The following is a 110,649-nucleotide window of genomic DNA, read 5'->3' as shown; positions in this document are numbered from 1 at the left end:
TCCAGGTCACTGACGCCGATGCTACAATGCCCGCCGATTGAGAAGCCCTGCTGCGACCTTCCTGGAAGAATTGAGTGTACATCGGCCATTTTAAATGATTAAAATAAAAAAAATGTATATTATTTTAATATATAAATAAACTGTATCCCAATTTTGAAAAAAAATATATTGACTTCTCCATTTTAAATAATTTTAATGAAAATCAGGGAAAATATGGCCGTTTACAGGTATCTGTCCCCTTAAGAGACACCTAAATGCCTTAAAAACCTTCTCCACTCAAATATTAAAGTGGGAAGAACATTTACTGGGTTAGGGAATAAGTTCATAGCGCTTTTATATTTTCTTTTATTTTACGCTGATTTGTCTGCTGTTTCGCAAAGGGCAAATATTCTTTCGATACAGCTCTTTCTGCTCTACAAAATTATGTTAAATGTATTTTTGAGTTACTTAATTTTTATTAGTTTTGAGGCTAGGAAATGGAATACCCAGGAGGCATAAATCAACATTTTCGACACCTGCTCTTCTCTTTGCTTTTCATCGAGGTCAAAAAGCTGCCGAAGCAGACCGGGACATTTGCGACGTGAATGGAAAAGGCCTCATAGGCAAGGAAATGGTTTCGAATGTTCCAAAGTGGTGACTTTGATGTCGATGGCACGTACCCCAGCGTAAGGCCTTCTGAAGAAGAAGAACATCTCAAATCACTTTTGAATGCGAACGGTCGGCAAACCAGTCGTGAATTGGCGAAAAAAAAGAACTGTGATCATAAAACGATTCTCAACCACCTTCATTCAATGGGATGTACCGAAAAATTGAGAACCTGACGGCCTGGGTGCCTCACGAGCTCAACGAAAAACACAAAGAAAGTCGTTTTCAAACTGCTTTTCGCAAATAGTTTCAGAGAAGGTTTTAAAATTCGTGGAATAGAAAGGTTGTAAAGATGAGAGGAATTAATTACGTAGCTCTCTTAGTTTCAATCAAATCATCTCATTGAGCTCTGAGACCGTAGCAGATAAATAAGCCAATCGGAAGAAAATGTCAACGCTGAAAAAATTTTAGTATCGTGCCACCCTCACTCAGCAAAGAAAAACAACCCATTTATTAGTAAAGTTAAGGGGACGGTCTGAGACATTGTTGGATTGCACTTCTTTTGGAAGCAACGGAGAACGTGAAAAGGCACGCCAGAATTATCCTGATGTGACTAAAATATTAAAAAAACTGCAAAAGACGTGAAACATAAGGAAATCGAAGCGCGTTTTAAGTTTTAAAATATATCTGAGAATAGTCGTAAATCTCCCGGAAAAATGCATTGCGATTTTGTAGCGAAATAAAAGTACGAGGGTTGCCTTTTATATTGTGCGCCCAATGAAGAAAGGACAGTAATTAAAATTCATTTTCGTGCTTCTGTTTTCTACTATTTTGTTTTTTTTTTTAAGTCGGTTGAATTGGAAAAAAACTAAGAAGAAGTAGAAGCATGTTTTTTTTTCATTTTAATGAAAATGAGTTTCATGTTTTTCAAAATATTCTCCTTGAAAGTCAGTACACTTCTGCATTCGATTGAACCAATTTTCAAAACACATTCGCCACTCAGAAATGGATGCCTCCAAAATAAGCACTTTTAGGCTTTAACAGTTCCTCCAGGCGTTGAAAAACGTTGACCTCGCATTTTATTTTTTATGTTCGGGAACAAACAGAAATCATGCCAAGTCAGGGCTTAAGGTAGATAGCCCACTAATTCGATATTTTGTGTACTCAAAAACTCTCCTGTGTGAGCCGATAAGTGAGTGCGCGCATTGTATTGGTGGAGTATGATTCGTCCTCTCCAAAAATTTCTGACAAGCAAAATTTTTTAATTTAATTTTACTTAAATCACTAGCTTTATTCTTGTTTTTTTTTTAATTCAGTTCAACTTAATTAATTATTTCATTTTCTTTTTTATTTCAATTTATAACTTTGTGGTATTTGCCTGGACACTCCCCTTTATTTGAAAGTGGAATGTCTTTATCTGTGGTGTCTTTATTTTAACAAAAATTGATACGGAAAAAAAATAAATTCCGAACGAAATTTTTCGTAATGCGCCGCTAGTAATGTTCCCGAGCGTAAATACACATACACACCACAAATATACAAGTACACGCTTATGTGTTGCACTAAATATAAAAACATCGTCTTCCGCAACAACTTTTTAAAATTTTGTTTTGTTTTTTCCTTTCCTCCCTTTTTTATGCAATGCAATTTCCCAATCCACCATCAACGCTTTTCCATTCTTGAAAAATTACCATTCTCTCACCTCTCTCCTCAAACTCAATTTCTCTGCTCCATTATTGCGCTAGCTACGAGTTATTCTTGTTCTTCCTCGTAGCCAATTCCGCCAAACACAACACGCAAGGGCCAATGGTTTGACTTTTGGGATAGGTTCATGCTTTGTTTACTTGCGAATGCCGTCCGTTAAAATTGCTGCTTCTGGCACTTTGAAATAGCATGGCATGAATATGTGCATATGTATGTATGCATGTATGCGTGCATGTATGTATGTATGCGTGCTTGTTGGCGCATATTTCCCACGTAGTTGCTTATTTTTGTTAGATTCCAAGCACATTGCTGCGTAGATTTTTATACAGCCTGCGGTGAATGAACGCGGCCATTTATTTTATTTTTATTTTAGTACACTGCATAGCATAATTTTTCGTACAGATAGTAAAATAAACTGTTTTACACCGATGTTATCGGCATTAATTACGCATATACTTTTTTTTGTTTTTGCTTCTGTGAAATAAAGATTTATTCATTTTTCTGCACGCGTCTCAATTACGTGTTAAAATTGATAAGTTCAAATTGTAACCCAAACAAATCTTTATCTCTTCACAAGTTCACGCATGCAAATATCAGTGCGCTTTCGAACTTCAAAGAAATAAAATAAGCTGTGCTGGAGGAAATTCAAACTTTACAAAAATAAAAAATTACGAAAGTCTTGCAAAGATGCAAGTAACCGGTCTTATTTAAATTACTTATAAGCCGATAGCCCCAGGTTTTAGTTGCCTTACGACTGTAATGGAATTATTTATAATTTTATTTCATACAAATAAATAAATTACTGGTACATATTTTTTAAATCAAAAATGTTCATGCAATAATATGCTCAACTACATTTATATTACTAAATAAGCTATACAAATTATACCAAACAGAGCAGCTACTTCCTATATCTTCAGAGTCATGTCGCTTCGCTTAAGCCAATAGCATAACTATATATTGGGTTGGGGAATCAGTTCATAGCGCTTTTATATTTAAAACGATTTGTTTGCTGCTTGGCAAAGGGTAAGTCATTCGATAGAACTCTTTCTGCTCTACAAAACTATGTTAATTCTATGTTTGAGTTATTTAATTTTTTATTAGCTTTGAGGGAATACCCAAAGAGCAAAAATTAACATTTTCGACACCTGCTCTTCTTTTTGCTTTTCATCGAGGTCAAAACGCTGGCGAAACAACCCGGGACATTTGCGACCGGTATGGAGAAGCTTTCAGAGGCAAGTCTACAACACGGAAATGGTTAGCAAAGTTCAAAAATGGCGAATGGCGACTTCGACGTCGATGGCACGCCTCGCAGCGGAAGACGCGGAAGGCCTTCTCAACTCGATGAAGAACGTCTCAAATCACTTTTGAAGGCGAACGGTCGCGAAACCAGTCGTCAATTGGCGGAAAAAATGAACTGCGATCATAAGACGATTCTTAGTCATCTGCATTCAATGGCATTTACCAAAAAATTGTGTGCCTGAGTGCCTCACGAGCTCAACAAAAAAAAACAAAGAAAGTCGCCTTCAAATTGCTTCGCAGCATCTCAAGCAACAGGCGACCATAAACCGCGCTTTTTGTACCGCATCGTCACGGGAGATGAGAAATGGCGCCTGTACATCAATATGAAGCAAAGAAAGGAGTGGGTGGTTCCAGGAGATATGCCAAAGGCGAGATTCAACCCGTATCTTCATCCAAAGAAGATCATGATATGTGTTTGGTGGGACTGGGAGGTCATGGAGCACTAGGAAATGCTCGAAAAGATTGCCATGGTCAACAAAGAGCCCTACATTACCCAGCTACACCGCATGAAGGAGACCATTCGACAGAAAAACTTGTTCGACATGGTCAAACCATACTCCTTCACGACAACGCCAAGCACCAGGCCCCATGTAAAAAACGATATCATATGTGCATTCTAAAATAAATTACTTATTACCTTAAACAATGGTGCATTTTATGAATAGTTAAACAAAAAGCTTCACGCCACCTAAAACCTTAGTTGCAATTGTATTTTTCCATTCAACATTCCTTTTTACTATTTGCTTATTTGTTGTTACTATAACTGTTTAATTTAGGTTCCCCAACATTGTTTTTCCATTAACAGTTCTTAACATTTAACTTCTTAACATTTAACATCGCTTATATTGTTGAACGTTTGTTTAACATCACTATTGTGTTATTGTTATGTTAATAACATTTGCTCTGTTATTAACAGAGGCTTTTACATAACTCGCGCGGACCGCTCTCTACCTAGTTAATGGGCTGTAGAAGCTATAATACTGGGAACTTACGCTTAAAAATTCCACAGTATATTCTTAAGAGACGATACTTTCAAAATATCGAAAAAACAATCGAATTTCTGAACTTTCTAGACCACCGGGTCCCCTTAAGTCACATTGTTGCTCATGAAGAAACTCTCGATGAGTCACTGCGAAATATAGACCGGAAAAATGCAGTATGCTTTTTAGCTACTGTAACTTCAATTCAGTCATGATTTCAAAAACTGTTTAAAAAAGCATCAGACTTTGTTTGTGACGATATTAGTCCCTTTTCGGAGTTACGATTACAGGTAGCTGATGATGCATCCAATATTCAATTCATTGCAACTTTGCTGCGAGAAGTAGAACCATTGCAGCAAGTCTCCAATTCTGAAATCGTGCAATGGATTGTTGAGCCTCTTTCGCAACCCACAGCTTTAAATGAGGAATACTGTAAAGAAAACGACGAAACAGCCGGTGAAGGAACTAACGACGAGATGCTGAATGCGAATAAAATTACATCGAAGCAGGCAATTTCGGCATTCCACATATGCTTGGATTATGCAGAGCAAAACAAGGCTTGCTTAACTTCTTCAGGGACATCGGCACATATGTGTACGTTTAGGTTTTTTGAAATCTTTCCATTCATAGATGAACTCTGCGCTAAATGGACACATATGGGGACATTATTTTTTTTTTTTTGTAAAAATTACTATTTTCTATTTTTTTCTTATCTTACTGAATTGTTATAAATATAAGCAGAATAACTCGTAATAAAATGAAAAATAAAATTAACGTTTTTTTACTTAAAAAAATTCGTCCCTGAAGAGGTTAAACGATGTTATGACGCTGCAGAGGCGCAGAAACAAGCGAGTGCTTACAAAACAAAGCAAAAACGAAAATGTCTTTAATTTATCGCTTTAAAATATATTTAATTAATATAAAAATAACAAATGAATTTGGATTGCTGTCAGTACAAAAAATATTTTAATTTGTATGAAAAAAATCTCAGTACTTGTGACAACCTCGAAACTTGCACCGACCACGGTTTACATTATATGCAAGAATCGAGTTTCTACTGCATTACAAAAAACCTGATTTCGAGTGCGATTTGTATAAATTTTATTATTGTATACCCCTTAACATTTACCTAGTAGAAAGCGGAAAACTCTAGTAAAACTTATTAATATTCGTCGCATTTACTGATGTAACGTTTTCAGTCCCATGTTTTTTAATAAATTTCAAATTATTAACCTCAAAATCTAATACATTTTCCCGCGAAATTCTTCCGAAATGTTGATGCCATTACAGTCTGAAACGCCACAAATCAATTATTTGCACCAGGCACCCGCTTGCTACTTGCCATTCTTCATATATCAGCCATTCTTCACAATCTCAATATCGCAAAACGACTCAAATCAACTAAGGCAAATGCCGGAGATGCTCCATGCTGAGTCACAAGACATTCAAGCGTTTGGCACCTACTAATGAGCGCTGAGAAAGCCTGTCGCACATGTGCCACCAAGTAATTAGTTACTTTGTTTATGACTATTTATTTATTGGCCAAAAGCCGTGCTCTTCAAATACACAACACGCTGGCACTTGGGTTAAATGTTCAGCGCTTATCAGCTGACGTGACAAGCGGGCTTGCGCCAGAGCGCTGGAAATATCAGCGACAGCAGAAACTTTGGTTTTGCTAAAATCCAATAAGAAAAGGAACAGCCAGCACAAGCCAGCAAAGATAACCCTACGGTGTAAATATGTACACGTATGTATGTATGTATGAATATTTGTAACTAGGCGAACCCCAGAATGATTACTGAGGCGCGTAGAGTAATGTCGACGAACGCAGGCAACGCTGATAAGAAGTCTTGACGCGCATCGAAATAATTTTTGCCAACACAAGGCAGGGGTTAATATAAACAAAATGCGTCTTATCTGTGTTGTTATTTTTAATTTTTATATTTTGTTTAATTTTTTTTTTTTTTTGTTTTTTTTTTTCTTTTATACAACAAATTAGTTGAGACATATAATTTATTATTTTACAAAAAACTATAAAGAATTTAAGACATACAGAATCAACTGAATTTAAAACGCAGCTAATCGTTCAGGCCCAAAATGGTGGCCTGCTCATAGTTTCTTTCGTTTTTCACACATTTTGTCGGGCCTTAACGTCTCGCTTATAGTTTCTGCCTTATGCTTGTTCAGAGTTTTTAGGTTTTGCACTGCAACCACAGCCGGCTGACTTTTTTTCACTTTGCTTGCTGTCTTCGTTACTTTTCGACTCGTTTGTGTTTTCGATGGCACGTTTGGATTTGCCGCAGCCACAGCTTTTGGACTTTTCAGCATCTTTCTCGCCTTTTTTAGCGCTTACTTTAACAGCCTCTTCACTAGATATAACCGCACGTCGTCGTCTTTCTAGAATTAGAGCATTTATATCTGATACTTCAGAGGACTCGCTTCCGTCTTCCTGTTTCTCATCGCTTGCTTCGCTTGCGTCATCTTTATTACTTTGTTCAGAATCAACTGCAGCGCTTTTAACTAATTCGGCACTTTCTTTGCTCTCCACTGAACGTTTTCGTCTATCTTCGAAGTAGGTCGTCTCGTTAGCTTCATCGGAGTCCACGTCCATCACCTCACAACCCTGTACGTAATCCTCTAAAGATGAATCCTTTTTTAATTCACTCACTTCATTGTACTCCCTGTTTTCCTCAGAGTCTAAACCATAGACGACACTATCTGTTTCTACTGAAACTGTACTTTTGTCGACTTTGCGTTTTCTACGCGCTCCATCTGCTCCTTTTGCACCTTCCCCCTCGCTCGCTCCAGCTGCGCCTGGCTTGCCTTTCTCTTCTGAGGAATTCTCCTCTGAGGAACTGTCGTCGACTTTTCGTTTCCTACGCGCTCCGTCGGCTCCTTTTGCACCTTCCCCCTCACTCGCCCCTGCTGTGACTGGCTTGCCTTTCTCTTCTGAGGAATTCTCCTCTGAGGAGCTGTCGTCGGCTTTTCGTTTCCTACGCGCTCCGTCAGCTCCTTTTGCACCTTCTCCCTCGCTCGCTCCAGCTGCACCTGGCTTGCCTTTCTCTTCTGAGGAATTCTCCTCTGAGGAGCTGTCGTCGGCTTTTCGTTTCCTACGCGCTCCGTCAGCTCCTTTTGCACCTTCTCCCTCGCTCGCTCCAGCTGCGCCTGGCTTGCCTTTCTCTTCTGAGGAATTCTCCTCTGAGGAGCTGTCGTCGGCTTTTCGTTTCCTACGCGCTCCATCTGCTCCTTTTGCACCTTCCCCCTCGCTCGCTCCAGCTGCGCCTGGCTTGCCTTTCTCTTCTGAGGAATTCTCCTCTGAGGAGCTGTCGTCGGCTTTTCGTTTTCTACGCGCTCCATCTGCTCCTTTTGCACCTTCCCCCTCGCTCGCTCCAGCTGCGCCTGGCTTGCCTTTCTCTTCTGAGGAATTCTCCTCTGAGGAGCTGTCGTCGGCTTTTCGTTTTCTACGCGCTCCGTCGGCTCCCTTAGCACCTTCCCCCTCGCTCGCTCCTGCTGCGGCTAGTTTGCTTTTCTCTTCCGAGGAATTCTCCTCTGAGGAGCTGTCGTCGGCTTTTCGTTTCCTACGCGCTCCGTCGGCTCCCTTAGCTCCTTCTCCCTCGCTCGCTCCTGCTGCGGCTAGTTTGCTTTTCTCTTCCGAGGAATTCTCCTCTGAGGAGCTGTCGTCGGCTTTTCGTTTCCTACGCGCTCCGTCGGCTCCCTTAGCTCCTTCTCCCTCGCTCGCTCCAGCAGCGCCTGATTTACCTTTTTCCTCTGAAGAATCTTCCTCTGATGAACTGTCGTCGGCTTTACGTTTTCTACGCTCTGCGTCAGCTCCTTTAGCACCTTCTCCTTCGCTCGCTCCTGCAGCGCCTAGTTTGCCTTTTTCTTCTGAAGAATTTTCCTGTGACGAACTGTTGTCATCAACAGGCTGCCGCTTTCTACGAACTTCACTGTTTAGTGGCTTCTCGATGTGGTAATAGCGTTCATATGCATCTTCACTTTTAACTTCGTAACTATCTTTGGCATGTTGGTAGTGGTTACACAGGTCTACATCAGGAATTGCATCTGGTGACCGTTTTTTTAATAGTTTATCACCAAATTGACTTTCGTCTGACTCTCTGTCAACAGCGCCTATTTCTTCAACTGAATCAACGTTAGACTCCAAGTTGAAATGCTTCTGCTCCGCACTCTCCTCGCTTGCCCACGATGAGGACTCATCCTGCGCAGGCAGTGGCACTGCATAAGTTAGCGTGAAACACAATAACAGCAGCGCTGCCAACGGAAGCAACCGCATCTCGGCAATTAGCGTCAGTCTACGTCGATAAGTAATTTTATTGAAGACTCAAACTTTAGAGAATAATTGAATTGCTTTCGTATATCGACCAGCGTTTAGTTTTCGTATTCCTGCTTGGCTTTAGTCCGACCGTTTCGTTGCAAGCGCGGTTTCACACTGAATGCACAATTCACATGTCGGTCTCATTAAGGCTACTCACTCAGTTGTCAGATAGTGCAGCAATCAGTACTGGTGACTTAATCAGTGGTTGTGCTTTAATTTTGCAGTCTCGCCAATAAAAAGCTTTCTACTCGTACACAGTTCTTGCTACTACGTCAAGCTTGTCATCCTCATGACAGCGTTTAGTAGCTTTTTGATGATTTAATTCTCACATTGGGCGTAGCGATAAGAGCCTTCTTTTATTTTGCCTTTGCGTTGTGGGTGAAATGAAGATAAACTGTTTAACGGACGATACATTTTACTCGCTGTCAGTGTAAGGCAATAAGTCTATGTATGTGCGTGACCCTATGCACGCACACACACATGCATACACATTTTAAAGAGGAACTCGATGATGGGCTGCTCATAACAATTACATATTTAAGTCATTTGAAAAGGTCAAAAATAAGGTCAAAATTGAATACCATAAATTGGTTAGTCCACATTCGATTAGTTTCATTAAACTTTTCGCCTCATACAAACATATTTAAGCAGTTTTGTTTAACTAAAACGAAATTTATTTTTATTTAACTTTTATTTGGTCGATGCTACGGCCAACGATATAAAAGGAAAGCTACCTTCCGCAAGTGATTGCCTGTAACTTAGATTAGATTAGATTCTTTATGAGATTTGCGCTTCGACCTCATGATCTTTTTTTGCCCCCTCCTCATCCCAGTACCTCCTCCATACCCAGTTCCCTTATTGAACTCAGGATGGAGCTGGGTTGGATTGAACGTTTGAGTTTTTCTCCTTGCTGCAGTTGACACAGACGTCTCAACCTTCTCCGCACTATAGCGCTGCATTCCAGCAGAAGTCGCATTGGAGTCTACTGAGATGGGTCGCAGAAACGACAAGAGTCCGTAGACCAAATCTCGATCATATGCAGATGACTTCGCAGTCTGCAGTGGCATGAGAGAATGCCCGTTGGCATTCTCAGTTTATCCTTGGGGAAGGTTATGCGATTTTTAAATCTCTTTTGGTTGTATCCTCCCAGTAGGGATTTCGCCTGGCATAGCCCCATCGTTTGGTACCAACAAACGGCTACTCTTCACTCCTAAGCTTCTCCTTGATGGTGTGTTAGCTCACAGCAAGAAGGGGCTCGGGCCCTATTTAAGGCGAGGCCGCGGCCTCTCTCGCCAATGTGTCCGCTATTTCATACCCAGTTATACCTCTGTGTCTAAAATAACCGCATGCGGTTGTACGTTCTTAGTAGATTAAGTTTATGGGTACACTCAAAGATCAGTGAGGGTTTGTGTTCACAGCACGATAGGCCTTGAGCGCCACCTGGCTGTCACTCAAAATGATAACTCCCTCATTGTGGAAACTTCTTCCTAGTTTATCTCTGCGCATAGACAGATGGCATACACCTCCGCTTGGAAGATGCTTGGAAAACTACCCATCGGCACAGAGCGCTAGGTTTTGGCTTCTGGGGTCTTCGAGACATCTGTGCGCCACTGCAGGGTACACTCCTGGAGTTTCTTTTCAAGTGCAAGTCTATTCCAGTTTAACTTATTGTTCAGTTCCATTCTGAACTTCTTTTCGAATTTGATTACTTTAGTGATATCATCTCTGGGTAGCTAGGTAAATGGGAGCTGCAGCCTCAGCACTTCCATGTCTTTAGATTACATCTCTTTTCTTCTCTTGAAGCATTCCCTGGTAATATTCAACAGAGTACGCTTGGCTGGTTGCTGAATAACTATATGAAGCGGTGTCAGCTCAAGCATCACTTCCATCGCAGCTGTAGGGCAGGTCCGCATTGCCCCCATGATACACACGCAATGCTAAGTGCTGAAACTTAGTTAGTGCTGCCCGTACCGTCGAGAAAGTGTCTCTCGATGCCCAAGTGACCGCTCCATATGTCAGCCTTGGTCTTATTATCATAATGTTCATTCGTCTTTGGATTCTCGGGCTACAGCTCCAGGATGTTCCTGCTAGAGGCTTACAAATCATGAGAATCTTTGTTGTTTTGGACAAGGTTGCCTCTTCCAACTAAACTTGGCATCCAGGACAAGGCCAAGATACTTGACTTCGCTGACCAAACTAATAGCAACTTCATCTATGCTGATCTCTTTCATTCCTGGTAAAACTCTTTTCCTGGTCAAAGGAATTATGGCTGTTTTGGACGAGTTTATATCCTATCACACCATCTCTTTGTCAGGTTTAAAGCTCTTTGCAGTATATCGCAAAGAGTTTGCCTGTGACGTACTTATATGTCAACGACCGTGAACGCCTTGGCAGTTGTGTTACGGTGCCCTGGTCACTATGAAAAAAAGAGCTAAGCTATTCTGCTTGTATATGGTCGGCGGTTTTTACACATTTTTAGACATTTTTTCTTCAGCAGCTTAATAGTACCTAAACTTTCTACAACGAAATTTCCGTTAATGGATTTATGCTGCTGGAATTTTTCGGCACTAGATATAAGTATGCAAATACGGATATGCGAATACGCCCAACAAGCGTTCTTCGTAAAGAATAAAGAAGTGTCGCAAGTTATTGTGGTTGCCTTTTTAACAGCTTATCAGGTCGTCGACTTTAATCTTATCTAACGGTAGGCCCAAGAAATATGCTGCTTCGGCGGAGTGGATCCATAGTAAGAGGGGTGTTATATGAGTCGGCTTAAGCAGGTAATTCGAGAAGTTTAACCTATTCGAATACCCCGAACGTAGTGGTGCCAATATAACGCGGGTCTCACGAGGCAGCTTTGTCTACGATATGTAGTGATTGAGCTCCAATTACGATCTTTGGAGGGTGCGAGTTTTGCAAGGGGCTCAGAGTCTCCCGATTAATGCTTGATTCTGCTTGTAACCGGCCTGTAAAATGATGGGTCAAAGGGGTATTTTGAATGTGACACTCACTACAATATCGCACAGAAAACAGACGACAGAAGAAATGCGACTTTTCCGATGTCTCCTTTACTTTAGAATCACCAATGAGAACAGTGGGAGTAAACAGGACTATCGGTGGCTTATATCCTTCATATGCCTGCAGAAGACATAGAATTTAGCCGAATTTGCTATAGTATTAGTGAGAGCGTGCCTCACATGCCATTAGTGTGACAGCACTTTTGAGATATTTGTGACATTCCGATTTGAACCATCTTCAAAATACAAGGAACCAAAGAATGGATGCTTTGTTCAACCCTGTATCTCGTCAGTTAAGTCGAAGGAATGTCTGCTGCCGTGCCTGGGAGGTGGATCAGCCTCCAGCAAGTGCCTGCAAAGGTGTTTCCGGCGGTAGCATCCCTGCAGGAATGGCTAGCTGAGCATTCTACTACGCTCCTTATCTAAGATATGTCAATCATCTTCTTCCATGAAAGGTATATGATCGATTTTTTTATAGGGAAGAATAAGCACCGTCAACAAGAAATTAAGGTAATTCACTAGTCATTTGAAACTTCCACTTTTACTAAAATTACTTGGAATATAAAACTGCATAGCCAGAACAATTCTAAAATTTCTGATGAAAAAGTTGAAAGTTTTTATAAAATTTTGAAAAGTATGTTCAACATTTGCAACTTGGCGTTAGGTATATGGTTTTTGTTGTAGTATGAATTATATTTTTATAAAAAAAAGAGTGGAATATTTATAATTTTGCAACGGGGTGTAAGTGAGAAGAATTAATAACGGTTATGTCAATGTTATAATATGAAGGCATATCTCCATTTTTTATAAATATATTTTTATATCTTTACTAAAAAAATCAGGCATGCCTTTCTGCGGCTTAATAAATTTTGGGGAAAAATATTTCTCCTCGCGTGTTTTGAATTTGAGCTAAATCGGACGGCGGAATAGTATTTTAAAGACATCTCTACTACAGAGACACCCAGCGACACCTACCGGAAAATCCTGCAACTTTCCTCTAATTCGCTAGCTTGAAGGCTAACGTGTAAAGGAGTTTCCAATAAGAGGTGTTATTCCCGTAAAAGATCAATGGTGTCACGTAGCGTCATCTTGTTGAAAATAAACGGTGTCCAGATCAATACCGTTCAATTCCGACCATAAAAAATCGTGAACCATCTCTTGATTGCGCAACCTATTCACCGTAACTGTTGCTTCAGCTTCATTTTCGAAAAAGTAAGGTCTAATGACTCCACAGGACCATAAACCGCACCAAACAGTCACACGTTGAAGATGAAGAGGCTTATAATAATAACTCTTGGATTTTCTGAGCCCCAGATCCGACAATTTTGCTTATTGACGAGGCCACCGAGGTGGAAATGGGCCTCATCACTCAAGATGATTTTTCGATGGAATTCCAATTCCGGATCATTTGCATGCATTTCAACGACCCAATCAGCAAAGACACGACGTTTTTGATGATCGGCCGGTTTGAGTACTTGTGTTAACTGGACTTTATAAACCTTAAGACCCAAATCTTTAAGCAAAATACCGGGTAATGATGTTTGTGAAATGCCTAATTCCAAAAAACGACTAGGAATGGACAAACCTGGGTTTTCTTCAACACTTTCGGCTACAACAGCAATATTTTCGGTTGTTCTTGAGCGACATGCACGGGTTTTATTCTTCACATCACTAACTTGTCCCGAAAGCTCGAATTTTTTCACCAATTTCTGTATTGCGGTCCGATAAGGTGCTTCACGATGACCCAAAAATGTTCGAGTTTTACGAACAGTCTCTGCCAAATGTTCACCATTTTTATAGTGAATTTTAATGCTTAGATTTTTTTAATTCATAACGAAAATAATATAAGCAGCCATCGTATTCTAAAAAGCTGATGTCAATATTTATTTACAGCGATTACCGAAGTTATAAAACTGGGTGAAGAGATCAATAGATTGACGAATAACTGTATGAAATAACTGAATACAACAACAAAAAAGCAAATAAAAAACTAAACGAACTGATTGCAAATTTTTGCAGATAAGAAAATTTAAAAGCTGTAAAATAGTAAAACGCAATTAAATGATTTATGACACAGCGCATACATTCCTCTATTGTGCAGCCATTTAAAAATAGGAAATTTATGTAATGATTTTTAAAAAGCATAACTGATTTGCACACACTTACATATGTGGGTAATATTTTGCAGAAAATCCACACTTTGGGGAATATGTTCGGAAGAAAAGATCAAAATATGACACAATAAAACGTAAAAACAAATATTTAAAAAAATTCAAAGAAAAAAAAATCATTGTACGTTGCATATTTATATATATCAGTTCAAGCTACACCCATGCATTTATTCGTAGATACGCACATACATACATATATATAGTATATACATATTGACGAAGCCATTCACATTGTCATGCAATGCTGCTGCAGTTACAGTTACTCGTGTATTGGCAACTGGAGTAGCGGTAAGCATAAGCGCTGGTATGCCAGCTGCTGAATTCGATTAAAAAACCAATCTGCCAACAAAGCGTCTAACATTGTCCATACATATATTCAGCAACTTCTCTCAAATTGCATTTTAAACCACCTGAGTGTGCAAAAGTTTAAAAAGCATGATTTGCTTATGGCAGCCAAGCCATAGCATCGACATTTCAATGCGCATTTTTCGTTCCAATCGGAGGCCATTTGCGAATCTAAACCTTCATTCATTGTCATTCACAGTTTTGTTGAAAGTTTTCGTACACTGTTTTCGTTTATAAAAAACGAAAAAAAAGTTGACAGTAGACAGTGAATTGCACCTTTCCTTTGGTATTGTGATTTTTCTATTGCCAGTTGTCAGAAACTGAATTGGTCTTAACAGTAGCTTTCGCATACTCATACATCCCAGCGAGCACTTGGAAGGTTGCTTGGTAATTGAAGACCCGCTCAGCAAAGTTGAGCCTGAATGCAGAAGGTTGCGCATATCGCAGTGCCGGCGGCGTGGCTCTCAGTAAATGAGGTGTTGTAAAGTTTTACAAAAAACTTTTTTCTTAACTTCTGTCTTCTATTGATTCTCTTCTATACATTAAACTAACCCAGCTTTTATATTTTGCTTACAAATCTTCGATTTTTCGGCACTTTCCTCTTGGTTCTCTCACGCAGCTATTGCAATTTCGTTATGATTTTCTTCCAAAACAATCTACGCAATGTGGCAAGCGATTTCCGAAAATTTAGTAAGCATCAAATCATTTTTCGTTGACGTGTTAATGGGTGTTAGCTTTAAAATACCGAAAAGTACGTAAATATTAAGTTGACGAGTTTTGAATTTTTTTGTTTTTTTATTTAGTGGTTCAAAATGCCTTCGCACTTTCAGCGACCCTCGTCTACTATGTCGTGTGGTGTTGCCACCAAAACAATCCCTCCTCCCCTTTGGGAAAGACTCCCTTCCCGGAACTACTTGCTGCATTACTTCGGGAGGACCTAGAGCGACGACCATAAAATGGGTCAATTCTATTCACCACGTCTGGGTCCGCCACGCTTTTAGCCAACTTCATGCCACAGGCTCGTCTTCTTATGTCTCTATCTGCGAGGCTATGCTTTGTTGTACTGCGTCGAGGACTATCTTATACGGCGTCAATGTATCCAGTTATCTTCACGCTCAAGTATCTTGCCGATCACATTGGTCGGCGTTATGTCGCCAATCTGCTCCCTCAGGGCATTTCTTTTCACGAGCCATCTGCCGCAATTAAAGAACGTGTGTTCGCCATCATCGCTCGGTGCTTCGCAGTATATGCACCTGGGCTTATTTACCTTACTCATGCAGTATGGGTATTTTCGGAAGTGTTCGTGGCCCGAGAGGAACTGAGTCATGAAATAACCCACTTCCCCAAAGTTTCTTTGAACCCATTTATCTATTGTAGGAATGCGCCTTGTCGTCCATTTGCCACTCGATTCAGTGTCTCATCTGCTTTGGCACCTATGCATGGTTTGGCATCTCGGTTTGGCGGCATTCATCGTGGCATGTTTTTTATTAGAATCCCACGCATCCACTCGTTCTCTAGCCAGGAAGTCGATAGGTACCTCCCCGCTGATCACAAAAACTGCTGCGCCTGAGACAGTGCGGTAGGCTGAAGCAACTCTGAGCGCCGCTGTTCGTTGTACAGCCTCCAGTGCTTTGCGCTTGGCTTTACAGTTTAGCGCATCTCCCCATATTTTGCTGCCTTACAAAATTATTGCATTTGTGGTGGCTATCATCAACCTTCTTTTTCTCTCTGTTGATCCACCGAAGTTCACCATTAGTTTGCTCAGTATTCCCGTGATCATCGCTGCTTTAGTAGCCGCGTGCCTTATCTGGGTCCAGATCGTAAACCTGCAATCTAGTTGAAAGACTAGGTATTTCAACGCTTTTTGAGTCACTAGGGATGTGTCGCCTAGTTGCCTGCTGACCCCGACTGACATATGAGCTCGTCTCATCAGGATGACTTCGGTCTTACTTTTGACGAGTTCCGGGCCATATTCCTCAAGCCAAAATTGGATCCTTAACATGACTGGTTCAGCTTCCTCCTAGCACAATCGGTATCTCGCGCTGATATCATCGCCTTTATATCGTTCCCATATCCAACGAGGTATGTATCTTCTGGCATTTCTATACGCATTCTGCATCCGGCGTAGCTCAGGTTCCAAAGATCGCGACCGAGAATAGATCCTTGAGCTGCACAAGACGTTATCGCTTTAGTTTTCTGACCATCTGGTGTGTCGTACAGAAGTTCGCGCTCGCACAGGTAACTCTGGAAGATCCTTAGCAGGTATGCAAATATAGACTAGTTTGAATGGGGTGAATACAGTTTTTCCTATCACTTAGCGAAACGCAAACTTTGCACTGTCGCTTTATTCGAGTGGCAGTATTGTGTTACTTATTGTTTCTTGTGATTTTGCATTTATCATTTGAACTATCGATTTCATATCAGATTATCTTCGTCATATAAACGCGTCGCTTTATACCGTACTAATATCTTAAACATTACTTGTCAAGTGAGTCCCGTTCTGCTGATCTTCCACTTACAAGACGATTCGTGTTACATATTCGAAAACATTCGTTTCACAATCACTGGTGCCAGGGATGGTAGATTACAGGGTTTGGCCATTCGAAGCAAACTTGTGGGAGTAACTTTGGCTGTTACGTTACAGGGGTTTTGTAAGCAAAATAAAGCCAACTCATTTCACACGTTTTCTTACACTCCTCCAATCAGACGTTACTCAGCTGACAACGAAGTAATAAAAGCAATTTGTTTCTCACTACCACAATCACAGTTTTTGCTGATCGCTGTCATTACCACTGTTACCTCAACAAATCAGCTGATTCGTTCAAATTCGATGAGAGCCGATTAATGGTCTGATGTTGGCCACGTCTTCTGTATTCTCTTCAACGTGACTGGTGTGACATTTCCTTTTTAATTAATTTAAAGCTCAGACGTCAGGTCTCTCTCTTCTGCTACACGCCAAGGCACAGAAGGTCACAAAAAAAAAAATTACTACGAAATATTACCACACAAAACTATAGATGCGCAACTAAGTTCCCGCTGCTTCGACACATTAGTGATTTTGTTTTGGTATCGTATACTTTGGTTACGTGAAAATGTCTGATTTTGTGCCGAATAATCGTCATATGCGGGAAGTGTTGATGTTCCTCTTTCATTCGAAAAAAACGGCGGCTGAAGCACATCGAGAACTATAAAAAATTTATGGAGATGCTGCTTTAAATGAAACAATGAACGGTGATTTTAATCCGTCGCTTCAAAGACGGTGATTTTAATGTTGACGACCGTCCGCGTGAAGGAAGGCCAAAAACCTTCAAAAACGCTGAATTGGAGGCATTGCTCAATGAGGATCCGTGTCAAACGCAAGAAGAGCTTGCTTCAGTATTAGGAGTTATCCGTAAATCCATTTCCAAGCGATTGCATGCTTTGGGAATCATTCAGAAACAGGGGACTTGGGTTCCTTATGATCTAAAACCAAGTCATGTTGAACGTCGTTTTTTCGACGTTTCGCCTGTGAACAACTGCTCCAGCGGCAAAAAAGGAAAGGTTTTCTTCATCGCATCATTACGGGTGATGAAAAATGAATTCCTTACAGCAATCCAAAGAAAAGAAAGTCATAGAGTCACAAGACAGGTAATGCTTCTACGTCGTCGCCTCGGCCGAATATTCACGCTGCGAAGGTTATGGTAAGAATTTGGTGGGACCAAGTTGGTGTTATTTATTATGAACTGTTAAAACCAAGCGAAACCATCACTGGGGATCGGTATCGACTTCAATTGCTGCGATTGAGCCGAGCACTGCGCGAGAAGCGGTCGCAATATGCGGAGAGGCATGAAAAAGTGATTCTACAGTATGACAACCATCCTGGAAACACTGAAATGTGAAATCCCACTCCACCCGCCATATTCTCCAGATGTTGCGCCGTCCGATAATCAGCTGTTCCGATCGATGGCACGTGGTCTAGCTGTCCAGAAGTTCCATTCATACGAAGACATAAAAAAATGGCTTGATCCGTGGATAGCCTCAAAAGATAAACAGTTTTACCACGACGGTATATGAGATCTGCCAGAAAGATGGGAAAAAGTAGTAGCCAGCGATGGGCAATACTTTCAATGATTCACTTGTAACCATTTTTTCAGAATAAAGTTGTATTTTCATCAAAAAAACAGCGAGGACTTAGTTGTCTTTTTATGTTAAGAAATTTTCAAGAAATGCAGTAATTGCCATATATTTCTCTTCAACAATGAAAAGGGATTCGAATTGACAGCATTTCCCACTCTTCGACTTTTATATTTAACTGACGAAACTAATAAGCCTTCAGTAATTTTAAAAGCAATTTGGTATCAATGTTATTAAAGTTATGAACATTCAGATTTTATAAATGTTGCATTTGATTCAGAGATAACCTGAACAAATGCATTAAGAACAGATATACTCCAATTATTAGGCAATCGTATTCCTTTACCAATAAATTCACAAATTCGAATTTTAGTAACAGCTGCTGATGTATTTAATTCATTAATTAAAAGTGCACACTCTTGGAATAAAGAAATATTCCGTTTTTCGAAAACCAACCCACATTTTTACTCATATTTCCACATTCACTACCGAGAGTGAGACTTAAAAATGAGATTAGTTTTCCAATTATTTGCCCAATGTTTACTGGGTAGGTTGGCGATATACTCGTATGTATATAAGTACCCATCAAGTATGCAGGCAAGTTTTAGATATACCAGAGGCATGTGAAAATACTGCGACAGCCTAAATATAGACTGCATAGGAAGCAATAAAATGAAAACTTATTCGAATAGCTCATCATTGCAGAACCACGGCGCCTACTTTTAGGATAAAATAGTTTTTTAATTGTACTAGAGCTTTAATGTTCTTTTGTACATACAATACATATAAACATATACATATATCTATGTGTTTATTTTGGCGTCGAAATAAAGCTATAAAACGTTCAAAACTTTTTATTGGGTATGGGAATAAGTTTTCGCCCTCGTAAAAGATGTGTCGCTGCTGATACTCTTTTTGTGTTCGCTCTAGTAATGTGCTGGTGATTTGAAGGTGTACAAGTGAGGTCTCTATCGCAGTAGTTGACATTCGTTTAAAGCGTAAAGATCCTTTTTTATCTGACGTCCGAACTGTCTACGCTCGTCCCGAAAAACAGAAGAAAGAACGACAAGTGCAGCTGAGACGTGTCGTATATTGATCAATAATTACTGTAATCAGGCTCCATCAAATACAACTTGTGAAAAGTGGTTTCAACGCTTCAAAAGTGGCAAATTCGACGTGAGTGATAAAGATCGTGAAGAGGCACCGAAAAAATTCGAAGATACTCAGCTACAACAATTATTGGAGGAAGACGTATGCCGAACCTTTGATGATATTTTTGTCTAAAGAGTTGGATGTTGACAGATCAACCGTCGGTAAACGTTTGCGCGAGATGAGAATGGTTCAGAAAGCAGGTAACTGAACGCCACATCAATTGAAAGAGAGGGATATTGAGAAACGTGTGAGATGCTTCTTGAACGGCAGTAAAGAAAACGTTTTCTGCATCGCATCGTCACTGGCGATGAAAAATGGATCTATTATGGTAGCCCTAAGCGTCGAAAATGTTGGAGAATTCCAGGTGAACCAGGTACCCACACACAGCGAAAAACCCGTTTCCACGACAGTCGGTTCTACGTTACCGAAACGACCCGGATTTATATCCGGCCAAGGACTGTCACTCCAGCAGCATTCCCCGTACATAAATATGAAGAATGTTTATGTTGCTACAACAACAACAGCGAAAAAAAAATATGAATGTTAAATATTGTTGTGCATCTTGTGGGATTAGAAGGGTGTCATCTATTATGAACTCCTTAAACCATCTGAAACCATCACTGTCGATCGTTACCGACTACAGCTGATGCGTTTGAATCGAGTTCTCAAAGAAAACCGGACGGTAGTAATGACAAACCGATTTCACTGCATGGCAACGTCAGGCTACACGTTGCTAAATCAGTCCAGAAATATTTAGAGGGACTAAATTGGAAAATCTTGCCCTACCCGCCGTATTCCCCAGACATTGCACCTTCCAATTAACATCAGTTCCGATCGACGTAGTCAGCCCTTATGGGAGAGCGGTTCACTTCTTACGAGAGCATCGCAAACTTGCTCAGTGAATGGATCAAATCAAAAGAACTCGAATTTTTCGTCAGAGGAATGCGTATGCTGCCTGAAAGCTGGAGTAAAGTGGTAGCTTCCATTGGCACACTGTTGACGTATTTTCATGTATTATTTAATTGTTTAAATAATTCTTAACTTTGGCTAAGAAAGGATGGAAACTTATTCCCATACACAATAAAATAAATAAAAAATAAAAAGAGAAAAAACGAGCTGCTCTTTTTTTTTCCTCCTACATGCGCAATATGGTTCGTCATTTTCGAATAGTCAATATGTGTATTAGACCGTACATAGAAAATGGCGCCATATACTCCAAAGTCTAATGTATTTGTGCAATGTAATTTCGGTGACGATTTATTGGCATCAAGAACTGAAATCTGCCGTTTAAGTATTAAAACGAGGCACTAGACGTCTATGCCCTTTAGAAGACACAAAAATTGTCTTCTCGAGACAAAAACATCTATATATCAGACTATAAGATCCCACCGTAAACTTCAAGGATATGACGAAAACTGTAAACGGGCGACCCCTTAGTACGGGCAAAAAAGTCCGAAATTACCTTGCAAAGATATTTTAGACTCAGGGGTGTATGACGAACTTTTTTTTCTTGTAAGGTGGTACGGTACTTTATGAAAATAACCAAATCTATTAACCTCAATAAAACGGGTATTTTAAAGTCACAACGAAGCAGTGTTGCCATTTGTAAAAAAATCGAAATTTCAATGATAGCTTTAAATTTGTCCGAGCAGTACAAGCAAATAGATAGATAAAGGGAGCGTACCTATTTTAATGACCATATCCAAACGAAAGTTAGAAGAAATAAATCTGCATAAAAGTGCCCAATGAGATTAAAACAATAAATAAATAAATAAAAATAAAACACTCAACTGTGCACGCTGCTCCAAGTGCATACTATTATTACCATTGGTGGCAACCATCTAACTTAACCCATCCTGACCTAACCATACAATACAGCCGCAAAAGCTCAAACACTTAACCTCTGGCCATCTGGAATCTAGTTGAGCTACATACATATTTTTCGCTGCATTTGTTCATTTAAAAATGTTCATACATACATACATATGTAGGTGTATAACGAAAAAGTAAAACTCATCTCAACAGGCAAACAAGAAAATGAAATCTGTTCCGTTTCTTCGCACACAATCATCCAGTCAGGCAAACATATTGCGAGAAACACAACAGCTCACTTGGTGCGAGTAAAACAGCCTAAGGGGAAATTTCACTGATTGTCAAGGTGTACAGCGCTCAGAGTCGAGAGAGCCATATAGATGTAAATATATACAATATGCAGTAGAGTTGACCTAAGAACGTGAATACTATGCACAGAGTTGGGCATTGCTTTGCCTCCGAATGCGAATACCCGTTAAGAAAAAGGTTTCAAACTGTTCTATTCTATCTATGTTTATACATACATATATTTATTGGATACGAGTGGGTAAACAAAATTTAATATTGCTTTTTGGCTTCTACTTTCCACTGCCAAAGAAAATGAAGGCGTAACTTAAAAATTACATAGATTTACAATAAATATTGTTATTTTTCTCATTTTTGTGTTGATTTCTGTTTTGTTCGAAATATTATTTCTAGAAAGTACGCAAAAAGAATCTGAAAAATGAAAAATTATGAAAATTTAAATATGCAATCAATCTTTGAAGGGGTAATAGGTATACAGTTAGAATTAAAAAAAAATGGTTTTTTTAATTTTATTTTCTTTATGTACATTTATTTACGAATACACGCAGAAAAATGGTGTTTTCAAAGTCGGTGGCCAATTCTAAAAAACGGCTAAACCGATTAGTTTTTGAGAAACCGCCATTATGACAAAACAATTTATTTTGCTTATTCCTTCGATTAATTACTAGATTTAACATTACTTTAACGAAATCTGTTTGGCTTTTTAATTTCAGAAGATCCAGTTCAGAGATATATTGGTCACCGCAAAACGTCTGTTTTGAGACGAGCTCCCGGAGATCAGCTGTATTTTTATTTTTACTAATACTAAGTCTTAAAATACAGTTAAAAGGTAACATAATATGTGAACAAATTTTTAGATAAATAAATAAATAAATTTAAAAGTTTGCTCAGAAAAAAGTGTGGAAAATTCGCTTTTTTCGGCCTTTTAACTGTATATAACCCCTTAAAACATCGTTCCTAGCAGATTCAGATTCTACATATATATATATATCTATACTAATATTATAAAGAGGAAAACTTTGTTTGTTTGTTTGGTTGTAATGAATAGGCTCAAAAACTACTGGACCGATTTTAAAAATTCTTTCACCATTCGAAAGCTACATCATCCACGAATAACATGGATTATATTTTATTTTGGAAATAGGGCTCGAGATATAGGTCAAAACGTGGACCCGGGTAACCTTCGGATGTGTATGTACAATATGGGTATCAAATGGAAGCTGTTGGTGAATGCTTTAGTTCAGAGTATTTCCATCTGCTCCGTGACTAGGGTCTCGAGATAGAGACCAAAACGTGGGCCCTAGAATGTGTTTGTACAATATGGATATCAAATGAAAGCTGTTGATAAGTGCTTTAATACGGGGTAATTTTCATACCTATTGATGACTAGGGCCTCGAAATATATGCCAAAACGTGGACCCGCCGTGTCTTTGCACCGAATTAAACCAAATTTACGCACATTGTTAAGTAAGTATTGAAAATGGGTTTCGTAAAGTTTGGTTGTAATTCGGAGCACTGGCAACGGGTACAGTGTTCTTTTGCACCAGCCATAATGTCGCTTACTTTTTTAACGCTTGGGGCGGAACTGAACTGTCAAATTGACAGTGTGAGTTACAATGTGTCAATATTTCTTTCTGATTTGGATGCCATAAGGAAAAAACGTAAGTGCAACATGTAAAAATTGTTTGTGAATCTTTTTGGAGTGGATTTTGGAACAGTGAATAATTTCTTACGAAATTTGAGAATTTAATGTGAAATCCGAATGAAATTATGTGTTCGTGGAAAAAACAATTTTTTTCGTTTTTTTTTTTTTTTTTTAAATATAAATGGATAATGGTTAAAAAAGCTCCAATGCTTAATAAAACATATAAATTGAAACGAAAAATTCATGGATGATCAGGAAAAAAGACGATTGTTTATTCATATGCGTTGATTTGAAATTTAAAAGCAATCCTCTTTTTTCCTGATTTTCAATTTATATTTTATATTTACTCAAAAACAAATTGAAAAACAAAAAATATTGTTTACGCCAAAGCGCTTGAATAAAGAAATAAATAATATGAAAATCATATATTTTCTGTTCTAAACCATATCTATTCTATTTTAGTGTGCCCAGCGAAGGGGGCCGGGTTTGCTAGTATATATATATATAATTGGCGCGTGCACCCCTTTTGGGTGTTTGGCCGAGCTCCTCCTCCTATTTGTGGTGTGCGTCTTGACGTTGTTCCACAAATGAAGGGGCCTACAGGGGCCGAGGGGCTATAGCTAAAAAAAAATGTTTTTCTTAATTTTAGTGTTTCGCCGAGATTCGAACCTACGTTCTCTCTGTAAATTACGAATGGTAATCACGCACCAACCCATTCGGATACGGCGGCCGCCTGAAATTGAGATTCTTGCATGTCAAAATTCATCCAGTAAAAACTTGCAACTTCCTTATAAAAAGAAATGTCATTTTGCTCTGCTCTCATAATGGTAATTTGCAACAATTGTTACAAATTATTTGCTATTGTTATTGTTAAAAATCTTTTGATTTATGAACGGACCTATTATAATGCAGCTGAATATGATGCCACCACGTATTGCAATAACAATAACTTTACAGAGCCACTCTCTCTCTCTCTCTCTCTCTCTCTCTCTCTCTCTCTTAACTTCACAGTCTGTGGTGGACCATAGCTTCAGCAACAATCCTCCTCCAATTCAGTCTCTCTCTTACCCCACTTCTCCAAAGTCATAATATGCTCTCAAATTGTGTGACTTGACACCCTCAAAAGCCTGCAGTTTCTTAGATAGGCTGTAATATCACTGATTTTAAACGTGGAAGTGAGCGGAAGGCTTTTCTATATCGCAGTAAAATTTTTATTTTTTATGTACGAGTATCAATTCAACTACGGCCAGAGTCGCCAGTCTACCTCAGTTCTTACTACAATCACATAGGTCGGTATTTTGCTTTTACAGCATTTACATTGGGAGTGCTGCCGATTAATGTCAAGTGCTATTTTGCTACTAACCCCGTTTAGCGTCCTTAATATGCACCTATTATGGTGGCCGCCGCAGCCGGATGGTTGGTGCGTGACTACCATTCGCAATTCACAGAGAGAACGTTGGTTCGAATCTCGGTGAAACACCAAAATTAAGAAAAACATTTTTCTAATAACGGTCGCTCCGCGGCAGGCAATGGCAAACCTCCGAGTGTATTTCTGATAGTTTTAATTACAAAGTTAGTATACAAATAATTTAAATTTTAATAATCTCGAATGTGTAAGATCTCTATATTTTATTTTTTTTATAATCGTGTTTTATTTTATTTTCGTCAAACCTAAACTTGACTACTAATCACGAATGTGGTTCCGTAATTGTTGAAGCCAAAATATCTCTACAACCGAAAAAGCGCCTGCTTCGCTGTATTCAACCATACAGGAGTGTCTGAAAATTATGGTAACTGCTTTGGCACTGATGACTCATTCTTATCGAGTGTTTTATTTTTTCTTATTTTTTACCCTTTACAGTTGTTAGGCAGTAATAAGAGTCGTCTACGTGATTTTTGGATGCACTGGCACACGTAAAGTACCCGTTTTTTAACCTTGTACCAAGCCGTAAAATATTTATAACACCTTAAACAAAACATTTTAAGCACCGCTTATTTACTTTAATTTTAATTTCAAGCTTAAAATAAACTTCATGACACTTCTCAAATAAGGGAGATACTGCTTACTCATATATACCCTTTCACTTTTAGGAGTAAATTTACCAAAGAACACAACTAAATAACTTAAAAGAATTAACACAAATACACGAGATTTTCTAGATTTATGAATAGACTTACTTTTTGGATAACTTTTGTACACAGACTTGACATATCATATTTTTATGACCACTGCGAAACAAATGTTTCGAAAAGTAAACAAAACCAGATTTCCGTTAGCTACCTTTCGAGACGTAATAGCTAAATATAAATTTGTTATCTGTTGTTTACTAGGTGTACCTCATATCCATTACCACTTGGAGTATAGGTGATTTTGCTTATATTTTATATTGTGTAGTTTGATTGACTTCCCCATCTATCAATTTTTGTGATCATTGAACTCCTGTATTATTTTTTAAAATCAAAACAAAATAAAAATGAGTGGTAGCCAGTGACTAGCTTTGGTAAGTTTTGCCATAAGTTAAGATTTTTTCATAAATAATCATTAAAATTTCGAAATCTATACTACTATATAAAGGTGAATGTCTGTACGTCCGCGCATCACTACGAAACGACAACACCAAATAACGTAAAAATTTGTATACATTCATATTTTCACCCAATGAAGGTTATAGGCATGTTTTTATGATGGAACTCCTTTCTCACAGCCCCCAGGCCGCGCCACCACTCTCATTCGTCACTAATAATCGAATATTTGCTTAAATTTAATCTAAAAAATCATAGTTTTCCTATTTCCCACTATTTATAGCACACTCTAGACTTCATAATCCGCATAAGCTGTTCAACTATGACCCAAATGCAAAGTTCAAAAACGGTGAGATAGAAAATTAATAAAAATAATTTTGCTTGATATTTTTCTGATTGGTTGGTTTGATTTTATTCAACGAGGCATAGCAACGGATGCCGGGTATTGAAATATTTTGGTTATTAATAAAAAATTATTTTCTATGAAATTATTGTTTGTAATTCTTTTATATACATATCCTAAATCCCTCAAAACTTTTTCTACGCGAGCGGGGCCGCGGGTTAGAGCTAGTAATATCATAAAAGCCATGAAATAAAGGTATTCAAACAAAATCAAAATTCCATACAAAAAGCTTCTCTTCGAAGATATCTGGCCCACTTGAGTACTTTTCTAATAGCTGGTTGGAAAATTTCTAATTTTTGTCAACTGTTTGAAGTCGCCTTGTTTGAAGATTTGGCAATGAAATTGAATACCGGATAGCCTAGCTGAGAAATTGCATGACTTGTTTGCGCAAGTGTAGAATACAGAAAATATTCCGACAGATTGGAAGGAAGCAGTAGTAGTTAAAATGAATAAAAATAGTGACAAGAAGAAATGCTCCAATTGGAGAGGAATATCGTTGCTGCCGACATACAATAAACAAGATGTTTATAATAATTCTGATGGGTCGAATTGCAAAGCCAGTAAAAGCCCTTATTCGGCGAAATCAAGCCGGTTTTCGGCCAGTGCAATCACGCACTGATCATACATATTATATAAACACCATTTAAATATTGATCGAACAGTCAGTTGAACTAAATGCGAGCCTGTTCCTCACTTTCATAGAGTTTAAGAAAGCCTTTGACGCATGGAAAAGAAACTTTATCTGTAGAGAACTTGAATCAAGGGGATTCCGCCGAAAATAATGAACATAATTAAAAGCAATTATGAAGGAGCTTCGTGATGTGTTTTGCATTATGGTCTTCTCACCGAACCGTTCTCGTCTACTAGTGGAGTGAGACAGGGTTGTGCCTTGCGCCCGCTTTAATTATCACAGCCTTGAATGCTGTGCTCCACTGTTAACATTGAAAGTTATGGCATAGACTGGGCGCTGCGTTATAAGTTAAGGGACCTCAAGTACACCGATGACTAAGTTTTTATATCAAATCGCCATGCCTATATGCAAGCACAAATATTGCGGATCGCAGAAGAATGTATCAGCATCAACATCGATAAAACTAAATCTATGCGAATCGACGCCAACACTGAGCATCACTACACATTTAATAAAGGGTGGTTAAATTTCAAAGGCCGATATTGAATGTGAACCACACCTAAACGTCAAGTTTTTTCTGCATTTCATTTGACATTTGTCAATACCAGACTAACTCAATTTGATCCATGGAAAGATATACAATCGAGCAACGCGATAAAGTTATTCAAGTTTATTATGAAAACGGGCGTTGAAATCAAAATGCATATCGCGCACTTCGTGAAGAAAATCATCTTCAGTGATGAGGCACTTTTTCACCTCAGTGGGTTCGTCAATAAGTCAATAAACAGAATTGCCGCATTTAGGCGAATCATAATCCAAGAGTGATTGCCGAAAAACCAATGCACCCACAAAGAGTGACTGTTTGGTGCGGTTTATGGGCCGGCGGCATCATTGGGCCGTATTTTTTCCAAAATGAGGTCGGTCAGGCAGTTACTGTGAATAGTGTTCGCTATCGTGAGATGATAACGAACTTTTTATGGCCCGAATTGGAAGATATGGATGTGAACGATATGTGGTTTCAACAGGACGGTGCCACTTGTCCCGCAGCTAACGAAACAATGGCTCTTTTGCGCGAAAAATTTGATGGCCGAATAATCTCACGTCGCGGCGATGTCAATCGGCCGACAAGATCATGTGATTTGATACCGTTGGACTTCTTTCTTTGGGGTTATTGGAAAGAAAAGGTGTACGTCGATAAGCCAGCAACAATTCAAGAGCTAAAGGATGAGATAATTCGGCACATTAACGGCATAGAACCTCAATTATGCCTCAGCGTCATCGAAAATTTGGACCATCGAATGGAGGTGTGCCGCTGAAGCCGCGGCGGCGATTTGACCGATATTTTGTTTCATACGTAATGAACACCGGCCCTTGAAACTTAATCACCCTCTATTATTATAATGGCAATCTTGTAAAAGAGGTTACTCAGTTGGACTACGTTGGGAGTATTGTTATTATTGAGGGGCGTACCGTCATTGACATCGCCAACCGGTTAAAAAAGGCAGATTTGCTTTTCCCAATTTAAATGGGATCTGGATAACTGGAGGATTTCTCCTAAATACTAAATTCAAATTTTGTATTACTTGCGTCAACAAACCAATTATGAAAAGAAAATATGGCTGGATCAGCCACATCTTACGCAAACCTGTGAGCGAAATAGTGCATGCCGCCCTCGAATGATGCCCGCAAGGAAAAAAAGGAAGTAAGGGTCGACCGAATACAACATAAAGAAGGACAATCTACAGAGAAACGAGCAAATCATTCAGAGAAAATTGAAATTGAAATTTGAATTGGTCGAGCCAAGGTGCACCTAGAGATTTGGTGGCTCCTAAAATACTGTCTGAAAAGCTCATTGTATTTAGAGCTTTGGAAAGGGAGCAGATAAACAATGAGGAAAGGAGAAAAGTATCAGAGAAAGAGATAGTAAAGAATAGAGACAGTGGTAGTTAGTCTCGTGAGAATTTTCCAGATTCTTTGGTAAATCTGTAAATATTCTGCAGTTTTAGAGAACGAATATTACTCATTCTCACGACATTGGGACCCAAAACTCGTAGCCGTGCTCTAACAAAGGTAGGACACGCACAGAGAAAGTGCTCAGTGCTATCCGCCTCCTCCAAGCATGACAGGCATACCGGGTTCTCGATGATTCCAATGGTGGTCATATGCTGACCCCATGGGTTGTATCCCGTAAGAATACCGACCATCAACCGAACGTGTTTCCTTCCAAGTTTTAGTAGAAAGTTTGACAGTTTTCTGTTCGGACTTGTCACAAAACACTTTGCAGCTCTGCAGCGTTCTAGACCAGACCATCGCTCTTTATGTAGATTGCCTACATAATCGCTGATCCTATTCATAATTCCTGCGGAACTGATTCCGATTATTGGCTATGGCTCAGGCGCTGATCCACGGTTGGCCGATTCATCGGCAGTTTCCTGGCAGTCCTGGAACTCTCATAAGTACAAGCCTGTTTTGTCTTGCGACAGAATTAAGCTTCTTCTTATATTCTTGAATAATCTTTGAGGTTTGCTTCGCATTCTCCAGGACCTTCAGTTCAGCCAGACTGTTACTGAAAACTCCAATCTGTTTCCCGCTCCATTTCCTCTCGATTATCCATTCGGCTACTTTCAGGATGGCAAAAATTTCCGTTTGGAAAACAGTTACCATTTCTCCCATGGCATAGTGATACTTATTACTATCATTTAAGTACCATCCGACTCCAGATCCTATGTCATTCTTGGACCCATCGGTAAAGAAAATATCCGTCAAAGCTCCCTGAACGCATTCTGGATTGCTCCATTGCTCACGCAATGGAAATCTGACATCAAATACAAGACAAGATACTGATCAGATAGCAACTTAAAGATATCTCTGTATCTCGAAGTTCCGTTTTCGTGCCAGAAACCTTATTTATGGAGTCTACACATTGCTTTTATTGCTTCCTATTGTCTTTTAAGATCCAAGGGGAGCAAATCAAGCATAGTATTCAGATCTTCGCCGGAGTTTCTACTCATGGCACCCGTAATGCATAAGCATACACTTCTTTGCAGCCTGCCTAGTTCCCGCAGTGTGGACTTAGCCATGCGTTGTATACCATGTTGGAACGTGTATACTAAGCAGCCGTCCAACTCATTGTACAACGTGTTGTTACAACGGTTAGAGCGTCCATACACCGCTTAAGAAAGCTTAGTTCACGCCAATGTTAGCATTACTAGCATAGACAGATTGCGAACACTTACACCTATGAGGATTAAGGCAGATCGATTTTTAAACTTGTATACAACTCAAATCTTCTTTAAAATAAATATGCACAACTTTCAATCGTTCACCTTTAATTTATTTGTGAAACCAGATTGAAGCAATTTCTCATATTGCGCAACTTTCGCGTTTATCTTTTTATATTGATTGTGCAGCAAATAAATAGTAATCGACTTTTGGTTCACCTCCTCGACAGTGTTGTCGTAGTCAAGCATTAGGGCGGGCTTTAATAGTAAGCCGCCTTGGAAATAGCATTCCCTGGTTTCTTTACGCATTCGGTCACGCAGCAGCCTTTCTTTGTTAAGTTGACGTCGAGTTTCTTCAAGGTCTTCCAGCAAAGTCTGATGGTAAAGTTTCTGCACTGAGAGCGTACTGCGCATCATTAGTGTGCGTTCTTTCAAGTGCGTGCTGATATGCACATCGAATTGACGACGAATTTGCGCTCTCGAAAGTTCTGTATTGCGTTCTAATATTACAAATAAATATAAACTGTGAGTCAATACATAGTAATAGCAAGCGTAAAACTACATACATATATTAAGAAAGGCACTATTTTTATTGTGAATCTAGGATTCTATGTAGCTGACAGTTTCAATGAAACTTTTAAATTTTATAATGCAACCTTATAGAGTGCCCCCACGTTGTAAGTAGGTCATGCGACCGGTCGTGCGATATGTTGGTCGTTAGCCTCTCACAGGTTTATATTTTCAATACATCTGAGTGCAGACGAAATAAGCAACAGAAATATTCAGCTTTTGATTATAAACGGAGTTGCAAAGAAGGAAGAAAATGGTAAATTATCGAAAATGTGGTTGAAAGAGAAAAATGAGTTTTTAAATGTTAAACTTTTAAGATGACTACAAAACAGAGCCCATAGATTGTAAAATTATCTGCAGATTTTAACACCTTCTGGAAAAAGTGGCTTTGCAAAAAGAAGCCACTGAGTCATAGAGCCGATAACCGAAAGGCAATACGCATTACGCCTTAACTTTTCGACAGTCCACAAGCAATCAGCTGCATTGCACGTAGTGCATTCAGGTACTGTGAAAACTAACTTACTACAAATACTAAAAGTAGGTAGAGTTACCTAGGAAAGTAGGTAGAGGCTAGGAACTACTCAGAAATTCCTAAAAAAGTCATCGAAAATTTTTATAAAATATCGGCTTATGCAGCGCTCGATTGCAAGAATGTGAGTAAGTGAAATGAAATGAGAAAAATGTGTTCGTTCCGAATTTTACTATTTTATTTTTAAGAAAATCATAGACATCCTATTGATAGCTCCAGGCTTGCAGTTTTTACTTTTACTTTTTACTCAAGCTTTTGACGCATTACCAAATTTCTTAATGCAATCTACCCAGCTATCAAGTCTGCTACTTGCAACGTGCTTCCATAGGTGGTAAGAATGAGAACAAAAAATGTTATAAAATTTTACAACATGCGCACATGCGTTGCGGACGTTCACATGACACGACCACAGTAAAGAAATTGTAAATTTCATACAACGGGTTGTGCTACAGATACAACTTGGTTTAATACGTTACGACTTTTGGTAAAATCTACTCAAATTGTACAACAAATCGCATCGTCTGAGGGCCGCTTTATTCAACTAGTGCTGCCATTTGATGCAACTTGGTTTAATACGTTACGACTTTTTGTAAAATCTACTCAAATTGTACAACAAATCGCATTGTCTGAGGGCCGCTTTATTCTACTAGCGCTGCCATTTGATACAACTTAGACTTATACATTACGACTTTTGGTACAATCTACACAAAATGGACAACAAATCGCATCGTCTGAGGACCGCTTTATGCAACTAGTGCTGCCATTTAATACAACTTAGATTAATACATTACGAATTTTGGCACAATCTGCACAAAGTGGACAACAAATCGCATCGTCTGACGGCCACTTTATGCAACTAGTGCTGCCATTTGATGCAACTTAGATTAATACGTTACGACTTTTGGTACAATCTACTCAAATTGTACAACAAATCGCATCGTCTGAGGGCCGTTTTATTCAACTACTGCAGGCCATTTTATACAACTTAGATTTATACATTACGACTTTTGGCCCAATCTGCTCCAACTGTACAACAAATCGCATCATCTGAGGGCCGCGTTATTCAACTGTGCTGCCATTTGCTACAACTTAGATTAATACATTAAGGCTTTTGGTACAATCTACTCAAATTGTGCAACAAATCGCATAGTCTGAGGGCCGCTTTATTCTACTAGCACTGCCATTTGTGATCGATTTGTAGTTCCCACATTTATTCGGGGGTTTTCGTAAGATTATTTATTACGATTGAGGCTCAAATCAAAAATTGATATAGGTATTTTAAATCCCTGTTTACCATTGCAAATCGCTTCTATAACTAATTAAATATGTGGCATCCTTCTTTAAAGGACGTATTTCAAAAACATGTGTGCTGTGGTAAAATGAAACTATCGCACGCTTATTTAGTAGTGAAACGGATTTTTTCTCTTTAATTCCCACATAATTTATCAAAGGCTAAAAAAATGGTCATACCTTAACATCTCAAAAGCTTTGAAGTCTGTCAACGGAAGTCAACAAAATCATGACTAGCGCTACATCATGGATTTTCGCATCCTTAAACTATTTCATTTTTATTAGACTCACAATATAAATAGTTACCCTCGTATTCGCAAACTTACCTTCAGTTTTCTTGCCCAATTGTTTGACTTCATTTTGCAAATTTTCGAACTGAGACAAACATAGTCCATCACCAATTTTTTGCATTTGGCTTAGTTTCTATAAAAAATATTAAAGGTACAATGTTTGTAGAGATATCTCAAAATAACATTTTCAGTTTTAATTTTACTTCTTTCAATTCAGCATATAAATGTTGCTTTTTGATTAGTTTAAATCGAACATTGGATATTTCCATACGTGCCGTGTTGATCTGATTCAAAAGGGCATTTATATCCTGCAAGAATAAATTCCACACTATTAAACAAAAACAAAAATGTATACAACATATGTGTGTATGTACTTTAGGGTGCATCTCTTTCTATACAAAAAATCGGTATTGATTTTTCAACGTAATTTATAAAACTTATTATATTTTAAGACATACGCCAAAATTGTTAGGAAAAATTCTAAGACTTGCGTAAGACCGATGTGAAAATTACTCCACCAGTCGACTTATGCATAAAAAAATTTATTCTTAAGTATATATTTTTCCCAAAAATTTAATCAGATGATAGAAGAGTTCAAGCCTAGGCGGCCAGCATGCAATTTTTTAAATATTTTTTCAAAGGAAGCAAGATAATGAGATTTTTGGAGGCATTCAAGGCGCATTGATTAACACTTTGACTGCCAAGGCACTTTCAGCAAATAAGATGCTCTGGGGCCACAGCATTTTTTTTTTAATCTCATCAGAGACGTCAAAATTGGAATTTTCTGCTTTGAAACAGGGAGTTTTTAACTAATTAGTATGTCACACACATATGTTCCACGTGGCGCCTACCGACTTTTTTTAACTCAGGGCCATGGCGGACATATATGCACGACAAAAACATTGTTTAAACATCAAAATACATCGTCGTCCTACAAGCTCTACTTCGTTTTGCAAAAACAAAACAATTGGGAATATGTTGTTTTTGCAAACAAACACCAAACAACGTTATATGACGACAATGTATTTTGATGTTTGAATCCGTTATTTTTGCAAACAGAAACAAGTCAAAGCTCATGCTCAGTAAACAAGAAGACTTCATCGCGTTATATTGGTTGATAATATTTGTGTTACGGAATGTCGAAAAGAAAATTTTTTTTTGAGCTGCGCCGAAGCCACTATAACAGAAATTTCATGGGAAGCCATATATTTTATTATTGCAATAAAATCATATTTATCGTCAATCGTTGCTGTGTGATATGGCGAGAGAGAATAATAGACGTGTCGGACATAAGTGTCCGACGTGGCGTAAACCGCATAGTACAATGTCACACATATATGGCCGACGTGGCAGTCAATGTGTTAAAGGTGGTGGCACTAGATCAACAACAATGTTTTGTACGTTTGATTGTCACGGCAAAGTATTGGAAAAGTAAAAAACAAAAAATTAATTCGCCTTGTTTTATTCTGTGCTGACAGCTGCATGGACACGGCGAAAGAAAAAAACAAATCAGCTGATTTACCAACACCACCTTTAATAGACTCGCCTTGGAGGTACTTTCAATTCAACACAGCTCACTTAAATACTAATATTTTTCCGAAATATTTTAGCAGAAGTCTTAAAATGAAATAAATTTTAGAAAATTTGATTATTTCAATAATTTATTTATCTGTAAAAAAAATTTTAACTTAAAATCTTTAAAATTGACGAAGTTATACTTTACATATCATTTCAATTATCGCTACTTAATACTGAGCGGTCTCACTGAGCGCCGCCAATGAAAACTTTAAACGCGTTTTTCTCAAAACCACTTTTCTGAACACGGTGGCCTCGATTTCTCGAAGACCTATGTACCGATTTAGATTCTTTTTTTTTTAATTTTTGTACATGTATTGGCTACAGCCGTACATTGCAATTCTAAAAAATTCCAAAAACTAATATTTTTTCAATCCTTTAGAAAACAAAAAAGAGGTTAAAAACACAAACTCATTTTTCAAACCTGCACCATTTTCTCAAAAAAAAACAAAAAAAAAACCGCCACGTACGACGAAGAATTTTTTCAGTTTTTTGCTTTCAGATGATTTTTCACCGTTGTATCGTGGCCACCAGGGTGCATCCGTTTTTTATGACGTCATTACATTAATTATATAACAATTGTAATTTTTAATATTTTTTAATAAAAGTTTGTGTCAGTATAGTCGAATATACAGGGTGAACGATATGAAGTGTTACCAACTTCACACTGCTTGTATCTGTAAAACAGCTCGTGACATCAACGTCAAAATTGTTCTAATGACAGTTCAATATATTTTTTATAAGCCATCAAAAGCATTTGCGTCTCAGTTTTGTTGAATTTTTTTTTTTTCTGTAATGGAATTCAAACGTAATAGTGTGATTGCATTATATTTAGCTGGAAAATCACAACCAGCCATGGTTCGTGAGCTCAGTCACCTCAAAGTGAATAAAATGTTTGTGTATCGTACTATAAAACGTTACAATGATACTGGTAGCATCGCAAAACGCTATGGAGGTAGACCAAAAAAAACCGCAACAACGCCAGAAATGGTTCGGAAAGTGAAGGCTCGACTTGAACGAAATCCACGTCGAAGTGGAAGAAAAATGGCCAAAGAACTGAAAATATCACAAGACAGCATTCGACGCATATTGAGAAATGAGCTTACGGTCAAGGCTTACAAGTTCCAAAAAGCACACGATCTTTCACCCCAGCAAAAAAAGTTCGGTGCGAAAGAGCAAAGGAGTTATTGCGCTTGCAGGAACGTGGCGAATTTCCTTGTTTGTGTTTTCTGATGAAAAAAAATCTCCCAAACGCAAAACGATCGTGTTTACTTGACCGAAAGCTCATACGAGAATTTGAGCCTACGTATGGCCACTCGAAGCAATTTCCCATCGCAAGTAATGATTTGGGCCGCCGTGACCGCTGATGGACGCTCTCCAATCGTTTTTATCGAGCCTGGTGTCAAAGTGAATGCGACTTATTATCGGGAAAAAGTTTTACAAGCTGCTTTAGAGCCGTGGACACGCAAACACTTCGGTCGTGGACGTTCCAACAGGACTCGGCACCGTCTCATAAAGCTCGTGTGAACCACGAATGGTTAAAAAATCAGGTTCCACACTTTATTTCGCCCACACAATGGCTTTCGAATTCGCCGGACGCAAGTTCGATGGACTATTCCATCTGGTCCATTTTGGAGAGCAAGATGAGGACTAAAAAATATGCCAGTATGGATGCGCTGAAAAAAGCGAATATGCGAGAATGGGCCAAAATACCTCAAGATCACATTCGTGCAGCACGCAACTCATTTTTTGACCGTTTGAAGGCTATAGTCAAGGCAAAAGGTGGTCATATCGAGCTAAAGTAAATATATGTTATAATTGTAGTCATTTTTGAACAATTTTGTCTTTGAAATCAATAAAAACTAATTTCACACAAAAAAGTTATGGTGTTTTGAATAGGTAACACTTCATATCGTTCACCCTGTATGTTAAATAAATTATGGTTTGTCCGATCCTCAAATAATCATCTCTACTTATAAAAAAAAAATCATGAAAATCACTTAATTTTCACGCGCTCATTGTTTTTCTTTTCATAAAAATATAGTTTATTCCCCACAAAAAACTTAACATTTCAAACTTTGTACAAAATTCAAAAAACTTCAACAAATTACCCTCATAAAAATGTCGAATTTTTGTAATTTTTTAATATATATATTTTATATAATTTTAAAAATTCGAGCTTTATTTATATGAAGGCAAACGTATTACACCGTCAACAAAAAAAAAAAAATTATGAAAAATCAACGCTAATTTTAAGCTGCTTAAACAGGCACATATTTCAACCAACATTTATTGGGCTATAAAACTGCAGACCTGGAATTTTTCTGGAATTTCTTTTGCCAATTTTAGAACTTTGTAGGAAACTGATTACGTTTTGCTTTTTGTATTTTGTACCAGGTTTGAAAAATTTAATGAAAAATATTTTACGCATTTGACTTCGTCTCTTCTTATTACCTTTGTGTGCATTAAAAGCTATTTTTATCGCAAAAAATTGTTCACTTTCAGCTTACTTGGCTATAATTAAAATTTTTATCGGCCTTCTGTGACTTCTTCGCTGCGCCTTCAAACGGTAAGAGCACTTTCCTTACAAGCTCTTCAAATTCTTTAGCCTTTGCCTCAACTGTACGCTCTTTCTCAACCACTACCTCCTTTAAATGCTCTTTCTCTACTTTGGTTGACATCATCAATTCTTCCTCTTTTCCCATCACTTCATCGTATTTCTGCAATTGCTCTTGAAATTTCCCCATGAAATATTCAATACTTTTCGGTGTATCACCCATAATTGCGCGAAAAAGTCCTTTACGTTTATGATATTTAACTACACCTTGATGGAGGCACGCGCGCACGATCTGTTCCGATTCGAGTTCGCCGAGCTTTTCATTAATCTCATCCATCAATTTTCGTTTATCAATGGACTTACGTAGTATTTCTCGGGGATCCTTATATTGAACTGTGTCAACAACTAAATCAATTAAGTTTTCGACAAATAAATTTACGATTGCCTCGTTTTGCCGCTGTGTTTCTTCCCGCAATGCCTGCTCGAAGTCCAATTCTGAAGCTGAAGGTGTTTGTTTATCGAAGCCGAAATCAATAATTTCATAATCTGGCTGCACCAATTTTGTCTCCTCGATTTTTTCCCTATCAGCATCCCATTTTTCGAGCTCTAATAATTCACTATCTTCAGTGATATCTGTAAGTGCGGGTTCTTCCGTTTCTTCTTCGGCAAATTCATCCATATCAACAAAATCATATTCCAAATCTTCGGTTTGATCTGAACTAACTGGTTCTTCTATATCTAGGCCTGTAAGTGGATCCACAAATTTTCCTTTTAATCTCGAATCGATACTTTGGGTTTCACGAGCTTTGTGGAAATCTTCATATACAAATGTCGAAGATGATGAGATACTTTCTATATCTGGCACTGCCGCAAGTTGTTCCAGTGCGCTAAGCCTTAAGCGATGTACCAACCCAACTTCTTCTTCTTCTACGATTGATTCTGACGACTGTTCCTCTTCAAACGCCTTAATCTCCAACAAAATTTCATCATCCTCTTCCAATCCACTACAGTATCTATACTTTGAAGTATGTACATGTTTTTCCTTTTTAGTTCCTATTGCGTCAACATGGATATCGGAATCTATAGATCCTTCCGTTCTAGTTGTAGTAGCAGACAAAAGCTTCGATGACGTCAACTCGTCAAAGCCATACGGCTCATCTGCGGCTTCTTCCAGTTCCATTTGGCCGAAATGTTTACAAAGTGATACACAAAAAACAAAAAATATACAAAATTGTAAGAAAATAAAGAATCTTTAAAAAAATGTGAAAAAATAAAAAAACTCAAGACTGTAACAAATGACTGCCTTTGAAGAACTAAATTATATTTCAACGAAACTTTGATTTGAGAAACTGTGCAAACTACTTGGGAACAGTTGAATAGAAAAATATTTTTCTGCCAGTAGAACGATCACCAAGTTTTCAAGCTCAGCTTCAGCGCAGATAAGGAAGAAATTTAGACACAAATTTGATTTCTCATTTATTTATTAATCAGAAAATAGACTTGATCGCAACGTATCTGGATAAGTTCTTATGAAACACTTCACAAAGTTCATAGCCAATGCCGCCTTTTATATGCAAAATGGATTTTTCTCTTCAAAAAAAGTAACGAAGAATCTTCTGAATACAGGTATCAGAATATGAACCCTTACTGGTTATCACTCAGTTATTATTTTGAACTGTATCTCATGTAGCAGATGAGAAAATAAGCAAGGCATAAATTTATGAAAGGTGCACACATCCCTTGTTCAATATCTGGACGCGCATCATCTTCTGCGTATGAATATTCAGGTACAAATTCACTCGACTATGGCGGGCACCAACCCCATCAAAGAGTACAGTATTCTTCTTCTTCGCCGTCGCTACGGTCCTTTAGTTGGGGTACGCCCTCCTTGTGCGCAATCTCCAGGTTATCGATCCTGGGTTGCCCCTTCGTTACCTTCGCTTCGCTGCATATCGTTTGTAATAGTGTTTAGTTAGGATTTAAAGGGTCGGACAGGTCCCATTGATGGTAGTGGCTGCGTTACCAATTTCTTTCTTGCATGCTGTTCCGGCCTTCGCATAATTTTCCCATACCAGTGCAAGCGATTTTCTCTCAATTTCTCAGTTATTGGAGCCGCATGAAAGCTACCTCTAATGGGTTTATTGCTTATCTTATCCAGTTTTTTACGCCCGATTCCCATCGCAGCATTCTCATCTGCGCCACATGGATTCATTGTTCCTGTTAAGACATTTTGAGGCATATTCCATTGCAGGTCCAACCACAGCTTTATACATTTTGCCTCTTAACTTTATTAGCATCTTTTTGTCACACGCCAGCCGGCTTGTATGCGGTTCCTCGCTTCGCGGTCTAGTGAGCACTAATCGCCTGCAATGGAGCCAAGATATTTGAAACTCTCAGGCGCGGATATCGTTTCAGCATCGATATGAAATTTCGGAATCTGGTCACTATCATTAAAAGCGAATGTCACATGATCTATTTTCTGTCTGTCAATAAAACACAATCAATTTAAGTTATGAAGAAAATTTTATTATCGACCGCTAGACTACGCTCCCTCTAATTCCACATCATTACCTCATTGCAGCCAAACTACGCACACGAGCCCGTGCAGCAAAAAACGTACATCTACATATACGCAAAGACTGTTCGACATCGAAAAGCTGCAATCAGAACAGACATCCAGAAGATTCGCCACTCCGGCATGCACAAGAAATGGTGCAACATTTCTCGTTCTCTATGTACGGAGCTCCGCCGAAGAAGAAATTTGATTCCGGCGAGCCCGAAAAAACAGTTGGTACGACAGAGCCACGCAGCAATCGGGCGCAGCGCGAACCATGTGGAATCGCTACCGAGAGCTAAGAAAGGAAGAGAGACGTATTATCAGAAAGAAAAAACGAGAGGCCAAATACGTGAGTGCAAGAAGCTTGACATGCTGGCCAACAGGAACAACGCCCGAAAATTTCACCAGAAAGTTCGGCGGCTTACAGAAGGTTTTATGACCGGGGCGTTTTCATTTAAGAACAAAGACGGCGATCTGCTGACTGACACCCAGAGCATATTTAAATTAAGGAGGGAACCTGTGAAATAGTGACTATTGCGCATGTCACAGAGGATGTGAAGATCCCGTTACCTCAATCGTTGGAGGCGGAACTGTCGTTCCGCTACCCGACCATTACGAGTCTTGGAAAAGACCCATTGAAGGAGAATCGACACACACCATCTTTTCGCCGATTTCAAAGCTGCACTCGACTGTACGAAAAGGAGTTTCCTGCATGCCGCGATGTCTGACTTTGGTATTCCCGCAAAACTTATAGGGCTATGCAAGATGACGTTGCTCAATACCAGCAGCGCAAACAGAATTGGGAAGGACCTCTCCGAGCCGTTTGCTACCAAACGAGGTTTCAGACAGGTTGACTAAGTTGATGTTGGAAAGAATCTTACGAGTCGCAGAACTTAATCGCTCAGACACAATATTTTATAAGAGCGTGCAATTGTTGGCGTATGCCGATGATATTGACATCATCAGCCTTAACAACCGCGCTGTTAGTTCTGCATTTTCCAAACTGGATAAAGAGGCGAAGCGTATGAGTCTGGGGGTGAACGAGGACAAAACGAAGTACCTCCTGTCTTCAAACAAACAGTCGACGCACTCGCGTATCGGCACCCACGTCACTGTAGACAGTTATAATTTCGAGGTTGTAAAAGACTTCGTTTATTTAGGAACCAGCATTAACACCGATAACAATGTCAGCCTAGAAACCCAACGCAGAATCTCCCTTGCCAACAAGTGCTACTTTGGACTAAGTAGGCAATTTAGTAGTTCAGTCCCCTCTCGTGCAACAAAACTAACACTCCACAAGGCTCTTATCATGCCCGTCCCAACGGATGGCGCAGAAGCGTGGACGATGACAATATCCGATGAAGAGTCGCTTGGAGGGCTTGAGAAAAAATTCTGATAAGGATTCTGCGAAAGATTTGTTGACCTTTGCACGTTGGTGAGGGCGAGTATTGTAGGTGACGGAACAATGAGCTGTAAGAGCTTTTCGACGGCATACTCGTGGATATTGCGCAGCGAATAAAGACCCAGCGGCTACGTTGGCTGGGTCATGTCGTCCGAATGGATACAAACGGCTTTGAAAGTATTCGATGCGGTACCAGCTGGTGGTAGCAGAGGAAGAGGAAAGCCTCCTCTGCGTTGGAAAGATCAGGTGGAGAAGGACTTGGCTTCACTTGGTGTGTCCAACTGGCGCGGGTTAGCACGAGAAAGAAACGACTGGCACGCTTTGATAGACTCGGACAAAATCGCGTAAGCGGTTATCGCGCCAATTAAGTAGAAGAAGGGAGTTCAACATAATGATTCCAACGTTGCTCTCAAGGTTTGCGGAAACCTAATGCTTCCCCACGACACGTAATTCGCTTATCAATTACTTTTCGAGTTCAGCAATTCGACGTACAGAATTTTGTGAGTGAATCACCTCATTTGTAGGTAGTTCAGTCTTAATTACCTTGCGGAGACAACGACCTTCACTAACTTTTTTCGGAAACTTTTCGAAATTATAAATTATTTTTAAATATAATTAATAACGTAGCATTGAACCAGAAAAAGCTGGTTTCCAGAAATGGCAGCAAAAGGTAATGAAAGTGAAAAGGTTGTAATGTGGAGGAGGTAGCTGAAAACCACAAGAATTTTGGAAGAGTACAAAAATTTCTTATCAGGAATTGTTGCACCTTCATGAGAAGTGGTTGAAGCTATTGAAACAACTGAATCTTCCAATAACTGTAAAATTATCTAAACTCTGAAAATTTTACCTGGCGAGAGTAAGTCTATTGAAAAGTTGATATAAACTTTAGAATATTTTTATAAAATTAGGGTCCAGCCAAGGTCAATCTATTAAAGTTGGTGTGGGCAAATCAGCTGATTTTTGTTTTTTCCTTCGCTGTGTGGCGGCCAGCACAGAATAAAACAAGGCGAATTAATTTTTTGTTTTCACTTTTCCAATACTTTGCCGTGACAATCAAACGTACAAAACATTGTTGTTTTTCTAGTGCCACCACCTTCAATAAATACGCCTTGGGTCGAGCTCAATTCTTCTGGAAAATGCACTGGCAGTCCGCGTGCTGATGAAGTTTCCTTTGAAAATTATTTCGGGATGAGCCGAAAATTTTCTTAAAAATTTTGCAATTTATACAATAAAACAAAATCTTAGTTTTAATTTATTTTTGTTTTTCTTCATCAACATTATTCACACCTGAATAAAAATAATAAAAGCAAAGCACAAGAAGGAGAGCTGCCCAAGTGAATTACGAACGCGCCGTGGAAACGTCTGAGTTTATCACATTCAGCACCGCGATTACAGCCTCCTTGAATGAGTTCCTTTTAAGAGCGATTTCGTCCTCGGAAATACGAAAAAGTCCCAGAGCGTAATATCTGCGGTATAAAGTGGCTGCGGCAGCATTGTCGTGCTACAAGATCCAGCACAGGCTCCTCTCTATCTGGTACGAACATATTCGCGATGAAAGGTGTATAAAGAAGCACTTGCCATGTATTTGGAAAAAATACTAAAAAGTCAAATTATTGCACAATTTTCTCAACAACCCGGCTGGGTTTCTTGTTTACTTTCGATTAAAAAAACACAAAGAATTGTTTTTCATATTTCTTTGATTTACTGACCTTAAGCGATGAATTCTAAAAAGTAAATTAATAAAACTGTCTCTCCAAAAAGAAACATGAAATTATGTTCACGTGTATGACCCTGTACAAATTTCGTCAATTTCTCGTTTTGCTTATCGTCTCCTTTAAACTCTGTGGTGGATCGCTTTCGCTATCGCTGAGTGGCAGCTCGACCAACGAAGTTACCAACCGCTGCCCCTCCAAGTAGTCGTACGATACAATATTTGAAGTAGTTATATTTTCTGCCTCATCCGAAGCTGAAGCCGCTTCAGAAGTGTCCAAAATAGAGTTGCGCCGCTCTTTGCTCGTTTGGCTCGCACAGTTTGTAACGCTTACAAGCGGTTTGCTACGACGCCGCATTGCAGAATTCGCCGAACAAAGGGATGACTGATCGCTCATAGATGCCTCATCAACACTACTCCGACCATCATGTTCGACTTTCGTAAAATCGGTTATTTTCAGAATAACTGAACCATTTATTGTTGCTGTTGGAGTTGCCGGTCGCACTCGCTCAGTTTGTGTTGACTTATTTTCGTTCCGGTTTCGACTGTATCTTCTTTTCGCTTTTTTGTTAGCACTCGATTGAGACATTTTGCTTTCGTGTCCTGTAATTTTGAGTTGTTTTGAAAATTTTGAATAAATTTTTGTTGAACATTTTTATGGTTTGTTTCAATTTGAAGCTTTACGTTTTCCTTGTTGTTTTCAACATTTCTCTAGTTTCTTCCCATGCATGTGATTTGTGCCGCAAGTCGATTGTTTTGTAAGTTTTCTATTTTGCAAAGTCGAATACTTTTATTGGTCGATTATAGGCTAGGATAGCTTGCAACAATTTTCGTCAGCTTAAAAGGGCTGCCGCTGTAGCCGAATGGGTTGGTACGTGGCTACTATTCGAAAGTGTCCAGGTTCGAAACCTCGGGCACGAAACAACCATTAATGGAAAAGTTGTTGATATTGGCGGTCGCTCCTTGACAACCTCCGAAGTGTGTTTTCGCCTTGAAAAAGCTTCTTATAAAAATACCATTTGACTTGCGGAGCCGGGTTAAGGGCTGAACAAAGCTTTATGAACAACATCAAGACGCACACCACAAATAGAAGGAGGAGCTCATCCAATAAAGAGAAGGTACGATATTAACGTTTTAAAGCTTTAAAATTCTTAATAAAACAACCAGATTTCTCAGAAGAATGACGATTGGAAATACTTATTTTAAAACCACCAAATATGAAAAGGGCAAAAATTCAAAAAAATACTTTCATGCCTTAGAGCGCATTCAAAAAATATTTATCAATCAGGCATTACGTTTCCTACGATTGAGGAGCATATGCTATTCTAAATTCCTAAAATTCTAAAAATTTATAATTCTCGGCTAAAGTTAATTAATTTAGAATCTCTAGCAAAGACAAGGACAGTCCTTTCACTTTCGTTTGTTTTCAGTATTTTCAATGGCATCGCTGACTGTCCTGATCTACTTGAGCGGATAAGCTTTAATGTTTCACAAAGAAGTCTTGGCAAGCAGGCCCACTAAGAGTTTTTTTTATCTTGGCTAGCATGATGATTGTAATATGAGGGTTGCTTTTTATATTTTGCGCCCACTAAAATAAAAATCAAAATTATTTCATTGTTTTTTTTTAATACAGTCGAACTTCCATATAGTGAATTCGCACGGAACCTGAAAATCACTTCACTATATAGAAACTTCATTATAAAGAAACATTGATTTTTTATGTAATTTTATTTAAAATAATCAGTGAGTTTTGTTTGAATTACAGCCTTCCATTTTTCATTTTCAATAAAAGCTTCCAAATCATGTAGAGAGTTGAAAACATTAATCGGCACGTCACTCCTCATTTCCACAAAGGTTCTAATTACGCTAATGGATGAAGCAGCTTGTATCAACGTAGGTAATGCCTCCTCAGTTTCTGCCAATTTTTCAACGGTCAAATCGTGTTCATCGTTATCTGAAATAATATTTACATATTAAATTTTTGTTTGACTATAAAAAGATAAATGCTTACCAGGTTCAGCTGGAACTCCGCGACTTTCAAAAATGCTGTTGAGAATATCTTCTTCGGATGGGTTGTCCGAAGTCTGCACACCATTATCAACATTTACGTAGTCATCAAACGATGCTTCGATATTTGCTACTTTTTTAAATGAAGACTGTAAAGCAGCCAAATCTGATATTGAAAGAAGGTCCTCTTCAGCCCAATGCTCAAATGGAATCTGCATAGCATCTTTTGAAAATCCAGCCTTTTTAAAACAGTTGGCAATTGTTTCTGGTTTAACATAGACATTCCATACATTGCTAAGATTTCGAACTGCTTGCAGCAAGTCTATGGCCATAACAGAATTTCCCTCATCCACTTGAGTCAATATATTCGTTAAAATTCGTTTTCTGTAATGTTGTTTCATATTGTAGAGAATGCCTTGGTCCATTGGTTGAAGTAACGAAGTCATGTTGGGAGGAAAATAAGCGAGATGAATGTTTCTCAACTTGTCTCTTACATCTTTAGGGTGGGCAGTGCAGTTATCAACAAAAAACAACACCTTTCTGTTTTGATCACAAAATTTTTTGTCGAGTTTTACAATCCATTTCGTAAAAATCTCACTGGTCATCCATGCTTTTTTGTTAAACTCATAATCGACACCTAAAGATTTTATTCCCTTGAAGCACCTCGGATTTTTGGCCTTTCCGATTACCAGCAATTTTAGCTTTTCTGATCCAGTCATATTGCTTCCCACCAGGACAGTTATTCTCTCCTTGCTTTGCTTCCCACCAAAGCATTTTTAATTTTTGAATGCCAGTGTTTTAGTTGGCAAGCATTTGAAAAACAAAGCAGTCTCGTCGGCATTAAAAATGTCGTTAATGTTGTAATTTTCAATTAATTTCGGTAAGACGTTCGTTACCCATTCATCACGGTTTTCTATGTTGGCGTCAGCACTTTCCCCACATAATGTCTTTTGAATAACGCCATGCCGACTTTTGAACTTGTCTAACCAACCTATACTTGCCTCAAATTCGTGGTGTCCTAGTGCTTCCGCAAAATCTTTGGCCTTTTGCTTCAATAATGGTCCACATAAAGGGAGATTCTTACCACGTGCAACGAGTAACCATTTCAGCATTGCTTCGTCAATATCCTCAAAATGACAAGATCGAACTCTTTTGCGTTTGGTATTTACTGCCAAATCCTCCGCATTTTTTAAAATCACTTCCTTATTTTTTAAAATATTTGATAAAGTGCTGGGAAGAACTCCGAATTCATTGGCAATATCTTTTTTTTTTTCTTTCCTTCATTAACTTTGTTAATCATTAATAACTTTTTTTCAAGCGAAATGCTGCTTCGATGCGTCATTTTAACTTCAATCACTGAATAAAACTGTAATAGCTCAGCTTTTTCTGTTTTAATTTTGGGATTCCCCTCATTACAGTTTGTCCACATCTAACTGTAATTTTTTGCAACAGAAAACTTTTGAAAAAATTCACTATATGGAGACAAAAACTTAGGACGCTTGAATTTCCAGCTGTAAAATTTGTTCATTATATAGAAAACTTCACTATATAGAAATTCATTATAAGGAGACAAAAATACACCGAAAGTAGAACGAAAAAGCAGTGTCTTCGAAACCAGTTCATTATAAGGAGAGCTTCATTATATGGAAGTTCACTGTAGAGAAGTTCGACTGTATTTTCCTTGGATGTCAGTACTCTTCGGCGTTCGCTTGAATCAATTTTCAAAGTACTTTTCCCACTCAGAAGTGAATACCTTCAAAACGAGCCATTTAAAGGCTTCAACAGTTCCATTAGGCGTTGAAAAACTTTAACCTGGCAGTGAGTTTTTGATGTTAGGGAATAAAAAAAAAATCAGAGATCATTAGATGCAAAATGGGGGATGACCCATTAATTCGATCTCTTGACTGTTCAAAAACTCTCTTGTGTGAGCCTAAACATAGGAGCTCACATTGTCTTTGTGCAGAATGCTTCGTTTTAGGCGGTTCGCTTGAATTGACTCTTTTAAGTTTCTCTAGCGGTGCAGTTCCGATATGATCAGATTTTCCGAAAAAACAGGGACCATTTGCTTGGAGGTGCTTCTTCCATGAGCACCTTTTATGGAACTAAGGCCTCGGTAGTCTAGCGTAAGTGCCCTAGCCTGCCATCCCAGAGGTTGTAGGTTCCCCTGTTTCTAAAAAACACAAAAACAAACAAAAAATCTCATTCCTCAACCCCAAAAACTTATCCTTTCCTCCCTTACTCCCGCAAAATAGCCTGCGCATTATTTGCATTGTGGCTGCTAAAACAAGCAAAAACAAACAGTTACACATTGCATCAGTGGCGCCAGCAATAGGAAGTGGGCAGCCGGGGTAATAGCGCTGACACACCGAAGTCCTCAACCATCTGTCCGATCCTTCTGGCAGAAAAATGTGAAACACAGATGGCGATCCAAGCAGTAAGAAGGCGTTGTATTTAAGCAACGACACGTGGGCATTCCCACTATTTCGGACTAATAGTGGCAGGCTAACCACCTACCCTGTCAGAAACCAAAATAGGTTAACGAAACCAACGCAAGACTGACTCTTGTCAAGACCCTATGTTTCCAAGAAGAGTGAACAAGAAAAACAAAAAAAAAAGTCGCCTTGGGGTATCCGGCTTATATGCATAGTTCAAATAATCGCCCCCTGTTACAATGAAATAGACGTGCTTTGAACCACCGAGGCTCAATTTCTTCAACATTTCTTTACACCCATCCACAATAGCACTTTTTTGGCAGTTGTGATATTGAATCCCTGCCTGGGGGGTCACCAATGGCCAATAATGCCTTTATCCCACGATATGTCACATTAAGATCTTCAATTATCAATTGACATACAGCATCGATTATTTCTGGCACCACAACTGTTTTAGGACGTTCTTCACGAAATTCATTCTCCAAGGACCGACGGTCATGTTGGAAATCTTTGTGGCAGCGTTTCTTAGTGGCTCAATGTAGTGCTTCAACGCCAAAAGTCGAACTAAGTCGATCAATGCACTCCTGTCTCGATAATCCACGTCGAAAATCGTAACAAATCAACGCACGAAAATTTTCAGGAGTCCACTGAAAAGAAAACAAGTAAAGCTGGTAAGTGAAAACGTTATATGAAAGCTTAGACTAAAAAAATACCAAACTTTTCGATACAAATATCAAATTACAGCTCACCGTAGGCAGTGTTGCAAAGGCGCAAAATATGAAGGGCAACCCTTGTATCATTACTTACCGTAATTCATGCTTTGAAAATTTGAAAACACTAAGCACATGTTTCTCTCGCATGAAAGTAATGACACAAAGTGGATTCTCATTTTAAAAATTAAACAATTTAAGTACAGTTCTGTAGGCCTGAGATTAGATTTATGTCGAAGAAGCTATGAAGCCTAGCGAAATAAAAAAGTCTAGTGGAAGTGGATAATTTTTTATGGCGCAATGTTAAAAAGCATTTTATGTATTATACATAGGTACAAGGGGCAGCTGATAAGTTCGCGGCATTGGATGAATGAATGAAAATAATCGCTACACTCGTACTTAATCCTGCCATAAGTTCTGGTACAAGTTAAGTCAGTTATACAAGGTGAAATCCAAAATACACAAGACTGAGCTAAAATAGAAACAACAAGAGCTTTGTTCTGATTACTTCGAGTTTATTTATTCAAAATACTTCCTCCTGTCTCGATACACTGTTTTGCGTGATCTGAAAGCATTTCGAAAGAGTGTTTCAGGGCATTGACCGGAATCCGGAATGACTTTCAGGATGTCGGTACAACCCTTTTGGATGGTCTCTACGGGCGCAAAACGTTTTCATTTCATGGCCAAATGTAACTTTCCGAATAGCTGGAAGTCACAGGGAGCCATATCAGGCAACTACGGTGAGTAATTTATTGTTAAAATGCGATTTTTAGTCAAAAAATCAGTCACAAGAGTGAGTCGCTGAAATGGTGCATTACCATGCAATATGCGCCAGGTTCCTTCTTCACGGTATTCAGAGCGAATTCCATGAATGCGATGCAACAAACGCTTCAAATCGCCAAGATAGAAAATTGCATTGACGGTTTGCTCCGTTGACACGAGCTCCTTGGGGACAATTGCCTTGAAATGAGCATCGACTTGACTTCTGACTTCGCACGCGAATTTTTATGTGTTGGCTCGTCTTGGGTCTTCCATTCGGCACTTTGACGTTTAGTTTCAGATTCATGTTGGAAACACCCTCCGCCGAATCATTAATCAGGCCTTATCATTTGATGGTAGTGGGTTCGTTTACGTACATTCCAGCATTGAGCGAGTTCACTCCATTCCTATGGTTCGGACTGCCTTTTTGAACAATGACCAAGTTCTGCCAACCGGAAGAGTAAATCTCTTGAAAAAACGCTCGGAACCCAGATCAATAATAGCCCAGTCGTGAACGGAGTGCTCCGGATACCTGGCGACCTCCGGTTCTGTCTAGCCTTACCTGTTCACATGGACCCCTGTGCCGGCGGACTTCCCTTGTTCGACTCTCGTGGGAGCAAAATGGGGATGAATTCAAAGAAATATTTATCTAGCAAGGAGGACGGTCTTCCCAAAAAACCGACGAAGTGAACCCGACTGCTGTGGTCAGACCGAGGGGGCTTGAGCGATAGGGCTGATCTCATCACGAGTACTGCAGGATGCAGCGGGGGACGAGGAGGCTTAGGAAAACCGGTATCCAAGCGATCAACACCAGGAGTTTCGGGATCAACTCCGCTTAAGGCGAGCAATCCCCATTTTACCTTAACCTCTTTCAGGGGACGGGGGTCGGCACTTGCTTATTTGGGTTCCGGGGCACAGAGATATTGAGAGAAACTGTAGAGCTGATGAACTAGCCAAAAAAGGTACTGCTCTTCACCTGTTCCGTGATAAAAGTACCATTGGATTACCTTTGGCCACAAGTAAATTAATAATAAAAAACAACATTACACAAGAGGCCAATAGGTCATGGAAAGATGAAGATACATGCGTAACAGCTATGCTACTATGGCCGCAAATAAACAAGAAAAGGACAAATAAATTGCTTAGGTTTCCGTGTCGCACAGTGGTAACGCAACGGACCTGTAAGGTCTAAGTGAGTTGGTCATACGGACCGGCTACCTACCCCCATAATCTAACCTAACCTAACCTGGAAACACCACGTTTCATCACCAATGTTGTAAAGGAAGCTCTCGCCTCTTTATTCTGAGAAATTTTTGATCAGTGAAAATGCGATAAATCGATGTTTTGGAGATATTCAACTCCGATTTCATGAATTTGAACGATGATTTCGGCTCATTTTTGCTAAATTTACGAACAATTTCGATGGAGTTTCCGGCGATTACTGATTTTGTGCGGCTCGTATGTTCATTGTCATTTATGTCCTCACAATCATCTCTGAAACGTGTAAACCTCTCATGAACTCTGGCACGACATAGACAATCATCGCCATAAACTTTTTTAATCAATTCAAATGTTTCGGTAAACGTTTTGGCGGTTTTAAAACAAAATTTGATATTAGCTCTTTGTTCGAAACTCATTTTTGTACCGATGACACAAACACACTGACTCCTTAGACGCAATAGCTTCGCTTCCACTAAACCGAATGTCACCAAGCTTTCACTGGAAGACTGCTAGGGATATAACTTCCACTGCACTAACTCATTAAAAAGATGGTGCCATCAAAAACATTTTTATGACGCCAGTCTGTTTATTTTGGACTTCACCTTGTATTTCTTAACGAAGCATTTAATCATAGCTCGGTGATCCAAATAATTAGACGCGGTGTTGTTGCTTGTCCAGAGAATAACTGTTCATGAATCAAATGAAAGAAGGAGCTCATATTAATACTCGCAATGAGCCACTCAATTAATTTTATTAGTTACGAGATGATGGCTAGTAGCAAATTACTTTCCGTTGTAGTATTATCAGCCGTCCCTCGTACACACACATAAGCATAGAAGCATAAGTAGGCAATATTTTGTGACTGATTTATATGTATATACATCACAAAAACATTAATCAGCGTTGTCGAAGTGCTTACACTCCCAAAATAGGCTAACACCACAAATCCGAAAGGATGTTGGCAAAATACCGGAAAAATCAGCTGCTGCCAATCAATAATCTGCAGCGCACATGTGTCCTCCTACTGCTTCGAGCACCTTAAATTGTGCTGGAAACCATGAAACCCACAAGTCATTTTGTTTGATTTTCAAACACCCAAACGCAAGTCAAATGCCTAAAGCAGATTATAGTCGTTCAAGTGGAAGCGTGACGGCTGAAGGCTACAAAGCCATGTGGATGCAATAGGCGACGACGACGACGCTACTCTGGCAGCGGTGGCGTTTGTGTGCTTGGGATTGTTGAATTATGCATGAAATCATTTTTACTATAAAATTGCTCGTTTTTCTTGTTTACAATTTATTTAGAAAATTGTTGTATGTTATTACACAAAATAGGGCATTTTGGTTTTGAGCGAAGTGCCAGCAGTTATGTGCAAGTATAATAAATGCATAGCTGCACGCGATAGCCAGAATAATGTACTCGTACATAGGTATACATATTGGGTAGTCGAAAAAGTCTTTTCGCATTTCTAATCAAACTTCAACTCATTTTTTTTTTATATTTATAATGAACTTTAATAAACCAAATATGTACCATTTTGGTCGACCACTTTTTGCCATTTTTCTTCTAGAGACATTTTTCCATCAGTGTAAAACTTTTGTGGTTTCTCGGCGAAAAACTGCGACAAGTAATTTTCAAAGGCTTCTCTTGAAGCCAACTTTACTCCATTAAGGGAGTTCTGCATTGACCGAAACAAATGGTAGTCCGATAGTGCAAGGTCAGGGCTATATGGTGGATGCATCAAAACTTCCCAGCCAAGCTCTCCCAGTTTTTGCCGAGTCATCAAAGATGAATTGTCCTGATGGAAGACGACGCCCTTTCTGCTGATCAGTTCTGGCCATTTTTTTCCGATTGCTTGTTTCAATCTCATCAATTGTTGACAGTAAAGTGTAGAATCAATCGTTCGAGCAGGCTGCAGCAGCTCATAGTGGATGATTCCTTTCCAATCCCACCAAACACACAGCATAACCTTTCGAGGTGTCAATCCTGGCTTTGCGACCATTTGTTGAGCTTCACCACCCTTGCACCATGATCTTTTTCGCACATTATTGTCGTATTTGATCCACTTTTCGTCTCCTTTACCATTCGCTTCAGAAATGGTTCGATTTCATTTCGTTTCAGCAAAGAATCGCAGATGTTAATTCGGTCCATTAAATTTTTCACAGACAATTCAAGTGGTACCCAAACATCGAGCTTCTTTTTGTAACCAGCCTTTTTTAAATGGTTCAAAACCGTTTGATGATGAATGTTTAGTGCCTTGGCGATGTCATGGCAGCTTATGTGACAATCCTGGTCAATCTTTTACATAATTTCATCGACTTTTTCAGCGATAGGTCGACCGGAGCGAGGTGCATCTTTCACATCGAAATTTCCAGAACGGAAGCGAGCGAACCATTGTTGTGCTACACGAACTGATACAACATCGTCTCCGTAAACCTCACAAATTTCATTGGTGGCTTGCGTGGCATTGCTCCCTTTTTTATACAAAAATTTCAAAATATAGCGAATTTCTTCATTATTTTCACTCATTTTCGAACAGCTATAACTTCTCCGAATTTAATTTTTTTTTTTGGTTAAATGAAGCTTAAAATGCCACTTTTCTAACACCATATCATATGACACAATGTGATTGGTAGCACTGAAGATAGATGACTCCAACGACATCTATTGACAAAATACGAAAAGACTTTTTCGACTACCCAATACATAGATATAAAGCAAAATATATCGACAATATTCATGCTGCGACCACAAAATTCTCAATACTTTTTCCCACAAAAACAACATCAAATTCTCTTCCTTCAAAAAATGATTTCACAGTACTTTCATATTTCAAAAATTAGCTGCCAAAATATCTACAACCTCCGCGCTAGAAATCTCACTTGATTTCATAAATCAACATTTGCCAGCCTCCGTGCAAAGTAATCTTAATTGCCTTTGAAATATTAAATATTAATCAACTCATAAAAAGTGTATGCATCTGCAATAATCTGCGCAATAAAACGAATACTTAGCCAATCGCACGTCAAAACCACAAAACTTTATCTACTCCTTATGGCCTTGATGCGCTCTGCTGCTATGGACATACAAATAATTAATTACTTATCCTATAAGAATGTAGTCAAACGTTTAATATTCCTACTCTTTGGTCTGCGCGAAGCATTAGCCATCATTCATAATAAAGAAATTTATCTTGGCATGAACCTAATTTACACGCTTCGCAAACAATTCGGGGGTTTTATGTTTGCATGCCGAAGAGAAATGTTGGGGCTGGTTTTAGTGCAAGCAGGCAGAGTTTGATCCGTATATTTGGAACACTAAGAAATTGGTTCGCTCTAACAGCAAACAGTTGATATTCCCTTCTTAAAAAATTTTTGTTTGACTACAGGAAGCCAATAATTTCACACCTACACAAAAAAACTGGTGATTGGAGACCGTCCCAGTGCAGTGGCAGTTTGAAATTGTGGTTTGTAGGAAATGTAAGTGAGATAACAAATTTTTTACTTAATATTCTTTTTAAGTACAAAATGCATCAATTCGATAGGTATTCTGCCGCAGGGATTCACAAAAAATATAACTATTTTTAGTAAGACGAAAGGTTTATTTTAGTAAAGACGGGCGATTTTTGTTAAGTGGCTCATTCAGGTTTGATAGCTGATGGGAATAATAATCAGCAGTTATCGTCTGGTATGGCTCCAGAAGTTCATAATAAACAATACCGGCCATATCCCACCAAATAGACAGGAGAATCTTCTTGGGGTCGGTTCTGGTGTTTCATCTTTATCTGACCATTGGCGTTTGCGAACAGAACCCATTTTTCATCACCAGTAACGATACTGTTCAAAAAGCTTTCATTTTTAAGCCGTTGCAGCAGCTGAAAACACACATTCACTCTCTGCTGAAGGTTGGCGACGGAAAGTCTATGCGGAACCCATTTTCCCAGCTTTGAAATCTTTCCCAACTGAACCACGTGCCTGTGAACTGTTCCATGCAATGAATTCAGCCTCTGAGCTATCATATCGACTGTCAAATTTGGCTCAGCTCCCAAGAGTTCGAGCAAGGAGTCGGAGTTAAACACTTCAGGACGACCAGCGCGCGGGGCATCCTCCACGTCGCAGTTACCACTTCGTGATTTTGAAAAGCACTTTTGCGCAGTTCTTACACTAACGGTATTCTCTCCGTGAACAGCGTTTATATCTGCAGCAGCAGTTGTTGCATTTTTACTACTTTTATAAAAAAAATACAAAATATGCCTCTTATACGCGTTCGAAGATTTTATTTTATTTTTTAACAACACGTGCTTCTATCCGCGATTAAAATCACTTGTTGAGGGCACAATATATCAAAGAAAATATAAATAAATAAAAAAAAATAAATAATTGGCGCGTACATTTCTGTTAGGTGTTTGGCCGAGCTCCTCCTCCTATTTGTGGTGTGCGTCTTGATGTTGTTCCACAAATGGAGGGACCTACAGTTTCAAGCCGACTCCGAACGGCAGATATTTTTTATGAGGAGCTTTTTCATGGCAGAAATACACTCGGAGGTTTGCCATTGCCTGCCGAGGGGCGACCGCTATTAGAAAAATGTTTTTATTAATTTTGCCTTCACCGAGATTCGAACCAACGACCTCTCTGTGAATTCCGAATGGTAATCTCGCACCAACCCATTCGGCTACGGCGGCCGCAGATTTCTTCAGATGTCGGATAGATTTAAACGAAAGTAAAAGGAAATCCAAGTGCAGAACAATGGACTTAATATTGCCTGAGGGCCGTACTTGCTAGTTGTCCCGACAAAAACAAAAAATAAATGAAAAAAACAAGCTACCCTTAAACTTAAAACTAAATTTTGAGTTACAAATGAAGTAGTCAATTTTTACAATTTCTTGCTAAATATTCCCACTGGGGCTTTAGCCCAACAATTATGCTGTTAAATTCATAGGTATCAAAGCCACAAGTGGTAATACATAAATTCGCATACCCCAATAAATTATTTCACATTGTTTGACAATAATTCATCATATTTTGTGATAAAATTAAAAGGAATAATATTTCGTTGGCGGCAGGCGTAGAAGCCTGGGAGTAGGTCGCAAATTTAATACCTATTGAACAACTCTAAGTAAGTACTTACCTTTATTTGCATAGGCAATGATGAATGCCTGAAATTTGGATAAAATGAAAAAAGTCATTTTGCGAATAATGAATTATTTATTGGTCGTTGTTGTTGGCGGATGTTTGCTTTGGTATATTAAGATGCTACTGCAAAGAACAAATAATAACATTAAAGTAAGGCTTGAAGTTTCCGCACGTGGAAATAAAGTATAGGAATCAATTTATGGGATTTACTAGGTTGCTCAAAAGTTTATTCTCTACATAAAAGGGGAATAATTTTATGATACGCAGTTCAGGCAGGCAATGGCAAACCTCCGAGTGTATTTCTGCCATGAAAAAGCTTATCATAAAAAAAATAGATATATCTCCCATTCGGAGTCGGCTTGAAACTGTAGGTCCCTCCATTTGTTGAACAACATCAAGACGCACACCACAAATAGGAGAAGGAACTCGACCAAATACCCAAAAAGGGTGGCGCCAATTATATATTATATATACATATCACTTTTAAATTCAGTAGAGGTTCAATGCAGCAGAATAGACTTGTTCCAAAAATCTTCGACAAAGTCTTTTGAGAAGTCTATTATTTTCTCGCTAGATGGCTGCAGTGATCGATATCTCGTAAGTCATCAATCAAGCAATTTAAATTTCATGCTCGTTGTCAAGGTGACATTTCACACTAAACAAAAAAGTGCGTGTAGCGTAGTACACATAACAGAAGAGAAACTTTCCAGGCAGACAAAGAAAGAGGGAGAGACCCGAGAGACAAGGAAAGAGAGAGAGAGAGAGAGAGTGAGAGAGAGAAAGAATATATATCTAAATATATCCACAACATTTGCAGAGAATACAAATAGACAAAATTTACAAAAAACGGAGAAGGGTCGACCGGTGTAGGTAAACGCCGGACACAAACCGTGGCAACAACGCGCACTACTCCGAGCGTTTATCACCCGCACAAACACAGCAATTCGAGGGGCGCAACAACGGCATAAATTACCGCAAGGCAATACCAATAAATCCGATGCCGGAATGGATAGCACTTTATAGTACGCACAAATAAGCGCCAAAAAGTAGGCACCAAAAAAAGTGCAAAAGAATTGGGACCAAAAAACGAACCAAACAGTAGGCACCAAAGAAATATAACGCCAAAAATTAGACACCATAAATATATTTCCTACTAATTTGTAGCAACAAACAAGCGCCAAAAAGTAGGCAGTGTTATTTCTCACTAGAAATTACCAACCACAAGGAAAAACTCAGAAAAAATAGCCTGAAGTGTATCTAAGATATATATAAGGTATAGCTCTCTCTCTCTCCTTTTCCTCTACGTTATATCTTTTTTCTCTCTCGCGGAACGAAAATGCCCAAAACGTTGCATTAATGTTGAAATCAACATTTTGAAAAAAAAACGCGCTTAAAGTTTGAAAAGCACTTTACAAATTTGCGCGTAACTTCGAAAATATTCACCGAAATGATATTACATCTTCTGTGTATATTCTTAAATATATATATGTACATAAAGAAAATAAAATTTAAAAAAATCGATTTTTTGAAAATTCTATTGTAACTTTATATAACCCCTTAATAAGTCCTTGTGCTATACTTTTTGAATTCATAGGACAATAAGACAGCAAAAATCTCAAGAAAAATAAACTGAAGCAGCGCATGCAGTTGCTGAAACAATTTTTGCGCGACCTCGTATTTCAATGAGTGGGACAGCTTATTATCTACACAAAATATGAATCCGTCATTCTTATGCACGTAGTTTATTTGCTGAAAGCAAGCATTTAAAATACGTTTCTCAACCCTCCACCGAAAATGAGCCAATAAAATATGCCACTTTGCCTTAATCAATCATTAAAATTTATTTTATCGTCTTCAAAGCACTCCCCTCCAGACGAAATAAATATTTGCCTACGCTTTCCCCTACTTCACCACTGTTTTTATGTGCGCTCCAGTATCGGCATCAAAGCTACAGGTACAAGCCAATTTTATTTTATGGTTTCTGTGCATGGCGAAAAGATTTTCAAAGGTGTACTACGTAACAGACCGTTATTCCGCTCTGACCGAGTCTGGTAAATGTGCTGATGTCACTTGGGATGTGTTGCACAAAATTTGACTTGTGGTAGTGATAAAAATGATCAGAGCCAGAGCTCATACCATTGGTTTGTTTACGAATGAAGTGTGAAAAAAAACATGCTACAAATTGTTTTGTTTAATTAAAATTGATATTTTAATTGATTTTCAAATACAGCTAAATTTAATTTGAAACACACAACTTTTTACAATTGACTAACCACGCAGCGGCATTCGTGCACCATTTTCACAAGCTGAATTTTGTGAAGCAACGCAGCAACATATGCATATACATAAGTATTTGTGTGCAAACACAAATAAGTTGTCTCTGCTTTAGGCACGTTTCTCTTATCTGCCCTCCCATCGCTTTGCTATATTTTTATTGCTGCTTCCCCAAAATATGGTGAAATTTACTGCCACTCAGTTAAAACTGTAACGCATAGGGCATGGCAAACACGTGTGCGTGCTCTAATGTGTTATAAATATTACAGAGAGACTGCATCACTATTTTTTCAGACCAAAAGTTTCATCATGATGCAAAAAGTGAATGTATTCAAACTTTTGTACTGCAAATAGCGAATTAATAAATAATTTTGAGCTTTATCTTTCTGCACCTTCATGAAGCAGTGCCTAAATGTACGCCTTATTCTTAGTGCTGTTCACTAGTACCGCAAATAGAGATGAGAGTGAGATGAAGTATTCGATCCCGTAAACGCACGAGCTGTAATTGTAAATTGTTCACGTACTGCCTCTCGCTCATTCTTCGGGTATTTTGTTGTCATGTATGTATGTATTATTTTTAAAATTATTCAACAAATATAGACACATTAGACTCCATCGCAAAAAAGAAAAAGCAAAACGTGCAAAGTGTTTTGAACACTTACTAAGAGCGTATTTTACAAATGACAAAAAAAAAACAGTATTTCTGATATAAATTTTATGTTCGTTTTTATTGAAAATTATACTCTGTTCTCGACACTATATAAGTAAACATTATACGTACATACATACCTTTATGTATATATATAATTGGAGTCTACACCTTTTTGGTGTGTTTGGCCCAGCTCCTCCTCTTCCAGTGCCTCTTGATGTTAGCTCAACAGAAAAATATGAAATTTATACACAATAGGTATTTGCTTATATTCATCAACAACGAATTTTTAGATCAAAAAGTCAGGCTTGCACATCGTATGGAAGAAAAGGCGTGACACCATAGCGAAAAAAATTGTGAAAAATAAGCAATATTTTGCAGTCACTTAAACCTTGCATTTTTACACTAAAATTTACTGGACTGTAAAACTGCATACCCTGGAAAATTCTGAGTGTCAAGAGTTATTGCGCTAAGAGTGGCACTACTTTTGTTATTTTCAAACCAATGGATCAAAAAGTATTTGGTGTTTTAATTTTACACTGTTTCTAGATGGGAAAACTACCGTTCACGCGAAGCAACGGCTTGAAAAGTGTTATGTGGACTCCACTCCATCAGAAACAACAATAAAGCGATAGTTTGCTGACTTCAAACGTGGGCGTAATACCAGAAAACACCAACGATTTTGTGGATCGTTTAAGTGATCGCAAAGTGAAACTGCTTGAATTAGCTAACATCATAAAGATATCAAAAGCACGTGTTGATATCAAAAGACACTATCTTACTTCCTTTTTTGGGACTATTTTTATTTAATATTTATTTTACACAGAATACAGAAATTTAAATTTATTCAATTAAAGACAGAAAGACAAAATATTTTTCGGGTAAAATATGTGCTAAAAAAATTTTGGGGAAAAATTTTGGATAAAATACGTTAAAAAAAAAAGTTTTGGGAAAAATTTTAATTTTTTTTCACAATTCAAAATTTCAATTACTAAGTAAAACTGACTTAATTTAGTGGGTAAAATATATTTTTAAAAAAAGTTTTGGGAAAAAATTTTAGTTTTTTTCACAATTCAAAATTTCAATTACTAAGTAAAACTGACCTTAATTTAGTGGATAAAATATATTTGAAAAAAAAGATGTGGGAAAAAGTTTTAGTTTTATTTTCACAATTCAAAATTTCAATTACTAAGTAAAACTGACTTAATTTAGTGGATAAAATATATTAAAAATATAAAAAGCTTGGGTAAAAATATTATTTTTTCACAACTCAAAGTTTCGTAATTGAAAATTGAAAGTAAAATTGACTTTAATTTATTGGATAAAATAAGTTTTGAAAAAAGTCTTCAATTACAGTCAGATTATCTCCTAGAACATCGTCATAAATGTAATTCTGAATTATATGCTGATTTTCTGCCCAATCCAATTTCTGTTGAATCATTGGTCCGAATCTCTCATGTCTTGCGATATTCCTATCATTAAATGAATACTTCTTGTTTAAGTAGCCTGTTCGTAGTGCATTGGAAATCTCACTATCAGTAATTTGTCCCATGAATTTTTTACCCAATTCACAACTTCTTGTAAGCAAAAAATTATAAAACTACCTCGATGATTTCTCAACATTCTCTTTTCAATATATTCATTGATTTCCATCCGCAAATGATCCTTGAATGGCTTGCTTGTTTATTGCAATGTCAAAAGTCTGGAGGTAACTACTCATTCCTGCCGGAATCTTTATTTGATCAATCTTCCTCTCAGCCAGCAAGAAATTTGTTCATGTCTTTAGCGCGGTGAGTACTGGCTGAATCCCAAACTAGTAAACCTCTATTCTGAGCCCTCGGCAGTGGTGGCAGCATAAAATCAACCCACTTTTTTATAACTGCTTGGGTGTACCAGGCCTTTTCACTTTCAATGGCATAAATTCCTGTAACACATTGAATCTGGTCTTTTTTACCTTTGGTGACTAAAAATGGCGATACTTTCTTGCCATCTAGGCGAAACGCCAAAATACAGGTAACACGTGCACTATCGTAACCGGTAGAAGGAACAAAAAATGAATTGAAGAAGTTTTGTGGTAAACTGTCGCTTGAGCTCCTTGGCGTAGGACTACCGCAGACTCATCCATAGCAATCATGAGTGAGAGTTGGTATTTCGAAAAATCGATGCCATCAACTTTATTGTCTTCCAGCTTAAACTTGTTGATCTGAGCAGATAGTTCATATCGTTTAAGGAAGTTGTCCAACCAGTGTGAAGATGCTTTACATTCTTCTTTGGATATATCGAATTCAATTGCTGTTTCAAGCGAAACTTTTTGCATATCAGCCGTGCGCTCTACAAAAGCCATTGCTCTCCTTCCTGCAATCCATTCCCAGATGCAATCTTCTAACTTAGAAAATAACGGCTGCCAACCTGATCCAACTCTGCGTTTTTTCTCACTTCCTTCGGCCCACCAGTTGACACAGGTAATCGTACTCTGCACGCCATTTACGAACCATACGAAGATCCAGCATCTTCTTTTTACAGAATGCTACAAGACTTACACCCCTGGAGTCTTCCACGATTAATTTTTTAAGGAATTCTTTTTGTAGCATAATTTGAACTAGGGATTATTATCGGGGGATGTCTTATTCTACAAAAAGTTCCGAAAACACGGTAGAGTTTATTTTCGGGGAATGTCTTATTTTCGGAAAACGACGGTGATGCAGGAGCATTTGACTATGAGAAAGCTCTGTTCAAAGTGTTCACTGTTGACCGAAAACAAGAAACTTGTTGATGATTCTGAGCAGAGGCAAAACTACATGAATTAAACTTCGAATTGCGGCCATATCCACCGTACTCGCCATATTTGGCTGCCAGCGACTACTGGCTGTTCACAAACCTAAAAACATACTCGCCGGTTAGAAATTTCGCTCAAATGAAGAGGCTATCGCTGAAACTCAGGCCTATTTTGAGGCAAAGGATAAATCGTTCTGCAAAAGTGGTATTGAAATGTTAGAGCGGCGCTGGAATGACATCGTTGTTCTTGATGGAAATTACGTTGATGAGTAAAGCGAAGTTTGTACAAGAAAGAGGTTGTCTGTAAAGTCGGTTTACTGACGATAGTTTAACGTGATAACGTCATAAGAAAATACTGATTGAATGGTTGCATTTTTCAAAAGAAAATTTTAATTTTATTTGTTTGATAGATATTTTGTATGGATATAGAGAATGAGGTAACATTAACGTAACATAATATACTTTAACATAACATAACATAACATAACATAACATAACATAACATAACATAACATAACATAACATAACATAACATAACATAACATAACATAACTAACATAACATAACATAACATAACATAACATAACATAGCATAACATAACATAACATAACATAACATAACATAACATAACATAACATAACATAACATAACATAACATAACATAACATAACATAACATAACATAACACAACATAACATAACATAACATAACATAACATAACATAACATAACATAATATAACATAACATAACATAACATAACATAACATAACATAACATAACATGCTGTTCAAGCAAGGTAACGACGCATGAGCAAGATAACGACGCATTTTTTGGTGCGTGCAGCCGGCTACATAGAATTATAAGACGTTATCACGTCAAAAAATAATAATAACATTAAAACAACAGGTATTATTAACAAACTTGGTTTTATTTTAAATTCTTCAAGTAAATCAAATTAATAATAATCAATAAGAAGGCATATGCAAATACAAATACGTGAATTTATATATGTACATATGCGCATATACATACATATATACGCTCACTTAAGTAGGAGAGAGCAAGATGTCGAACGTTGCCGATCGTTTGCTTTGTTTGCTTTGTCGTTCGTTCCGCGCTTTCGCTTGCAGTTCATTCAAGGTAACGGCAATGAGCAAGGTAAACAAATGAGCAAGGTAGCGACAAATGAGCAAGGTAACGTTAATGAGCAAGGTAACGTTGAATGAGCAAGGTAACGATACATTTTTTCGAGCGTGCAGCCGGCTAAATCGAATTATAAGACGTTATCACGTCAAAAAATGTGTTTTCTTTGTTAGTGACGGGACTTTTCAGCCCATGTGTTAGGTACTTGTTTCCACTGTGTTAATATTGTAAAATATATGTACATATCTATGCATTTCATGACATTCAAGAATATTAATATTTTTCTGCTATAAAGGGAAAAATATTCTTGTAATACACATAAATATATTTTATAAAGCATAATTTTCGCAATGGAAGAAGAAGCTGCCAGGGTTAGAATTGCTGACGGAGCTGATAAAGAGTATAAACAACAAGGGTCTAAAACCAGTATGAAGAAGTCATTGCTTAAACCCATTAGAAGACTAGAACCCACTACAGAAGAGACCGAACAAGATACGAAATCAACGGAGTATGAAAATGAAATCGAAACAACTCGTATACAAACTATTATTGAAGTGCTTGACGAAGAACTATTCTCCAGTGATTCTGATGTATCACTTATGATGAAGCCCGATTACTTAGAACAAGCAGAACTAGAGGAATCCCTCGATTTTTTCGAAAAACTGGGCTCCATACCTGCCATAGCCGATTTTGAAGAAAAAGAGTCGATTATAAAAGCTGTGACCAAAGTTGCTAAATTAACAGAAAGGAAGGAGGGGCAAGATATTGGCTCATTTGTCGACCCACTAACTGGTGAGCAATTACCCCCTAGCGTGCAAGAAGAAGAAGAAGAAGAGGAAGAAATGTCAGTGGAAGAGGAGTCTTCCTCATCGGGAGACTTGGAAATTACAGAAGATGATGAGTTGCTTGAATTACTAAAAGCCGACCAACGTGTCGAAATACCTAAGGTGTTAGATGAGGCAGAAGTATTTGAAACATTTCTGGAAATGGAAAAAGGCAGCATTGTGGTAGATACAGAGGAATTCGATTGGGTGGCACTGGAACGTGAAAGGGAACGCCAAAAGATAGCAGCGGATGCAGATGTGTTTCTGAAAGAGCTCATCGCACATGTTGTAGAGAAATGTGAATATATCGATCCGAAAGTGTTGCTGCGTCAGAATCTTAATAAAGCTGCACTAATTGAACAGATTTCAAAAAAATTGGATCAACTGGAATTGGAGCAGAAAACACGTACGTTTCTTAGTCGGCGTGTTGCCGAATTTCACTACCGCAAGGGTCGTTATCGTGTTTTTGCTGATGATGCACCCGAAACTATTAATGCAGAAATCAATAAGTTCAAGGACGCCACAAAAAAACTGGATCACATTCTTGCCAGAGAAGAGGAGGTAAGGAGAATTTCGGAAGAAAAAATGGCTAATCTGCGGGAAGAGGAGTGGTTCATGCAGGAGAAAAATCATGAAAAATTACAAGAATTGGAACAACTTGTCAGAAAGACTTTCGCCTATCCAGGCGAACGGCTAGTGACGGTGAGTGAGAGTTCAATGCTTTTCGCTTTTTCACTTTAAAATTGTACACTATTTCGATAGGTGGTTGATTCGGAATTGCAAGTTATGGCAAAGGTGCGCGATGAAATCTCAAAAGTGCGATTAGTGATGATTGAGAACCAACATTCCAATGCCAAGATGACGGAGGTGAGTAAAGTGGAAAACGAGTATGTAAATGAAAAAAAGATGTAGTAATCAAGTAAAATGTGTATTTTATAAAAAACAAAAACGCTCGCTGTTATTGGCAGAGCTCAAATCTCTACAAAATCCGGGACTATTTCGGTTTTTCTTGTAATGTTTCAATGAGGGACTTCAAAAACCCGTTTTTAAAGCCAATCATCGCTTGTTTTTATAGTCCGGGAGCCAGGGGTCATTTTGACCTCATCATTTTATGCCGACTTATTTTAATACTGAAGGCAGACGCCATCCAGTGGATGACGAAACCAACCGTCAGCTGGTGCAGTAGCGGTGGGGAGGTACGTGCGTGGGATGCTGCGAAACGTGTCGGCTGAAATTTTTTTTGTGTATTGTTGACATTTAGTAGGATAAAAAGAATAGTCTGCTGCGCCTCAGAGGGGGGAAAATACGTCAGCTAAACAGGCGAACTTGTAAACTAAATTAAAAAATAAAACTACTTTATGCCGATTACAATTTTTTTACATAATTTTGGGCACATATTAAAATATAATAATGATGGTCAGCTGCGTTTATAGCGGTGGGAAGACCGTCAGCCGAAGCAAGAATATATCATTGCGTTCAGCTGACGTATTTTCTCTCTACGGCGCAGCTGACTATTTTTTTTTTCTACTAAATGTCAACAATACACAAAAAACTTTCAGCCGGTATAAAATGAATTGGTAGAAATTTTTTTTCGACACGTTTCGTACCCTCCCACAATTACACCCACCGTGGGTGCGGTTCACTTTCGTTATTTATGAAAGCTAAATCATAAGTATAATCAAGAATTTAACGGTATAAAACCGCAGTCCAAAATCGACCCCTGGCTCCCGGACTATTAACACTTCTATACTTTTCTAAATTGAAATTTTGAATTGTGAAAGAAAAATAAAACTTTTTTAAAAACATATTTTTTGAATAAAAATTTTACTAGATAAAATATGTTTTAAAATATAGATAAAATATTTCTTGGGTAAAATTTGTTTTAAAAAAAGTTTTGGGAAAAAAATTCTAGATAAAATATGTTTTTAAAAAACATTTTCGGGAAAAAGTTTTTGAATAAAATATGTTTTAAAAAAAGTTTTGGGAAAAAATTTTTGGATAAAATATGTTTTAAAAAAAGTTTTGGCAAAAAATTGTTGGATAAAATATGTTTTAAAAAAAATGTGTTTAAAACAAAAGATAAAATATTTCTTGGGTAAAATATGTTTTTAAAAAAAGTTCTGGCAAAAAAATTTTTGGATATGTTTTAAAAAAAAAGTTTCGGGAAAAAATTGTTGGATAAAATATGTTTTAAAAAAAGTTTTGGCAAAACATTTTTGGATAAAATATTAAAAAAAAAAAGTTTAGGGAAAAAATTTTTGGATAAAATATGTTTAAAAAAAATATTGTTTAAAAACAAAAGATAAAATATTTCTTGGGTAAAATTTGTTTTAAAAAAAGTTTTGGGAAAAAAATTCTAGATAAAATATGTTTTTAAAAAACATTTTCGGGAAAAAGTTTTTGAATAAAATATGTTTTAAAAAAAGTTTTGGGAAAAAATTTTTGGATAAAATATGTTTTAAGAAAAGTTTTGGCAAAAAATTTTTGGATAAAATATGTTTTAAAAAAAAAGTTTAGGGAAAAAATTTTTGGATCAAATATGTTTTAAAAGAAAAAGTTTCGAGAAAAAATTTTTGGATAAAATATGTTTTAAAAAAAAATGTGTTTAAAAACAAAAGATAAAATATTTCTTGGGTAAAATATGTTTAAAAAAAGTTTTGGGAAAAAAATTCTGGATAAAAAATGTTTTTAAAAAAAAGTTTTGGGAAAAAAATTCTGGATAAGAAATGTTTTTAAAAAAGTTTCGGGAAAAAATTTTTGGATAAACTACATATGTTTTAAAAACTGTTTTGGGAAAAAATTTTTGGATAAAATATGTTTTAAAAAGAGTTTTGGCAAAACATTTTTAGATAAAATATTAAAAAAAAACAGTTTAGGGAAAAAATTTTTGGATAAAATATGTTTAAAAAAAATATTGTTTAAAAACAAAAGATAAAATATTTCTTGGGTAAATATGTTTTTAAAAAAAGTTCTGGCAAAAAAATTTTTGGATATGTTTTAAAAAAAAGGTTTCGGGAAAAAATTTTTGGATAAAATATGTTTTAAAAAAAGTTTTGGCAAAAAATTTCATTCAAAAATTTATTCAAAAAATATGTTTTAAAAAAAATAATAAAATATTTTTTGGGTAAAATATGTTTTTAAAAAAAGGTTTTGGGAAAAAATTTTTGGATAAAATATGTTTTAAAAAAAGTTTTGGCAAAAAATTTTTGGATAAAATATGTTTTAAAAAAAAAGTTTAGGGAAAAAATTTTTGGATCAAATATGTTTTAAAAGAAAAAGTTTCGAGAAAAAATTTTTGGATAAAATATGTTTTAAAAAAAAATGTGTTTAAAAACAAAAGATAAAATATTTCTTGGGTAAAATATGTTTAAAAAAAAGTTTTGGGAAAAAAATTCTGGATAAAAAATGTTTTTAAAAAAAAGTTTTGGGAAAAAAATTCTGGATAAGAAATGTTTTTAAAAAAGTTTCGGAGAAAATTTTTGGATAAACTACATATGTTTTAAAAACTGTTTTGGGAAAAAATTTTTGGATAAAATATGTTTTAAAAAAAGTTTTGGCAAAACATTTTTAGATAAAATATTAAAAAAAAAAAAGTTTAGGGAAAAAATTTTTGAATAAAATATGTTTTAAAAAAGGTTTTGGGAAAAAATTTATTCAAAAAATATGTTTTAAAAAAATGATAAAATATTTTTTGGGTAAATTATGTTTTTAAAAAAAGGTTTTGGGAAAAAAATTTTGGATAAAATATGTTCTGAAATAAAGTTTAGGGAAAAAATTTTTGGATAAAATATGTTTTAAAAAAGTTTTGGCAAAAAAATTTTTGGATAAAATATGTTTTAAAAAAAAAGTTTCGGGAAAAAATTTTTGAATAAAATATGTTTTAAAAAAGGTTTTGGGAAAAAATTTATTCTAAAAATATGTTTTGAAAAAAAATAATAAAATATTTTTTGGATAAAATTTTTTTTTTTTTAAAAAGTTTTGGGAAAAAATTTGTTGAAATATACTTGAATAAGCAAACATGTAATAATAACATACCTGCTTTAGTAACATAAAGCATACGTTAATATGAATTCTATGAATAAAGCGAATTGTCATTGCTCAAGAAGACTTAAAACGAGAAAGATCGCTTTTATTAAGTTATGGGCGACTTGACACGCAAAAAGTACACACGGAAAAAATAAGCGTTTTTAATTTAATAATACTTTTATTAGAATCTTGTGCGTTTTGTTTTTTCTAATCTCTTGGCAACGAAATTAAATAAAATGGCTGCACCAGCTTTAGTTTTTGAAAAGCTGCGTGGTCGAGAAAATTTCGACACGTGGAAGCGGCTGGCCAAATCTTATTTAATCATCAAGAAGTGCTGGAAGCCGGTCGAACAAAGTCTAGGTGTCAATGCGACGGCAGCGGAGATTGAAAGGGATCAGCAAGCTTTGGCGGAGATCACCATGATGATCGATCCCATATTGCAACAGCAACAACTGCAAAGGAAGCATGGGATGCTTTGGTTGCTGCTTATGAGGATACCGGGTTGACGAGAAAAGTGGAATTGCTGAAACAACTTGTTCACATAAAGTTGGAGGATTTCGAGTCTACGCAGAATTACATCAACGCAATGGTAATGACGGCATTGAAGGTGAATAATGCTGGGTTGCAGATAGGTGACGAAATTGTCGCATCATTAATGTTGGCTGGATTGCCAAGTGAATATAGGGCGCTTGTTTTAGCTGTAGAAAATTCTAAAACGCAGCTGAGCGTCGACGTCGTTAAAAATTTGATGTTACAAGATATTAAATTTGACATGCATACGGAAAATAATGTAATGCATGTGAAAAAAACCAACAACAAGAAAAAGATTCGGTGTTATTCTTGTAATTTATTTGGTCACATAAGTCGTAACTGTCCAAATAAGAAAACGCAAGTAAGTACTAACAAGAACAACAATACTATTGGTAGCGGATTTCTTGCATCTCTCTTTGCAGACAATGAAAAGTACCGTTCAAATACAAACAGTAATTGGTACATTGACTCAGGCGCATCTGTGCATTTAACTAATAACAAAAACATATTAGTTAATATGCGAAAGAGCGATAAAGAAATTTCACTTGCAAACAATGGTAAATTGAAAGTTGAATACACAGGTACCGTTAATGTGATTATGCCTAACAAAAAACAACGTCACTATACATAATATAGATTATGTACCAAATATTTGTGCAAACCTATTGTCAGTGAGTGAAATGGCAAAGAGAGGAAATAAAGTATTGTTCGAAAATGATGTGTGCAAGATTTTTAACGACGAAAATAAATTGATAGCAAACGCGAATTTGGTTAATGGCTTATATCAATTAAATTGTAAAATTAACCCAGAAAGTACAATGCTATGTAAATATAATGATGACTTTGCACTGTGGCATAGAAGGTTAGGCCATATAAGCCGTGAAAACTTAATTGCAGTTAAAAATTCGTCGAAAGGCTTAGAAAATGTAAAAAACATCACCGATAAGAAATGCATTGTATGTATAAAAGGGAAACAAACGCGTTTGCCGTTCCCTGAAAGTGGTAATCGCGCTAGTGAATTATTGGAGCTTATTCACTCGGATGTAATGGGACCATTGGAAGTTGAATCGTACTCGGGTGCACGATATTTGTTAACTTTCATCGATGACTATTCGCGGAAAATTTTCGCGTTCCCAATTAAGAAAAAGTCAGAAGTATTTGATCAATTTTTAAAATTCAAGAATATGGCTGAAAATTCTAAGAACTGACAATGGCAAAGAATACGTGAGCAATATGTTTCAAAATTATATGTCTCAGCACGGTATTCTTCATCAAAAGACTTCTCCATACACACCAGAACAAAACGGAGTAGTTGAGCGAATGAATCGCACCATTTCTGAAAAAGTTCGTTGTATGCTATTTGATGCTGGGTTAAATAAAAGTTTTTGGGCAGAGGCAGTTGATACTGCTGCGTATTTGTTAAATCGTATCCCATGTAGAAAAAATAATAAAAGTCCTGAAGAAATTTGGACAAAACGAACGCCAAATTTGAAGTATCTTAAAGTATTTGGCTGCAAGGCGATGGTTCACGTGCCTAAGGAGAAAAGATTGAAATTAGATGCTAAATCGATTGAATGTATAATGTTGGGTTATAGTCAAGAATCAAAAGCATATCGTTTACTTGACATAGCAACGAGTAAAATAATAATAAGCCGAAATGTTATTTTTTTCGAAAATGAGAAAGGGTGCTTGAACAAAGAAAAAAATGCTTTATCGTTCCCAAATGTTGTTATAAATGAAAACAAAATAGACAATTCAGGAAGGGAAGAAGACTTAGAATTGTCAATTATAGAAGTGGACGAGGATGAAGATAATATAGAAGAAATTGAAGCTGAAAATGAGTCAGATGAAACGAATACTGATAATGAAATCAGTGATTATGATGATGCGAATGATATTACGTATACTCCTGAAGAAGATGTCACCATATCAGAATTAGAACTTCGACGTTCCACTAGAAATAAACAAGCGAATTTTGCATGTGATGTTGAAGAAATGGAAATTACTGAAGATCCTGATACTCCGGAGCAGGCATTATCATCTGTACATGCTGACGAGTGGAAACTAGCAATGAGGAAAGAGTATGATTCCTTATTGTTAAATAAAACATGGGAATTAACGGATTTGCCAGCCGGCAAAAAGGCAATTTCATCCAAATGGGTTTTCAAGACAAAAATAAATGCTGATGGTGAAGTGATATGCCGCAAAGCCAGATTAGTCGCCAAAGGTTATAGTCAAAAGAAGGGCATTGACTATGAAGAAACGTTTTCACCGGTAGTCAGGTACACATCGATTCGTTTCCTACTAGCTTTAGATGCGAACCATGGGTTCATGATACACCAAATGGATGCTGTCACCGCATTTTTAAACGGAAAACTTGAAGAAGAGGTCTATATGGTACAACCACGTAAGTTTGAAGACGGTACTCGCAAGGTATGTAGACTCTTGAAATCAATTTATGGTCTAAAACAATCAAGCAGAATATGGAACGAAACTCTTAATAATGTTTTAGTTGATATTGGACTTAAAAGAAGCGACGTTGATCAATGTATATATTTCAGAATAGAGGAGAATCAAATAATGATCGTTGCAATATACGTTGATGATGTGTTATTATTTACAAATGAAGTGCAAATGCTAAACAAAACTAAAGCAAAGTTAAAGAAGAGCTTTAAGATGAAAGACCTTGGCGAAGTATCATCAGTTTTGGGCATGCATGTAACAAGAAATAAAGTGAATGGTGACATAAAAATCGACCAATCGCAGTATATTGAAAATATTCTGAGACGATTTCGTATGCTCGATTGTAATCCAGTAAAAACTCCTGTTGACCCGAATCAAAAGTTAACACTGGATATGTGTGCAAAAGATGATGTCGAGAAAAAATATATGGCGAATGTACCGTACATGGAAGCAGTTGGTGCATTACTTTTCATAGCTCAGGTTACCAGACCTGATATTTGTTTCGCTGTAAATATGTTAAGCAGATTCAGTCAGAATCCTGGTAAAGTACACTGGGAAGCTGTTAAGCGAATGCTACGTTACGTAAAGGGCACTATAAATAAAGGTATCGTGTATAAGAAAAATGGTGACGCGCTTGCTGGATACTGCGATGCTGATTGGGCGAGCAATGTTGATGATAGAAGATCAACCACGGGTTATGTTTTTTTGTGTCAGAATGGTGCAATTTCATGGGCTACAAAGCGGCAGAAGACTATTGCACTATCATCTACAGAAGCCGAGTACATGTCAATTGTTGCTGCGATTCAGGAATCTCTTTGGCTTAAGCGATTAGAAGCAGAGTTATCCAGAAGAGTATCTGAGACGATGATTTTATATAGTGACAACAAAAGTGCTATTCATATAGCAAGTAATAACGCATATTCTAATAGGACAAAACATGTAGACATAATTAAAATGCAAATTTGTAAAAGAAAAGATTAAAAGCGGTGATGTAAAACTTATTTATTGTCCTACAAATGAAATGTTTGCTGATAGCCTGACGAAATCTCTTGTTATTGTAAAACATGAAAATTTAGTAAAAAGTCTTGGAGTAAATTGAATTTATATATGATGTGTAAATTTTTGCTAAGTTTTTTTTAATACCTTGAATTCTAATGACTTGCAAACCTATATTTAGTTTATGATTGTTCATTCAAAGTAACTATTGAAAAGTAATTTCTTGTTTTTGGATTATGTGATTGCTCATTCAGGGGAAGTGTTGAAATATACTAGAATAAGGAAACATGTAATAATAACATACCTGCTTTAGTAACATAAAGCATACGTTAATATGAATTCTATGAATAAAGCGAATTGTCATTGCTCAAGAAGACTTAAAACAAGAAAGACCGCTTTTATTAAAATTTCATTCAAAAATTGATCCGAAAAATATGTTTTAAAAAAAAAAATGATAAAATATTTTTTGGGTAAAATATGGTTTTAAAAAAAGGTTTGGGAAAAAATTTTTTGATAAAATATGTTAAAAAAAAGTTTTGGGAAAAGATTTCATTCAAAAATTTATTCAAAAAATATGTTTTAAAAAAAAAAAGAAAATATTTTTTGGGTAAAATATGTTTTTAAAAAAAGGTTTGGGAAAAAAATTTCACTTTTTTTCACAATTTCAATTACTGAGTACTAACATTCATTTATTGGATGAAAATGTTTTTAAAAAAATAATTTTAATAATTTTTTAATATCGAAATTCCAAATTTCAATTACTTAGTAAAACAAGCCTGGCCTTCGTCTAAACTTTTTTTTGTAGTGGCAGCGAACGTATTAAACGACTACTTCTTGTATTGTAAATGTGAGTCATATCCTTGAGAGAAGGCTTCCACCCATTTTTTTAAGGGGACAGATACCTGTAAACGGCCATATTTTCCCTGATTTTCATTAATATTACTTAAAATGAAGAAGTCAATATATTTTTTTCAAAATTGGCATACAGTTTATACATTAAAATAATATAAATTTTATTTTAATCATTTAAAATGGCGAATGTACGCTCAATTCTTCCAGGAAGGTCGGAGCGGGGCTTCTCAATCGGCGGGCATTGTAGCATCGGCGTCAGTGACCTGGATACAAAAAGCAAACATTTTTTTTGTTTGTTAATGGCATAATTTCTATCTAAAATAAACAAATAAAAAAAAAATCGCGGAATAAAATGCATTTTGGGGCGAATTTTCTTACTATTTTTGCTTCGAAAAAATTATTTTTTCTTTTTTCACAAAAAGATGTGTGCAAAATTTCAGGCAGATCGGTAAATAACTTTTCGAGTTATCGTGTACGCCAATTCGAAAATTATAGTTTTGAGAAAAGCGCGTCTAAAGTTTGAATACAACGTAACCATACTCGCTCAGCGCTCGAACGCAAAGAATAGAGTCGTCACGGTTGACGATCTGTAATATAAGAAATTCTTAAATCTACGTTCTAAAAATTTGTTGACATATTCTTAAAGGATTATATTTACATTTTATGGAAAAAAGAATTTTTTTTTTCGAAATTTTACAGGTATCTGTCCCCTTAAACAATTTCCAGTTTCATTGCGAATAGTCCTTTACCAAGGCATCAATAGTTTTCTGCCTCTTCTTCTCGTTCCTTGCGCGTTCTAATGCTGAAAACAGTGAACACCGCACGGAATCCCTTACCGCAGTCCCTTACCGTGCACAAAAACTCACCCCCGAGAACAACTGCGTTCTTTTAATTACATATTTACACAATACATCGGTTTGTGTGTGTATGTGTTTGGTTGTATCTACACAATGTTGCCATTGATATTTTTGCTTACACACTTTTTCACACATCCGCGTTATCAGTTACAATTTCTCATTGTTTAATAAACCAAAGCCAAAAACCAACAAATGCAAATAGTTTATTTATCTGTAATTAACACTATTCAACAGTATTTTTAAGCTATTTTAACAAAAATTATCATTTTTCTAAGCTTATTTTGTAAATGATTTCGAAATGTACTGCTTGGCAACACTGTGTGGTGAGAGAGCAATCAGCTGAGTCGGTATTACGGGATTTTTTTTTAAATAGTGAAATAAAATCTACGGTACTACGATACGGAAGGAAGGAACTTTCCATTTACATGGGGTTCTCATTAGTTTGATCGGAACAGCTGAGTCGGGATTGCGTTTACGGTGTTCACTGTTTTCAGCATAAGTGAAGACGACATGCGGTATTTCATCGTGCAGCTTTCGCACAGTTTGCCCTACACCTGCATATTTTCTCTTCTTTTTTTCGTTGTTGATGCTTTTTTTGGCGTGTAATTGTCCAGAGCTCCATGTTTGTTATTACTATTGGCCATCATATCTTAAGCTTAGGATTTCAGCACAAAACTAAATCACGAAAAGCCGCTCTACTTTATTTTACTATTATTCTGATTTACTTTATCGTTATATTCTGATGGCAAAGCTGCTGTTGTTTTTTTAATGCCTTGATTCTGAATTCGCCTTCATTCGGAAGAAATTTTGTTTCCAAACCTTTAAATTTGACTACCCTATGTATACTTTGAGAATTGCGTGAAATGTGTGTGTGCCAAACTGAAAGAATTTGGAGAAATTCCATCACTTTTCACTTTAGAATCAATTGACTTAAGCAGTTTTTGCTCTCAGAGGCAGTAATTTAGAAACTTCTAGAAGTTGTTGGGTGTTTTCATCAATGTAAAAAAATTATGGCATTCTTTAAATGGAGCAAATGCACAAGAATGCTTGCAAAAAGCATCTAAAAAATCAGCGTTATTTTTCAACCCACATTAAACTTTATTGGCACTTTATTATGCCAGATTTTGATGGGCTATAAAACTGCATAGTCAAAATTTGTTTGAAAATTCTAATTAAAAAGTTTGGAATTTTGATGCAATTTTTTTGAATTTCTTAAAATTTTCACAAGATTTAAAAGTTAGGATAGGTTTGGCAGCCGCATCGCACATAGAGACAACGATGCCACTTAGACCACGAAATGGGCCCGTTGTGAACCGCTGGGGCTGAGCTACATTTCCCTCTCCATATTAAACCATAGATTTAAAAGTCAGATTCATATGATTTTTCTACGAAATCAACTAATTTTTTCTGAAAAAATTATTATAATTTAATGGGAAACAAATAAATTGTCAATAAGTCCCCGTGCTATAGTCCCTGTGCCATTTAACGCAGTGTTTTTTATTCTGCCAAAAGCCCACACGAATGTTTATATGTCAATGTCTGTGTGCTTGCCTTTACTTACAATTTTTTAACCTGCTGTTTTCCAGAAACTTAAGCAATTGGAAGATATTGGCAACAACTTACTCTTGCGTGAATACGAGAGCATGCAAAATGAGGTGCAAGCATTGGGTAAAAAAATCGAAGGTAAACATTTTGCAAAAAATCTGAGTGCATGCAAATTTTATGCATCAAATTATTCATAATTATAAAAACTTACAAGAAAAGTTAAATAGTTCGATTTTACTTTGCATTTTCCAGAGCGCAATGTCGACCTAAACAAGTCGCGCATGCGTTGCAATGCAGATCTACACAAGATGGGGCATTTAAAGGAGAAACAGGCTATGCTGCGCGATAAAATTAGAATACAAAAATCAATGATGGGCTTGCTGGATGAGCAGAAGAAAAGCGCACGCGAGAATATTTATAATTCGAAAACCGAACGAAATGTAGTAAGAAAAGAAATCAAAGAGCTAAGGTACCAAAGTGGCTTACTCGATAAACCAGCGCTAATGATGGACTATGATAATACAGTGGTACAACTGAAAAAAGTCGGAAAGGCAGTAGAGAAATTGCGTGATAAACAAGAGGACTTACAGCGTAAAATAGCTAAGCTGGAGAGTAAATGTTTGTAATTGTGTTGGCAATTGTGCTCAATTATAACTGTAAAAAAAGCGCATCGGTTCTGACTCTATGAAAAATAAAAAATGCAGGTCGCAGAATATGTTTATACAAAAATATTGGCGTGACTACTTTTTTTTCTTCAATTAGGTTGATGCGAAGTTTACTTTGAGGTTAGCAAATCTAAGTTTTGAGTAGAAAAGAAATATTTACATGTAAAACTTAAATATTTCCAAATATTCATTTTTGCTTTCCAAAATAATTTCCATGAAAAATATTAGAGTGGGGAATAAACTCATAGTGTTTTTACCGCAGAATTTTATTTAAACAAAAACAATAATTATATCAATAAATTAATCAATTTTATATTCCCCATAGCTGTTTACAACCTCTTCCCACCTCTCGACTAATTTGTTGATGCCGTTCCGTTAAAAATCGCCTGGTGTCTGGTGTCAAGTTATTAAGCCTGGTTTATAAGGTCAAAAAAATCAATTTTTTTTTCATTTTAAGCGATTCCTAATATTTCAGAATATTCACACAAAGTTACAGAGCCTAATTCTCAATATTTCCGTAGATACAAAGCCAAAGGTAGGCGAGCGTTAGGTAGTTACGCTGTGACCGGACAGCTAAAGTACAAACTTCATCTTCTTCTCTCGACTTTTCATTTTTATGATTTCTTTGAATTGGCGACATGAATGAAAAAAACGAATGAATTTTTTGAAATGAATCATAGCTTGTTCCCTTCAGTATTAAATTCTCTTCTATTTGAACTAACAAATTAGAAAAAAAACAATTTCAAGATTTTTATACCAAGTTGAAGTGAATTTTTTTTTATAGAAAGCCATTTTTTTCTTTAAAACCTCCAAAAAGTTGAAATTTTGGAATTTCTCTCAGTTTTCTTAGTTCATCTAGAATAAAAAATCATGATAATTAGAAATCCATTTGAATTTTTTGCTTTAGATAATAATTACGAGCTGTATCTTGTACGCCAGTTGGAAACTCCAGCGTTGCAGCGCTCTACTAATTTCTATGTTAAACATTTTTTTTCAACTTATTTTAACCAGTACAAAATCTTTTTATACTTTTTAAATGTTCATTAAAAGATAGAAAAAACTTTGCAGTGCTAAATTAATTTTTTCCTTAAAAGATGCAATTTTTAGACCTCATAAACCAGGTAACGCCCTTCATATAGTCTGACAGGGAACGGAGACGATGATAATCGGGCGGTGCAAGGTTCGGAGGATACGGCGGATGCTGAAGGACTTTCCATTCGAGCTCTCGGAGTGCGGCTTTGAGGGCTTGTGAAACATGCAGCCTGGTATTGTCGTGAAGTTTGTCGTATGGTTTGATCATGTCGAACAGGTTTTTCAGTCGAATAGTCTCATTCACGCGGTGTAGTTGGGAAATGTAGGGATCCTTGTTGATCATGGCATTCTTTTCGAGCACTTCCCAGTGCACCATGCCCGCCCAGTCCTACCAAACAAATATCATGATCCCCTTTGGAAGAAGATCCGGCATGACTCTCAGCTTTGGCGCATCTCCTGGAGCCACCCACTTCTTTCTTTGCTTTATATTGATGTATAGGCATCTCATCTCCCGTCACGATTCGATACAAAAAGCGCGTTTTATGGCAGTGTGTTGCTCGATGGCGGGCGAGATGCCGAGAAGCAATGTGAAGGCGACTTTTTTTTTTTTCGTTGAGATTGTGAGGCATCCAGGCTCCCAATTTTTCGGTAAATTCCATTGAATGAAGGTGATAGAGAATCGTTTTATGATCGCGGTGAATTTTGGTTTTGCCAATTAACGACTGGTTTCGCGACCGTTCGCCTTCAAAAGTGATTTGAGACGTTCTTCTATGAATTCAGAAAGTCTTCGGACGTCAAAGTCGCAATTTTTTATCTGTGTAAACCATTTCCGACTGTAGACTCGCCTATGACATCTTCTCCACGCACGTCGCAAATGTCCCGGGCTGCATAGGCAGCTTTTTGACCTCGATGAAAAGCAAAGAAGAGCAGGTGTCGAAAATGTTCATTTTTGCTTCCTGAGTATTAAATTTCTAAGCCTCAAAACTAATAAGCAAAAAGAGTTCTATCGAATGAATACTTACTCTTTGCCAAACATTAAATAAATCGCTGTAAAATAAAAGAAACTATAAAAACGCTATAAACTTATTATCCAATCCATGACAGCTGCAGATTTTGCAATGAATTAGAAGAGAGGGAAACTCTTGAACATCTTCTATGTTTTTGTCCTGCATTAGCTAGAATCCGAATGAAATGTTTAGGAACTCTACAATATAGAGAGGTTAGAATGCCTCTCGCGGTTACAGCTACAGAGCTTACTTAGATTCACAAAAGGCGCAGGCTTATTACAAGAAGCCTACTACAAGGAAACGTAAAGGTCTAGCTCCATCTGGTAACACTAAGGGCCAATAGGTCTATGTGATGGCTTTCAGCCAGCCAGGTCAACCTAACCTATTCCCGAACCCAATATTTCAATTTTTTTTCTATTTCTTTTAAGAAAAAACTTCTTAATTTATTCTCAAAATATAGGGTTGCCATATAGCGTCATTTTGACAACGTCCCCTCTTTCCCACTAGAAATCTTGGCAGACAGTCAATTTGATATCTCTTAAAAAAATGTCGAACATTCTTATATGGAGAAAATTTACAAGGCGGCCGAAAGAAAATTGTCAAAAATCAGAGCGATTTTTTGTTACTAAAATGATCGGGTACTTTTTCCCCCGGGCCGGAGTTTTCAGAGGGGCACGGGACCTGAAAATCACGTCATTTTAACTTCAATCACTGAATAAAACTGTAATAGCTCAGCTCTTTCTGTTTTAATTTTGGGATTCCCCTCATTACAGTTTGTCCACATCTAATTGTAAATTTTTGCAACAGAAAACTTTTGAAAAAATTCACTATCGCTTGAATTTCCAGCTGTAATATTTGTTCATTATATAGAAAACTTCACTATATAGAAATTCATTATAAGGAGACAAAAATACACCGAAAGTAGAACGAAAAAGCAGTGTCTTCGAAACCAGTTCATTATAAGGAGAGCTTCATTATATGGAAGTTCACTGTAGAGAAGTTCGACTGTATATGAATTAGACACAATTTGAAGGGACCCGAATACTCTCTCCACGGCCCTGGCTATCCCCGTACTAGAATCATATTATTCTTTCAATTATTTCGTCTGTTTGATTAAGAAACTGAAAAAAGAGTTTAAAATTCAAAACCGCACCATTTCGTCAAAATGTTTTTTTTTTTTTTAGTGCGGGACATAGCTACAGTCATACTGATTGAAGTGCCAAAATGGACAACACCTTAAGGGTGCAATTTTTTTAATTAAAAATTAAAAAAAAAAATTGTTTTCTTTCATTTAATGTAGAAGAAGTTAAATAAAAAGCCTAAAAAACTGAAATATCGTTTTTCATTTTTTTTTATTGTAAAAAAAATTCCTCAAAATACCCTGCATTTTTGAGCTCTAGACCACCGTGACCCCTTAAGGTAGTATACGAAATTTCTGTTGAAATTCAGTTTCACGTAAAATTCTGCAAATAGGCACATGCATACATGCGTACATATATATCTATGTCCATATTCATAAGATTTCTATAATTTTTCGCTTAGTAACAATCCCGTTATTAAATACTAATAAATGGTCTTTGTAAGCGCGTGCTTCAATACGTGCACATGCATATGTACGCATATGTGTTTGCATATCCAAAGCATGAGCCATGATAAAGTGTGCGTATGTATACTTCCTTCCGAATTAGTCTAGACATAAGTCATCATTAAGAAAAATAGCACACAAATTGACAAATAAAACAGCAACAGTTAAGCCACTAAAGTGTTAAACAGGGTTATCCATTTCGAGTTGCAACAAGGGAGTGATAGTTAGTTTTTAGCAAAGTATTTTCAATGCGATTTCTGAATTGAATTCAATTGAACTGAGCGGCTCATTGCCTGCTAAAAGGCTTCAAGTAAGCTAAAGCCAAGGCGTGAAATTAAATGAAATGAAATGAACTATGCTGTAATACAGTAAATATACATTTTCTTCTTTGTTCACTCCCCTCGGGAGCATAGGGCCTCGACAAGACTTGCTTGCGTTGGTTTCGTTAATCTATTTGATTTTGACAGGGTAGAAGATTAGCCTGCCGCTACCAGTCCCAAATAGTGGGAATGCCCACCTGTCGTTGCTTAGGAACAACGCCTTCTTATTGCTTGGAGCGCCATCTGTGTTTCACATTTTTCTACCAGAAGGATCGCACAAATGGTTGAGGACTTCGCTAAATTTGATGTGTCTGCGCTATTACCGCGGTTGCCCGCTTCCTCTTGCTGGCGCCACTGATGCAATGTGTAACTGTGTGTTTTCCTTTCTTTTTCCTATTATAACATTTTCGAATTTTTTGAGGGCTTTTATTAATTACATGAAGTTTTCGTGAGAGGAGACCCATAGTGAATTTTTTCTGGAAATGAAGCAGTGTAACCTTTTAGACCTCTAACTCCTTTTTAACTGCTCATTTAAAAAACTTGCCAAATAGGATATCAAAATTGTCCACTTCGAGAGATATTGGGTTAAAATGGTTTACAAAAAAAGTTTCGCCTGAAATTTTAATTCATGCACCCAAACATTACATTTAGCATCAGATTGGAGCTTTAAACGTTGCTTCCAATGTTTGGAACCTACATATATATATATAAAACCTTAATTTTACCATCAAAAAAGGTTGACCTCCATGGGTTGAACATTTTTGGGGTTTTCGATATTCTCACCTATATACTAACATACAGCAGCAAGGTATGATTACTTAAAACAATAGACATAGACCATATATATCTTTCAGAGAGATATACCAATAACGAGACCATATAACGATTTTTGAATTCAGAAGAAGGACCATCACTCCATATAACTTCTTTAATTCTTTCGCCCTGATCTGCTGCAAAAATTTTATCATACAAATATGTCACGAAGGCGAATATACTATCTTTATCTTTTTGCTTTATATCAGAGCATATCACAAAAGTTTTACATTGTGCCATGAAAAATGAAGCAGCTGTAAAAAGAGTAACACTTTCCCTGCTCCATAAAGCTGACTGCACCTCGTTTTGATATGCGCAAGAATAAGACTAAGCATAAGACATAGCAAAATCAATTTGAAGTATTCTTGCATGTTCATTATTTTTATCGCTTTGGAATGCTTGTGCTTGTACTCTTTTTATATTTATGTGATACATGACATATGGTAAGTCGTATATAAGGTTTTCGTGTAACTCTCCACAACTGATTTCTTCTGTCTTCAGTTTTACTCGTTGATCGTCTCCTTTTTTCCATTGCTTATAAATTATATTTTTTCCTGGGTCATAAGGTATTACTATTTTACTTCCATTTTAACATGTATCGCACACATTTCTCCAACAGCTTGAATCAAGGGCCGTATCACAGAGAATGTTGCTCCAGTAGGAGCTAGTGTAGCTTATTTTCAAACACTTCAATTTTAGAATAAAATTCTCGTGAATCATACATTTGCACTGTTCTGATGGCGTGTCTTTTAATAACAAAACATTTTTCGGTCGTAGTGCACAAAATCTAGAAAACTCTATTTTTATGTTCGGAAACTCTTCCTTAAATATATAAAAAGCTTCTTTTAAAAATAAGGTGAGGTAGTGCTTTTGTAATGTAAGTTGTTTACCGTTAGTCCAACAGACCATTGTGTCGTTCATGCCCGGACATGTATAAACAATGTCTGGACGAAAGTAAAAATCTTTCACCATTTTGGTGGTTTCGTCATCGTTAATTGGTTCATTTATAGATTTATTCCTAACTTTATCAATACTAAGTCCAAGTTTTTTTGCCACACCCGCTACAACAGCCTTTTTTTTAGTGGGTGAACTGGGTAGACTTCGCATACATTTCTGTACAGCCTTAGCATACGTTTGCTTACATTTGTATGGAAAACATTCAGATTCGCAATCACCAACAATATTTGAACCAGCCTCCCTTGGGTTTGGATCAACTTTTTGGCTCTTTGGACTCTCTTTTTTTCTTTTTCGTACTTCTTCCTCTTCTGTATTTCTTCCTGGGTCATGGCTTCAGTTTTTCTTTTCCTCCACTGTTTCACTCTTTCTTTTTCGTTGTTTTTGAAATCTGAACCTTTTTTTGTTTCTCTTCTCTCCATTTTTTATAACGTGACACGCTATGGTTGTTATAAATAAACTTTTTTTTAATATTACGTTTCAAAACGTAAAAGTTTGTTCTTTTAACACCAATTATCAGTTTCACGCTATATGTCACACATAATGAGAACTAAGCGCTTAAACTTGACCAAATTTCGATAGAAGAAAATAAAATTTTTATGAATTGATTTTGTTGTAAAAAAAAGATACTTCAAACTGAGGTCAAGTAAAAGGCCAATGTTTATAATGAAGATTGATATATTTTAAATACATTAACACTAATATAATCATCCGGAAATGCAACTTGTTCGGCTGTGGAAATTTACCATTTTCCATGGAATGCTCCTTTAAGATTTCCATCACCCAAAATAGTTTTTTTTTTTGTACTTAATGAAAAAAATATTCAAAAACCAAATCGAATGATTCATTTTTGCGAAGAATATGTACGCGGAAGACGTTTTGTAAACTTTTTTGAGTATTAGAATTTTGAACTTTAGTTTCTAAAATATGAAAAAACACGTTCTTTCGTTGCCTCTTCTTAAGGGGTGCCGGTTGTCTAGAGCTCGAAAATTTAGGGTATATTCAGGAATTTTTTTTTACAATAAAAAAAATGAAAAAGTATATTTCAATTTCTTAGGCTTTTCATTTTACTTCTTTTATCTACATACAAAAAGGAACATTTTTTTTTTAATTTTAATACTTTAAAAAATGGCGCTGAAGTTGACCTTCCCGATAAATTGGACCTGGACGGTGCTACTCGTTTTGTAGCTTCTATTTATCTAAAATACAAAAAGGAAAAAAAATGTTTAATCAGTATGACTGTAGCTTTGTCCCGTAATAGAAAAAAAAACAAAAAATTTTACAAAATTGCGCGGTTTTCAATTTGACAAAAATCGGGGGTTGACAAGTGTTTTAATAAAAAAAAGCAAAATAATTAAAGTAATAATGTGATTCTGGTATGGGCGATAGCCACTGATATTGCGAACAACATATTAAAAATTATTTTTTGACAACACCCGGCCGAAAAAAGTCGTTTCGAGAAAAACGAGTTTAAAGTTTGAGGTACTGGAGCGCGCGGATGGCTCTCTACATAGATAATGGGTACTAGAAGCTATAATATTGGGAATTTTCGCATGAAAATTTCACAGTATATTCTTAGGATACTATACTTTCGAAATATCGAAAAAATAAAAAATCGATTTTTTTAAATTCCTAGACTATCGGGTCCCCTTAAGTCAGCGCTTGCAGTTAATGCATTCAAATTTTTAAACATTATCGTTCCCAATAGACATAATTTGCTGTGGGAGAGAAGTGCCAAAAAGATTATTGCCTATACTTACTCCAAAAATTTAGGTTATACGAGCTAAAGTAGCTATACTCCTTGTTTCGGCGCTCGCATAGATTTAATTTTGGCAGCTTTCTTGCTGGATATAATTTGTGTTCGAAATTTATGGAAACTCGGTTTACCTCGTATCGACTTTACTCAGTAGTCATATCGTTTCTTTGAGAGTGCTACCCGAAGAGAGATTTCAAGCGACGCCGACATTACTCATCTCGCGCACAGCTTTCTCATTCAATTTAAATTTTTAAAGAAGAAGGCGTTTCTTTAACGGGTCCAATACTGTGGACCAGAATTCCCTCAGTGGCGAAAATTTACCAAAATCAAACTCAGAAATTGGTAAATGGACTAGGCTATGGTTTTATATCTAAATGAAGGTATATTAAGCTCAAGTCTAAATTACAATCATTTGCTGTTTTAGTACTGCCAGATACTCAGAGTTTTTCGTTTTCTGTTACCTTGCTTTTTTCTTGTTTTTTGCAAATTGTAGTATTATTTGAATTATAAAAGTAATTAAAAGCCTTCTACCCGCTTTTATTCTTTAAAAGAATGCGAATTTTTGAAAACCAAGACAGTTTCATCTTGGACTGATTCCAATGCTTACATGAAATTATGTGAAACTTGCAATTCTTCACATATGCAACACTTCGCGCTCTACTAATATAAATAGCTATTAACCACGATATTCAAAAGATTTTTTTTTGATATTTAATTTTATTTCTTTATTTTAGTTCTAATTTTATTTATGTTTAATTGTTTTTTTTTTTTGTGATATTTTTGTAGCTGCTTTATAGTTCGTCGTCTATGTCGGCAAGCTCAAAATTATTTAATTCATTTACTCACTGGCTTACAGAATTGGGAGAAGCATCTTGGTAAGCTCCAAGGCTTCGAATTTCTAAAAATAATCCGCTTGATGTGATCTAGACAATTTGCACCACTTTTGATCGTACTTAAACTTTTTTTGTTTACATTCTTGCTTAGTATCCATTGATCTTTTGAATCCATTGCTTTATAAAACGTATCTAATAAGCTCACACATCTATCAATTTTCTGCCATAAGTTCTGCCATTTAGAGTTTCGAAAAACTAGCATTAAATTAATAAGGTAAACAGCGACGGTCAATGGCTTGTAAGGCCTAAATATAAATGGGTTGAATATAACGGGTTGGTGCATGACTAGCATTCGAAAGTGCGTAGGTTAGAGTCTCTGTGCATGAAACACCAAACATAAAAGCTCCTTATAAAACATATGAGACGTTCGGAGTCGGCATAAAACTGTAGTTGCGTCCATTTGAGGTACAACATCAAAAAATACGCCACCAATAGGAGGAGAAGCTCGACGAAACAACCAAAAAGGGGTATAACTTAATTTCAAGAAGGCCTTTCGTAGAATGGCGCGCCTCTGAATTTATTACGTATTAAATTTTAAATTTAAGGTGACTTTTTTTTTTAGTTTTTGGTTATACATGTAAATAGCTATAGAAGTAGAGCATAACTTTTCCACTACCACGTTTCGCAAAAATGGCGCGTTTTCAAAAAACGAGTTAGCAAAAAAATTGAAACAAGTCGGAAATTTGTTTATAACAAAAACAAACTTTCGCTGCCTTCCTAATGTAATTGCGAATTTACAGTTAAAATTTGAGTTCAATCGGTCAATATTTGTTCGGTGTTATGAGTCTGAACAACTTGAAAAATGTCTTTTCGAGATTAACGCTTTTGAAATTTTCGGTACTCACGGACCGAATTCGCGCAAAAATTCCAAATAGAAATACAAGGTGGCGCAAATTAATCACCCATTCGAAGATTTATAATTATTCCGGAAGGCGGCGTACGTCAATCATATTTGACACTTGTGAAATAGACAGCTGCAGTGTACTAACAGACAAGCAATGGAACGCGTAAAGGTCAAAATAAAGACTTTCGTTTCTCAAAATAATTTTTTTATTTAGTATAATAGTTATTTAAAAACGAAATTGGATGATTAATTATTCTCCACCTTGTACTTAGATACTTTTTTAACCATAATCATACTCAAAGCATCATTTTTAAGGTATTAAAGGTTAGGTTAGGTTAGGTTAGGTTAGGTTAGTTTAGGTTAAATGGCTGCCCTAGCTAAGGGCTCACTGGGACAAATATTAAAAATTCGTCCGTTGTGGTGCCATACATGGGAGAGGAGAAAGGAGAAGGGAAGGAAGAAGGAGCCTTGGGATTAGAGACGATGATGACCATACATTTTACGACGACGCCGACAGTGGCTGATTTGCGTTCGTAGTTAGCCGCAACAAGCTACTGATGAACTTCACCAAATTTATGGTATTAACACCGGCTATATCCACAGGCGTAGCGAAAAAGTGAGAGCCCAGATGTCTAAGTCTTTGCCCGACGAGAGCAGGGCAGCTGAGAAGAAGGTGTTGAGATGATTCCACCTCGTCCTCCAGACAGTTTCTGCAGAACTGACTTGAGGCAATCCCAAGTCTCACGGCATGAACACCTAACGGCCAATGTCCGGTAAGGATGCCCACCAAATTCGAGAGCTGGGGCTCTGTTAGCCTTAGAAGTTCCCTTGAGCGTATTAAAGGTTAAGCAAAAACCAAAAAAACGCGATTTTGAGAAATTTCTACAGTGGCCCAACCTCGTAAAATGATTCTAGCGTTTCAGAAGTTGCTATCGCCGTCTTATCTTGTCAGCTTTCGTTTAGCTATTAAAAGCTTTATTGAGAAATACAAGGCGAAGTCCAAACAAGATTGGCGATAAAAATGTTTCTGATGGCCCCACATTTTTAAAGAGTTAGTGCGTTGGAAGTTACATCCCTAGCAGACTTCCAGTGAAAGCTCGGTGACATTCGGTTTAGTGGAATCGAAGTTATTGCGTCTAAAGTGTCAGTATGTTTGTGTCATCGGTAGAAAAATGAGTTTCGAACAAAGAGTTAATATTAAATTTTGTTTTAAAATCGCCAAAACGTTTACCGAAACATTTGAATTGATGAAAAAAGTTTCTGGCAATGATTGTCTATCTCGTGCCAGAGTTCATGAGTGGTTTACACCTTTCAGAAATGATTGTGAGGACATAAATGACAATGAGCATACGGGTAATAACCGAAAACTCCATCGAAATTGTTCATAAATTTATCAAATTTGAACCGAAATCATCGTTGAAATTCATGGCTCCGATTCCATGATAATCTCCAAAACCTCGATGGATCGCATTTTAACTGATAATTTGGGCTTCCGAAAGATCTCTGCACGTTTTATTCCGCACAAATTAACTGAGGACCAAAAATTGCTCAGAATTCAACGTTCGAAAGACCTCATTAAAGAGGCGAGAAAGGAAGAGAACTTCTTTACAACATTGCAACTGGTGAGGAACCTGATACTAAACATGAAAGTGCCAAATGGAAGGCCCCAGGCGAGCCACCACCCGAAATCGCGTTTGGAGAATCCAAAAGTCAAGTCGATGCTCTTTTGTTTTAACGATTCCAAGGCAATTGTCCACAAGGAATTCGTGCCAATGGGTCAAACCGTCAATGCAATTTTCTATCTTGGCGTTTTGGAGCGTTTGTTGCATCGCATTCGTCGAATTCGCCCTGAATACCGCGAAGGAGGAAACTGGCGTTTATTGCATAGTAATGCGCCACCTCATCGATGAACCCTTGTGACTAATTTTTTGACTAGAAATCGCATTTTAACCATCAATCACTCACTGCATTCGCCTGATATGGCTCCCTGAGACTTCTACCTATTCGGAAAATTGCATTTGGCCATGAAAAAGAAACATTTTGCGTCCGTAGAGGCCGTCCAAAAGGCTTGTACCGACATCCTGAAGGGCATTCCGGATTCCGGTCAATGTCCTGAAACACTCTTTCGGAAAGCTTTTAGATCGCGCAAAACAGTATATCGAGGCCAGAGGGAACTATTTTGAATAAATGAACTCGAAGTTATCAGAACAAAGTTCCTGTTGTTTCTTTTTAGCTTAGTATTGTTTATTTCGGAATTCTCCTTGTATATTGCAAAATTTATATAAAGAAAGTAGTCAAATGTATCAGCTGATCTAACCACGAGTACTCTAGCATTATGTTTACAAGCGAGGCTTTAATGAATATTTTTAACTCCGACATTTACTAATCATAAAATCATCATATCACAAAATGAGTAACCCTTTTGTGGTACGGAAACTTGGCGCATATAAATGCATATATATCTACATGCCAACTTCAAACAACAATAAATAAAATCATCAAAGAAAAAGTCTGTCCAAGTATGAGGATTTGTTGCCACAAGTGGGCGTTCATTTGTGTTTATAGGCGCAACTATGAATGACTACAGGTTTTGTACGCGCGTACGTGAGCGCTTTTGGCCAAAATTATTGCATGCCTCATTTCGTGGCAAATGAAAATGATGAGTATGTCGCTTCAATTATTGCGAGATGCTAACACATAACAGAAGTACTCTTACTGTTCTTGTTGCCATTTTTATTTCTTATGTTTCCCTGGCTTGTTTACTGTTATTTATGTTTTTATTATTACCGTCACTATAAGTAAGGCGGGATAAGTATAAAATGAGCCTCTGAACAGCCGACTATGGAATATAAATGAGATTGTCTGCACATGAGCCATATGTATGAGCGTTTCGATGTATGTATGTATGTATATATATTTTCACATCTTACTGGTATCTTTCTGCGTGCGAGTATAAAAAAACAGAACCGAGTTTTATATTACATACACACACAAATGCAATAAAGACCTGCTTGTGATTGTGCTACAAAATGAAAATGTAAATGTTAATCTGTGCTTGTGTATGTATATAAATACATTTCTTTGTCAACAATGTGTAATAAAGCCGGCACTAGCCAACCGCCCGGCGCAAGGACATCCGATATTCAGTTGCTATGACAGACGCACTGACAATTTTATTTCCTTTATTTTGTCAATGATAATGAAAGATAAAGTAAGACCCACGCACACGCGTGTATCCGTCGAACGCATGCATGTTCACACATTACCTAGTATGGCCCTTCCTAAGCTGCAGCAAACGTGGCGCACCAGTGGCGAATGACCAACCGATAATGGGGCGCTAGCGGATGATATGCAACAAACAAAATAAACGATGGCTGGAGTTGATTGTGAACAAAAATTTTTGACAATTTCAATATTTTGCAAGGCATTTATGCTTTGCCTTGCGTACGCCTATTAGCTCTTATGAGATTTCCGTAGTTGGTAACCTGCTGTAAAAGTGTATGCCTTAAACGATTAAGCCATTCAGCTATTGCAGCACGCACCGTTGACATGGATATTCACGTCGCTGCTCGAACTAAAGATTGTTCGAGACTCTCCAAATTTCTGCAAGCTCTTCGACAGGCCATGTTCTTCAATTCTGACCACAAACTGTAGTATCTTACAATGGATTCAGATCTGGACTTCCAGACGACCAATCTTATTATTATTATTTATTTAAACCTATGAATTGCAATCCTTACAGATTATGATACAAAAGTTGCTCAGATGAAACTACTGATCTTCTGCGGTTATGAACCCAGAAATATTGTTTTTTAGCCACTGCTGAGTGCTTTTTGCTTTTATGGGCTGGAGCGGAATCTTGTTGGAAGTACCAACGCTCTCCATTGAAGAGCGTACTGCTCAACTGTTTCTCCACACCTTCTAAGACATCCTCCTGGTACACGCTTGCCCAGGTCTTAACCTTTTTTTCGCAGAAATTAAGAGATGTAACACCTTTACAAGACACTTCCGACCAATCTATTACGGAGGCTCGATGGCGCCCACGCTGAACCCTTGGAACAACATTTTTTGCGTGACAATTTTCTCATCCATAAAAATAATATTTTCATGTCCGTTAACCGAATGCCACCGAAGAAGCTGCTTGCATCTGTCGAGTCCGATTTTCTTCGAGCCCGTTGTCAAAAGATGAGCAGTTGAGCGACGGAAGGCGTTCATGTGGAAATCATCTCTAATTAGTCTTGTCTTGGATCTGGTCGTTACATTCATTTCTCTGGTCATGATTTTCTGCTTTCTAAGGGGATTTCTGCGAATTCTTTCTCGAACGGCTTCTAAGGCTGCACGGGTTCGAACCACATCAGGACGTCCACTTCTTTTTCTATCTGTCACTTCAGATGTTTGAGGAAAACGATTGATCGTGCGGCAAACAAACATTCCGCAAATATTAAGTTTTTTCGCCAATTCATAAATCTCACTTACACTTTTGTAATGCAATCACTGCAATGCCATTTTCCTTAGGGCCCTACTCCATTGGTAATCAGCGAAATTTGCCAGGAAACTAAATATACTCATAATTTATGAGTAGACAATTCATACGAACAAAAGGAAGAACAACGGAACTTTTTTGTAAGAATTTGTTCCCGCCTGTGCATTTTAAATTTTTTCAGAGAACTTATAGCTAGACTAAGTATTATAGTTAAACTACTCATATGATCGATTTTTAGATTCGGCACTTGAAGCGCATCCAATTAAAAAATGTTCGTTTAAATTTAGTTTGAAAAATTACGTATATGCAATTTGTAAAAAATGTGTTAAAATAAAACAAAATTAAGAATCAATTTACTTTTAATCGATATGACCACCTTTTGCCTTGACTATGGCCTTGAGGCAGTACAGAAATGAATCACAAGCTGCCCGAATGTGGTTTGCATGTATTTTGGCTCACTCGCGATCAATGGGGGTTTTCAGCGCCTCGAGACTAGTGAATCTTTTGAGTTCGTACTTTACTCTCCAAAATGTACCAAAGAAAATAATCCATCGGATTTGGGTCTGTTGAATTTGAGAGCCATTGTGTGGACGAACTTCATGGAACGTTGATTTGAAGCCATTTTTGGTTCACTGGAGCTTTGCGAGATGGTGTCGAGTCCTGTTGAAGTGTCCATGGTCTGCCACTGAAATTTTTGTCTGGCCACGGCTTCAAAGCAACCTCCAAAATACTTTCCGGATAAAATTTCATATTTACCTTGACGCTAGGTTCGATGAAAACCATTGGTTACACTTCGAGTGTCGAACCCTGTAGTAGAAGACACCCTCTCTTGCGCTCTCAAAGCACTTTTTTAAAATCATATAAAATACATGATGAACTTATGAAAGGGTGTGAGTGTCGTTGAACGCCTAATGTCTTTACCGGCGCATAGAAATCTGACCCACACATTTACACCTTAATTTCAATAGGGTCATATACTGTATATATTTTTAAAACAGTCGTAAGCAAATGAACTTAATGAATAGTTTTGATCCCTATCACAAAATTTGAACTCTTATTCCAGCAATTTTTATATACTGAATTCGCTACTTACCGCTAAGAAAATGATTATATTCCTTCTCAATAGATCATTAACTGTGGTATACCTCGAAAGTTTTATTCAGCCGAGGAGTTTTTTCTTGAAGCAGAACAGTTTTGGATCTCTATAAGCCATGGAGACAATGTTTAAAAGACCTGGTATGCATAAATAAGCTGCATTCCTCCCACACCCTCAAGAACCATATCACTAAGAAATCGAGTTTTTTATAAATTATATAATTCTTCAAAAAAAATTTTCGAAAAAAACACTTAAAATGATAAAAAGTTTAATTTTAAAAAGTGTGCATAGAATTGTTTAGAAATTTTATCAACGCAGCTTTTCAAAGACATTTTTACGGAAGACTTCAATAAATAGCCAAATCTTGACCGATTTAAGCTCCTAAGGTATGGTTGAGAAGGAATTTTCTCAACCCATTAATTCTTGGAGAATTCACTCCTTCTAGTCAGTCAGTGCAAATCACACTATTGCTCAATTGGAATCATGCAATACGTGTCAGTCGCTGATTTGTCAGTAAAAAAACAAAGAAAACAGAGAGAAGCTTAGCAAAGCGAGAGCCGTGTGCGCAAAGAAAGAGACAGAACGTGAAGGCGGCAGTTCGATAGGAATAAATTTTTTAATACGTATATATTGAAATTGAATAAATAAATTTATTCCGGATTGCAAACAATTTTAAAATTTAATTAAAAACAAAAATTTTTTTAGCTTAATTTTTTAAGCTTAAACTCATCTAGCATCTAAAAACAAAAATTTGTTAACTAATGTTATTTATAAAAAACGCTATGCTGAAGGCACTTTATAATCGTTCCAGTTCACGTGAATCTTAATAATTTCTGGAAATATTTCAGTGGCTATAAAATATAATAAATTATATAATTCTGTTGGAAAACTAACTTTTACTTCTTTAGTGAGGCCTCCCAATGTGCATACATACCTATGAATATTTTTGAGAACAATGATAGGCAAATGTACTTATACGAAAGATATTCGCAGCAAGTGCTGGGTTCGATGCCCACTGCAGGCATTTTCTAACAGCGGTCGACCCTCGGCAGGCAATGTCAAAAATCTGAGAGTATTGCCGCCATGAAAATAATTTCATATAAAGTAAAGGGTTTTCCAATAAGAGGTGTTATTGGAGGTATTTAAGTAATTATTTTTAAAGTAGTATTAGAATTATTTGTTCTCTAACCAATGCTAGATAAACATTCAATTTTGCTTCAGATTATGCTACATTATATTATTTTCTAAGTGTTATAATTACACAGGCCATGGCGATTAATATAAAAAAAAGTTATACTATTTTGAATTCGCCCTTTAGAGGGGCGTTAGAGAGTTAGAAAGGTTGAATTTGCATATCTAAAAGTCTCCAATTCAAAATAGAATAACTTTTTTTATATTAATCGAAAAAATATTTTTAAAAATGGATTTTAAAGCTGAAGACTAGTACTTTGCGACGCCGTTGTAGAAAATTAAAAAAAAACTTTACCTTGCTGAAAAAAAAATTTAAAAAATGGCCAAAATCTGCATTTTTTGACTATTTAACCTCAAATTGCCAAAAATCCTGACGTGCTGGAGCATTTTCAAGGTCTTATTCGTTTTCAGCATAAAAAAACCTTCAAGAAACACCCATAGCGGTTTTAGAAGCTGTAAAAAAGCGAGATTTTGCAGGCCTGTGTTATTCTTATTATTATTAATTTTTTTTTTTCTTTCTTCTTTTGTTAAATTGTTAGTTCTGTTGGAGTTAATCGTTTTAATCTTCGTTTTCCCGCTTTCTCCGATTGTGGTAGTTTGCGCATTTGTTCATTTTGATGATTTGTTAGTTGTTGTAGCAGCACAAACATTCCCGATACTTACATACGGGGAATGCTGCTTGAGTGACAGTCCTTGGCCGGATATAAAGCCGGGTCGTTTCGGTAACGTAAAACCGACTGTCGTGGAAACGTGATTTGTTAGTCTTTGTATATGCGTGGTGCTGTATTTTCTAAATGTGTCATCTATTGTGTCGATATTGAGGTCGCTGTGGATCACATCGTTTGGGATATACCAGTCTGCTTCTGTTATTGTTCGAAGTATTTTATATAGGGTCCTTTGAATTATTTTGATATTGGAGTTTTTTGCTGTGCCACAGATTTATATCCCATATTTCCAAATGGGTGAGATTATAGATTTATATATCACTACTTTGTTGTTACGGCTTAGTTTTGAATTTTTAGCCAACAGCCAGTATAGTTGTCTGAACTTGTTTTTGATTTCATTTCGCTTGTTTTCTATATGTCGTTTCCAATTTAGTTTTTTATCTATAGTTATGTCAAGGAACTTTGCACTAAGAAGGATTTTTATTTCACTATTTTTTATTGTTGGTTTGTGTTTCTTAGGTTTTCTATTTGTATAAATTACTTGTACCGTTTTATCTTTGTTGACTTCTATTCCCCATTTATCAAGCCATGATACAGCGCTGTCTTGTTGAAAATACACGTTGTCCAGATCAATACCATCCAATTCCGACCATAAAAAATCGTTAATCATCTGTCGATAGCGCAATCCATTCACCGTAACTGTTGCACCAGCTTCATTTCCGAAAAAGAAAGATCCAAAAGATAGAGAGGCTTTTCAACAATAACTCTTGGATTTTCTGAGCCCAATATCTAACAATTTTGCTTCTCGACGAAGCCACCGAGGTAGAAGATGATTTTTCGATGGAATTGCGGTTCATTCTCATGCATTCCAACGACCCAATCAGCCAAGACACGACGTTGTTGATGATCGACCGGCTTGAGTTCTTGTGTTAACTGGACTTTATAAGCCTTAAGACTCAAATCTTTATGCAAAATACGGTGTAATGACGTTCCGGTGTAATGACTATTTCCAAAGAACGACGAGGAATGGACAAACCTGGGTTTTCTTCAACACTTTCGGCTACAACAGCACAGCTGCAATATTTTCGGCTGCTCTTGAGCGGCGTGAACGGGTTTTATTCTCCACATTATTAACTTGTCCCAGCAGCCCGAATTTTTTCACCAACTTCTGTATTGCGGTCCAACAAGGTGCTTCACAATGACCCAAAAATGTTCGAGTTTTTCGAACCGTCTCTGCCAAATTTTCACCATTTTTATAGTGAATTTTAATCATTTCAATGCGTTGTTTAAGCCTGTATCGTTCCATTTTTATTAATGGCGTAGCTTCTACTTCTTCTTCGTCTAGCTTCTACTAGTCAAATATTAAAAAATGGCAGCTTCAAAAGTGACATCTACCGGAATAGCGGGCTACTCAAAATAACACCTGCTATTGGAAAACCCTTTATCTTCTGTCATGTTGAAGGGGCATAAAACTGAGTGGCCTTCATCAGGCTTACACCACAAATTAGAAGAGAAGCTCGGTCAACAACTTTCAAGGGCCAGATTATTATTTTTACATGAAAATAAACCAAAAAAAAACAAACGTTCGGCCTAAACGAATGTCAAGAATCTTTAGCGGGTATCTGTTTCCTTACCCAACTAAACATTTTTGTTTCCAAATAGTTGTAAGTATTTTAGAGTATTAATCAATACACACACACATACTAGTATGTGCATATGTGTGTGTTGGCGCGCGGGTTACTAAACTTTTCACTTCTCATGCTCTTGAGATGGTTTTCTGTTTTTGTCACACAAATATTTTGAAGTATTTGTAGACATCTATGCATGCACACATACATACATACACACATTTTAATGGCCATACGTCAGGTAAATTTTTCCGCAATGATTTCCCGAGCTTTGAAAATAAATATGATAGCTCACATTGGTCATTCATATTTAGAAAGGACTGACCAAATGTCATTGCGTTTTTCGTCGCTCATTATGATTCGGTTTAAATTAGAAATAGCAGCCGTCAATGGCGTAATTTTCACAAACTCACAGAAGTGCGCGCATACATGAGCATAACTGGCGTGTAAAAAATAAAATACAGTGAAACCTGGATAAGTGAGAGTTCTTGTCTTCTTCACTTACAGAGGTGTCCGCTTTCCTTTACTGCTAGAGGTGGTCAAGCAGGTTATTTCACATGCAGTGGTAAATAAGTACATAGATGGATACTTATTTAAACCCATTGTCGAGCCATTCTAGTGTTATTTGTTATGTGATGTCTGAATGATATGGAACGAAAAAACAATGAAAGGAAAAAAGTGCAATCAACAGTATGAGCGCTATTCTTCTTTTTGAATGGTAATTAAAATGGTCCTTCCAACGCAGAGGAGGACTTCCTCTTCCTCTGCTACCACCAGCTGGTATCGCATCGAATACTTTCAGAGTCGGAGCGTTTGTATCCATTCGGATGCAGCCCCTGGATCTTTATTCGCTGCGCTATGTCTATATCGCCGTAAAGCTAACACAGCTCATTGTTTTATAGCCTGCGATACTCGCTGTCGCTGTCGTGCAAATGTCCACAAATCTTCCGCAGAATCTGTATCTCAAACACTCCAAATGCCGTCTCATGGGATATTGTCATCGTTCAAGCTTCTGCGCCATACGTTAGGACGGGCATAATGAGAGCTTTACAGAGAGTTAGTTGTGTACTTCGAGAAAGGACTGTAGAAGATTGCTGATTATGCATCCAAATTCAGATTTAAAAAATCCAAAAGGGCGTGAGATTTTTTTTTTTTTTAATTACCTTCAGAGTTTGAAGTGGATCTTTAAAAGTTTTGAAAACATTTTATTCACCAGTTTGAATTTGTAAAATTGACGCCGTTCTCACCACAGATCAAAGGGCTCTAAAGAAAAAATATTTCGTGTGGGAAAGTAAATTTTGTTGTTGTTGTTGTTGTTGTAGCAGTATACATAACCCTGTCATTGTGGTGTTAGTCACCGGTCGTCTTCGTTTAGCTCATTCAACGGTAGACCCAGGAAACTTCCTGTTTCAACTGGTTGGGTCCAGAGGGAGAGGGTTGGTAGATGAGTGGGGTTGATGGGGCATGTGAAATGGTGGTTAGCGTCCTCCGGGGTGCCTTCACATGCAGGACATATATTTAGTATGTTGGTGTCAATTCTGGATAAGTAGGAGTTTAACCTGCTACAGCATCGAGAACGTAATTGTGCCAAGGTTACGCGGGATTCTCGGGGAAGCTGGAGCTCTTCGTCTGGAATGGGTGATGGTTGGACTCTGATAACGGCGTTCGGGGGTCGGAAGCTTAAGAAGGTGGTAGGTGTCTCCCGATGAATGTCGTTTATTGTCTGTCTGTACACTGTCTGGTCCAGTAACTGTCGAAATGTTTTGTCCTGGATCTCGTTGGCATTTAGGAGGAGGCTCAGGCTCAAGCAGCTGTCTACCGTAGCAGCCTAACAGAAACTGTTTGCTGAGCAGTTTTTTGTGCTCCTTTACAGGGAGCATCTGAGCCTCGTGGTGCAGGTGTTAAAACGGGGATAGGCACGCTTTTGGCAAGTCTGAAGCTTCGTCCACTGCGAATCACTACTTCCAGGCCACCAGACTGGCGCCGCATAGTTTAGAACCTGCCGGCCAATTGCATTAAGCGCCGGTAGTATCATTTTTTTGTCTTTGCCCTAAGTGCTGCCGGCAAGCGATTTGAAGACCTTCTTTCGAGTTTGTACTTTAGTGGCAATGACGGTTGTGTGCGCTGAGAAGGAGAGCAAACTGTCGAAGGTAGCTCCCAAGATTTTGTGGTTGTTAACAGTGGGCAATACCAACCACACCGATGTGTGCCGTCGACTTTTACTTTAAGTTGCAGTTTGATCTCCTTTGTCCCGGCGGTAAAGAGGGTCGCCGTAGACTTCGTGGGGGAAAGTTGTAGATTCCTCGCAGTGAAGAAGTGAAAAAAGCAGGTGAGTTAGTCGCTTACAACTGTTGGTCGATCTTTAGCGTCTGAGCGATGCTACGACTACTAACATGCCAGTCAGCCTCGATTATTTCTGTAATTTGATCGACATTTTCGATATTTTCTTTAATATCAAATATGCCTGAACGGAATTGACGAAACCAAAAGTGCTCTTAATTAGCTGTTACAGTATCGGCTTCTTTCATAATTTCAGCGGCAAATTTAATAGTAGTTATCATACGATGCTTTGAACACTTTGAATCAACTAGCAACATTGTTCTTAGCAGTATACCTAGCTTTAAAGTGGGCAGCACATCAAGAGCCAGAAATAAAATAACAACATGCTGACCTAGCTTAGCGGAGATTAAGGATGCAATTAAGGAGCTGAAGCTCAACAAAGCGGCGGGCGAAGATAGCATACAGCCTGGACTAATGGCAGCCGACCCGCAAATATCAGCGGAAGTTCTTCATCCCGCCGTCTGGCTGCCTCCGTCCTGGACAAATGGCATCTTAGTAAAGCTGCCCAAGAAAGGCGACCTGCGTAACTACGGCAACTGGCGAGGAATAGCCCTACGTAATACCATCTACAAAATTGTAGCTGTGATCATACAAAGATCGAACGCTCCTTAAGTGACGAGCAAGCTGGTTTTCGCCCTCACCGCCGCTGTGTTGACCACGCCAACACACTTTGGATGGTAGTAGAACAATCAGTTGAGTAGCGCTCCCCGGTCTGCATGCTGTTTGTAGACTTTAAGAAGGCATTCGACACTATCAAACGAGACACAATATGTCTGGCACTGAGTAGAAAGAGAGTTCTCACCAAGATAATCCGCCTCATCAAAGCCCTCTTCGAGAACTCCGAACTGGCAGTACTTCACAAAGACGATATCAGCGATCCATTCACTACCAAAGCAGGCGTTGAGGGCCTGGACTTCGCCGATGACATTAGCCTTCTCGCTCACAAATTCTCAGATATGCAAACGAAGGTGGACAAATTAGTCGCGTACTGTCGGACTGGAGGTCAACATCGACACGACCAAGGCCATGAGAGTTAACCACAATAACGCAAGGCAGATATTGGTTGACGGATGCCCGGTGGAATTCGTTGAAAGCTTCTGCTACCTCGGCTGCATCATCACGGCAGATGGTGGAGCAGATGAAGTAGTCAACTGCAGGCTAAACAAAGCAAAGGTGGCATTCGGGCGAATTCATACAATATGGGGGAGTTTACAAATCACCAGGCGCACTAAACTGCGAATATTCGGCCCATGCGCCTCTAACTCTATCACACAGAGGCTACAATCCTTCATCAACAAATGTCTCCGCATCATCTGCAGAATATTCTGGCGAAACACCATCAGTAACGACGCACCGTGGATACTAACGAACGAGGAACCCATCCTTAGGCAAATCAAACGCAGAAAGGGGCGATGGATAGGTCACTGAGAAAACCACCAGATAGCATCACGCGAATGGCACTGTACTGGAGCCCCCAAAGAAGCAGAGGTCGCGGTCGACCAAAAAACACTTGGAGAAGTTCGATGCTGCTGAACTCGCAGAAGTCGATATCTCATGGGACGGTGCAAACTCAACAGCACAGAACTATGTACGATGGAAGAGTCTTGTCGAGACCTTGTCGAGACCCGAGAGGAGTGAACAATGAAAAAAAATCATACGATGCAGCGCAATTGCTGAACAACAGTAAATGGAAAATATCTCGAAAAACTGCATAAAAACAAATTAACTCGATTTGCGGACTCGGCGAACAATTTTATGTGTACACCAGTGCTATTACACTCACCACCAAAGTCTTTCCACCACTCCAGTTCGCGCTCATCGAGGTTTAGCTGTATGGAAGTACAATCAAAAACATATGGCCAAAAATAAAATCTACATCAAAGCGGCTGGACGAAAAAGTAATCAACGCCGTGGCCACATGTGGCTCGTTCGTGAGTTCATACGTACATACATACATACATTCATATGTATGTATGTATTTATTTATATGTACCTAAGTTAATATGTGAGTACGAATTTCTGCGATTCGAGACACTTCCAAAAGGCAATAAAGGCGAGTGTGCCAAAAATTCATATTAACACACATGAAATGGTATTTGTTTGTATGTGTGTGTGTGTGTGTATGTATGAGCCCTCGCCTTGATACGTAGGCGTATTTTCATGTGTGTATATATATTTTGAGAACTGTATTCACGATGAAAATGACAACAAAGTCAAAATGATTTTTTGTTTACACATCGCGTTGTCACATTCGGCTAAAAATAGGCAGGTGATTGGCTCGAAAGACATTTACTAAAATAAAAAAAAAATAAAAAAACTTTTGGCTTTGAACCATAAAGTGTTTTGTCCTAAGCATTTTTATGGCTGTTGCTGTTACAAACATAAATCGCTGATGAAATGGAGGTAAGCACTTAAATGTAAATAATGGCCGCAAGACTCCCAGCAGGCTGGGTTATAGCAAAAACAAACTTACACCTGTACACCCAGCAGCAAAGCGAAGTATCGCGAGAATGAACTATCTTAATATTGCGAAAAAATTAAAAAAAACTCTTTATTCTCCTAGAAGAACTGTATATATCCAAGCTTTAAGCATTGTACTAAAATAATTTAACCAGAATTAAAAAAAAAATTGTAGGTATGCAATTTAATAGCCTATTGAATTCTGCTATAACAAAGTGCAAGTTTCAACTGACTCGAAGATCACATTGATTTGAACAATTTTTTTTGCGTCTTATGCATTTTTTCGATTTAACGAATGCTCGATTTTTTTATGTCGAAGTTAACGCCCTAAACCTTCATTTATTGTACTAAATTTAAATCTTAAAACTGCTACTAATGATCGATTAACGCATTATCCGCATTAGAAATGTTTATGATAAAAAATATTTCGAAAAATAATGCGCTGGAAACAAAAACTTATGTGGATTTTCGAACTTAGCGACTGACTTTGCATACGAATTGGATGCTCTGCATTTACGGCTTTTTGGCTGTAAAGTAGTGCATTTATTTGAGGCACTTAGTTCAAAGATGTGGCAGTATCTGCTCATAAATTTAATCACTTTCTGTTCTTAGGAAATTACATTTAGTATTCGATATTTCCAGCGTTTTTCCTACCGGCACTGTACGCACATATCTCAAAGCACACTTTTGTAAATTGCTGACTTTGTCCTTGTCAACATAAGACAAAGAGAAAATCAATTAGCGCTATAAGTTTGATTGCCAACTTTTCAACGTTCTTAAATAGTGGGATTGATTTATTTGAAAAAAAAAATGCTGAATACTTTCACATCTTTACAGATTTATCAGCCATTAAAAAATGTTAAATACCTAAAATCAAACAAATTTATAAAATAAAAATTAATGCAATACAATATGCGAGAAAGAGAGAGATACTGATAATAGGACTATGAATAAGTTCGTGCGGTTTTTTTTCGAAATTTGAAACTTTATTGACGTAAAATGGTTACAAATTTAATATTCAAAATATTGTCCATCGCTTACTACTACTTTTTCCCATCTTTCTGGCAATTCACGGATTCCCTTTGTGAAAAATTCGGTCGGTTTTGCCGCAATCCACGAATCGATCCATTTTTTGACTTCATCGTAATTACGGAAGTGCTGGTCAGCCAGGCCATGTTGCATCGATCGGAAGAGATAGTAATCGGATGGCGCAAGGTCTGGACTATACGGCGGGTGGGGTAGGACATCCCATTTGAGCGTTTCTAAGTATGTTTTGACCACTTGTGCAACATGTGGCCGAGCATTGTCATGTTGCAAAATAACTTTGTCGTGTCTATCGGCGTATTGCGGCCGTTTTTCTCGCAGTGCTCGGCTCAAACGCATCAATTGTCGTCGGTAGACATCCCCCGTAATCGTTTCATTCGGTTTCAGTAGCTCATAATACACAACACCCAGCTGGTCCCACCAGATACACAGCATAACCTTCAGGCCATGAATATTCTGCGCCGACGTCGATGTTGAAGCATGGCCAGGGTATCCATACGTTGCCCGACGTTTTGGATTGTCGTAATGGACCCACTTTTCATCGCCAGTCACAATTCGATGCAAAAAACCCTTTCTTTTGTGCCGTTGAAGCAGTTGTTCGCATGCCATAAAACGGCGTTCAACGTCTCTTGGCTTCAATTCATACGGCACCCAATGGCCTACCTTTCGGATCATTCCCATGGCTTTTAAACGTTTGGAAATGGTTGATTGATCAACTCCCAAAGTTTTTGCAACCTCTTCTTGCGTTTGAGCCGGATCTTGATCGAGCAATTCCTCCAATTCGGTATCCATGAACTTTGGCGGCGCACCCTCGCGTTCTTCGTCTTCCAAGCCAAAATCACCACTTTTAAAGCGTGCAAACCACTTCTGGCACGTTCGCTCAGATAGAGCATGCTCACCATAAACTTCCACCAAGATACGATGACTTTCGGCTGCTTTTTTCTTCATATTAAAATAATGAAGAAGAATTCCCCGCAAAAACCCATTATTTGGCACGAAATTCGACATTTTCAAGTGTGGTAAAAATATTGTTGTTTACGCTTCAAATAAAAAACATATACTGACGTTTGTGCCTTACGACAGTAGCTCTCCAATGAATGTTTGGAAATGTGGATCGATGGAATAATAATCAAGTTACGCCATCTGTTGTAAAACCGCACGAACTTATAAATAGACCTATTACAATTACCAACTTTTTGTTCTGCTGATGAAATTTTTCGGTACCTAAGCCGTTTTTGACCTCGACGCTTAACAAATTCTTAATTTTTATGTATTGCTGTCAAATCTAAAAAATAAAAAAAGATTCGCCCGTCATGATTGCTGTATTTATTGATCATTCAATCACACTTTGGTATGTTTCGATACGTTTACTTGTTTCTTTTATCGGTGCGAAATATGTAAATTACATATAAAGAGCAGAATTTGTTTTAATTTTTTAACGTGAAGCTTCTTAGGCGTCGATGGACAAGCGAGAATGGATAGTTAAATTTGAAGGCCATGCAACGTTTTGGGCATTTTCGTTCCGCGAGAAAGAAAAACGATATAACGTAGAGGAAAAGGAGAGCGAGAGCTATAGCTTATATATATCTTAGATACACTTTAGGCTATTCACGTCTCCCTTATTTTGTTTTTGTACCATATAATACTAAATTGTTCAGCGCCGTCGCGTCTAAAAGAATCATGACCGCTGCGACTGCGTCTACGAATGTATTTTGTTTTTATAGTCGCTAGGCTTAGATTTTGGTCTTAGACGACATACGAGGTTTAAAGTGAATGCGCTGTGTTTTTGTTGTGTTCTAGAACATTTTGGAATGCGTGGTGCCAAATCGGCCTTCGAGTTGCGCTTGCCTCTGCTTTTGCGTCAATCAAGGTATTTTGTTTCTGTAAGTGCAATATTCGGAATACCGACAGGTGGAAGGCAAAAGTACACGGAAGCAAGAAGGGAGCGCTGTGCTCGTGCATATATGCATGTATGTTTGAACTGATTTCTTGTAGGAATGTGATGTGCTGTGACATGTGAATAAATAAGTCAATAAGTCACATATGTAATTTGCTGTCGCATACGTAAACTATAAATAGAAATACAGCATAAAATAAGTGTTGATTTATCTTAAACCATTATTTTATTTTTGTAAATTTTGTCTATTTGTATTCTCTGCAAATGTTGTGAATTTATTTAGATATATATATATATAATTGGCGCGCACACCCTTTTTGGGTATTTGGCCGAGCTCCTCGTCCTATTTGTGGTGTGCGTCTTGATGTTGTTCCACAAATGGAGGGACCTACCGTTTCAAGCCGTGTCCGAACGGCAGATATTTTTATGAGGAGCTTTTTCATGGCAGAAATACACTCGGAGGCTTGCCACTGACTGCCGAGGGCCGACCGCTATCAGAAAAATGTTTTTCTCAATTTTGGTGTTTCACCGAGATTCGAGCCAACGTTCTCTCTGTGAATTCCGAATGGTAATCACGCACCAATCCCAAAAGTCTCACTTTTCCCTTGATCGGATTAATATTATAAAAAAATAAATAATTGGCGCGTATACTTCTGCCATGCGTTTGGCCGAGCTCCTCCTCCTATTTGTGGTCTGCATCTTGATGTTGTTCTTGACCGGATTGGAGGCAAAATTTTTTAAGTTTTTTCATGCGGAAGATATTTTATACATTCCAAAATCTCAACTTTGCTTAATGAATTACACTCAGAAGTTACAAGAAAATTAAATATGAAAGAATTACAGCAAATTGTGGTTTACTTGGCATATTTTGGCATGATAGAACTTATGATGAATGATAGTTGCAACGTTGCCATATAGCAAACACTGCAGAAAAGGATCGATAAACTCGAGAAAAGCGTCAAGTGGAACAATAAACTACATATTGGCTTCGAGCAAAAAGTATCGGGTATTTACTTTTAAGTGAGGAGGAATGATTAGCTGACTATGTGGATCGACCGAGATGAGCGCAGCAGTTGAGTTTGTTATTATCAAAAGCTTAAATAGAATATCTCTTGCCAGCAAGTGCTTTATTGGAATGAGTAGTAAAATCCTCTCTCGACAAACAAAACTAACACTCTACAAGACTCTCATCATGCCCGTCCTAACGTATGGAGCAGAAGCGTGGACGATGACAACATCCGATGAAGCGACGCTTGGAGTGTTTGAGAGAAAGTTTATGCGTAAGATTTTTGGACCTTTGCACGTTAGCAACAGCGAGTATCGGAGGCGATGGACCGATGAACTGTATGAATTTTACAACAACATAGACATATTAGCGATTAGCGAATAAAGATCCAGGGGCTGCGTCGGAATGGATACAAACGCTCCGACTCTGAAAAGATTCGATGCGGTACCAGCTGGTGATAGCAGAGGATGAAGAAGGCTTTCTCTGCCTTGTAAAGCTCAGGTGGAGAAGGACTAGACTTCACTTAGTGCGTCCAATTGGCGACGGTTAGCTCGAAAAAGAAACGACTGCCGGACTTTGTTAAAATTGGCTAAAATCGTGTAAGCGGTTAACGCGCCAATCAAGGAGAAAAAAAATGTAAATTTGGATCATAATAAAATGATACGATCTGCTAATTGAAGCTCAATGGTTCTAGTTACTGCCAAGCTCTGCTTTCGCGTTTGCAGTTCGCTTTCTTTTTCTGGGTTGAAATGCAAAGACATTCGCATAATCAATGTAAAATCGCCTATGTTTATGATTTTCTTTTTTTTTGCATGCCGGCATAAACCACTCCTGTTCTGGCCAACTGAATAATGATCGAATTAGTTTGGAAACTATGCTAGTATTTAATGAGATATTAAAAGGGGGGTGATACTAAACGAGGAGCGAAAAATATATCACCTATTTACTCATACATTTTGACTATAGGGAAGCACTTAATTTGCAATAACAATCGTCTCCTTTGGCCGTTTAATGAAGTGCACAGTTTAGGTGCCTGAGTGCATAAGCCGCTCCAGGACAATGTAAAATAATTAATAAACAACAGATGCGTTGCACGTTTGCATGCACTCACCCACACGTATAAGTATGTTTATGTACATACATACATGCGTAACTGCTGATGAACTGCAAAATGGCGCGCTGCTGCATGTAAAGCGCCAGCGGCTGTCATGTCAAATGTGCTGGTGAAAATGTGTTGCAACATAAGCAGGCACAAATATTGTATGTTTGCATTCCAATATGTATATATGTATTATGCAAATATGTATGTATGCACTTTATTCAGAGGGCACATGGCACTTTGCACCAAATGTCGGCAACCGACAGCAGCAGCTGACACAAATGGCAGCATCACGCAGGACACACAAGCAACATTTCAGCCATTCAGTCTATTAATTATTTTAATTGCAATTATAATTGAATACGGCAACAGAAATGAAATTTAAAATATTTGCGAGCAAAATATGCAAAGCATAGTTTCAGACTCCCACCTGACACTTGTGGGCAAAACAAATTTTATTGGCGCGAACCTGTGGAAGGTGCAATAAGAGAAATAGCGAGTAGAACCGTGCAGCACTCGATTACCTTTAGAATTTTTTTGGATATTTTTTTTAACTATATTTTAACCTCGAATGTGAGAATACTCATCAAAAGTGCGTTTCATGAATATAGCACAAGGACTTTATGATATACTTACATAATATTAAATACCAATGCCTCATTCTCTTACAAAAACCAAATAAATCAAATTTAAATCTTTGTGCATATTTAAAAAAAATCAATAAAATTGAAAAAATGTTCATAAAAATTTCCCACTTTATAAACAGAATTTCTAGAAAAATTTCGAGTATGGAGTTTTAAAGTCCACTAAATTGTGGCACAACAAAGTGCACGTATAAAGTGTCTGAAAAATCACGCCAATTGTCGACATTTTTTGTTTTTTTTGCCAGCGTCTTGTGCATTTTCTGTGGGATTTTGACGAGCTCTTTTAGACAGAGGAGACCTTTTCCTGTTGGGGCCTGAATCTAAAAACCATCCTTTTGAAGTCATCAATGTACGGTGCTGATGGTTATTACCAATATTTCCAGTGAATTATCTTCTGAAGCTATCATAAGTTTTGAAAGGCGTTCTTGATTGTGGCGACTTCCCTTAAACTGCTTCCTTTTAAATTGTCTGAGCCAACTTTCGTTCGGCAGTTATCGACCGGATTCTCATTTTTTTCCATCCACAATGTCAAAGAGTTGCTCTTATCTATAATTTTTTGATTTTTTACCCGATTGGGCATGTCTATTGCAATATAATATGTGCCCATAATTATGAAAGTGGTCTAAGTTATATATTTCTTGTTTCCAGATATTTAATGAATTGCGTTTCAACAAGTTAAAACATATTTTTATATTATACGACATTAAAATTTACCATTTTCTTAGTCCTAATTAATGCAAATTTATTATCAATATGAAATTTTGTATGACTTTCACACGAAAATATTGTTTTTAAAGCTCTAATTGACTCAGACCATTTTCAAAATAAGTGAATCTCCTATGAGTTATGACTATGAGATTTACTTGAAACAATAACTTTAACGAAATAATTCATGAACATTTATTAATTTTTTTTAAAAAGTAGTACATTTTTATCATTTTTTTTTTTTAGTTTTTAAAATTCTTAAAATGTTCATGATAAACAGGAGGGATGTACTACTGTGGGCAAAAAGTAAGGTGCATTTATTTGTCAAAGTTCGCGGGATTAAAATTTCGCTCTATGTCATTATCAGTAATATATTATATTTACGCTTGTGTTTACCAAACGACCAAGAGTGCATTTTTCGATTTTTACAATGTCTGATTTGATTGAGCAGAGAAGTGCCATCAAATTTTGTTTGCGGAATGAAATTTCGGCTGCGGAAACGTTTAGCATTTGGTGATTCGATCATGTCGCAGAAAAATGTTTATAAGTGATACAAAGACTTCAAAGAGGGTCGAGAACGTGTTGATGACTTGGAGCGCTCCGCACGACCATCGACGTCAACAGATGACCAACACGTCAATAAAGTGAAGGAGCTAGTGCTCAAAAATCGTCGGTTGACTGTTAAAGACCTTACTGATATAATCGGAGTATTAGAAGGATCTGTGAAAACCATTTTGAAAGACCATTTGGGCCTACGAAAAGTCAAATCTCGTTTGGTACCGAAAACTCTTAATTTCTTGGAAAAAAGTCATCGCGTTGATGCGTGTGAAACAATGCTTTCAGACTATCAGGACAAGCTCAAATGCATCATTACGGGAGATGAGACTTGGATTTATGCTTACGACCCTGAAACAACCGACCAATCAAGCGAATATCGTGCTAAAGGCGAGGCCAGACCGAAAAGAGCACGTCAAAGTCGTTCAAAAATAAAGGTCATGATGACAGTTTTTTTCGATTTTCGTGGTGTGGTGCACTATGTATTCCTTCCACCTGGCCAAACTGTTAATAAGGAATATTATTTGAGCGTTATGCGTCGTTTACTTGAAGCAATTCGTCTAAAAAGACCAGAATTATGGGCCAACAACTCTTGGTTTTTGCATCACGATAATGCACCGTCTCACACTGCACTCGTTCTTCGTGACCATTTCTCCAAAAATTCCACGCATATCGTTCCGCAACCACCGTATTCGCCTGATTTGGCTCCATGTGACTTCTGGCTATTCCCAAAACTCAAGAGAGCACTCTGGGGAACGCGCTTCGAGTCGATTGAGGAGATAAAAGCTGCATCGAAGAAGGTGCTGATGGCTATACCGGAAATGGACTATTTGGCATGTTTCGGGGATTGGAAAAATCGTTGGCATAAGTGTATTTCATCGAGACGGGATTATTTTGAAGGGGATGAAATTGATTTACAAGAATAAATGAAGAGTTAAACTCTTTTTGAAATATTGTGTCACTTTTAGAACGTCGTATGCTATGAACCGAGGCAGTGTCTCCGGAAAGCGCTTTCTACTTCAACTGATACTATCATCGTCATCAGACAGCGTTGCAGCTCGGGGTAAGCTTTAGCTTCATCAACTACCCTTCTCTAAGTTACACGATTCCAGGCAGAGGCCACCAGTTATTTATTCTCAGTTTCTTGATATTTTCGATGACGTCGTTGAAACAGCGTTTCCTAGGACTTCCTTTACATCTGGTGGTCCTGGCATTGTAATTTAAGAAGGATTTTGGGGACGTTCCTTGGTCATGCAGTTGACATGACCTAAATAACATAATAACATAACAAACAATTGGGGGCATTGCGATTTAACGAACTTAACAACGTCTTCCATTTAGCAAATTCAAAGTAGCTCCTCGGTGTATCTGACAACCATCCTCAACCTGGATTGGACCATATACTTTTTGCACAACTCTTCTGCCAAAATTTCGTCAAAACTGGTCTTATTGTTATCTTGTAAATTTATAACATTTTGTAATTTACAGCTGCACGAGAGTTGGAAATTGAAATTTGAATAGGTCGAGCCAAGGAGCACCAAGAGATTTGGTGGTTCCTAAAACACTCAGGCTAAAAAGCCCAATGTATTGAGGCTCTGGAAAGTGGGTAGATAGTCAAGGAGGGAAGGAGAAAAGTATCAGAGAAATGGATAGGAAAGAATAGAGACAGAGATAAAGGTAGTTAGTCCTGCGAGAATTTTTCAGATTCTTTGGCAAATCTGTAAATAAACGAATATTACTCATTCTCACTACATCGAAACCCAAAACTAGTAGCCTTTTTCTAGCAAAGGCAGGACACTCACAGGGGAAGTGCTCAGTGCTATCCGCCTCCTTCAAGCAAGACAGACACATTGGGTGCTCAATGATTCCAATGGTGGTCATATGCTGACCCTATGGGTTGTGTCCTGTAATAATACCGACCATCAACCTAACGTCTTTCCTTACAAGTTTTAGTAGAAAGTTTGACAGTTTTCTGTTTGGACTTGTCACAAAACACTTTGCAGTTCTGCAGCGTTTTAGACCGGACCAACGCTGCACGAGAGTAGTCTGGTTTTTAGTGGTTTCAAGTTGGCGTAGCTCTGTTTGCTGCAACAAGTCGATCTTGGGTGCAGTCCTAAACACTAATGTAATTTTTAAGTAGTAGCCCCAGTTACTTGTAACTGTCTACTCCTTCAAAATGGCACTGTCCAACAGTTATATTTTCAGGCCCACCTTTCAATATCGCGTCACACTTTCATGCATTTGGTCCGTGGATATGGAGCTCGAGAGTCTTTGCTTCTATTTCGATGTTAGAAATGGTTAGGTCAGAGCGGCTGAATAGATGACCAGATTTCACATCATCCTTGATTGCATAGTGCAAAAGCAAATTGAACACAGTTGATTGATAAGGTGTCGCCTTGTTTGACACCACTTTCGATGGTAAAGTGTACTGAGGTTGACTGTTGCACAAGGACTTTTCCTTTAGTGTTCTTAAAGGTGATCATAGTTAAGCGTAACAGTTTTTTGCTTATGCCGAGCTTGGTGAATGCCTGAGGGATTTTGATTTTATTCGAAACACCTTTTAAGGTTTTGCATTAGCTCAAACACCTGATCAGTTATTGGGCGAGGCCACGCAGATACTCTTCCAGTATATTCTCCGCCGCACATCTGAGACGGTTTAAGAACAGTTTCTTTCCTCCATAGTCGTAGTATGAACTTGCGCCCATCTTCGTTCAGAGCTTTAAAGAGTTCAGCGGTAAAGCCATTTTTACCAGGTGCTTTGTTGTTTTTCATACAGTTGAGGATCTTCATTAGTTCATTTAGCGTTGGCTCTGTTTCACTGTAGTCATATCCAGCATTATTTTTTAATATCTTCATGTTCCTCTATTGTTTTCGGAGTAAACAGTTCATGAAAATTTTCTCGCCAACGCTCCATTATCTGATTCTCCTTCGTAATCACTTCACCAACTTTATTTCTATAAAAATTTACCCTGGGTTGAAAACCTTCTGTTAGCTCTTTTAGTTTCCTACAGAAAATTCTGCTGTGGTTATGGCTGTGCTCAGAGACTTCCTACTCGGTCATTGACATCCCCTGGACAGTTGTTAAAGGGGAACTGCAAAAATTATTTCTCAGGAAAGCGCAGAAAAGATGGAGCTTCATTTCTTCATGTGCTATTTCGAAAACCCTTTGGCCCTAGTGCAATATAAGAAGGACTCAGAAAGTCCTTTGGACTCCTCGCTATTCAATTTCCAAACTCGTAGCTGTGTTTACCGGTCACTGAACGATCGGCACATACGCGAAAACGCTAGGGTTGCCATTTAACCCTTATTGCAGAAGCTGTGGGGAATTTTCAGAAAAGGAGACTGTCAAGCATTTTCTCTGTAAATGTTCTGGTTTGGCAGCTAGACGACTAAGGCAACTGGGTGCTCCTTTCTTCGACAGCCTGGGACAGTGCGTCAACCTAAATCCAATCAATCTCCTCCATTACGTCAACAGCTCTGGTTGGTTGTAGATATCTCCCTGTTGGAGGTCTCGTAATGGTATCAAAACGGTGCTTTAGTGCTACTTGAAGAGTGCCAGACTGGCACTTAAACCATTTCACCTACCTACCCATGGCTCTGCTCGACAGCTAACTGTTTTATTTCGTTTTTAAGCGTATCTCTCTTCTTTTCACAGCATAGTTTGGTGGCCCTTTTTCTTTCTTCAGAGTAGGCTTCCAAATTACCTCTAGCCTTTCCCTGGCATGATTCTTAGCCGCATTTGCTTGTTTGCACTCGCCACTGAACCAATCTGCATCTGCATTCTATTCAGACTTCATCGCTTCAAGATGCTCCGTGGTAATCGCAGCATAAATTTGAGTCCATTCGTCATTCACGTTGCCGGTCTACCCGTTCGCATTCAAGAGGAAACTACTTTAAAAATTATTTGCTGAACTAAATCGTCATCTTTAGGAATTACTGTATTCCAGCAGCTGATGCTATACACCCGCGAAATTATTTTAAAAGGAATGTTTATAAATTTTCTGCACAATTTGAAACTTCGATTGCTGTGGTGTAAATGATAAAATGAAAATAAATAAGCAAATAGTCAAAGTTTGTCAAAATGGGCTGATTTTAAAATAATTTCGGCGGAGCATAGAAGAGAAGGGTTAATAATGAAAGTGATGAAAAATGTGAGTAGCTCGTGAATTTTTCCTTCTGCCCCTTGAACTTCCTATTCATCGCTGAATTTTGGCCATCACATCAATTAATTTAAATACATATACACTCTTTTCACATTTAAAGGAACCTACATAAATTACAAAAATATGCCCACAAATTTGCCTGCACTAAACCAAGTTTGCAATAAAATTTGGAAAACGCTTCTCTGTCTTACGTAGTGTAAACGAGTTCTCCAATCGTCCTCGGCACATATAAAACTAGTAATGCTTGCAGTGACCTTTTGCTGGGTAAAAGAGCAGACAACTCGCCACGTAATAGCAATTCTCTAAGCCCAACAGCGCGACATGGCGTATATGCGTCACACTCGTTCGACATGTTCGTTATTTGTTTGATATAATGAGACAACCAGCAGTCACAACATAGGTACTTATGCACATACATCTACACATAATGAGGACATTCATTCTTTTTAGGTGTACGGCCGAATTTTCCCTCCAACTTTTGATCTGTCATTCGGATGTTGTATGAGGCACCTGGGAGGCAGATGGTTTTTATGTTTACCATTACCAGCCGAGGGACAATCGCCATAAAAACAACTTTTTCTAGCATTTAGTGCTTCATGTTCACAGTGGGCAGCAAAACCGGGTCGAGCCATAAACACCATTACAATACAATTTTATACAGCATTCCAGCTACAAAGCAACCACTACAGCATTTATCCGTTTAGACGAGAATAGAAATTTATTGTGCATACTTATGTACAGTTATGGGCAAAATAATGAATACATTATATTATGATATACTAACTATACGATGAGATACAAACTACATCAATCGACAATGCAGGAAAAAGAGGAATGCTATGGCAACCGTTTGCAATGGAACATCTCGAAGACCTAGATTTTCCTGATGGCATCGGTATATTTTTTCAACGCAAATCGGATATGCGTAGCAAATTGAATGATCTCGCAAAACATTCTAGTGCTGCTGGACTTAAAATCAATGCAAAGAAAACCAAACATTTGGCAGTACACACGAACGATGGATTCTACAATATCGGAGAGGAAAATATTGATAACGAAAACATTTTTCAATACCTTGGAAGCCAATTCACTGCGGAATGCAGATGCAAAAAGGATGTGTCTACAAGATTGCAAAAAGCAAGAGATGCATTTGCAAATATTCGTCCGGTGTGGCAGTCCAAGCAAATGCACATTACAACAAACGTTATAGATTTTTAACTCCAATGTTAAATCAGATCAGCCCTACGCCTATAAAACATGATGCCTGTCTGCGGAAATTGTACAGAAGTACAAGTGTACAAGTGTTCATGAACCGCTGCTTGAGACGCATTCTACGTGTCTGGTGGCCAGACAACTGGATATCTAACACCGAATTGCATCGACAATGCCATCAGAAACCTACTGCAACTGAAATAAGAGAACGTAAATGGAGATGGCTTGGCTATACCCTACGGAAAGGTGGCATTGAAATCAGCAGACAAGCGCTGGACTGGAAACTCCAAGGACAGCGCAGAAGAGGCAGACCTAGGGGCTCTTGGCGACGCTGCATCGAAGAGGAAAACAAAGCCGTGGACAAAACAATGACCTGGCAGCAAGTGAAAACTATATCCAAAAATAGTACAAAATGGAAAAATGTTACTTTGGCCGTATGCTCCGCAACAGAGACGAAGGAATGATGATGATGATGAAGATTTTTCATTAAGTTTTTATAAAAATATAGCAATAAATATCTGAACGTGTTGCGTATTTTCTCCATATAAAAAAATGTTGTGTATTCGCTATATGGAAAACTCGAAGAACTCTTTACGACTTGGTGGATTTACACCTTCACAGGCATTAAACGATCAAACTTCCATCTAGAGAAAATTGAAAATATGGATTC

General features: G+C 37.5%; 4 protein-coding genes across 4 annotated transcripts; 1 reads left to right on the top strand and 3 right to left on the bottom strand.

Moving 5' to 3' along the window:
• Nucleotides 1-6,478: 6,478 nt before the first annotated feature.
• LOC128867320 (uncharacterized) lies at nucleotides 6,479-9,039 on the bottom strand. Its single transcript, XM_054108437.1, has one exon. The coding sequence runs from the start codon at nucleotides 8,860-8,862 to the stop codon at nucleotides 6,745-6,747; it is 2,118 nt and encodes a 705-aa protein (XP_053964412.1). The 5' UTR covers nucleotides 8,863-9,039; the 3' UTR covers nucleotides 6,479-6,744.
• A 21,297-nt stretch (nucleotides 9,040-30,336) lies between these two features.
• On the bottom strand, nucleotides 30,337-38,345 carry LOC128868849 (coiled-coil domain-containing protein 96-like). The gene is made up of 4 exons (XM_054111392.1): nucleotides 37,008-38,345; nucleotides 33,126-33,230; nucleotides 32,959-33,055; nucleotides 30,337-30,743 (listed from the first exon to the last, which is right to left on the bottom strand). The coding sequence occupies exons 1-4, from the start codon at nucleotides 38,232-38,234 to the stop codon at nucleotides 30,337-30,339; spliced, it is 1,836 nt and encodes a 611-aa protein (XP_053967367.1). The 5' UTR covers nucleotides 38,235-38,345.
• A 6,106-nt stretch (nucleotides 38,346-44,451) lies between these two features.
• LOC128867406 (tigger transposable element-derived protein 6-like) lies at nucleotides 44,452-45,862 on the bottom strand. Its single transcript, XM_054108587.1, has 2 exons — nucleotides 44,736-45,862; nucleotides 44,452-44,678 (listed from the first exon to the last, which is right to left on the bottom strand). The coding sequence occupies exons 1-2, from the start codon at nucleotides 45,448-45,450 to the stop codon at nucleotides 44,452-44,454; spliced, it is 942 nt and encodes a 313-aa protein (XP_053964562.1). The 5' UTR covers nucleotides 45,451-45,862.
• A 16,243-nt stretch (nucleotides 45,863-62,105) lies between these two features.
• LOC128866537 (coiled-coil domain-containing protein 96-like) lies at nucleotides 62,106-74,628 on the top strand. Its single transcript, XM_054107353.1, has 4 exons — nucleotides 62,106-63,354; nucleotides 63,415-63,519; nucleotides 73,964-74,060; nucleotides 74,175-74,628. Exons 1-4 carry the CDS (start codon nucleotides 62,179-62,181, stop codon nucleotides 74,546-74,548), a joined length of 1,752 nt encoding a protein of 583 aa, XP_053963328.1. The 5' UTR covers nucleotides 62,106-62,178; the 3' UTR covers nucleotides 74,549-74,628.
• The last annotated feature ends 36,021 nt before the right edge of the window (nucleotides 74,629-110,649 follow it).

The sequence above is a fragment of the Anastrepha ludens genome, chromosome 6 (genome assembly GCF_028408465.1).
Source record: "Anastrepha ludens isolate Willacy chromosome 6, idAnaLude1.1, whole genome shotgun sequence".
Classification (NCBI taxonomy): domain Eukaryota; kingdom Metazoa; phylum Arthropoda; class Insecta; order Diptera; family Tephritidae; genus Anastrepha; species Anastrepha ludens.
This window is presented reverse-complemented; position numbering and strand designations above follow the sequence as displayed.

What these genes read in the sequence shown, in the direction of transcription:
- LOC128867320 (XM_054108437.1), bottom strand. Translation starts at nt 8,862, where the DNA reads ATGCGGTTGCTTCCGTTGGCAGCGCTGCTGTTATTGTGTTTCACGCTA.
- LOC128868849 (XM_054111392.1), bottom strand. Translation starts at nt 38,234, where the DNA reads ATGGAACTGGAAGAAGCCGCAGATGAGCCGTATGGCTTTGACGAGTTG. An exon ending in AAAATTTTAATTATAGCCAA is followed by an intron (nt 33,231 to 37,007) that starts GTAAGCTGAAAG and finishes TTATTCTTGCAG; the next exon opens with GATATAAATGCCCTTTTGAA. An exon ending in TATATGCTGAATTGAAAGAA is followed by an intron (nt 33,056 to 33,125) that starts GTAAAATTAAAA and finishes TATTTTTTATAG; the next exon opens with AAACTAAGCCAAATGCAAAA.
- LOC128867406 (XM_054108587.1), bottom strand. Translation starts at nt 45,450, where the DNA reads ATGACTGGATCAGAAAAGCTAAAATTGCTGGTAATCGGAAAGGCCAAA. An exon ending in CGGAGTTCCAGCTGAACCTG is followed by an intron (nt 44,679 to 44,735) that starts GTAAGCATTTAT and finishes ATATTATTTCAG; the next exon opens with ATAACGATGAACACGATTTG.
- LOC128866537 (XM_054107353.1), top strand. Translation starts at nt 62,179, where the DNA reads ATGGAAGAAGAAGCTGCCAGGGTTAGAATTGCTGACGGAGCTGATAAA. An exon ending in CAGGCGAACGGCTAGTGACG is followed by an intron (nt 63,355 to 63,414) that starts GTGAGTGAGAGT and finishes CTATTTCGATAG; the next exon opens with GTGGTTGATTCGGAATTGCA. An exon ending in CCAATGCCAAGATGACGGAG is followed by an intron (nt 63,520 to 73,963) that starts GTGAGTAAAGTG and finishes GCTGTTTTCCAG; the next exon opens with AAACTTAAGCAATTGGAAGA.